The sequence below is a fragment of the Eubalaena glacialis genome, chromosome 12, assembly GCF_028564815.1.
Source record: "Eubalaena glacialis isolate mEubGla1 chromosome 12, mEubGla1.1.hap2.+ XY, whole genome shotgun sequence".
In the NCBI taxonomy this organism is placed as follows: domain Eukaryota; kingdom Metazoa; phylum Chordata; class Mammalia; order Artiodactyla; family Balaenidae; genus Eubalaena; species Eubalaena glacialis.
The window spans coordinates 16,274,695-16,391,954 of NC_083727.1; the positions used below are offsets into that span (position 1 = coordinate 16,274,695).

The 117,260-nt window shown below is 38.1% G+C and overlaps 3 protein-coding genes and 1 non-coding gene across 9 annotated transcripts; 3 read left to right on the forward strand and 1 right to left on the reverse strand.

Annotated features, from left to right (window-relative positions):
• The first annotated feature begins 372 nt into the window (after window positions 1–372).
• LATS1 (large tumor suppressor kinase 1) lies at window positions 373–43,817 on the forward strand. Of its 3 annotated transcripts, none has more exons than XM_061206911.1 (8): window positions 373–798; window positions 14,389–14,862; window positions 19,179–19,326; window positions 24,503–26,016; window positions 28,506–29,088; window positions 31,524–31,706; window positions 31,909–32,015; window positions 43,554–43,817. In XM_061206911.1, exons 2-8 carry the CDS (start codon window positions 14,521–14,523, stop codon window positions 43,584–43,586), a joined length of 2,910 nt encoding a protein of 969 aa, XP_061062894.1. In that variant the 5' UTR covers window positions 373–798; window positions 14,389–14,520; the 3' UTR covers window positions 43,587–43,817. The 3 variants fall into 3 exon arrangements, with proteins under 3 accessions (XP_061062894.1, XP_061062893.1, XP_061062895.1); XM_061206910.1 differs by lacking the exon at window positions 43,554–43,817 and adding an exon at window positions 37,936–39,114; XM_061206912.1 differs by lacking the exons at window positions 31,909–32,015; window positions 43,554–43,817 and adding an exon at window positions 29,873–29,936 and having other exon boundaries at window positions 31,524–31,614.
• A 6,402-nt stretch (window positions 43,818–50,219) lies between these two features.
• Window positions 50,220–90,763, forward strand: KATNA1 (katanin catalytic subunit A1). Of its 4 annotated transcripts, none has more exons than XM_061207015.1 (12): window positions 50,220–50,485; window positions 55,420–55,541; window positions 55,833–56,007; window positions 57,415–57,572; window positions 63,324–63,504; window positions 73,714–73,835; window positions 82,123–82,228; window positions 83,391–83,549; window positions 88,689–88,815; window positions 89,324–89,458; window positions 89,832–89,958; window positions 90,449–90,763. In XM_061207015.1, exons 3-12 carry the CDS (start codon window positions 55,846–55,848, stop codon window positions 90,645–90,647), a joined length of 1,476 nt encoding a protein of 491 aa, XP_061062998.1. In that variant the 5' UTR covers window positions 50,220–50,485; window positions 55,420–55,541; window positions 55,833–55,845; the 3' UTR covers window positions 90,648–90,763. The 4 variants fall into 4 exon arrangements, with proteins under 4 accessions (XP_061062998.1, XP_061062999.1, XP_061063001.1 ...); XM_061207016.1 differs by having other exon boundaries at window positions 55,420–55,511; XM_061207018.1 differs by having other exon boundaries at window positions 55,936–56,007; window positions 90,449–90,762.
• Window positions 90,764–92,429: 1,666 nt separating this feature from the next.
• GINM1 (glycosylated integral membrane protein 1) lies at window positions 92,430–111,085 on the reverse strand. Its single transcript, XM_061207107.1, has 8 exons — window positions 110,927–111,085; window positions 106,396–106,455; window positions 106,128–106,224; window positions 100,611–100,762; window positions 99,920–100,076; window positions 99,239–99,372; window positions 97,657–97,820; window positions 92,430–93,418 (listed from the first exon to the last, which is right to left on the reverse strand). The coding sequence occupies exons 1-8, from the start codon at window positions 111,044–111,046 to the stop codon at window positions 93,307–93,309; spliced, it is 996 nt and encodes a 331-aa protein (XP_061063090.1). The 5' UTR covers window positions 111,047–111,085; the 3' UTR covers window positions 92,430–93,306.
• TRNAK-UUU (transfer RNA lysine (anticodon UUU)) lies at window positions 104,295–104,366 on the forward strand. Its single transcript has one exon. It is a non-coding gene; the product is annotated as a tRNA-Lys (tRNA).
• Window positions 111,086–117,260: the final 6,175 nt, after the last annotated feature.

The window sequence follows — 117,260 nt, forward strand, 5'->3', positions numbered from 1 at the left end:
GTCACCGTTATCCCAATTACGGCAATAACGACTCCTCTTCTACCGATTCGGCTGACAGATTAAAAATCTCTAAACTCCCTAATCTGTCCTGGTTCGAGAATATATTAATCTGGCTGATTCAGAAAATACTTACGGATTTACTCGGGGAAAGAGTGCTAAGCAAAAATCAATTTATTTCAAAGCCTCTAGAAATCCCGAATCCCGATGTCCACAGCGAGGTTCTGAGAATTAAACTCCTCCAGATGCGCATCTTTTATTCTATATTCGTCCATAGAAAGAGTTCAGTTGAAAAGAGAGAGACAATGAAATAAATGAGTGGGCTTGGGAGGGGGGGAACCTGACGCCACCAGCCGGGGCGAGTCACCTGAGCAGCGCAAGGCAGGGGCGACGCGGGGCGACGCTCGCAGACACGCAGAGAAGCGGGCGGCTGCGGAAAGCGGGAGGCTGCAGGCGGCGCGCTCACTCCCCGTCGCCGGGCGGGCCGAAGCCCCCAGTCCTCGGCCCCCGCGCAAGCGACGCCGGGAAATGCCCACATCCGGGAAACCTGCAGCGGAGTGCGGCGGCGGCGACACCGAGTGGAAGGCAAAATGGCGGCGGCGGCGGCGGCCTGGTGCTAAGGGGAGAGCCAGGTCCCCGCGACCCCCGCGACGGGCCGCGCTGGCCCGCGGCAGTCCCCCGGCGTCTCTGCCCGCCCTGCCCCACCGGGGATACTTGGAGTCCCCGGGACGGGCTCCGGCCGCCTCGGCGCCCGCCCTCGGGCCCGTGGCCGCTGTCCAGGAGCCCCGCTCTCCCCTGCAGGTAGGTCCGAGGCTGGCGTAGCGGGTGGGGCGCACTCTCTCCTCCCGAGCCGGAGTTGGCGGGGCGGTGGCCGCCGGGGCCCACGCCCATCCCCGCTGGCGGGGGTCCAGGGGCTGCTACGGACGGGCGGGCCGGGCCGGCCCGGTGCGGGCCCGATTTGGCTGGTTGAACGGACCTGAGCGGAGCCCTGCCCTGGGGAAGCGAGGGTTGGCCGCGTCCGGGGCTGGAGGAAGAGCCCCGGGCTTTGCGGCCTTGGAGGTTCAGGTTGGGCTAGGAAGAGCCGGTGTCGCCGGAGGCCCTGCGCGGACTCCCTCGCACCTCCACCCTTATCCCCAACACGCACGGGTCAGAGGTGCTCAGGAAGGAGGGAAAAGCGAAAGGTGGTTCTGAAGGAAATTCGCAGTAACAGAGCCGCAGTTCTTTCATCCCAGAGGGACCCGATGCTGGATATACCTTGAAGAAATTCTGGGAATTTCTACTTACAGTCCACTGTACATAGGGTACTGTTCATAGCTGGAAGGGGTAGGAGAGATGGAGGGATCTCTGTGGAGTAGGCGTGTGTATGTAAATACAGAAAAGGAAGGAAAGGAAATTAAGGAGACATTGTTTATTATAACTTCAAAAAGAATTTGTATCACAAAGAATGACTCTCAGGTGACTTGATTTAACCCCATTCTCTCCAATTGAAAGTTCTTTTCTAAGGGAAGAAAATTTAATGTCTGTTGACCCATGTGTTAATATTACTCAAAATACATCGTCATGTAGAAGTTATTCATAAATCTAGTGAGAAATAAGTATAATCTCGCACAAATAATACTGTTTCACTCCGGTTAGTGAAATGAATTTGAATCATGAAGCTTGTCCGGCCTTTATGGATTATATATTGAGGATTAAGAATTTTTTATCAAATTTCCTCCTTGTGGAAGAAACAGTAGGACATTATAATTGGAATGAATGTTCTCTGCTAAGGTGTCTACGTTTGTGATTTAACTCAGGTTATTTCTTTAATAAGTTGACAGACAGGTAAAATGAGCTAGTTGATTCCCTAAGGCAGTGGAGGAATTTGACTGATTTAACAGTAAAAGAAGTAGCATTGTGTTCCTCTGATCGGCTGCTCCTGCAAGAAACTAGATCATGGTACACGCCAGGGAAGGCGCATTTTTTTCTATGCCTGAATATTTATTGAATATGACTTGCCACTCTTCAAAAGCAAATAATAAAATACTTCTGCTACATATTTTTGATATCATGTGTGGATATCCTTCTATAGGTTGCGTTTTTGTTTTTGTTTTTAATGCTTCTCCTTGTTACTCTACGTAAATGTAGTCTTGGAACAGTTTCAGCTCTGGTTATTTAGTTTTTGTTCTAGATGTTATATTTAGATTAGTGGGGGATTTTTGTAGACTGCAAAAGTTATTTAATCATTGATCAACATTTTTATCAAGTAGAAATGGCAGTCATTTTTAAGCATGAAGATAAAATATAGTGATTGTTTTCACTTTTGATAAGTTAATTCTTAGAAACTGAATTGGAGAAGATGTCATCAGTATACAGAGATTCTTGAATATTGCTGTATGAACAACTAAGACTATGGTGCTAAGACAGTACATATTACTGTTGCTATTCTCATGACTGATTTAGTCAAAGCTTTGAGACAGGCCATCTTTCTTATAAACCTAATTCAACCCAAGGTAACACTTTGAAATCTTCTATTGTAATGGGATCTATTTTTCTTCTAAGCTGGACAAGATATCAGTGATATTTGTTTGGACTCACATTTGCACATTTGATGAAGGTCTGAACTTTCTAAGAAATGGAGGTTTTGTCTTTTCAGTCTAACCAGTTTAAGTATCTCTTCAAAAAATGTGAGTAGTTATAATCCCTTAGGAAAACTCAAGATGTAGGTATGATAAAAAGAGCCCTGGGCTGGTTCAGGATGTGTCGAGTCCATTCCTAGCATGATGTTGAGATGGCTAAATGATCTTAGGCAGGCCACATGACCTCTCTGGATCCATTTTCTTATCTGAAATTATATATATATATATATAGGTAGATACACATATAGATAGATATACATATCAATCTATCTATATCTATATATCCCCAAGATACCTGTGCTCTGTCAATGTGTGATCTAGTAGGAAAAATAAGTTTTATTTGACTGTGCAAAGTGCATTTGGAGTTCAGAGGAGGGTAACAACTACCAGTTCAATGAAAACTTCAGGAAGGAAGCATTTGAATGGGACCTTAAAGTTGGGTATAATTTCTACAAGAAGAAATATGGCAGGGGCTCTTCCAAGAGTAGTGAACAGGAAGAGTAAGAACATGAAAGCAGAGAAGCACAAAGTACATTAGCTGAGAGCAAGTAATTTGGCTTGGTTAGAATCTGGGTAAGATAGTGGAAAGAGTAAGAAGATAATAACTAACATTTATTGAGGCAGGCACTTATTCTAAACATTTGACATGTATTAAACTTATTTAATGTTTAAAATAACGCTATTTAAAAAGGACTGTTATTGCCCACATTTGAAGATGAAGGAACTGAGGCACAGCTTGCCGAGATCACAAAGCTATTGTAGTTACTGGTAGAACTGGGATTTGTACTCTGCTCTTTGACCCAGATCTCTAACTTTAACTACTAAGTTAAAGGAATCATTGAGGGTTCTGGAGTAGGGAGGTAACATGATCAGAACTATGTATTAGGAAGACTCATCTGGCACCAGTGTAGCATGGGTTAAAGAGGTAAGCTGTTTAGTGTTGAAGAGTTCTTCTAAAAATTCTCTTTGCTTATTAGTTTTCACATATCAGTTTCACATTTGTTAATGCCAGTGTCAACCATACCTTGTTGGAGGGATTGTAAATTAGTATACCTTTCTGGAAGACAACCTGACAATAAGTATCAGAATTTTAAATATGCATTCTCTTCGACCCAGCAATTCCACTTCTCGGAATTTATCTTAAGGGAAATGCTCAATAATGGGTGCACAAGAATTTTTTTTTAATGGATTGTTTAAATGGTTACAACTCTGTAAATATACTAAAAACCATTGAATTATACACTTTATTATTTAGTTAGTTATTTTTGGCTATACCACCGTGCAGTATGCGGGATCTTAGTTCCCTGACCAGGGATTGAACCCGTGCCGCCTGTAGTGGAAGTCCCAGCACAAGAATTTTTATTGCCACAGTTTTTATTAACTAATTTTTATACGTGCAAGGAATATGTGTATACATGTAAGCTATGAAGCATAGTAAAATGAACATCCATGAACTTACCACCTATCCTCAGAACTAGCATATTACCAATACAATTGAAGTTATCAATGTTTAAAACATTATTTATAATAGCAAAAATTGGAAATAACCTAAAGGACCATCAGTAGGGGAGAGATAAGTTATGATACATCTACATGATGTAATTCAATGTACAGTTATTTTAAAAAGATGAGGTTGAATTGTCATATTTCCTCAGTTCCAAGATACCATTAAGTCTAAAACAAGCAATCTATTTAGTAACAATTTTTCAGGGGAAAGAAAATAAACATAGTTTTTAACTAACCTTCAATAGAATACATTTATCCATTCAATTGTATACCATTCAATTTTTTTGAGTCTCAGTTATTCACATTCAGAATCTAGAATTCTTCTGATTTACTTTGGGCTTTGGTTAGTTAACACATAGCATCATGGTGACGTGCTGCTTTTCATAACCCCAGCTAATTATCTTGAACCTCTTTATTGTCTTTATGATTGAGTATATAATTTTGAGGCATATCGAAGATTACTGGAGTTTTGTCTTCCTTTCCTTTTGCTTAAACTCTTAGTTTTGTTTTTTTTCCCTGAGTTGAGTGAGTTATTGTTAGAAATTAAACAGCTTCTTCTGAAGGTAAGGTTTGACAGGTATTTGAGTGCTTGTACTTCATAAAAGACTCTTACCTTTGAAAAATTCTGTGATCTCACCTAAATTTGGCAATTGTTTATGCCTTTAATTGCATTGTCTTTTTTTTTTTTTGGCTGTGTTGGGTCTTTGTTGCTGAGCACAAGCTTTCTCTAGTTGTGGCAAGCGGGAGTTACTCTTCGTTGTGGTGTGCAGAATTCTCATTGCGGTGGCTTCTCTTGTTGTGGAGCATGGGCTCTAGGCATGCGGCCTCAGGAGTTGTGGCTTGCGGGCTTAGTTGCTCCGCGGCATGTGGGATCCTCCTGGACCAGGGATCGAACCTGCGTGCCCTGCACTGGGAGGTGGATTCCTAACCACTGTGCCACCAGGGAAGTCCTACATTGTCTATTATATGACAGTTTCTGAGTACATAATGCTACATCATAGTGGAATCTTTTTGAAGACATTTTGAGCATTAATCAAGGGTCTACATTCAACCACGTGGTGCTGCCAGTGAAAATAATACAATTGAAGTGACAAGGAAATTTGGCCTTTTATTTATGGTCAAGTTAGCTATGTGTGTTGTCTGCTATTCCAGAACTCCACTTTGGAGCTGGCAAATTCCTTTTAATACTGATTTTAAGATATACTCAGTTTCAGAAATGTTAAAATGTGGAAAAGCATGTATCTGAGAATCAAGAAAACACTGTACTTTCTGTCCTAGGAAGACATTCATAGTATTATGTTATTCTTTTGCTAGCATGTTGGGCCCTAAGCAGCAGTAGCTAGATTCACAGGTCCTGTGGTCCATATGTCCAGTACTCTCTTCATCAGGTCCGGATATAGCTCCTCTTGGCCCAGAGACCTGTGAAGTTATCTTCGCTGTGTGTCTCCCTCTCACTCACCACATTACACAACAGTAAAACAGGGACAGGAGGGCATAATAAGCACTACTGTTAGAAAAGGAGAAGAATGGGAAATAGCAATTGCTTATAAAATAATTTTAAAACCACCACAGGCAGATGTTGTGAAAGCAACCAGCGCTGGAGGAAGGGGAGATTCCTTGACTGGACCTTGATTCAGTTATCTGGGAGGAACTCCCTCATCCATTGTTTTTTGTAACTGTTGGCCATTGCTCTCCAGGAACCTCCTGGGAGTCCTTTTTCCTTTATCATCCTTGGTCACCTATGAAGTGTCAGCTTTGGGGGAATAGTCCCTCTTTGGAAGGTGCAAATCTTTCTTGACTAAGTTACTGCTCATAGAAGTTGAGAGCCCAAGGGTTTTAAATTTTGAATAGTTGAAGGGTTTTTTAGTTTGAGCTTGAGTGGTTTTTCAAAAAAAAATTTTTTTAACAAACAGTTTCCTCAATTTAGAAAGCTTCTGATATGTATAATTCCAGTCAGTTGCATGTGTCAGTAACCATAACCAAAGTTCACATGCGTTAGTAACCTCATCCAAAGATTTGAGAACTCCCATTTCGCTTCTCAGTTGGTTATTTGAGGGAAGGCCATACCCTTAATGTTGGTTTTTGTTGTTTTAAACCACTGAGGTACTTTAATCAGCCAAGAGGTTTCAGTGGGCACCTGTGCTCAGAATCTTTTAATCCTCTCTCTTCATGTTGGGGTCTAAAAGCAAGCTGCTTTTCCAGTTCTGCAAGACTTTAAATTTCTGAACCCTTTCTGTCCCTTTCTATTTTTGTTTGCAAATAAGCTGCTTTTTTTCATGACCTTGTCATTTATTTATATTGCTTTGCCAAATAGCCAATAGCAGCCAGCATACACTTCTAAGATTCTCTTTTCTAAACTCTTGTCATAGAACTACAAGTTCAGTGGGCTCTTTGTTACCTTGTAAGTTATAACAGGCAAACCACTTTATCAAATATTTTGCCACTGTGAAACATGGTTCTCCATTTTTCCAGCCTCCAGTATCAGTTCCCTTGAAGCCCTCAACCTGACCACTTGGCCAGTACCATATTAGGTTTATGTTATAGCGGCACTTCACTTCTAGGTACCAATTTCTGTATTAGGGTAATGAGAGACTACGTATACAAGTAGACAATGGCTAGATCATATATGAAAGTAGAACTCTGACCCACAGTCTTAGTAGCAATAGTCCCAAACAGTCACGTCTTGGTCAGTAGATGCCAGCTTCTCTCAGAGAAAACCAAATATGCTTCCCAAAACAATCACATAGGATGTCCCACTTCTAGTTAGCTGGCCTCCAGCTTCCTCATGGCAGCAGCCTACAATTAGAGCATACCTGAAGTCTTTTTCCGCTTCCCTGCCTGCCTTTGAGTCTCTGCTAAACACGAATGACGGTGGCCAACTCCCTTCCAATAGCAAGCTCTGAATAAATAGACTCTGCTTGTTTTGACGGTCTTTATTGCCACCATAATATTAGGCTGTTTTGTGGTAACAAATCCCAAAATATCAATGACTTAACACAACAGAGATTTCCTATCTTGCTCACACACAGTCCAATGGGGGTCGTTAGTAAGCCATCCAGTGGCTTAGGGACCCACAGTCCCCTATAATGTGAAGCTACCATCTCAAAATGTGACCTGGATTGTCATTGAGGCAGGAAAGTGACAGATGGAGAAGCACAGTGGCTTTTAACTGCCTTGGCCCAGAATGGACACACATTACAGATACCTACTAGCGGGGCTTTGGCAACTAGCCGAGAAATAGAGGGCAGTATGTTAGTGTAGTCTCTGCCACAGGTATTAATCAAAAGCAATCGGATAAAGACATGCCACATTTCCTCCATTTCACCATTTCTGAAATCAGGTGATGCAGATCATATTACAATTGAAATGAACATTTAAGCATAATGTTTCTGTTATTTCCCTTGAAAAGCTAAGGTTGAAACAATATTGTTACATAGAAGTAATGGTTTCTTTAAAGAAATCCTTTGTGTTTTAGTGTACTTTGTATTTGAATAAGAATAATTTGTAAGGTGGGGAGGGGAAGCTGGGACAAAGTAAGAGAGTAGCATTGACATATATACACTACCAAATGTAAAATAGGTAGCTAGTGGGAAGCAGCTGCATAGCACAGGGAGATGAGCTCGGTGCTTTGTATCCCCCTGGAGGGGTGGGATAGGGAGGGTGGGAGGGAGGCTCAAGAGGGAGGGGATATGGAGATATATGTATACATACAGCTGATTCACTTTGTTATACAGCAGAAACTAACACAACATTGTAAAGCAATTATATTCCAATAAAGATGTAAAAATAAATAAATAAATAATTTGTAGCAGAACCATTCCAAGATACAGAGCGCTATAGTCATTTCCTTTTCTTTATTTTTTCGCTTTTGGTTTTGGAAAACTCAAGCATACACAGAAGTAAAGGGAATAGTACAGTGAACTCTCATGTACCCATCACCCGGCTACAACAATCATCAGTTTATCACTTTTGTCTCATCCAAATCTCCAGCCACTTCATCACAAAACCAAATTATTTTGAAATACCAGGCATCATATATTATTCACAAGTATTTCTACGTGTATATGAAAGAGCTGAGTGTAAACTAATCATTTATTTAAACCTAAAACACATTATTACACGTATCCCAGAACTCAGCCATTTCTGTGCCCATTGTGCACTCACTTGGATGTTAGGAATGTTAGTCAAAGTACAGAGTTATAGAATATAGGACTAGAGTGAATCTCGCTGGTCCAGCATTCTCTAAAGTATATTACATAGAGCATGAATCTCATAAAATGCTCTGGGGGAAAAAGTTCTTTGGTCAGATAAGTTTGGTCAACACGACATTCTCTTCTTGTAAAGTCACATGATAATGTAAAAGAATGATATCATATTTTGTGTGTTATGATCCCATTTTGATTAAGAGTAATATATGTTAGAATATGCGGTATTAATAGTGATTGTATTTGTTTTCTGTGCCTTATGTAACAAATTACTACAAAATTGAAGGCTTAAAACAACATAAATGTATTCTCATACAGTTCTGGAGGCTAGAATTCTAAAATCAGTATCACTGGCCCAAAATCGTTGTTGGCGAGGCCACTCTCCCTTAGGAGGTTCTAGGAGAAAGGCAGTTCCTTGCCATTTCCATCTTTCTTTTGGCTGCCAGCATTCCTTAGCTTCTGGCTGCACCCTCTAGTCTCTGCCTCCATGGTCACATTGCCTCCTCCTATTCTGTGTATGAAATCTCCCCCACCTCTCATGCATGTACTGCTCAACTGGATAATTGTTGATAATCTCCCCATTTCAAATTCCTTAATGACATCTGCAAAGTCCCTTTTTCCAAATAAGATAACATTTTCAGATTCCAGGGATTTGGAAGTGGTTATCTTTTGGGATGTCATTATTCATCCTACTACAGTGATTCTCTCTCTGTTGAAGGAGGGACTTATGAGGGACTTCTACTTTACATAATTACATAATATTTGAATTTTTCAGTAAGGTCCATCTTTTTATAATTAGAAAAAAACCAAGATTATATTTTCTTAAGAGTAAGAAGAAGGAATAAATCACCTACATTTATTAGTTTAACAGATATTTTTGCACTGCCTGCTGTTTACCAGTTTCTGTTTTAGGGGGATGGAAAGCAAATGTAGTATCTTGACAGAGAGAAGCAAAACTATGCTTATTTTGGTTTTTCTTCTCTATCAAGGAGAATGATCTTGGAAGTGGTAAAATAATATAATAATAAAATGGCTAGGGGGCTTCCCTGGTGGCGCAGTGGTTAAGAATCTGCCTGCCAATGCAGGGGACACAGGTTCGAGCCCTGGTCCGGGAAGATCCCACGTGCCGCGGAGCAACTAAGCCCGTGCACCACAACTACTGAGCCTGCACTCTAGAGCCCGCGAGCCACAACTACTGAAGCCCTCGTGCCACAACTGCTGAAGCCCGTGTGCCTAGAGCCCGTGCTCCGCAACAAGAGAAGCCACCACAATGAGAAGCACGTGCACCGCAACGAAGAGTAGCCCCTGCTCACCGCAACTAGAGAGAGCCCGCACGCAGCAACGAAGACCCAAAGCAGCCAAAAATAAATAAGTAAATAAATAAACAAATAAATTTTTTAAAAATTTAAAAATTAAAAGAAAAATAAAGAAAATGATGGCTAGGGACTTCCCTGGTGGTCCAGTGGCTAAGACTCCGCGCTTCCACTGCAGGGGGCGCAGGTTCGATCGGGGGACTAAGATCCCTTATGCCACACCGCCCGGCCCAAAAAAAAAATGATGGCTAACTTGGAGTTGAAACCCAAAATAAGTGAGATATTAAAGGATTGCCTAGATGCTATAAATTAAATGCAAACCAGATACTGAGAGAACTGACATGTGACATTGCACAACCACTGTTGTTAATCCTTGATGATGGAGAAATGATAGGTTCTAGAACTGTAAGTGGAAAATATCTTCCCTTTTAGAAAGGGTAGAGAGTTGATTCTGCGACTTTAGACTGGTGAGCTAAGTGTTAAACCTAGAAAAATTCATTAGTAAGCTATTAATATTCTGGGAAGGCTTAGGGGAAAAAATGCTTATCATTAGAGACCAGCTTTCTTCATAAAAGCACAAGATGTATCAGTCCGAATTTCATTTATGAAATAATTATCAGTAGATTGGGTCATGTTGTAGACAGACATAACAGTGACAAAGTTCATTATTTTTGTTTTTACAAAGTGGAGAAATGTGGGCTGCTTGTCAAGTAGAATTTGATTGATTCATAACTAATTTAGCAATTGTACCACAAAAGTACTGATTATTGAGGTGAAGTCATCAGGAAACTGTGCCTCTAGTGGTCTGCTTCAGAACTTCATCCTGTCTCAGGCCTTCTGCAAATATTCATGTATGTGTATATATGTAATTAATATCCATAAATATAATTTTTAAAAATAAAGAAGGTTTATTTTTAACAGCTGTATGATACAATTTATATGCCATAAAGTTTGCTCATTTAAAGTGCGTAATTCAGTGGGGTTTTTTTGTTTTTGTTTTTGTATGTTTACAGAGCTGTACAACCATCATGATAATCTTTTTTTTTTTTTTTTTTTTTGAAACTGACCTGGCTCTTATCCTGGGCTGCATTGCCTTTGGGGCGGATGCAGCCCTCCTGTTCTTTTTCTTTTTTTAAAAATTTTTATTGGAGTATAGTTGCTTTACAACGTTTGTGTTAGTTTCTGTACAGCCAAGTGAATCAGTCATATGTATACACATATCCACTCTTTTTTAGATTTCCTTTACATTTAGGTCACCACAGAGCATTGAGTAGAGTTCCCTTTGCTATATATTAGGTTCTCCATCACAGTAATCTAATTTTAGAATAGAAATTGGCTTTTATACAAAATGTTTTAAAATTTGCCTTTTTTGCTTAAGAATATTAAAGAATATTATGGGTATCTGTTCATGAACTGCATCAGTCTTTTTTTTTTTAATTAATTAATTATTTATTTATTTATTTATTTATTTTTGGCTGTGTTGGGTCTTCGTCTCTGTGCGAGGGCCCTCTCCAGTTGCGGCAAGCGGGGGCCACCCTTCATCGCGGTGCGCGGGCCTCTCACCACCGCGGCCCCTCCCGCCGCGGAGCACAGGCTCCAGACGCGCAGGCCCAGCAGCTGTGGCCCACGGGCCCAGTCGCTCCGCGGCATGTGGGATCCTCCCAGACCAGGGCTCGAACCCGCGTCCCCCGCATTAGCAGGCAGACTCTCAACCACTGCGCCACCAGGGAAGCCCTGCATCAGTCTTTTTAACATCTGCTTCATCACGTTATATAGATGTACTATAAATACACAGTTACTGATGAGCATCTAGATTGATGACGTCTGTATTTGCTCTTATAGATGGTATTGCCAGGAGCATTCTACATTTTTCAACATTTGTGTGTATATTCCTTTAGTTGTATTGGGTTGTTCCTCTTAATCCTTGTTCAAGCCATAAGGTAAACCTTCTTACTCTAACCATTTTATGCCTCAGGAGGCAATTTTTGAGAGAATTAAATGCCCAAGTTCACATTGCTAATAATTAACAGAACAAATACTTGAATATTTTTTGTTTGTTTTTTCATTACAAGTGCTGTGCTTTTCTAGCACCAGTAGGATTTTTACAAACTAGAGTGTATCCAGAAGAGCATGACAAGAATGACAAGAATTGGAGAACAGTTAAAGGAACTGGGATGTTTAGGAGACCTGTTTATTTCATTTGTTTAACATGTATATTTATCGAGCACTCAGTATGTGCAGGCTCTGATATAGGTGGTAGACAGTGTTTATGCGACAAATAAGGTCCTGTACTTTTATGGAGCTTTTATTTCAGTGAGGGGAGGTTGACAACAAGTAAACAAGTAAGATAATTTTAGATAGTGGTAAGTATTAACAAGAAAATAAAACAGAGTAATTAGGTAACCAGGGAAAGGGTTTTTGAGGAGGTAACACAGGTTTATTGTCTCTACTTTGTAGCTGAGAAAACTGAGGTTCAGAGAGTTTGGGTGAAACAGTTTGTAACTGGAACCATGGGGATAGGAAACATTGCTAATTATCACCTATTTCTAGTCTCATTAAGTGTAATCACCACTCACATTACATGATGGTTGGTAAGAATGCAGACAAAGTTGTTTAGCACCAGCCTGTAACAGGCTCTGAATATGCACTGAGTGAGATTTCATGGTGTTCCACATAGAACATTTCTAACAGTTGTTGCAGATCACAAATGGAATGGCTTTCTTGAGTTAGTGATTTCCCTGTCAGTGGGGATATTTAAGTAGATTTTAGGTGACTGTTGCTCCAGTGCATTGTAGAAGCCATTCATGCATTAAGTAACGAATTAGACAAGTCCTTAGAGGTCCTTTCCTCACCCTGTTGTTAATAAGCTTACTGTCTCTAGAGTCCCAGTCCACAGTTTGGGAAATAAATCCAAGCATCTGTTTTTGAAGCATAAAGGTATCTTCTGGACTAGTGATTTAAAAACCTTTTTAAAGCGGCAGTTCCCTTTCTTTTAAAGGAATCGTATACTTGAAGTCTGGTAGTAAAACCTAAAATTGTAGCCACTAGATGAAGATAATAATGGGAGGTTGCCCATTGTATTGTTCACTAGAAATCCCTTACATTTGTATATACGGTTGACCCTTGAACATCGAGGGTTTGAACTGTGCGGGTCCATTTATACGTGGATTTTTGAATAGTAAATACTACTGTACTACAGGATCCACAGACTTGGAACTGAGGGTACAGGGGACCGATTATAAGTTACACCCAGATTTTCCACTGTGTGGTGGGTCGGTGCCCCAAACCCCCGTGTTGTTCAAGGGTCAGCTGTACTTTATATGCTTACTAAAGCACTCTTAAAATTATTTTTTATCGTCATAACCAGTACTTGAGGTAATTTTGTAGATTAGGAAATAGGCACAACTAGCATGTCCTGACTATACAGTAATCCTTAATGGAGCCAGAACTATAACCGAAGTCTTTTAACTTACAAATCAGTGGAGTTTTTTCCCCCTAATACAGTAGTCTTCCCTTATCCGTGGTTTTGCCTTCCAAGGTTTCAGTTACCCATGGTTACTTGTGGTCTGAAAATATTAAATGGAAAATTCCAGAAATAATTCACAAGTTTTAAGTTGTGTATCGTTCTGAGTAGCATGGATGAAATCTTATGCCATCTGGCTCCATCCCACCGAGGAAGTAAGTCATCCCTTTGTCCAGTGTATCCTTCTCATTAGTCACTCAGCAGCCGCCTGGGTTATCAGATTGACTGTCATGATATTGCAGTGCTTGTGTTCAAGCAGCTCATGTTTTACTTAATAATGGCCCCGAGGCGCAAGAGTAGTGATGCTGGCAATTCGGATATGCCAAAGAGAGGCCGTAAATTGCTTCCTTAAAGTGAAAGGGTGAAAGTTCTTGATTTAATAAGAAAAAAAAATAGTGTGCCAAGGTTTTAAGATCTACGGTAAGAACGAATCTTCTATACATGAAATTGTGTAGAAGGAAAAAGAAATTTGTGCTAGTTTTGCTGTCACACCTCAAACTGTAAAAGTTATGGCCACAGTATATGATAAGTGCTTAATTAAGATGGAAAAAGCATTACATTTATACAGTAAGATATTTTGAGAGAGAAATTATGTTCACATAACTTTTATTACAGTATGTGGTTATAATTGTTCTTTTTTTCTTTTTCTTTTGGCCGCAAGGCTTGTGGGATCTTAGTTCCCTGACCAGGGATTGAACTCGGGGCCCTTGGCAGTGAGAGTATGGAGTTCTAACCACTGGACTGCCAGCGAATTCCCATAATTGTTCTATTTTATTATTAGTTAGTTGCTAATCTTTTACTGTGCCTAATTAATAAATTAAACTTTGTCATAAATATGTATGTAAAGGAAAAAACATAGTACAGTTGACCCTAGAACAATTTGGGGGTTGGAGTGCCAGCCCTCTGTGCAGTCGAAAACTGGCGGAGATAACTTTACAGTCAGCCTTCCGTTCTGCATCCTCGGGTTCAACCAACCTCCAGGTCGCGTCGTACCGTTTTTTCAACTGTTTGTTGAAAAAAATCCACATATAAATAGACCCATGCAGTTCAAACCCATGTTGTTCAGGGGTCTACTGTATATATAGGGTTGGGTACTGTCCGAGGTTTCAGGCATCCACTGGTGGTCTTAGAAGGTGTACCCCGCGATTAAGGGGGTGCCTGACTACTATACATGGTACTGCTTTATCAGTCACTTTATAGCTTTGTTTATTTTTTCTTTTATTTAGATCGTAAAAATTTTAACATTCCTGGGGACTTCTACAAAGGATCTGTTTCAGTTTTGCTCAAGGGAAAGCTCTGAATCTATCAAGTAGCTCTTAAAGAAGTCTTTTGTGTGAGTTATATATATAGATGTTTTCATGAAGAGGAGTGAAAAGCCAGAAGGATATAGACAAATGAGGCCTAAGACCTTTCCTGCCAGTAACTATACTGGCAGCAGCCGACAAATGCTGCAAGAAATTCGGGAATCCCTTAGGAATTTATCCAAACCCTCTGATGCTGCTAAGGCTGAGCATAACATGAGTAAAATGTCAGCTGAAGATCCGCGACAAGTCAGAAATCCACCCAAGTTTGGGATGCATCATAAAGCCTTGCTGGAAATTCGAAACTCTCTACAACCATTTGCAAATGAAACAAGTCGGAGTACTTTAGAAGTTAATCCACAAATGCTTCAAGACTTGCAAGCTGCTGGATTTGATGAGGTAAGAATTTTTAAAAACAAAAGAAAGGATTTTTCTTACCGTAAGCTACATAGCACTTTTTAGGTGACCTCCCGCCCAGATGTTTCCTTCGAGAGAATTTAACTATGTATAGAAATTTGTATATTCTATCAGCAAAGAATGTTGTTTACAATTTCATTAATTATTAAAACAAAATAATTATTATTTCTTTAGCTTTCTCTGTGGTTCTGAGATTTAAAAAGTCAAGTCATGAAGTTAGAGTGGAAGTGCAGGTGAGGGAAGCCACAAGTGAGGGCAGGGCAAGGACATCTGTCTGTGTGCGGTAGTTTCCCTGGTGAGCCGAGTGGCTGTTGTAGAAACGAGGGCCCTAAGGGGATGAAGTTTAAGCTTATACTACAGAGAAGGAAGAGGGCCAGAGACATCATTCAGCACTTGCGCTCACAGACCTCTCAGACTCAAAGCTTAACTTCACAAAAACTAAAAATTTACTTGTTGATCAGTCTCCAAGAATTTCAAGTTTTTTTGGTGAAATTTCAGTTCATGTCAGTTATGCTAAGTCTTTAATATTTACTTTTAGAACTCATTTTGAAGGTTTTCATAGTCTGTTTATTATTTAATCATATCCATTTTGCTTAGGTTACTAATAAAATTTATTTTCCATGATTACATAGTTTAGATGAATATTTTAGATAGCAGAAATCATTTTAGGTAAAAATTGGCCATGGAAATTGTAACTAAATGTGAATAATCAAGCATTGATTACATTTTCTTTCAAAATGATAGTAACTTTTTTCCTTATTATAAAAGTAATATCTATTCCCAGTTAAAAATTAAACCGTGTAAGGAAGAAACTAAAAATTAGCTCCACTACACAAAAATAACTACCCTTAAAATTCCTTCACCTTGTTAGTATTTTAGTGACCATGTTTTCAGATATCTCTGTATTTAATTTTAAAAATGAGAACCTAAGTATGCATTATAGTAGTGGATTTGAAAAGGGAAATTTATAACTAAACTAGGAAGAAAAAAAATTATTCTTTCTGGCCCATTCTCTTCACTTGATTAATATTATTTCTTATTAATTTTATATTTAAGTGTTCTAAATATATTGGATTTGCACCAGAAAATATATGGGGGTGGGGGAGGAGAAGAGATCCTGGGATGTTTTCCTGGTTAGTAGTTGGAGGATTAAGGAAATGGCTTGAATGGAGAGTCTCTTAGAGTACTTTCTTCCTAATCCTTTAGCCAAAAGACAAAGAATAAAGAGAAGGCTGAATCATTGGTCTTATTCTTTCCTCTTACATACTGCTAGGGAAAGGGAGTTTAGAAAATCACATGGCTGTAAAGGTCCTTAAGTGGTAATGTGTATGTCAGATAAATCACATCAGTAAATATGTATTTATGGAGCTCTTACTGTGTGTGAACCCGTCAGTCAGGATAGGGAATCATACCAAAGATGGTCTATACCTTTAAGGAACTTAAAAATTTTTTCTAATGTAAACAGTTTTAAGAAGTGTAAGACATTGGTCAGTGCCCTGTTCTTTATCTGTTGGCAATAATAACAATAATTGCTTTGCATTACAAAGATATGTTAGCTTTACTGCAATCACACATTTCAAAATTGTTCGCCTTATGACATTAATAGCCCCTTAAGCAAGGTTGCTTTACTAAAAGCATTTAGACATTTATCAATCCTCATTTATCCAAATAACGAAGGAATGGTATTATTTATACTCACCGTGATATAAAGAATATGGCAATTTACTTTTTCTACCTCCTGAATCACTCATTCTGGTAGCTTCCCATTATGTTGCAGAATTTGTTCAAGATCCTAACTTGGTACTTCAAAATTCTTATCTAGTTTTTGCTTTTTTTTTTGCCACACCACGCAGCTTATGGGATTTTAGTTCCCTGACCAGGGATTGAACCCGGGTCCTCGGCAGTGGAAGCGCACAGTCCTAACCACTGGACCACCAGGGAATTCCTTTCACTTCATTACTCTTATCATTTCATAAACTCTAATCTATTCCTTTAAGTATGCCAAGTTCAAGGCAGTTGCAATTTTTTGAGAATGTTTCTGGTACTCTATAAAATTAAAACCTTAAATATTTCAAGATTAATTTCCTCGTAGGACTAAATGTTAAAAATTAAGGATTGATGCATTCTTGGGGCACATAAAGCTATAATCACTGGAGTGTATGTTTGTTTGTTTCTAAGCATGAAGAACAAAAGCATGGTAATGTGGACATAATGTTTTCTTCGCACATAAGACTTCTATTCCAAAGTTACTGATTTAAGGGTGCTCTTTTTCACACTGGCACTAAGACCCCCACTTAAGCAACACTTGGTTGATATTGTTACCGGTGTAAAAAATATTTTAACATATAGCAATAAAATTAAAAAATAAAAGCCAGCATAATCACCACCAAAATCACAGGCTGAACTTCTAGTGCATTTAACGATATGGTTCCTACAGTGTTGAAAAAGAACGGTGGGTGTCAGTGTTCTTCCCAGCTGAGATAGCACTGCCATGTGGTAGTAGCGTAAGTGCAGTACAGTTCACTTACTTTAACCGCTTTAAAGTTAAGCGCTCCTTGGTGGATTTTAATTTGGATGATTTGTATTACTTTAAATTTGCACATAAAGTGAGACTTACTAATCCTTTGTATCTCACTACAAATTTGCAAAGTCTGATTGGCATAAAATGTGACCACACTGTACCTTTTTATCAGTTAAGGATTGAGTTTGGTTGCTTTTAATAAAAATCCAAATAATAATGCTTTAAACAAAATAGTGACTCAGTTTATATAGCTAGCATCGGTTCAGTCTCTTAAAAATATCAAACTACAACTCTTAACGAATCTCTTGAATTTTCCTTCTTGGTGGCAACATGCTCTAGCACAGGTGTCATATCTATTGTCTAGGAAACAGGGTACAGCAGGGACCAGCACCTAAATCAGGGATAGCAACATTCTTCCAGAAATCCTTGGTTTTTGTCTCATTGGTCAGAATTTTCATGTGGCCACTGTAGCTATAAGGAAAACTTCTTTCAAAAAAATCCTAGTAACTTTTTCTAAAAAAAGGAGACTAGGTCTTGAGTAGGCAACAAATCTCTGCCGCAGCCTTTTTTTGCTTGGCCTCAGTCATCTCCAGTCATTTTGAGTAAGAGGATCATCTATCAATAGCCTGGTCACCCATTAGTCTTATTAAGCCATTTCTCATTTAAAAATATTGTTTGAAGTACTAAATCCTCTAGGACAAGTAAGAAGCTGCCTCCCTCTTGAAAAATGTGTATCAGTATACTTTTTGCATGTTAGTGTATAATTTATGTTTACATATAAAATAAAGGACACGGAACAGAGCAGGAGGACAACCCATATCTGAGCTCCAGGCACCGTGCTTTTACATGTTTTGTTGTTTAATCCTCACATCAACTCTGAGTATGTTACAGATGAAGAAACTGAGCTCTGAAATGTTAAATAAGTTACCAGAGTTCACACAGTTCTAAAGTGGGGCACATAAATCTCCAATCACTGGAGTGTATTTTTGCTTCGAAGCATGACAGACAAAGCATAGTAATGCAGGGCTGCCGGAACTCAACCTCTTTGGTTCCATTCGATTCCAAACTCCCGTGTTTTTTCTATCATACCATGTAGCCTCCTAAAGTCTTCATCAAATAATCATATAAAGTCTGAGTGTTTTTCCTCTACCATTTGTCCTATATTTGTGTCCTCATAAATAAAATTCTCTGAAAATGTAAACTCTAAGAAGGTAGGAACCAGAACTACATAGCTCTTTTACTAGTAAACACAATGATAAAGATGCTTAATAAAATACTTTAACAGTATGAAAGAGTGGTTTCCAGTATGTTGATTGATACCTTTTTAACAATCTGATAGTCTCTGTTTGTTTATATAAGAATGAAATTAAGAATGAGAAATTCAGAAGCATGTTGTTACGATTGTATCTGGGAAAAAACCCTAGAAGAAAACAGTAATACATTACATAAAGGTGAAAATATTAAAGAAACATTTGAAGGATTTGAGGATTTGTTTTCTTTAGTAATTTGAGATTATATGGATTTTTATAGTTTTACTGTGCTGTACAGTATATCCTTGTAGCTTATTTATTTTATACATAGTAGTTTGTACCTCTTAATCCCCTACCCTTATCTTGCCCTTCCCCCCAGAGTAGTTTTACAAACAGGACATTAATATTTTGGCTTGGGGCCTTGTTCTTCAAAATTATGAATTTCTCCAGTGGAAGTTATAGTGTTGTTTCCTTCTTACTAATTATAAGATTTAAATTTTATTTCTGTTTTTAAAACTTCATACCAGGATATGGTTATACAAGCTCTTCAGAAAACTAATAACAGAAGTATAGAAGCTGCAATTGAATTCATTAGTAAAATGAGTTACCAAGATCCTCGACGGGAACAGATGGCTGCAGCAGCTGCCAGACCTATTAATGCCAACTTAAAGCCAGGTGATTAATCAAATTTTTTCTAGTCTCTTATTTTATAATACTTAAAAATATTTAAGTATATAAAATGTTTTGTCTTAGAAATTGTTAAAAGCATCACGGTAAGTGAAAGCCTCAAGCTAGAAAAATAACATTATAGTGTTACACCAAAATGAATTTGCAGATGGGGCCCTAAAGTTCCATAGGTAATTCTGATAAGCAGCAGTCTAGGTTGAGAACTGCTTGATTGCCTATAATGCAACTGAAATAGTTTTCTTTTTAACCATAAATATAATTCAGACTATTCCTTTTTTATGTATATAATCTTATTGTAAAACATGTTCATCATAGAATATTTAGAAAGTAAGCGAAAAGAAAACACCGCTATTAATATCCACAAGATTTTGGTATGTTTTGTTTCTCAGTCAAAAACTGGAGTGGGTTTATATGTGCGTATTTTGATTCTTATTGTTTAAGCAAAAAATGGGGTCATACTAAAACCTACTTTATTCACTTAGTATACCATGTATAACTTTCCTTGTTATTAAATGGCCTACAGAATACTTAGCTACAGTAAGGTAGACTTATCACATATGTTATTTAACCAGTCTCATTTTTTGACATTTGCCTTGTTTCCTTTTTTTTTCTTTTTCTTTTTTTTGCCATTATAGACAGCACTGCAGTAAATTCCCTTGTACCTAAATCTTTGTACATTCCTGATGATTTGGTAAAAGTAAATTTTCAAAGAACTTGCAAAAAGTTTTTCTCATAGGCATACCTCATATTATTGTGCTTCACTTTATTGCACTTCGCAGATATTTCAGTTCTTACAAATTGAAGGTTTGTGGCAATCCTGCATCAAGCAAGTCTGTCGGTGCCATTTTTCAAACAGCATTTGCTCACTCCATGTCTCTGTGTCATATTTTGATAATTATCAAAATATTTCAAACCCTCCACCAGTAAAGATTATGACTTGCTGAAGGCTCAGATGATGGTTAGCATTTTTTTAGCAATAAAGTATTTTTTAATAAGGTATGTACATTGTTTTTTAGATATAATGCTATTGCCCACTTATTAGACTAGAGTATATATATGTGCATATATACATATACATATAAAATGTAAACATAACTTTCATCTGCACTGAGAAACCAAAAAATTCACATGACTTACTTTATTGCAATATTCACCTTACTGCACTGGTCTGGAACCGAATCCACAACCATCTCCATCCGAGGTATGCCTGTATTGCTGACTAGAAAGATGTTACCAACTTATTTTGTCCCAATCAGTTTAATATGAGAATGCCTATATTTGTAAATCCTAGGTATTATCCTTTTTGTATATTTAATGGTTGTGAAAATACTATAATTTTACATTCACATTTCTTTGATCACTGGTGAGCTTAAACATTTGTTTATTGATTATTTTTAAATTGACATTTTAATTCTTTCTTAATCTTGTATTTGTCTTTTTTAATTGATTTATAAGAGGCCTAATTTTTTCATTCTTTCATTCAGCAAATTTTTCTTGATCAACCACTATTTCAGGCCCTTTGCTTGGCATTGGATATAAAGTTCTTGCCCTTTTGTGGAGTTGAGATTCTAGTAAGGGAACTCAAATACACAAATACATGTAGAATTACAACTATGTAAGTGTGAATGAAGAGGGGACAGTTATGTGGTACTATGGACTTATATAATAGAGGGATTTTTGACCTGATCAAGGAGATCAGAGAAAACCTTCCTGTGAAACTGATACTAGAGCTGATATCTGAAGAAAGACAAGGGTTAATGGGGATGGGTTTCATGAGGAAGCGTGTTCCTATGCATGGCTTGTTTGGCAGGTTTTGATGTCACATTCGAAGAAATGAAAGTGGCTAGAACACTGAAAACAAGAGTATAAGATATGAATGGAGAAGTGCATAGGGGCCTGACTATGCAGGACTGTCTATTGATTTTATCCTAAGAGCAGCAGGAAGTTATGGAAACATTTCAAGCAGGGTAATGACATGATTAACTTTGTGTTTCAGAAAGATAGCTGCAATGGATGAGAACGGATTAGAGAGAGCAAAGGAGGGTGTCTGGATAGACTTGATAAGAAATACAGTTCACAGGAAATGAAGGTAATTTGGACTAGGGAGATGGTGCTGGAGAAAATTGAATGAAATAAGAAAGAGATAGGAGGAGTAAAATTGACAAGGACATGGCAATAGATTGTATATGGTGGGTGATAATGGAGTGGGATGACTCTTAGGCTTTTGGTGTATAAAAATGGATGGTGATACCTCACATTATGAAAGGGAACGCTAAGGGAGGACAGGATTTGGTGGAGAAAGATCATAAGTCTGGTTTTAGACATAAGGTTTAGTTAGGTTCATTGAGTTATCCAAGTGAGGATGTCCCATTATTTTGCAGAACTTGTTCAGGATTCTAACTTGGTACTTCAAAATTCTTATCCAGTTTTCGCTTCTTTTTTTTTTTGCCACGCCGCGCGGCTTGTGGGATCCTAGTTCCCTGACCAGGGATTGAACCCGGAACCAGGGTGATGGATGGTTCGTCCATGTGGATGTTGAAGTTATAGAATGTTGTCAGGGCTTAGGGTAGAATGCCAAAGTTATGGGTGAATGAGGGCGAGCAAGTAGGTGTTCATTGGGTGACCATTAGAGGAATGAATGTGGCCTCCCACAGATAGCATGAGCTTCCAAAGAACTGGCTTTTTAAAAACAGTTTGCAGAAATAACAATGATCTAGAAACACAAATGGAGAGCAAAGAAGTGGAGTTCCACCTTTTAGCCCAGTTTATTTTTAAAGAAAACCTTGATTGCAAAGGACTGAAAGGAAAGTAATGTCAGCAGACGATAACCAGCTTTAAGGACGTGGGGGGAAAGCTTGGAGCAGAGGTTAGTGATCGAGAAGCATTTGCTAGTTATAGAACAGAGCATGTCTAGAGGGCAACAGTGGGAGGGTTTAGGAAGTGGAAGAACACAGAGAACTTTATGGGAGGTGCAGAGCAGTAGGGATGGCAGTATACTTGAGGGTTGCAGAGATTTCGTCTTAACTGGTAAAAGCTGGGAGAGTGACTTGGTGCATTTGGCCTCAGCTGACTATCCGAGGAAGGTGAGACTGAGCCTGTGGTCAGAGGACTTGTCTAGCTTGCCCAGAGTGATGACTTTCCCTGAAGTCATAGACCCAAGATGCTGCCCAGCCTAGATGAAATAGAATGTTAAACTGTACATTCTGAATATTTAACCAGGTTTTTTTCATGTGTTTTTAAATGTATTTTCTCCCAGGATGATGTTGAACTTTCAAATTTGTGGGTGCTTCTTGTTTTGTTTTGAATGGTACTAGGTGTTTTATGTATTTAAATCTATCAGTCTATTACTGTATGTTCTCTACCTTTGTCATACTTGGGAAGACCTTCCCAGGAGGTACAAAGAGGTACCCCAATATTATCGAATGTTCACTGGTTTTCTCCTAGTACTTGTGTGGTTTCATCTTTAACATTTAAATGTTTAATCCTTCTGGAATGTATTATTTATATGTATCGTATCTTATACGAATGTATTTTATATAGATTTTTTAAATGTATTATACTTTTCTTAGTGACCAGACTACTTTAAATACTTCGTTTTTTTTGGTATCATATGTTTTCTTGCCTGTTTAATTTATTTGGAAATTCCATTAAATAGAGACTTTGTAAAATCTCTACCTTATTTAGTGTTCAGCTAGTTATCCCCTACTGCCTTTTCTTGTTTTAAAAGCCATACTGAAATGTATTTAAAATTAGTGTTATATCTATCAAAATTACAAATGAACACATCCTTTGGCTCAATAATGCCATTTCTAATAATTTGTCTACTTAACATATATATGAAATGGTATCTGTACAAAATTCTTCATTGCTTTTTGTGGGGGAGGGGTAAAACAAAAGACTGGAAACAACCTTATCACCCATCAGTAGGGAAACTGATTAAGTAAATTTGGGTACATCCATACAGTGAAAAACTGTAATAACATTTTTTAAAGGTAAAGAAACACTTTATGTACTACTACAGATTCTTCAATTTTTTTAATGAAAAGACCCAGGCACAATAGCATATATAGGAGGTATACTTTTTTTTTAAATTTAAGTGTAGTTGATTTACAGTGTTAGTTTCTGATGTACAACAAAGTGATACAGTTATGCATATACATATTCTTTTCCATTATGGTTTATTACAGGATATTAAATATAAGTTCCCTGTGCTCTACAGTAGGACCTTGTTTTTTATCCATTCTGTATATAATAGTTTGCGTCTGCTCATCCCAACCTCCCAATCCAAGCCTTCCCCGCCTCCCCCCACCCACCCACCCTTGGCAACCACAAATCTGTCCTTTATGTCTGAGTCTGTTTCTGTTTTTTAGGTAAGTTCATTTGTGTCATATTTTAGGTTCCACATATAAGTGATATCATATGGTATTTATCTTTCTTTTTCTGACTTACTTCACTTAGTATGATAATCTCTGGTCGCATCCATGTAGCCACAAATGGCATTATTTCATTCTTCTTTATGGCTGAGTAATATTCTATTGTGTGTGTGTGTGTGTGTGTGTATTATATATATATATATATATATATATAAAATATATATATATACCACATCTTCTTTATCCATTCGTCTGTCAGTGGACATTTAGGTTGTTTCCATGTCTTGGCTATTGTAAATAGTGCTGCTGTGAACATAGGGATGCATGTATCTTTTCAAATGCCCAGGAGTGGGATTGCTGGATCATATGGCAACTCTATTTTTAGTTTTTTTGATGAACCTCCATACTGTTCTCCACAGTGGCTGCACCAATTTACATTCCCACCAACAGTGTAGGAGGGTTCCCTTTCCCTTTTCTAGTACTATTTACCTGTGTATTCCTAAAATATCTTACTGATGACATTGGTTACCTTCAGTGACATTGGTTGCCTAAGGGACGGGGTGGGTGTCCTATTGTACCACTTGAATTTTGAGCTATGAGAATGTGTTACCTAGTCAAAAATAAATAAAATTTTAAAAGGTAAAATAAAAGCACATACTCAAATTTGATTTTTGTGATTCTTGAAAGAGAATTATCGTTTAGTAGTGTTAGAATTCCAAGCTAAATTTTTCGAAAGTAAGAGGTTAAAAAAACATGTTTTTTTTTTGTTTGTTTTTGTTTTATTCCCATAGGGAGTGTGCAACAATCAGTTAACCGCAAACAAAGCTGGAAAGGTTCTAAAGAATCCTTAGTTCCTCAGAGACATGGCCCACCACTAGGAGAAAGTGTGGCCTATCGTTCTGAAAGTCCCAACTCACAGACAGATGTAGGAAGACCTTTGTCAGGATCTGGTATAACAGCATTTACTCAAGCTCACCCTAGCAACGGACAGAGAGTGAACCCCCCCCCACCTCCTCAAGTCAGGAGTGTCACTCCTCCACCACCTCCAAGAGGCCAGACTCCCCCGCCAAGAGGTACAACTCCACCTCCCCCATCATGGGAACCAAACTCTCAAACAAAGCGCTATTCTGGGAACATGGAATACGTAATCTCCCGCATCTCTCCTGTTCCACCTGGAGCCTGGCAGGAGGGCTATCCTCCACCACCTCTTAACACGTCCCCAATGAATCCTCCTAATCAGGGACAGAGAGGCATTAATTCTGTTCCTGTTGGCAGGCAACCAATCATCATGCAGAGTGCTAACAAATTTAACTTTCCACCAGGGAGACCTGGAATTCAGAATGGTAGTGGCCAGACTGATTTTATGATACACCAAAATGTTGTCCCTGCTGGCGCTGTGAATCGGCAGCCACCCCCTCCATATCCTCTGACCCCAGCTAACGGACAAAGCCCTTCTGCTTTACAAACAGGAGGATCTGCTGCTCCTTCATCATACACAAATGGGAATATTCCTCAATCTATGATGGTGCCAAACAGAAATAGTCATAACATGGAACTTTATAACATTAATGTACCTGGACTGCAAACAACTTGGCCTCAGTCATCTTCTGCTCCTGCCCAGTCATCCCCGAGCAGTGGACATGAAATCCCTACATGGCAACCTAACATACCAGTGAGGTCAAATTCTTTTAATAACCCATTAGGAAATAGAACAAGTCATTCTGCTAATTCTCAGCCTTCGGCTACAACAGTCACTGCTATTACACCAGCTCCCATTCAACAGCCTGTGAAAAGTATACGTGTATTGAAACCAGAGCTGCAGACTGCTTTAGCACCTACACACCCTTCTTGGATACCACAGCCAATTCAAACTGTTCAACCTGGTCCTTTTTCTGAGGGTACCACTTCAAATATGACCGTTATGCCGCCTGTTGCTGAAGCTCCAAACTATCAAGGTCCACCACCACCTTATCCCAAACATCTGCTACACCAAAACCCATCTGTTCCTCCATATGAATCAATCAATAAATCTAGCAAAGAGGAACAGCCGAGCTTGCCCAAGGAAGATGAGAGTGAGAAAAGTTATGAAAATGTTGATAATGGAGATAAAGAAAAGAAACAGATTACCACTTCACCTATCACCGTTAGGAAAAACAAGAAAGATGAAGAGCGAAGGGAATCTCGTATCCAAAGTTATTCTCCTCAGGCATTTAAATTCTTTATGGAGCAACATGTAGAAAATGTACTCAAATCTCATCAGCAGCGTCTACATCGTAAAAAACAATTAGAGAACGAAATGATGCGGGTAAAACCTCTTTTTAAAAATTTTTTATTTTTATTGGAGTATAGTTGATTTACAATGTTGTGTTAGTTTCAGGTGTACAGCAAAGTGAGTCAGTTATACATATACATATATCCACTCTTTTTTAGATTCTTTTCCCATATAGGCCATTACAGAATATTGAGTAGAGTTCTGTGCTATACAGTAGGTCCTTATTAGTTATCTATTTAATATATAGTAGTGTGTATATGTCAATCCCAATCTCCTAATTTATCCCTCCCCCCTCCTTACCCCCCTGGTAACCATCAGTTTGTTTTCTACATCTGTGACTCTATTTCTGTTTTGTAAATAAGTCCATTTGTACATTTTTTTTTTAGATTCCACATATAAGCAATATCATATGATATTTGTCTTTCTCTGTCTGACTTACTTCACTCAGTGTGACAATCTCTAGGTCTATCCATGTTGCTGCAAATGGCATCATTTCATTCTTTTTTACAGCTGAGTATAAAACCTTTTAAAATGTCCATTTTTATACTTGATTATGTATTTGCTTGTTGTTTATTTTAAAATACTGTGGTCCAGTATTTTTCTTTCTTTTTATCCTAAATATATTATCAATTATTTAAAAGTCAGTAAACATTAAGTATTTTTGATTATACCATTTTATTTTAGCATTTCATGATTTACTCAGAATTTTTTATCATAAAGTTGTAATAAATTAAGAAAAATACAGTTTACAGTGTGTAGTTTAGGTATGCATAATCCCTTTAATGGAAATTGGAGCAAGGGTTTTTTCCTAGAGTTTACACATTATCTTACATTTTAAAATAAACTAGAAATATCTGGGTCCCATCTCTTGATAAACTTATGAAACATTTTTATTTACAGTAGTTTTTGGGCTTGGGGGCTTATTCATCAGCTTGGTCTTATTAGAAAGTGTCAGACACATCTCCTTTCAGTTATTTCCCCTTCTAATTTTATTTTTATAATGTACTAGAAAAATATGTTGAAATTATTAAACTACTAAAAAGGAGATCAGAATAATTAAACACTTTAGATTAATGTCTGTTGTTGATTCTATGTAGATCTCTTCACTAGATATTATGGTGGTACTCTCATTATTATTTTTATCCTATGTTTACAGTTCAAAGGTTTGGCTCCTAATCTTACATCTAGTGCTCAAAAGCCAAGAGGCTTAAATTTGTGTTAAACTTCCTTTTGAAACTTGAGAGAGCCATTCTTTTAAAATGATTTTTCTAAATCTGATTTCACAGTATAGTTACTCCTGCTATAAATTGAATTTTGTGAGGTGAGAAATACCATGATAACCTGTATGACTTATCCATATTTAGCTCTTAGGATTTCTTACTAAAGTCTGTCTGTATGTATTTTCTTAGTTTATTTTTCCTTTTTCCTCTTCACTTTCACTAATAGCTGATTTAAACTTTTATGGTGTTGGAAGCTTTGCTGACTTCTGTAGCCTCCATTACTGTGTAGGCAAGTAAGATTTTTAGAGAAATAGTTCTGTACTAAGTCTGGCATGCCACCCTTAAAAGATTTTGCATGTAAACGCGCATCCTAACAGAAGCATGAGGTTGCTATATTTTAATTAGTCTTGCATTTCTAGAATTATGCTCTACTTTTCAAATCAAATTCCTTTTCTATTTAAATTCTTAAGTTAATTCTTCATTAACTAGTCAAAAATGAACTATTCATTCCTTCTGAATCCAGGTATTCCATGTCTACTTAGACGTTGGTTTTTGTTTTTATCTGTTTTTTTGGTATCTTCATAAGTCACACTGACTATTCTTTGAAACATTCCAAAATATCTAAAAGATACCTTGTAATCAAAAAAGTTGTCCCTTTTACATAAGGTAGGGCATACCCTTTGCATTTTGCGTTAGTGGTGGCTGTGAGTCCTACCCTTACTCTAATGCCCTGAGAAAGATAAAAGGAAAGACTGACTATTAATGAGTGGTTAGGTTAGGAAAGACATTCTTTTGTTCTTAATACATCAGTTTTTTAGAATAAATGAACCTGGAGTGGAAGAATTTCTTTTCATGAAGGATAAAATGAGAAGACTATTTGAGGCATAGGCATTCCACAAAGAGATGCATATAATGAAAGCAATCTGATTACGTAGTTTGGGATGAATATGCATGGAGAGATAGATGAGGGTGCATGTTAACATGTTTGGCTACTGCACACTGGGAACATGTTTTTTGAGTGCATTAGAGAAGAGTAGAAAGCTGACCATTGATACCATCTTCTCCTTGCTCTCTACAGCAGACTCTGCATATACACTCACCTTGTGTATCCTGTTAACTATTTCTTATGCTGCACTTTTGATAATTAATTTTCTCTGAAGTATATTCTAGATTTCTAACATGCTTTATTAAAAATTATTATGCATTTAACCTTTAAATATATGCCTGAATTTTTTCCAAGCGATTTCTTAATATTCAGTATAGAAGATAATTCCTCATTTAATATTTAGTTTATTTGCCTAGGTTGGATTATCTCAAGATGCCCAAGATCAAATGAGAAAGATGCTTTGCCAAAAAGAGTCTAATTACATCCGTCTTAAGAGGGCTAAAATGGACAAGTCTATGTTTGTGAAGATAAAGACATTAGGAATAGGAGCATTTGGTGAAGTCTGTCTAGCAAGAAAAGTAGATACTAAGGCTTTGTATGCAACAAAAACTCTTCGAAAGAAAGATGTTCTGCTTCGAAATCAAGTTGCTCATGTTAAAGCTGAGAGAGATATCCTGGCCGAAGCTGACAACGAATGGGTAGTTCGTCTTTATTATTCATTCCAAGACAAGGACAATTTATACTTTGTAATGGACTATATTCCTGGGGGTGATATGATGAGCCTATTAATTAGAATGGGCATCTTTCCAGAAAATCTGGCACGATTCTACATAGCAGAACTTACCTGTGCGGTCGAAAGTGTTCATAAAATGGGTTTTATTCATAGAGATATTAAACCTGATAACATTTTGATTGATCGTGATGGTCATATTAAATTGACTGACTTCGGCCTCTGCACTGGCTTCAGATGGACGCATGATTCTAAGTACTATCAGAGTGGTGAGTAAAATCATAAAATTTGTTTGGACATATTCATATGATTTATAATGCAATAAAATATAAGATGGTATTATCCCTGGATGGGAGCCAGAAGCCCTGGGTCAGGTCTTGACTCCACTGGATAAATGTGGATGAATCCTTTAGACACTTAGATTTATAAAATGAAAGAGTGTGCTAGAATTAATTATTTCTAAATATCATTAACATTTTTGAGTTAATCTCTTTACATTTTATTAATTTGAAATATGTCAGACAAATAACAATTTGAAAATAATTTTTAAATGAAGCCCCATACCCACCATTCAGCTTAAGAACTAGATTATTAGTACTTTTGAAGACCCTAAACAACCACTTCCTTTTCTTTCTTCCATGGGAGTATTTCAGAACTCTATAATCAGTTCTTTACTTTTCTCTACACTCTTATCACATATGTATATATCCCTAAATAATTTATTATTTCATTTTGCCTACTCTTGAACCTTTATTTAAATGTAATCATTCTATATGTAGTCTTCTGTGTTGACTTCCTTTATTTGTTTGAGGTTCATCTGTGTTCCTGCATATAACATTTATTTTCACGACTGTTTAGGCTTCTGTTGTATGACTGTTATACAACTTGTTTAACCTTAAACACTTTATGTACATGATTCTGTTTAATCTTCACAACGTCATTGTGAGGCAGAGTAAAGAAACTGAGGCTAAGTTAGAATAAGAAACTTGCCCATGGTCAGACAGAAAATAAGTGTAAGGGCTAGGCTTTGAACTCAGGTTTGTCTGCTTACAGGGCCCATGTTATTTCTTCTATACCACACTGCCTCACCAAGATCCCTCCAAGCACTAACGGAAGTGTAAGTCAATCTAACATTCGTTGAATACTTACTATGACTAGGTGCTTTACGTATTTTCTGATCTAATGCTTACAGCAATCCTCTGAGGTAAGTATAACTGGCCTCCAGTGCTTCTTGTGAACACAAGTAGATTGACATTAAATGGATAGAACTGAGATACTACTAGGAGTAGATCCTGAACCTACTTTAATATTCAGCTTAACATAATATAATGTCTCCCCAGATTCACCTGAATTACTTGGGGTTCATCTTACAAATATGATTCTTAGGCTCTATTCCAGTCTTCTGATTGAAAATCTCCACTGAGGGTAGAAATTGTATTTTAATCAAACATCCTAGATGATTATTACAGTCAGGTTAATTTCAAATATTTTTTTTCCTAGATGATTTCATCCAGTCATGGCTTTAATTACTAGCTCTACATCAATGACTTGCAAATTTCTCTCTTCAGAAACAGCCTCTCCCTTTCACAAGGATTCCCAATAGACCTTTCAAACTTAACATTGCCAATAAACAACTCTTAATTTCTCCCCCTCCATATTTGTTCCCCGTCCCTTTTAGTAAATTGTACTACCACCACCCATCCTTGATTCTTTTTCCATACCCTCCACATCTAATCCCTCAGTAAGTCCTGCTTACTCCACCTCTAAATATATCTAAATATATCTTCAGTCTGTTCACTTTTCTCCATGTGCACTATTACCATCACAGGCCAAACTTAACTGTAATAGCCTCTTACCTGATCTCTTTTTCACCCTTGTCCTCCCTATAATCTGTTCTCTATACAGCAGTTAAAGTTTTCTTTTTTAAACATTTATCAGACCTTTTCATTCTCTTGCTTCAGACTCTCCAGTATCTTCCCACTGTACTTCGAGGAAAAAGCAGACCATTTCTTTTGCTTGCAACACCCTTGTGCACTGGCTCCTGCTCCATTTCCTACCATTCTCCCCCTTACTAACCACACTGGTCTTCTCTCTGGTACTGTTGTGATTGTGTAGGATGCCTTGCTCTGGTTTCCCAATGTTTGAGTTCCTCTTATTTTTTTTACAAATGTCACCTCAGTTGGTCTTCCCAAGCCACCCTAGAAATTTGCCGTATCACCACCCCATGTTGATTCTCTGTATGGAATGCATCACTGTTTCTTATATATGTATTTGTTTGTTGTATTTCTCCCCTACAGAGAAGCTGCCTGAGAGAAGAATAGTGTCTTTATTATTATCGTTGTCATTTGCTGAATGAATGAAACACAAATCTAATTTGTTTGAAACTTTGTCCAGAGTAGTATTGCAGAGCAGTCTGAGTACCAAATTCTCAATCCTACCTACTCAGTGATTTTTACTGTCATCACTTGAGTAAATTACTGCATCTTAGGCTTATCTTTCTTAGTGTAAAACTTGTCCTATTGATATTTCAAGAGTGCAGGCTCTAATTATTACTAAACACCATCAGTGATTTGCCATACATTGCATCTCAGCTTGTCAACAAGGGGAAGCGTTGTTAACTCTAAACTATGACGTCAAAAGGTTAAACAGACTAGGTTTACTCTTGTTCTTGTTGCTTTTGTTTATTTATTTTTTTACTATACAGGTGACCATCCACGGCAAGATAGCATGGATTTCAGTAATGAATGGGGTGACCCCTCTAACTGTCGATGTGGAGATAGACTGAAGCCACTAGAGCGGAGAGCTGCACGCCAGCACCAGCGATGTCTTGCACATTCTTTGGTTGGGACTCCCAATTATATTGCGCCTGAAGTGTTGTTACGAACAGGTAAAACATTTGTTTCATAAATCTCAGTATGCCTTTAGACCAGCTGAAACTTACATTAGAATATGGCTCGTTTCAGGCTTATAATAAAAGTATTAATTTTACAGTATAAATTGGTGATTTAATATTAATTTTGATTGTATTAATTCTGAGCACTTTTTTAAAAGTGCTTGTGAATAACCATAACTTTGGTATCTTATTTTAGGCTATACACAGTTATGTGACTGGTGGAGTGTTGGTGTCATTCTTTTTGAAATGTTGGTGGGACAACCTCCTTTCTTGGCACAAACACCATTTGAAACACAAGTGAAGGTAAGGTATAGAACCTATACCAAAAGAACTGTTATGAAGTCCCAATACCATACACCTTTATCAGTCCTTTACTTTGAGCATCTTAATCTAGAATTAAAGAAAGAACTTGTAAGGATACAGGAACCCACTGAAATTCCATGAGTGAACTCTTATCTCCATTGTATCACTGTTACCATACTCATATCCTTCCTCACTCATACACTACATTCAATATTTCATTCTCATAGAAGTTTTTAGTACCTTTTGAAGATGTATTCCAGTTTACTCTTACTACTGGCTACTGGCTTTGTTTCCTTTCATGCACATTCTAGCCCCAAACTACTAACAAATGTCTGTATCTCCCTGGCACTTAAATGAAAAGCTGCTCACAATTTTGACCATAAATTGTCCCATTAAAAAACTCTTTAGTGGCCTTGTCTGTGGGTTAAAGTCCAAATTTGTCCTCAGTTCCTTTGTTCATACCATTCCCTCTGTCTGGAATGTCCTTCTTTCTCTCCCATGTTTCACAACCTTCCCCCCTTTCTGGTTCACTCCTGGTCATTTTAATCATTCTCTGAGAATTTCTTAAGATATCATCTTTTCTATGATGCTCTCCTCAAGTTACAACTTCTGTCATTGCATTTAATACATTATATTTAAAACTTCTTTTAGAATTTCTTTTATTACAGGTCTACTGGTAATGCATTCTCTCAGGTTTGTGTCAGATTTGTTTGAAAGTGTCTTTATTTTCCCTTCATTTTAATATATATATATATATATGTAAGTATATGCATATGTATAAATACATACATACTTGTGTGGGTGCTGTGTGTGTAAAAAATTGGATGCTTTCTCCCTAATTTCAAGAACAAGGCAAGGATGTCTATTCTAATGAGTCTTATTCAACAAAGTTCTGGAAGTCTTAGCCAGTGTAATACAGCAACAAAAAAAATTAAAGGCATAAAGATTAGAAAAAAATAAAAACTTGCTTTATTCACAGATGACATAATTTTCTATACTGAAAATCCCAGGGAATCTGTGAAAAACTCCAAAGAACTAATAAGTGAGTTTAGCAAGGTTGTAGGATATAAGGGTACTACGTAAAAATCAATTGTATTTCTATAGTCAAGCAATGAACAAATGGAAACTGAAATTTTAAAACAATACCATTTACAGTAGCTTCCCCAAAATGAAATACTTAGGTATAATATTGGGTCATATTATACCTATAATTCTATTAGGTATAAATCTAATAGAACATGAACAAGATCTGAATGCTAAAAGTTACAGACTCTGATGGAAAAAACCAAGATCTTAATAAATGGAGAATCATACCGTGTTGATGGATTGGAAGACTCAACATAGTAAAGCTATCAGTTCCCCCAAAACTAATCTACAGACTTCACTCAAATCCAATAAAAATTCCCAGCAGGAATTTTTGTAGGTATAGGTGAGCCAGTTCTAAAATTCATATGGGTAGACAAAGAAACTGATAACAAAACAGGTTTTTTAAAATAAATTTATTATTTATTTATTTATTTTTGGCTGTGTTGGGTCTTTGTTGCGGTGCGTGGGCTTCTCATTGTGGTGGCTTCTCTTGTTGCAGAGCACAGGCTCTAGGCGCGCGGGCTTCAGTAGCTGTGGCTCGCGGGCTCTAGAGCGCAGGCTCAGTAGTTGTGGCGCACAGGGCTTAGTTGCTCCGCGGCATTTGGGATCTTCCCGTGTCCCCTGCATTGGCAGGCGGATTCTTAACTACTGCGCCACCAGGGAAGTCCCACAAAAACAGTTTTTTAAAAGAAGGACAAAGTTTGAGGAATCAACTACTTGATTTTAAGACTTACTATGAAGTTACAGTAGTCCAGACAGTATGATATTGGCAAGAGGATACACACACAGATAATGGAACAGGATAGTGAATGGGGAAATAGGACCACACAAATATGGCCATTTGTTCTTTGACAAAGGTACAAATGGAGAAAGGATAGTATTTCAACAAATGGTGATGGAAGGATTGGTCAGCCATATACAAAAAATACTGACTCAACATAAACCTCACACCTTACACAAAGATTACCTCAAAATGAGTCATAGATCTAGATAAAATATAAAGGCTATACTTTTAAAAGAAAATGTAGGAGAAAATCTCTATGGCCTGGGCTTAGGTGAAGAGTTCTTAGAAATGACATCAAAATCATGGTTCATTAAAGAAAAGGTTGAGAATTTGGACTTCATCAAAAATTAAAAACTTTCAGTCTGCCAAAGACATAGTCAAACAAGGAAAGGACAAGCTACAGTTTGGGAGAAAATACTTGCAGGTCACATACCCAACAGCAGGCTTATCTCTAGACTATTTAAGAACTCTCAAAACTTAAAGAAAAACAGCCTAATCCAGTGACTTGATAGAGATTTCCTTAAATGTCTGTATCAGAAAAGAAAAGCATGTCTCTCTCTTTAAGTATTCCTGAGAGGGTCAAAAGAAAGGCAGGCCTCTGGGCTGGTCCCTCAGGGAATCACCAAGACCAACCAAAATGCACAACCTCAAATTTTTGGAAGGCAAAGTCCTTACTGCCTACCTTGGCACCATACAGCCGTTCCAGGAAAATGGGCTGCCCTCTCCATAACCACAGTGGGGCTGAGGAATGGTGAATGGTAGTTGGTTCATGCACACTGCTATCTTACCAAGTTTTAGCAGCTTTTCCCTTCATGAAGCACTCCCCTCGTTGCTCTTAGGGTCTAGTCAGATTCCACAGTACCAAAATGGTTGATTATGATGAGAGTTGAATTTTTTTTTCCTCAGTTTAATGATTGTTTTTGTGGAGGGACTGACCACTGAGGCTTCCTATTTGCCATTTTCCATGAGATCTCACTCTACTGTGTTTTTGACTATTATCTCTTTATATAGTTCTGTTAGAGGTTGCTCTAGTGATTACAAGATACATACTAAATTTTCATTGTCTACTTAGAATCAGTATCTTACCACTAAAAGTTCGGTGTAGAACCGTACTACCATATAGGCCCCTTCATTCTCTACCCTTTGTGTCTTAGTTTTTTATACATCACATCTACATACATTTAAAACCTCATCCAGGACTTCCCTGGTGGTCCAGTGGTTAAGACTTCACCTTCCAAAGCATGGGCAGCTAAGATCCCACATGCCTCCTGGCCAAAATAAAAACCAAAACATGAAACAGAAGCAATATTGTAACAAATTCAATAAAGACTTTAAAAATGGTCCACATCAAAAAAAAAAAAAAAAAAAGCCTCATCCAACAATGTTACAGTTCTTGTTTTCAACCATCAACTTATTTTAAAGAACTCAAGATGAGAATAGTCATTTGTATTTACCCAGATAGTTAGCATTTTCCTTGCTTTCCTGCATTCCTGATGTTTTACGATTCTTTCTATATCAATCCCTTCTGTCTGAAGAACTTCATTTAGCAAATATTTTAGAGCAGGTTTGCTTACAGCAGATTATTTTAGTTTTCCTTCATCTAAGAATGTCTTTAGTTCACCTTCCTTAGGATATTATCACTTGGTAATATAAGTCTGGGTTTCAGTTCTTGCAGCACTTTAAAATGTATCCACTTCCTTCTGTCCTCCATAGTTTTCTGATGAGAAATCTACAGTAATTCAAATCATTGTTCCCTCAAGTAATGCATCATTTTTCACTGGCTACTTACAAGAAATTTTCTTTAGCTTTCAGTGTTGTAATTATGATTTGTCTGGGCATGGATTTCTTAGGGCTTATCCTGTTTGGTGTCTCTTGACATCAAACAGCATCTTGAATTTACAGGTTTGTCTTTTATCAGATTTGGAGAATTTTCAGCCATCATTTCTTCAAATATTTTTTCTGTACCACATGTTTTTTCCTTTTGGAACTCTGACACCAACGTTAGACCTTTTGGTATAGTCCCACAGGTTACTGAGGTTCTCATATTTTCAAACTCTTTTTTCTCTCTGTTGTTCAGATTGTATCATCTCTATCGAGTTTTCTTTAAGTTCACTGATTCTTTCCTCTGACATCTCCATTCTGCTGTTGAGCCCATCCATTGAGTTTTTGTTTTTGTTTTTTGTTTTTTTAAGTTTTTAAAGTCACGTTTATTCATGTTGAATTTACATTCAGTAAAACTCACTCCGAAATTTGACAAATGCAATCACCACCATAATCAAAGTGTAGAACAGTTCTTCAACACCCGCCCCCCGCCCCGAAACCCTATGTGCAAACTCCTCCCTGACCCTTAGGAATCCACTGATCCATCTTCTGTCAAAGGGGTCAAATTTAATCATCAAAATAATCTATTATAGAAAAAATTGTAAGCACAAAAAGAAGTTTTGTTTTTTTTTTTTTAAAGGAAATCCCTGTGGGAGTGCTGTTTCTTTTTTTTTTTTAATTTATTTATTTATTTATTTTTGGCTGTGTTGGGTCTTCGTTTCCGTGCGAGGGCTTTCTCTAGTTGCGGCAAGTGGGGGCCACTCTTCATTGTGGTGCGCGGGCCTCTCACTATCGCGGCCTCTCTTGTTGCGGAGCACAGGCTCCAGACGCGCAGGCTCGGTAGTTGTGGCTCACGGGCCCAGTTGCTCCGCGGCATGTGGGATCTTCCCAGACCAGGGCTCGAACCCGTGTCCCCTGCATTGGCAGGTGGATTCTCAACCACTGCACCACCAGGGAAGCCCAAAACAAGTTTTTAAAAGGATACTTTGAAACATACAATGTTTAGAATAGTCAAAAGAATGGGATTTAGAACTAACCTTTGTAAATTAAAGCAGCTGACAAAGTTGTCTTAAGATAGTTGTATTGCTAGGATAGCTAGTCTAGTTACTATGTTGAGCTTCAGGCTGGGGCTGGTTGGCAGAAAAATGATTTTAAATAGTTTAAATGGAATTGAATTCTACAGAAATTCTCTGTGGGGCAGATATATGTTCTTGCAGATATTTGACACCTTTTCAGAAGTTCTCCCCTGCTACCACCATGAAAGGGACAGTAAGCAAAAACCTCTACTCTGTATATATCAATCATAACATGTTCAAATACATGTGATCGCCTCCAAAAGCTTTCAAGCACCAGCCCTGTTTGTCAGCATCTTGAACTGGACTGAGCCGAGTCACACGCCGAGGCCAAAAGGGTCCATTGAGTTTTTACTTTGGTTATTGAAGAGGGGGTTTAATTTTCTTCCCTACACAGCGCTGATAAGCTCATATATGAATAAGGAAGAATGAAGTTCATTTATTCATTTATTTAACAAATATTTATGGAGACCTACCCCTTCCTTCTCTCCCTCCCTTCCTCCCTCCCTCCCTCCCTCATTCCAGTTTATTCAAAACAAGAATAAGTGTTTATTGAATATCTATTAATTATGTGCCAGGCAATTTGCCAAACACTGGGAAATGCAAAGACAAAACATGGTCTATAGCCTTATGAAATTTTATACTGTAGTAGGACACAAACATAAATAGATACCACAAAGTATTAGAGATATTATGCTACAAGGAAATATATAGAACCGGGGAGGCACAGTAGAAAGTCATTTCTACCATAGGTTGAAGGTCTTAACAGGGGAGCTAAAACTTACAGTGAGTCATGTAATATGAGTATAAGTTGCCTGGAGAGGAGGGAATGGAAAGAAAGGTTATTTCCCACTGGTTCATTATTAAAGGTGAGGAAGGTGAGGGAATTCCCTGGCGATCCAGTGGTTAGGACTCACACTTCCACTGCCAAGGGCCTGGGTTCGATCCCTGATGGGGGAATCTAAGATCCCACGAGCTGTGCAGCACGGCCAAAAAAATAAAGTAAAATAAAAAGGTAAGGAAGGTGAAATACCATGCAATTTATTTTAAAAAAACACTAATAGTCCAGTAAGATTTTTTCATTTGAAACTTGGAGGAAGTTTTTGTTTTTCTTATTTATTTCTTTCCTTCTAATGTTTAAAAATCTTCCTTAAAGGTTATCAACTGGCAAACATCTCTTCATATCCCACCGCAAGCTAAACTGAGTCCTGAAGCCTCTGATCTTATTATTAAACTCTGCAGAGGACCAGAAGATCGCTTAGGCAAGAATGGTGCTGATGAAATAAAAGCTCATCCGTTTTTTAAAACAATTGATTTTTCCAGTGACCTGAGACAGCAGTCTGCTTCATACATTCCTAAAATCACACACCCAACAGACACATCAAATTTTGATCCTGTTGATCCTGATAAGTTACGGAGTGATGATAATGAAGAAGAAAATGTAAATGACACTCTGAATGGATGGTATAAAAATGGAAAGCACCCTGAACATGCTTTCTATGAATTTACCTTTCGGAGGTTTTTTGATGACAATGGCTACCCATATAATTATCCAAAGCCTATTGAATATGAATATATTAATTCACAAGGCTCAGAGCAACAGTCAGATGAAGATGATCAGCACACAGGCTCAGAGATCAAAAATCGTGACCTAGTGTATGTTTAACACACTAGGAAATAATTGTAATGAGGCTTTGCAAAAAGGCCTAAAACGCAGGGGTTTTTGAAGCTCTGAGAGTAAAATTATGCAAATGTAACAGAGCTATGTATGTGTGCTCTGTGTACAATTTTTTATGTTCCTAAATTATGGGAAATCCTTTTGAAATGTTAATTTATTCCAGCCTTTTTAATCAGTAATTTAGAAAAAAAATTGTTATAAAGTAAATTATGAGCTGAATATTATAGTCAGTTCTTGGTACTTAAAGTACTTAAAATAAAAAATAGTGCTTTGTTTAAAAGGAGAAGCCTGGTATCTATTTGTACATATGCTAAATAATTTTTAAAAAAACAAGAATTTTTGAAAATTTTTTGAAAGACAGTTTTATCTTGCTTTAACCAAATATGAAATATACCCCACATTTACGGAGGTGTTTTTTTTTTCTTCCCCCATAATTTGTTTTTGGAAAAAAATAAGCTATAGAAATGAAGCCATCATGGTGGTGAGTGTTCCCGGGCTAATGATAATCTGTATAATTCACATTTTGTAACTAAGAAATACAAGGTTGAAACAGTATGCTCACCCAAATGAAAAACAGTGCAGTTTATCTTCTTTTCCCATCTGTGGGATATTTAATTTTCTAACATATCTCAGAAAATTACTGACTTTGAAAGAAGCAAAGCACTACCATTTTTCTTTTGGTATTTTTAATGCTGCTTTCAGTTTTTCAAGGGAACAAAGCTGCCATAAATTAAAATTTTCAATACTAAAAGCTAATAAGATCTTTCATATTTTTACTTTGAAATTTAAAAAAAAGTTCCACATCCTAAGCAGAGAGATTATTTTCAGCTTCATATGAAACTTTAATTAGAAATTATTTGTGGGTACTTACTAGAAAAGTACTTTTTCTATATAGTGACAGTTTTGATTATGTCATCAGTAATGTTATAGTTTTCCTCTTTCAGAACAGAGATGCATACACAGATTGTTACTGGTAAAAGAAAATGTGGCTATTTGGCAATATTTCACCTATGGGCAGAGATTAATTGGTGAAAAAAATTATTATTTAACTCCTAATTAAGGTGGCCATTAGTAATTAGGAAAAAATACATAGTGGTCTTAGTAGAAAATTCAAAACCTCCTAACTTATTAAGGTTAAACAGTATGTTTTTCAGCATTACTATTACATATAATACTTAGGTATAAGGACAACTTGTGGTTTCATACCAAAATACATTTAGCTTAACTTTTAGGAAGGGGGAAAGGGCTCTATTCTCACATTAGTAAAATTTGTATTTTATTTCCTGAAGCTCCACTGATAGGGAATTGTTTTATCAAAACAATATTTGTGGAGAAGCAGAATTTTAGTGATTTTTCAGAGCTTTCTTCAAATAAAAGCTAATGGAATCATGTATGCAAGTAAAATTAAAGGCAAAGTTGTTCTGGTTGAATTGGGGAGAGCAAAAAGATTTACTAGCTCATACTTCCCTCCTTTCTATAGGTGGCCTTTCTATAGTTGGCCTTCTCAGCTTGTAAACCAGTGCATTACCCACTATGTAGTGGTAGGTCTTTGGGAATCATTGGTCCTTCCGAGAATCTGATGAAAGCTGTGGCCTCTCTTCCCAGAAAAATGCACAATCAACACATAAGCATAAAATGTTGCATGCAGTTTAGGGATTTTGGATGTGTTGAAACCTCTCACAAACTCTTGGTTAGGGACCTCTGTCCTGCAAGAACACTGATATATTAAACTAGGAACTTTGCTGTAAGTTTACTAATTAGTACTCAGAGTAGCACATCTTGTATAAACACTGATAATTTATGGTGTGAAAGGTCTGTACCATGTGATAAGATATCCTTAGGACCGCCTCTCTTGCTGGTACAGCACCAAGACAGTTTAAACACACCCTTTTGAGAGCACTGAAATACATGTTTGGCTTGTTACAAGCTTAATAAAGAAATATTTCTGAAGGACTTCTACTCAGAGGATTGTAGGAAAATGCACTATATAAGATGGCAGTCTTCACTTCATGGAACGTTTGATTAGTCCTGTAAAATTCTATGCAAAACAAATTAGTTCAAGAACTTTCTAGCTCAGTACTCAAATTTTTAAGTTATCCCCCTTGTTCTTCAGGCTTTCTCAGTCAGATTTATTGAAATTTCCATTTAGTTGTTTTATTTCTGGACTATGGTGCAATACAGAACAAAACCAACTTTGTTACATTTACATTGTAGGAAAACTAAGGTGCTGTCTTCTCCCCCTCCCTCCCCCCAAAATCTGTGTTGCCCTTATTCCTCAAATGTAACAGACACTACAAATTTTGTATTCTTTTAAATTTCCTCTGACAGTATAAGCTTTTTGTGTTTATCTGAAGCAGTGTACAAGCCTTTAGTATCTGCATTTTTAGCAGTTTGGATATACTTATTAGCTGTCTTATTCCCAAACTATATCCAGATCTTCCAGTATAGAATCTGGTGCTTCCTGACCAAAAAGATGAGAACGATGTCAAAAATCTATATGCTGTCAATTGAAATGGAGTGAAAACATTGATCATTCATGTTTTCTTTTTAAAATAATTTTCCCACTCATTAAAAAAAAAAACTTGCTGTCTTTCTTATACTCACCCCTTTTATGCATATCAGTGGTATTTATGAAATGTGTTCTATAATTATGTAATTGTAGATACAGTTATGTATTGTCCAGTGACGTCCTAAGGCAGGCCCTGTTGCTGTATCTTTTCTACCTTATTTGTAATAGAAACTATAGAATGTATGACTAAGAAGTCACTTTGAGATTGACTTTTTTAAAAAGTTATTACCTTCTGCTGTTGCAAAGTGCAAAACTGTGAGTGGAAATGTTTTCTTCTGACTTAATAATATGTTGAAATTAGAGGATACAGTGGGAGGATTTTTAGATATTGCTGCTGCTGTTACCTAAGGTACTTTAGAAATTTTTCTTTAATAAACAAAAATAAACAAAAATCCCTTTGGTATTTAAAGTGAAACATTTAGCCTGTTTGTTTTAATCTAAAACAAAAAGTAATTTGGGTCAACATAATGGTGTATTTGTAAAGCGCCTTAATAGATCCCTTTGTGAAGGCACTATACCACAGTTTACTTTTATATTGTATTATGTATATAAGTATTTTGTATTAAAATTGAATCAATACAACACTACAGTTTTATAAAATAATGCTTTGTTAGGAAAAGGAGTTACAGCATTGCAATATAACTAAATTGTTTTGCATACTTCTGAATGTAGTAGATATGAATAATCAGCCTGTGTTCTTAATGAATCTATTTGTATTTCCCCAATCATTTTCTCTAGTGTAACATTTGCTGGGATCATAATAAAAAAAAAGCAAAATTCAAATCTTTAAATTATGTGTGGAAAGCTGACTTTTAGGCTGCTTAGTTAAGTAAGTTGATTTTTTAATTCAAAAATTTAATCTTTTTATTCTCAAGAGAAAATTTATTAAAAATTTGAGGACTTCCCTGGTGGCACAGTGGTTAAGAATCTGCTTGCCAATGCATGGGACACAGGTTCCATCCCTGGTCGGGGAAGATCCCACATGCTGCAGAGCAACTAAGCCCATGAACCACAACTACTGAAGCCCACACGCCCTAGAGCCTGCGCACCTCAACTACTGAAGCCCGCGCATGCTAGGGCCTGCGTGGCGCAACTACTGAGCCCACATTCTGCAACTACTGAAGCCCGCGTGCCTCGAGCCCATGCTCCGCAACAAGAGAAGCCACTGCAATGAGAGGCCCGCGCACCACAACGAAGAGTAGCCCCCGCTCACCGCAAGTAGAAGAAAGCCCGCGCGCAGCAACAAAGACCCAACGCAGCCAAAGATAAAAAATAAAAAAGTACTAAAGTTCTTTAAAAAAAAAAGTGATGCATTGAAACTAAAGCATATATAGCTAATGATAATCCCTACTTAAATTAAGGCAGACTGAGTAGAGTTAGTGTAGCCCAGTAAAATGTTTTCGTTTTGTCCAGTATAAGTACAATAAATATTTCATGTTAAAGGCTCCCTTTAGATCACAGATTTAAACCTTTTTTAATTATTAAACTCTGCATTTAGTATCATTTGAGCCCAGTTAGTAATTTTTTAAAATGTGAAGTTATTAGCTAATCTCTTCTTATTTACAATCTTTTTATCACATGAACTGCCTACCAAATAAAGTATATATGTTGATGTTACATCTTAAATCAACTTTACAAAGATGAACAAATATTTAGGGTTTTTTCTCCCCCTTTTTCAAGCATTACCATCATTCTTTTTTTTTTTAATTTATTTATTTTTGGCTGCGTTGGGTCTTCGTTGCTGCACCTGGGCTTTCTCTAGTTGCAGCGAGCAGGGGCTACTCTTCATTGCGGTGCGCATGCTTCTCATTGTAGTGGCTTCTCGTTGTGGAGCACGGGCTCTAGGTGCAAGGGCTTCAGTAGTTGTGGCGCATGGGCTCAGCAGTTGTGGCGCACGGGCTTAGTTGCTCCGGAGCATGTGAGATCTTCCCGGACCAGGGCTCAAACCCGTGTCCCCTGCATTGGCAGGCAAATTCTTAACCACTGTGCCCCCAGGGAAGTCCCTACCATCATTCTTAGGTCTCCTTTTATCCTCTTGTTTGCACTCACTTAATATTTATTTATTTGGCTGCGCTGGCTCTTAGTTGCGGCATGCGGGATCTAGTTCCCTGACCAGGGCTCGAACCCAGGCCCCCTGCGTTGGGAGTGCGGAGTCTTAACCACTGGACCAACAGGGAAGTGCCACTTGTAAAATTGTATTTGGTCTACATGAGGCTGTTGTATAGCTGATGCAAACTGCATTATGCTTATGATTCATTTTACTACATTTTTTTAAGATTTCCAATTAATGTATTTATTTGTCCTTTTAGTTAGCATATTTTTGGTGGGTGAGAAGTGATAAGGACTCCATGGAATCCAAGTTCCCTTTTAATTCTGTAGCTCTGATGATATGTTCCCAGAGAAAATGTCTCTAATACAGTGTGTTTGCCTTCATATGTCATCATCATCATCATCCAGGAGCTCTCAGCCAGGTTAGCTGTGGTTTCAGCAGACCTGCATCACAATTTAATTTCTTTCTTTGCCCAAGCTACTTTTCCGTGACTTCCACACCATCTTCTAGCAGACGATTGAATGGTGGACATACACTGCTGGTCCTGGAGAGTCTCCTGTTGAGGTGGGAGGCAGCTGCGGCTCACCCTGGGAACACAGACACTGGTGGCAGCCATTCTTTGGAGCTTGTTCTACTGCGTGGACCCTGGTGCTGACGGGTGCCATTGTGGGACCCTCCATCTAGCTCATTAGCTCTCTCATTTTACTGCATTTTGGATCCATGTTTGGCATGCTTGAAATTGTGACCATACCTTGTTATGCCAAAGGCAAATACACAGAAAATGTATCTGCTTTTGTGTGAAGGCTAAAGGGAGGATATCAAATTTATGTTTGAAACATAGGCAGTTATTGTCCTCCCAAGTATCCAGTCTTTCCTTCTCCCTTCCGTAAAGTCACCCAGAGATCCTGGACATTTTGGTGGATTCACAATCTGGGTGGGACTTTGAGTTGTTTTCCCTGGAGGAGGGTTAAATTTGTTCTGTAGTGAAAAGGGGGATTCTCAAGAGTTCCTAGCTCCCAGAGGGGCTGACTAATGACACAGGCTGCTCTTGTTCTCCAGTTCCATTCTCTCAGTTTTCCTTTTACTAATAGAGCCCCCATCCCTGTTTATGTTTCAACTGTCCCACTAGAGCCCATGTTTCTCATATTGCCTTGTAATTAGTTGTGGCCACATGACTAGGTTTTGGCCACTGGGATATGAGCAGATGTGATATATGCAAATTCTACTTCATACACTTAAAGTTGATATTGCTTGCCCTTCACTTGCTCCTTCCCTCTTCCCACAGGATGGAACATAGAATCATGACTTTATATTGACCCATAAAATCTAGGAAAACACCCTAGTGATGGTGGATTAACAAAATGAATAAAACCTGGCTACCTGAAAGATGGCGTGAAGCAGGGCTGTCTGTCCAACTGCAGAATATTAAAAGGAAAAAAAATTCATATATATATATACCATTTGTTACTGTTGCTGAACTTGTACCCCAACTAACGTGTACTTTGTGTTAGTGTATAATCTGATTTGCAAAACAATTTGAGGTCACTTTATACTTTGTCTATCTCCCATGCAATGATTCATGAAATTCGGTTATTTACCTAGTGCATTTTTCTCTAATTCATCATCTTCATCCCCACTGTTTGGTTAAACTAATTTGGTTAAGGCCCTCATCAACACTTTTTTTTTTAAACATCTTTATTGGAGTATAATTGCTTTACAATGGTGTGTTGGTTTCTGCTGTATAACAAAGTGAATCAGCTATATGTATACATATATCCCCATATCCCCTCCCTCTTGTGTCTCCCTCCCACCCTCCCTATCCCACCCCTCTAGGGGGACACAAAGCACCGAGCTGATCTCCCTGTCCTGTGCAGCTGCTTCCCACTAGCTCTCTATTTTACATTTGGTAGTGTATATATGTCCATGCCACTCTCACTTCGTCCCAGCTTACCCTTCCCCCTCCCTGTGTCCTCAAGTCCATTCTCTACATCTGCGTCTTTATTCCTGTCCTGCCCCTAGATTCTTCAGAGCCTTTTTTTTTTTTTTTAGATTCCATATATATGTGTTAGCATACGGTATTTGTTTTTCTCTTTCTGACTTACTTCACTCTGTATGACAGTCTCTAGGTCCATCCACCTCACTGCAAATAACTCAATTTCATTTCTTTTTATGGCTGAGTAATATTCCATTGTATATACGTGCCACATCTTCTTTATCCATTCATCTGTCGATGGACACTTAGTTTGCTTCCATGACCTGGCTATTGTAAATAGAGCTGCAATGAACATTGTGGTACATGACTCTTTTTGAATTATGGTTTTCTCAGGGTATATGCCCAGTAGTGGGATTGCTGGGTGGTATGGTAGTTCTATTTTTAGCTTTTTAAGGAACCTCCATACTGTTCTCTATAGTGACTGTATCAATTTACATTCCCACCAACAGTGCAAGAGGGTTCCCTTTTCTCCACACCCTCTCCAGTATTTATTGTTTGTAGATTTTTTGATGATGGCCATTCTGACCGGTGAAGGCCCTCATCAACTCTTGACTGAATTATTGTAATAACTTCCTAACTGGAGTCTTTGACTTCATTCTGGTCCTTCAAGTTTATTATCCAACTGTCAACCAAATGACATACTTGAAAGATAATTCTAGATTCTGCTTCTCGTATAACCAAGTAAGCTCCCGATGGATTGACTTTATCATATGTAACAACTATAAATTCAGGGGGAAAAAAAACTAAAGATGCAGAAGTGGAACCAAGAGCAGGCAGGTTCTGGGTGGAAGTCAACACTTGGGAGAGAGGAATGGCATTAGATGAGTGTCTCATTTTTATGATATCTTGCCTGAGAATGGCCCAAATCTCTAGCTGAATCACGAATCACATATGTGTGGGGAGGAATCCAAGCATCCTAAGAATCAAAGAACTAAACTGACATTTGAGATGCTGCCCAACAGAAAGAGAATCAAACCAAGTTAATTGCTTGCTTAACCAAGCAAACAAAACACCTCCAGAGGCATATCCCAGAATCCAGAGTGTAACGTAATAAATCCAACATCCATGATACAATCCAAACTTACCTGGCATACAAAGAAATATAAAAATATGACCTAGTCTCAAGAGAAAACACAGTCAGTGGAGGTTGACCCCAAGATCTTATTTCCAACATCTGGAATTGGCAAAGATATTACAATGGCTCTTATAACTATGTGTGACGATGTAAAGAAAAACATTCTCATAAATGTACAAATAGGCAATCCCAACAAGAAAATAGAAGCTATAAGAAATTACCAAAAGGAAATTTTCCTTGATTGAAGACATAAACTGGCAAATTGTAGAAAGCTCATGAGAGGTCCAATAATTTGCATTATTTAATTGCATGTATAATAAAAGTATCTCTGGAAGGTAGTTAATGAGTTTGATGTTACTGTCTCTGGGGATGGGAACTGGATTTCTAAGGTAGCAAGAATAGTAGAAAGACTTCCCACTATATAAGCTTTTGTATCATTTGAATTTGAACCATGTAAATGCATTGCCTATCCAAATATAAATTCATAAAATGGAAATAAAAAGTAAAATCTTTAAGTTCAAGTGGAGGAATGGGGCTTAGACAAAGGAAGATACACTTTCTTTGAGATAGGAGGCAAAACCAAAGGGCAAGAGTGAAGTAGAGACATTTGTTAAGTTGGAGGGTCAAAGTATTGGGATTAGGTTATGCTGTATATGAAAACCAAAACGACGACTGCTTAGACAGACAGTATCTGGAGTTGGCAGTCCACACCTGGTATAACAGCTCCACAAGGTCAGTCCACACTTCGTCTGTTCAATTCTGCTATCTTCATCACATGGCTTATATCCTAAAGGTCATTTATGGTCAGTAGTTGGCTGCTTATACTCTATCCATTTTTTCCCCTGTTCTAACCTGGTGAAAAGAGGGGATGATGTGACTGGAAGGGGGATTTTCAGGGCCTCTCCCTATAAGGTACCTTCCTAAAAGTTCTATATAACACATCCACTGGCCAGAAGTTAGATCCACGGCCACACCTAGCTGCATGAGAGTCTGGAAAATATAGTCCTTATTCCAGGCAGCCCAATTTAATCAAGCTAGGTTCTGTTACCAAGGAAAATGTGTATTTGGTGGGCAGATGGCAGTCTCTGCCTCAGTGAGCAAGTTGAGGGAATTTCAACCTGATAGCTTCTATTTTCTCTGAAGATGGAGACATAGTGATTTGCTGAAAGGGCAGAAAGGGGTATGTGGCTGGCATGAGGACAGTGGTGAAAGTCTGAAATAACTAATGTGAAGAGTAAGAGAGATAGGTGGGACATGCAGAAAAATATGTTTCAGGTGGGTTAGACATCATGCAGTTGTGGTGCATCAATCTTCAAGGTGGTGTGATTTTTTTTTTCCTATGGCATTCAGCAATCTGGGAGTAGCAGGTCTGTGATGGAAGCTATTATTTAGGAAGAATGTGCATAAGGTTAGTGACCAGCACTGGGGGTCTGTCTCAGTTTGTTGCTGCAAATACTGTGACATAATCTAAAAATTCAGCAGATTCTGATCAGTGGCTTGCAGGATCTCAGTTCCCCGACCAGGGACTTAACCCGGGCCACAGCACTGAAAGCCTGGAATCCTAAGCACTGGGCCACCAAAGAACTCCCTCTTCTTTTTTTTTTTTTTTTAGCAGATTCTTAATCATGGTTAGAATTTTCTAGTCTTATACATACTCTGTATCCCAAGAGATGGCTCAAATATTTGAAGGAGGTAGAGGAGGACTGCCAGTTGCAATAAACCAGGTGAGTGAAACTAGTCCTGAAAGTCCTTTTAGATTTCTGTGATTAAATGTAAAAAGTGTCTCCAAATTCTTTTTTTTTTACTGATTTAATGTATTTATTCTACAAATATCTAATTAATGTCTGCAATATGCTAGACATTGCCCTAGTCAAATGGAGGAAGTATCTAACTTCATTAAAGTTTACCTACTGGGGCAAGAAAGACAGCAAATACATAATGTCGAGAAATGGTCTGCATGTCATTCCCTCCTGTGTAATTCCAGGAGTCACAACACTTCTTGCAAGAGTCGCCCAATCTATTCTCTCTCCCCTCCAAACGCTTCTACTCACAGTTGCCAAATCAATCTTCCTATTTCCTGTCTAAATTATGCCTTCATTTGAATACCTTCAATGGCTCCTTTGTGCCTGTTGAACGAAATTTAAACTCTTTACTGGCACCTACCTTTTTACCTATTTTTCATTAACTTCCCGGTATGTGTCCTATGATCCTGCCAAATTACTGTCACCATTCACCAGAAAAAATAATCTCCAATTTTTCTGAGTCCCAGTTTGGACGCAATCATTTTAGAGGGATGGTGGTTGTAGAAGCCACACTGTAAAAGAAGAAATGACTAGTGTAGTAGTCATGAGGGCGGTACACAAATATTCTGTTTTTCCTTCAGGGCACACTGTAGAGCTCAATGTCCCATCTCTTTGAAATCAGGCTTGGCCACATGACTTGCTCTGGCCAATGAAATGTGGACAGAAGTGGCACGTCTCATATCCAGGCAGAAGTTATGCAAGTTATCGCATTTTCTTTTTTCCACTGTCCAGGGTCCCAGTGCCTGCATCCACTCTACCATGAACATATAGAGTAAATGAGAAGAAAAAAATTCCTGGCGTTTGAAACCTCTTCAATTTAGAGAGGTTACTACAGGGTACCCTATTCTTCCTAGACTAGTACAACTAGTGAAGAAACAGAAGTAAATGTAAGCCACTGGAGGTTTTTTAATTTTAAAAATTAACTTCATTGAGGTATAAATTATGTACAATAAAATGCATCCATTTTATGTGCACTGTTCAATGTTTTAATAAACATATACACCTGCTTAACCACTATAATTGAGATATAGAACATTTCCATCACCTCAAAACATTTCCGCATGCCTTCTTGCAGTCTAGTCCTTCCCCTCACTTCTCCCAACCCCCAATCCAGCCTCGAGCAAACACTGACCACCTTTCTGTTACTGTAGACTACTTTTGTCTGTTCTAGAATTTCATATAAATGGAGTCATGTAATATGTATTTATTTTGTGCCCTTTGAGAAGCTTTTAGACTATAAATTGCCTCTATAATTCAACATAACCTTTTCACTCATATAAAAAATGAAGGTTGATTCAGTCTAACTAGGGTAATTAACCTGTACCTCCCTGAATTGTTTTTTCATTTCAAAAAGCTATACTAATTATACTTTCCTATACTAATTATACTTTACATTACAATAGAGTTCAAATCCATCATAGCAAAACTATTATTTTCTACTTAGTTGAGAATTTTACAAGACTTTAAGCTTCATGAAACATTCTATTTTGTTGACCACTGTTTACCCAATGCCTACAACGCTGTCTGGCATGTATTAGTTGCTCAATAAACATCTGTGGACTGAATGGATGTATTTCCCTTGAATTGCCTTTATATAAGTCTGTGTTAAATTAATGGGATGCTTTAAAATCAGAATTTTAATTACCATGCACTCCTAGAGGATAACGTGTCTTAAGTGCCTCTATGCCACCTTAGGTGGAAGTAGAGGATGGAGATCCTGGAGGAAGCATGGCCACTAGTACTGTCGAGTACGTATGTTTCTGTACATCGTGGAATATACTTTTGTTGCCTGGTTGCATTAAAACGTTGACCAAAAAAATCAAGAATATAAAATTCCACCATCATTGTGTCCGAATACCTTTGTTTACCCATTCTCTATTTTATTCATGTTATGTCGTGACAAGCGCCTCAGCCAAATTCTGAGTATTTGGTTCTAAAACAGGATATGTCACAAACGAATTGTTTGACCCTTGACACTCACCTGTAACATAGACACTCTGACCTCCTAACCTCTGAAGAGAGTGATGAAAATCAAGTGGGAGGAAAAGTGAGGAAGTACTGCGAAACACATATTGAGGAACACGAGAGGGTAACTCCAATTTGAGTCATTACTATCCGTCTCCGCCCACTCCGCGCGGGAGGCTTGGCGCGGGACTGCGCAGGCGCGCCCTGCCGGCCCCGCCCCACGGCCGTCGGCCCCGCCCCACCTCCGTCGACCCCGCCCAGCCGGCGCCCGGCGCGCGCACGCCGCCCGGCGTCCTCGCTCCCGGGGCATAGCCCCGCTTGCGCCGGAGTCACCGAGGTTCCCCCGCAGCACCGGAAGTGGCCCTGGCGGGTTTGCCTTCAAATTCTCGGCGAGTGGAAGCAGTGCCCTGAGGCTGGTGACGGTTGGACCAGGCAGTGCTGGGTCCGTGAGCACAAAACACGGTGGTTGGGGCAGGACAGGGCAGGGCCCTCCTTCCTCGCTGCCCGGAGCCCCGCTCGGCCCTCCCGCTCCGCCTGCCGCTGGGCGGCTTCCCGAGGAGCCTCGGAGACACAGGTGAGTGTTGGCTCTCTCGGTCTCCTGGGGATCCCCGACCCACGTGGCCGGGTCGGCGAGGGATTCGGGAGCCTGTGATGCGATCCCACTGCGCATTCTGCTGTGAACTTGCCGGTGCCTGCGCCGAGGTCCTAGGTCCTTGCTGTTGTCGCTGACACCTGTGGCTCGGGTGAAGGTCCCCCTACCGGAGGAGTCCTGTCCGGCCGGAGACTTCTGGGGTCTCCTGCCGATCCCACTCTAGGCCTGTCTCCTTAGAGAAGTCTCCGGCCGAGAGAACCTGTTTTTATTTCCTCGCTTTTTTGACTGGTCCTCTCCCGAATTCGTCCACGCCCCCGCCCGAAACCCTCTACCCTAAAAAAAACCCCAAAAGCCCTGACTTCGGGGATGCAGCTTCCTTTCTTATGTTTTGTTAGGTAGGTGTGCTATTGTTGAGGATGTTATTTCTTATTTAGTTTATTCTGGAGCCGGGCGTCCTCTGGGAGGCTATGGCCCTTTTTGTTTAGAGTTGGTACCTTTCCAAAACGTATCCCTCGAAACTTTGTTTCATACTGTATATTATATGGTGATGAAGTTAGCGATGAACGTGGATCCTTAATGCCTTGCAGTGGAGAGTCTCAAGCCCTTATTTACTCAAAAATAATTTTCTCTTTTAACTGCGAAGTGCCAATTTTATATCAGTTACTAACTTTTATATCAGTTACTAACATTGCTGCTCTCTTGAAAGCACTCATTTGTCTTCCTCTTTGAAATCAGACCTTTAGATACTGCTGAGGACATTCCTAACGTTTTAGAATGTGTGAGATAAATCTTTGCCCCATAGTCACAATGCTAGAACACCAAGGTATCAAGAAAGATTCTTGTGATGTTCATACAGGCCTAAATATCTCAGTGTGCAGCCTTATTTTCTTTTCCAAAGGAGATGGGTTTTGTAATCAGTGAGTTCTCACACAAAGAAATAGTGGCAAAACTCTTTGTCTTGTATTAGTATTAATAACTTGTGACTTGTTAAATATCTTAAAAAAAAAAAAAGGCAATGCCAATCGACTTTCCAACATTCTTAGACTATGAAAAGCTATACAGAGCTCCTTTATGGCATTGGTTATTCAAGACCTTTTTACATTTTATAGATTCAGTATTAGGCATATTATATAGTCTACAACGGATTCTGTATCTTATTTTGAAACTGGTATCACAATTCTGACAAATACTAAGGATTAGAGAATCTTGTAGAATTTACTGTATTAAAAACAATGTTGAATTTCTGTTTACAACAGTGGTTCTGGATTGTTTGTTTTTTAGCTGTTTGACTGGTTAAAAAGATACTCTTTGTGGACCACACAGCATCACATTAAGTTTGCTAGAAATTTTGCTGTAATATTGAGTTTTTAGTGTTTAAAAAAATTTTGACTCTGTTATTTGAATTAAAATTTCATGTTGCATCTTACTTAGTTTAGATGAATGAATTTAGTCATTAAGATAAATAAATACTCAGTACACTTAAGCAAAAGGGTGGTTCTGATAGGAGGGATCATGTAAAGGAAAAGCTTGCTGTGAGATAAAGCATGCATCACTTATGCTTATGTTTATTTTTCTCTTTAATAATCTCTCTTTAAAAACCAACAGTCTGTGTTTGTGGACAGTCTCATTTTTTATAATTTTATAATCTCATTTTTGTTCTATTAATTGAACCAACAGGTAGTGTTTACAGTTCACTGTGGTTAAAATTTGGTCTACAGGCTTTTTTTCACATATATTCATTTCTTCAAGTACTGCCAGATATTGTGTCAGGTAGACCCAAATTCTGTCTTCCTAAAGTGTAATTTTGGCAATGATAAGGATATATTCTTGAAAATTGAAGAATCTCATAAATTTACAGTGTTGACATTCATTTGAGAAGAAGAATGATACTAAAAGAATAGGAAAATTTGTTTTTTGTCTAACATTTAGTCATTGCATGGTATTTTGATACATTTTCAGTAAACACATCGTTTCTTTGATAACCAAGAATTTTTCAGGTCATTTTTAACGTGGCCTTGGATTGACTTTACATTTGTTTGTTAGAAAATGTCGATTCATTGGCTCCTCAGGAATTTTATCTGACTAGAAAGAAGTATCCATAACACGGAACCTTCAAAGAAGGCCTGGAGTGACTTCTGTGAATTTTGGAACATTGAGCCCTGGCCCTCAGAAATACAAAAGGACAACCTATACATAAGTAACAACTTAATTTAGATTTTTTTTTTTTTTAGTTGGGGGAAGGGAAGAAAGATCTGGAGGGAGTCTGTTAAGGAAAAGAGAGAGAGAAGGAAAAGACGTTAGAGTCTTGCTGTCTCTGCTTATCCAGATCAGCGATACACTGCCAGCAGCCAGCTGCAGCTGTACCCTTCTAACATTATTGCTCAGACGAGGTGTCACTGTAGGGCATATACAGCTTCAGAGCAAAAGCAGTCACACAGCTCTGGTAGGGATGAGTTGAGGATCAAGCAGTGTGAGAGTGCTGAGGGTCAGAAACTGGACAAAGGTAAGAAATCTTAGTAGTTAGACAAAACCTGACAGTATTCATTCATTCAGAGATTTACTGAGTATCTGCTGTGTGAAAGGAGCATGGTTCTAGGTGCTGGGGATATATCCATAAGATAACAGAGAGCCTTGGTCCCTGACCACAGAGCTCTTATTAAGATGGAATATTTTCAGTGGTCATGCTTTTCAGTCATGGGATTTTTTTTCCTTTTCTTTTGGACCTCAGATGCTCAGTCTTGAATTACTTATAGACCTCAGTTCATAGCTGTATTGCTTCATGACAAATTACCTGAAAACTTAATGGCTTAAAACAACAAACATTTATTGTCTCACGGTTTCTTTGGTCAGGCTCTGGGCATAGCTTGGCTAGGTGCTTCTGATTCAGGGTCTTGCACAGGCTGTAGTCAGGGTATCAGTCAGGGCTGCATTTATCTCAAGGGTCAGCTGAGGGAGGATCCAACTTCCTGCCTCCATCACATGGTTGTTGGCAGGATTCAGTTCCTCTGGACTGTTGGACTGAGGGCCTCAGTTCCTCACTGGCTGTTGCCCTTGGGCCTCCATCAGTTCTTTGCCATGTGAGCCTCTGCACTGGGCAGCTCACAACATGGTAGCTGGTTTTCCCTTAGAGTAGTCCAACGAGAGAGCAAAAGACAGTAAGCGAGGTGGAAGTCCCAGTCTAATCTCAGAAATGATGTTCCATTATTTTTGTATATTCCATTTGTTCCAAGCTCACATTCAAGGGGAGATGATTACACAAGGGTATGGACACCAGGAAGCAGAGGTCATTGAGAGCCACCTTACAGGCTCTCTGTGATTATTGATGGATATAAGGGCCTTCTTTTGTTGTATTTATTTTTGGTTGCTCCCCTACCCTTCATCCTCTTTTTTCATTCATAATTCCCTATCTCACCCTCCACAGACACTGTAATATATTTAATATATATTCTTAGGTGTGTATGTGTCCTTTAAAAAAGAGTGTTTTATTCACCATATATATTGGGTTGGCCAAAAAGTTCGTACAGGTTCCATGACATCTTAGGGAAAAACCCAAACAAACTTTTTGGCCAACCCAATAAATATAGCATAATTTTAAGTTTATAAAATGATCTTGGCATTTAGACCTTGTTCTATGTCTAAGTTTTTTTTATACCCAACCCTGTATTTTGATGATCGATCCATGTTGCTATTTGCAAATTTTGTTCATTGCTTCCATCTGCTACGTAGTATTCCATAGGGTGCATCCACCATATTTCCTTATCTATTTTCTTAGCAGGGAATAGATAGATTACCTCCAACTATTGATTTCTCAAACAGTTCTGTCATTAACATCCAAAAACAAGTCCCTTTGTGGATCTGTGTGAAATTTCCTCTGGAATATTTACAGAAAAGTAGGGTTGCAGGGTCATAGGATATATGCATACATAACTTCTCTAAGTAGTGCCAGATTGCTCTCCAAAATGATTACACCAGTTTATGCCCACACATTGTATGTGAGAATGTCCTTTTTCCCAAATAATTGCCAATACTTAGTATTATTGGATTTATTACTTTTTTTAATCTGGTAAATGTAAAAGGGGTCTCTCATTGCATTCTTCTATTACTAGTATCTGTACTTGTTAACCGTTTGGGTTTTCCCTTCCATGAATTACACTTTATGCCTTTATGCGCTACCCATTTTTGTATGAAGTTCTTTTGTCCGTTAGTGTGAGGAATTACAAGGATGGATTTTCTCCACTTAGATTATAATTGCATTCCTGGGATAAACCTTCTTGGTCATGGAGTGTGTGTGTGTGTGTGTGTGTGTGTGTGTGTATGCGCGCTGATACATTGTTAGTTAGCTAATCGTTTTTTTTTCTTTTTTTTAGTTAGCTAATCTTTTATTTAAGATTACCACATCATGTTCATAAGTGAAATGGACTTTTTATTGCTCTTCATTAGTTTTGAAATTGAGGTGATTCTCACCTCATAAAAAGTTGATCAGTTTTCCCTTTGTTTTCTGGGCCAATTTTTATGTGATTGGAATTAGCTTCTGTCTAGAGGGTAGGTAAAAACCCACCTATAAAAACCCCATATCCATATATCCACATCCTACTAAGTACAAAGACTATGCTTAGTTCTTGTATATGGAAAGTTTCAGGGAAGATGCATTTAGCATTTATTGAAGACCTGCTCTTTGCCAAGTACTATGGTAGGGACTCTAAATAGCCATTTATTCCTTCTAGTGCAACTCTTGGAAATAGTTACTATCCCAATTACAGATTTAAAAACTAAGGCTCATTAAAGTTAAGGGGCTTGACAAAGGTGGCAGAGTTACAGTTCTAACCAAGATTCTTCTAACCTCAAAACACGTGTGTTTTCTGCTGTGTCACAGTGCCCTCCAAAAAATGATCTAACATTCTACATTTGTTCTGCAGATGTTCAATAAGACTTGTACGTCACGCACTGAAGTTACCATCTCAGACCTTTCCTCTGTAAATCCTGCTCTAAAAGAACTTAGAGATTCAAGGTAGACAAGTGCCTTGAGATGAAGGCCCCGGTAAAGTGCCAGGGGACTTTAGAAGGGGGAGGGCTTATTTTGAACTGGGAAGTTCAGAAGGTTGACATACTGGGAGAACTGCCATCTGAGTGGGGTTTTGACACATAGGTAGGGTTTGACTGTGGGAACTGAGAAATTTCTTTGAAGGAGTGGAAATTAGCATGAACAAATGTATAGAGATGGAAAGTACATTGTGAGCGTCTTCAGGGATCCTTGGAAAGTATACTTTTAAAAAACTCTTTGTAGTACTTATTTTTAAGAGGTAATATTAAATGTTTCTTTCTTTTTTAGCTTATAATTGAGCATGAGTCTTCTTATGATTAGTGAGAATGTAAAATTGGCCCGTGAATATGCATTGCTGGGAAATTATGACTCTGCAATGGTCTATTATCAGGGAGTTCTTGATCAAATGAACAAGTATCTATACTCAGTCAAAGATACATACCTCCAGCAGAAATGGCAACAGGTAAGAATCATGACTGATGTTTGTTTTAATGGTTTAAAATACTCAGATGTAAATAGGTAGTGCTTTTGCAGCTATACATTAAGAGTGTATAATTTATTACATGGATTTGTATATAATGTTTCTTAAAACTTGATTATTATATTAGTCCATATTCGCCATCATCAGTATGATGAGTTCTACTCAGTTATTCTAATTTTTGGAATCTAATAGTAATGGTTTTGAAATTTTTTTCTAGATCACATTTTTACCTGGTAAAATTAGAATTGACTTTATTAAGCCATTGTTGAAACTGCAGATGACACCTGAATCTCACAAGTAACATATTCTCTATAGAACATCATAAAGCAGACCATACTTGCATCCCACGTGAGGAACTTTAGTCACTGAGGACCAGTAAAAGTTTATAGGTAGAAACTATAAACAGGTCCAGTTGAATATGGCATTTATAATAGGGTTCAACAATGTCACAGGAGAGGAATATTATAGAAATTAATAGTCTTTTTGTGCTGGTCTTCTAGGTAGAGTATTATCCCTCAGATTCTGCTAAACTGCTTTTTTCATAGTATTCCATATTTGTCCTAAATTTCTTTAAAAGAGAGAAATATTCTACCTCTTTGAACTTAACCTCTTTCCTTAAGTCTGCCTCTGCATATTTTACATTAGAAGGGGAAAACACTTTATTTCATAAAGAGTCTTAAATTTGTCACTGAAAGACTTTTAAGACCTTTTGTTCTTAGGCCAGCAGCTTTTACTTAAAAAGTCTAAGCTTTTTTATAAGGATATTTAAATCATTTAGTTTTAAAACCAAATATTACTAACTTCATTTCAGTATTTCATATATATATGTGTGTGTGTGTGTGTGTGTGTGTGTGTGTGTGTGTGTGTGTGTATATATAGTTTTAAAATTGAGTCAAGACTGCTTTTAAAAAAAATATATTGGTTGTGTGTGGATTGAGCCATTTATCCTCTGAAGCTTTATTTTTCAAACTGTGGGATGCAGTCCATTAGTGAGTTATGAAATTAGTGGATTCTGTTCAGCATTTTTAAAGTCAATTAAGTAGCATAAGAACCATCAAAGCGCAACTTGCAAAAGTATTGTTTTTACCAAACTTTGAAGTTACAGCTAACTTAAATTTGTTATGCATTTTGAATAAGAACCATAAGTCAGTCATGATGGCTTAATTAGCCAGGATACTTAATTCATTTTATCAGAATTAATTTTGCAATTAGAAATAAAGAATTCATGAACCATTATTAAAATTTCAACAGAATATTTTGGTATGGTTTCCTGGATATCTGATGTCAAAATGGAGGCTTCTGACATCTTTAATAAATGGCCCAACTTAATCTTGGCAGTGATTTATTAGTTATAGAGATTTAAAGAGCCATATTCTCCTTTGAAATCAGGTTTGGCAGGAAATAAATGTGGAAGCTAAACACGTTAAGGATATCATGAAAACACTAGAAGGCTTTAAACTAGACAGCACTCCATTAAAAGCTGCACAGCATGAGCTTCCAGCATCCGAGGGAGAAGTCTGGTCCCTGCCTGTACCTGTTGAACGAAGGTAAGTGGAGACCCTTTAAGAAACACACTGGCACAGAAAACTGATAGCATTGGTTCTACCTAGGAAGAGAACTGGGGACTGAGAGACAGGAATGGGGAGAGGGTTTTTTTACTGAATACCTTTTGTAACTCTTAAATTGTATATCATGTAACTCTGCCTCATTTCAGTAAATTAAATTTAGGTAGACATAGACAAAAAATATGCTTTTGTGAATGAGCTTAAAGTAGTGGAGGCACTGTTATCTTATGGAAGGAACATGGGGATGGAGATTGAAATATCTGGGCTCTAGGTCTGTATTATTATTTGTAGCTCTGGGAGAATCACGCAACCTTTCTAGAGCTCAGCATTTTGTTATGTAAAGTGAGGGAATTAGACTAAAACAGTGGTTCTCAAAAAGCTATCACAGAATACTGCTATTTATCAAGCTATATTGCTGCTAAAATTTAAAAATGGGCTTTTTAGTTCACAGAAAAAAAGAAAAGATAAAATGTTCTGAATTATAGGTTTTTCTCTGGTATTTTTATCCCCAGCTTCCTATTACCTGGTGCCAGCAAATGAACAATTAGTGAAAGTTGATATTTACTGAAATGCAAAAGAGCCAATTATGCTTAGTTTCACTGCATATTTTTTAACTGATGAGTGTGCAAATGGGTGTCATTTATCTATTTTACTCACATAATAGATTTCCTAGTTTATATTGTGGGTTTAAATACATTAGTGTAAAATAGAATTGTACAAAGAACACTGACTTTCAGGTTCTTTGTCCCGTAACCAGTTTGAGAACCTTGCATTAAAACATTGCTCAGGTGTTTTTCAGGTGTTTAAAATTCTATCATTATAACTGTTAATTCTCAATTGTATTTTATGATAGGTGCTAGATATTATGTGCTCATGGAGTTCTGAGCACTAATATAGGATACACGTTACTTTATTTATTTCTTACAATAAGCCTTCCAAATAAGTCATATTTTCTCTGTGTTTCAGTTAAGATAGCTGAGGTAGAGGGAAGTTAAGTAACTTTTTCCCATAATCACAAAGGTAATAACTGGTGGAGCTAGGATTCGAACCCAGATACGTTTGATTACAGAGCTGGCACTCTGCCATACCAGTCATTCCCAAACTCTAGCATACATAAAGATCTCCCGGGATACTCATTCAGAATGTGGATTCCGGGGCTTCACTCCCAGAGAATCTGGTGTAATAGCAGGTGGAGCCCAGAAGTCTTCAGGTGATTCTGATACAGGTGGTCAATGGATCACACTTCGAGAAGTACCATACCAAAGTGTTCTCCCTCCAGTTTAAAATTAACTGATGGGTATTGATTGTTTCTTAGCCACTTTGATTTTCTTCAGCTCCAGATAAAAGTACTAATGTTCTATTATTGACTCTGATACCTTCTGAATATTTACTAAATTTTACCCTTACTCTAAGTACTTTTATGTATATTTTGTTTTATTTTAGAATTCACTAAAAATAAAAAAAAAGTACAGCAATAGGCTCATTAAAGAAAAATAGGAAAATGCATAAAAGTAGGGGGGGAAATCCTAGAGTCATCCTAGTGCAGCTTCTAGCCTTTTATGCGTTGTTTATTTTCATAGTTCTAGTTGTGCTGTATCCATAGTATAGAACCTTGTACCCTGTTTTTCTTAAAAATCCTAAGAGTAGACAACAATTATCATACACTTACCAAATACCGTGTTAATTGCTTTACATATATTACATGTATTATTTAATTCTCAAAACGGTCTTAGAAGGTAGGTACTAAACTTTTAGCCCCAATTTCTGATAAGGACACTTAAGCTTAGATAGGTTAAGTAATTTGCTCTTCATATTGTAAACGTTGATAATTTATAAGCCATCTTAGACCTTATTCTCTGCTGCTTTTAAAGGGTTGTTTGCTACTCTTTTGAGGGATATAACCTACATAGTTAACCATGCTCTTATTCATTGTTTCCTCTTTTTTTTTTTTAATTTTACTTATTTTTGGCCACGTTGGGTCTTCATTGCTGCACACAGGCTTTCTCTAGTTGCGGCGAGCAGGGGCTACTCCTCGTTGCGATGTGTGGGCTTCTCATTGCGGTGGCTTCTGTTGTTGTGGAGCACGGGCCCTAGGACGTGCGGGCTCAGTAGTTGTGGCTCTCAGGCTCTAGAGCGCAGGCTCAGTAGTTGTGGCTCACAGGCCTAGTTGTTCCATGGCATGTGGGATCTTCCCAGACCAGGGATCAAACCTGTGTCCCCTGCGTTGGCAGGCAGATTCTTAACCACTGCGCCACCAGGGAAGTCCTCCCCTTTTTTGTTGTTATAAATAAAATGAATATTTTTCCACATTTATGATTACTTTTTCTTAATTTCAAAAGTAGAACTAATAATAGATGAGTCAAGTTGTGTTTTTATTTTATTTTACCTATGAATATGTCTTACTCCTACTTTCTTTTTTTTTCCTCCTTCTGGAGAATCATCATTTGGCCCTTGTATTAGTCTACTCTGGCTGCCATAACAAAATACCACAGACTGGGTGGCTTAAGCAACAGGAACTTATTTCTCACAGTTCTGAAGGCCAGAAAGTCTAAGACTAAGGTGCCAGCCAATTTGGTTCCTGGTGAGGACTCTTCCTGAGCAGATGACTTCCTCTTCTCTGTGTCCTCACATGGCAGAGGGAACAGCAAGCTTTCTGGTGTCTCTTAATAAGGATACTAATTCTGAGATCGACCCCACCCTTTTAATCTTATTTAACTTTAATTACTTCCTTACTTCAAATGATCACATTAGGGTTTAGGAATTCAGCATAATGAATTTTGGAGGGGTACAAACATTCAGTCTATAACAGCCCTGTAACTCCTTTATCAATTACTGGTAAGAACTTTCCAATGAATAGATGTGCCCAGTGATTATTCAGTTGATTTCAAATTTAATGAACTGTTTGTTTGCCACAATCTAATATGTGGAGGCAGGAGGGTTCTCTCTTAGGGGTAATGGAAAGTTGAGTTAAATGAGTCTTTCATCTTGAAAAGTCTATGATGATGAACCCTAGTGTCCCTCCTTATTGCTTCTGGCTTTTCTTCAATATTTTTTTCTGTCTCTGATTTTAAATGCCCTGGATTACTATTAACTACGAAGTTCTCCTCTTTGGCTTTATTTGCTGCATCTTTCTATTTCTTCCTGTAATTTATTTTACTTGCTTCCTCAGCTGAATATCCCTCAAAACTCTTTATTTTTCTCTTGGTCTTAATTTGTACTCATGCTTAAGAGAGCTTATTCTTTCAACTCTGATGGTGATTCTAACCTTGACATCGCCTAAATTTTAATCCCATTTGAAGAACAGATTTAACTGATCCAGCATTCTTCTAGTGCTGTGCACAAATATGTTTGTACAGGAGGTTCATTGAAGGCTTTTAGAGGAAAGATTAGAAATAGAATAAAACTTTTTGGTATGATTCTTTTAAAATGTCTTTTAAAAGTCAGCTGATGTCCCTCAAACATCTTCTCATCTCACTGAATAAAACCCAAAGTTTTCAGTATGTCCCTCAGTGCCACCCTGTGAAATCTGGTTCCCTGCTACCTCTGTGACCTAAGTTCTTACAGTTCTCTCCCTCAGCCTTCTTGAACAAGTCAAACACAAATGCTTCAGTTCTCTGCACTTGCCTTTCCTTCAACTCAGATGTTTGATGGCTTGTTCTCTCATTTCTTTCAGGTCTTTACTTAAATGTCACCTCAGAAAGGCCATCTCTGACCACCCTACCTATATTATTCCGTAGACCCTACCATTCTTTATTTTCTTAGATAGCATTTAGCATCATCTGATGTACTGTTTATTTCTTCATTGAAACCCCCTCTGCCCACACACACACTTGAATGTGAGCCTGTGAGAGTAAAGGCTTTTATTAAAGTTATTTAAAAAAATTTTTTACCTTAAATGCAGAGTAGTGCCTGTCAGTAGTTCAGTAAATTATTTTTCGGATGAATGAATAGCAGTAAGAAATGGATAAAGGGAATTCCCTGGCGGTCCAGTGGTTAGGACTCCATGCTTCCACTGCAGGGAGCATGGGTCCCATCCCTGGTCAGGGAACTAAGATTGTGCAAGCCACAAGGTGCGGCCAAAAAAAAAAAAAAAAAAAAGAAGTGGATAAAGTGTGACACATTTTATGTGACTGACTGCCAGCTAGCCATTAAAAGTCATTTATGAGGTGATGATAGAGGAAAGAATACCGGCAATGCCTCATGATATAATGAGTAGAGAAAAATATGAGCATATGTGTATATAATGGTTCCAATTTTGTTTAAATGAAAGGCAACCATAAGAAAATAAACTAATATGTTAAGTGGTTAACTCTGGATAGTGGGGTTAAGGGGGCTTTTTCAAATTCTTTATACTTTATTATAATTCAGTGTCTATTTTATATTATTTTTCTAAAGAGGAAAAATAAATATATATTTTAAAGCAGTATCCCTACTTGGCTATCCAAGTTTCTAAATCCAAAATTGAACCCTCATCATTCCTTTCACATATATATTGGTTTGGCTTTATCATCCTCCCAAATTCTCATTCTCAACCTTTCACATCTAGGAGTATCTTTTTTCATAGTGTCTCTTAGATTTTTATCGTTACTCCTTGAGCTAGGCCCTCATCTCATGCCTTGATAACATCTCCCTGCTTTTTGTGTTTCCTTCATCAGTGTATCTTATTTATTATTAGACTGATCTTTCTAAAACCTTTTCAGTGGCAGTCAGCTGAAAACCAAGCCTCTTGAACTGGCAGTATGTAGATCTACTTACTGAACCACCTTATCTGTTCAGTATCATGTTTTAATGTTTACCATTGTCTTTACAGTTAGTATCTTTATAACCTTTACATAGATTAAACTCATCTTGCTTTCTTTGCTTTTCTTCACTGATTTTCTTGTCTGCAATTGTACCATTTTGTTTAGGTCAACTTCTGTGTTTCCAGGTCCAATTTACTTTGTCTTCAGGAGGCCATTCCCACTGCCACAGTACTAGATCTCTTTCACACTTTCTAGTATACTTGCCTAGTCTTATGTATCTTCTTCTTTCTTAACTATATTTGAGATATTTGAGGATAGGACTCCCCTGCCTTTTTTATTGCTTATTTTACTGGCCCCAACCAAGTCTAGAAGTGTAGTAGGAGCCTAATAAATATTTGAGAGGTCTAAATCCTGCCACAGAAATAAAGATGAAGTGATCTACATAAAGGTAAAGCACCAAACATGAGTTCTTGTAACTGTCCATAGCCAGTGTTTATGTCAGTTTTTTTTAAATGGGAAAATGATTAAATTTTATTGATTAAAACAGAACTGTGATACATTCTAAATAAAATGGTACCAAATTGCGCATATATCAGTACATAAATGTGAATTCTACACCTGTGCTTTGTTCTTGCTCTTTCAATAAAACTCCCTTCTCTGATCATTGTTCTCTTTTCAGTTTCCAAGAATCAGACTAATTTTTCATCTATCCTTGATATACAATAGCTATTTCCTTTTAAAAGAGAGGTGATGATCACTTGACTTCTATTATTTCTACCATATAACCATACTGCACCACAGACAGCTATGTCCAGTTTAAATGCTAGACCTTAGATTTCAGTGACCTCAAGTTTATTCAGTTCTATCGTGTGTTCAGTTATTGCCTTTGCTTCTTTAGTTCATAAACTAACTTACATACTATGTGTGTTCATCTATATATGGACCAACTCCAAGAGTTGATTATGATTTTCATGATCTTGTGTTTGATTAGACCCTCACCAGGACCTAGAAAACGCCAGTCATCTCAGTACAGTGACCCTAAACCACAGAGTAACCGTCCAGGTACAACTGTCAGAGTTCACCGTCCGTCCGCACACAGTCTTCACAATGACAGAGGGAAAGCTGTTCGTTGTCGGGAAAAGAAAGAACAGAATAAAGGAAGAGAGGAAAAGGTAAATGTTACTTTTTCATAAGTGAAAAAGTTATTTATTAACCTTAAAAATGAAGACTGCACAAATTTTAATAATTTTTAGTAATTAAATCTGCTACTCTAATAAAACCGTAGTCACACCCCACCTAGGCTAGGATTTTTCCTACTCACTATTCAACAGATATTTTTGGTTGTTTTTTGTAACTTTCTATCTTGATATAATTTCATACTTGCAAACAAGTTACAAGAATGGTATAAAGAACTTCCAGTGTGATGAATTGGGAGATTGGGATTGACATGTATACACTGATGTGTATAAAATGGATGACTAATAAGAACCTGCTGTATAAAAAAATAAATAAAAGAAAAAAAAAACTTCCATATATTCTTTACCCAGTTTTACCAGTTATTAATATTATGTCCCTTTTGCTTTATCATTTACTCTCTGTATATACTTTATTTTTCCTGAAGCACTGAGAGTAAGTTGTAGAAGTCATGCCCTTTTACCCTTAGAGATTTTAGAGTGAATTTCCTAAATACTAGGACATTGCTTCACATAAAAACAATGTAGTGATCAAAAATCATAAATTTTACATTGATACAGTACTGTTATCTAATACACAGACCTTTATAAATTTTTGCCAGTTATTCCAATAATGTCATTTATAGCTTCCCCCCCCCCCCCCCCCCCGCCTCGTGCCAGGACCCAATATAGAAGCATACATTGCATTTGGTTGTCATGTTTCTTTAGTCTCTTTTATTTTTTATTTTTTTATTTTTTTAAATTTATTTATTTTATTTATTTTTGGCTGCATTGGGTCTTTGTTGTTGCATGCGGGTTTTCTCTAGTTACAGTGAGCAGGGGCTACTCTTCGTTGTGGTGCGCGGGCTTCTCATTGAGGTGGCTTCTCCTGTTGCGGAGCACAGGCTCTAGGCACAGGCGCAGTAGTTGTGGCATGCGGGCTCAATAGTTGTGGCTCGTGGGCTCTAGAGCACAAGCTCAGTAGTTGTGACGCACGGGCTTAGTTGCTCGGCAGCACGTGGGATCTTCCCAGACCAGGGCTCGAACCCGTGTCCCCTGCATTGGCAGGCGGATTCTTAACCACTGTGCCACCAGGGAAGCCCTCTTTAGTCTCTTTTAATGTGAACATTTCCTCTGCCTTTATCTTTTTTGGCCTGACTTTTTTAAGAGTTATTTTGTAGAATGTTCCTCAGTTTGGATTTGCCTGATGTTTCCTCATGATTAGATTTAAGGTTGTGCATTTTTGGCAGGAATACCACTGAAGTGAAGTTTTGTTCTTCTCAGTGTGTCATATAAGGAGGCACAGGATGTTTATTTGTTCTATTACTTGTGATACATTGGATCACTTGGTTAGGGTGGTGTCTGCCAAGTCTCTCCACTATACAGTTACTCTTTTTCCCTTTATAGTAGTTTGTGGGGAGATACTTTGAGGTTATATAAATATCGTATTTCTCATTAAAGTTTCAGTTACTTGCTTTAGCATCCAGTGATTCTTGCCTGAAGCAGTTATTCCTCTGATAATTGAAAAATCATTTTCTAATGCTATTATCTCTTCTACATTAATTACTTGACATTGAACTGTAAGAAAAAGCTCTATCTCTTCCCCTTTATTTAATTTTATCAGTATGGATTGGTAGACTCTTATTCAGTGAATTAAAATCTATTACTATCTTTTTGATGCTTAAATTGTCCAAGATTTGAGGAGCGGGAAGCCCTTGAAGCTGGATCTTAAGTCTTTTTGACACGTACTCACCATTCTCTGAGCATTTCCTCATTTTCTGGCAAAATAGGATGTTCCAGGCTCTTCGTGTATTTACCCCATTTCTCCAGGAAACCCTGGTTCCTATTAGTGAGGAATGAGACTTATAAACCAAGATCTCAGTACCAATTAACATTTGAGGGCCTGTGCTCTCTTGCAGTAAGAAGCATATGGGACTCTGAGAACCTAGTTTCTGTCCTCTCTACTTCCACCTCCCCAGTCCCTTGCCCCAGGCACATACGTAGTCTATGAAATGGTAAAGTACAGGCTCACTTGTTGGCTTGTGTACCAAAAGGACCCCTCCACACCACCTGGGCAGAGTGAAAACTGGATTATAGCAAATGTAAAGCCCCCAGTGCTGCCCATTCAGTCCTTTTCAAAACATCATATCAGCCCGTACTTCAAGATCTTTTTCCTAAATTTGCAATCTAACTTTGTAATTCTGCTTGAGAACCTCATCCAGTAACCAGCCAAGCCACACCTTTAAATATAACCTTCCTTGTTGATATAGATACAGATGTGCATTTAGCTCTTGATTTTGTGTCATCACCTTTATTCCCCGTCCTCCCCATTTCTGGAGGTCATTTGCCGTTGTACATCTGGATAGTCAGTTCCCTTGAGTCCCTCTCACCATCGTTCTATAGTCCCATATTTCTGTACTTTCAGCAACAGCAGTTCTATTGTAGTTCCTGAAACAAGGAAGGGTATGGGGAAGGTGGCTAATGCCTCTGGCCTTATGCAGTATTATCAATACCAAGGTTGCCCTCGCCTATCATCTAGGGTTTGGGTTGTAAGCCTTTTAACCATCTGTGGTTTGTAGAGCTCAATGTCCTATACCTTTTTCATTTTGTATCTGTACTTTTATACCCTGAGAATTGATGTGTAGAACCTGAGGTACTATAATCAGCAAATCAGTTGTCCAAGATAAATTAAATTGAATTAATATGATTTGCATGTTAAAACAGGAAGATATAAAGCTTTTCAAAAATATAGCATAGTGATTAATAAGAGTATGGGCTTTGGAATCAGGTAGACTTGTATTTAAGCGCCATCCCTGCTGTTTCTGGATGTATTACCATAAGCTACTTGGTCTTTCTAAATTTTATCCCCTCATATATAAAATTACTTTAACACCTGTCTTATAGAGTTTTTGTAGGATAAATAAAATAACTTTTTTTAAAAAATTTATTTTATTTATTTATTTTGGGCTGTGTTGGGTCTTCGTTGCTGCACGCAGGCTGTCTCTAGTTGCGTCGAGCGGGGGCTGCTCTTCGTTGTGGTGCGCAGGCTTCCTCATTGTGGTGGCTTCTCTTGTTGTGGAGCACGGGCTCTAGGCACGCAGGCTTCAGTAGTTGTGTCTCACAGGCTCTAGAGCACAGCCTCAGTAGTTGTGGCGCATGCGCTTAGTTGCTTTGCGGCACGTGGGATCTTCCCGGACCAGGGCTCGAACCCGTGTCCGCTGCATCGGCAGGCGGATTCTTAACCACTGCGCCACCAGGGAAGCCCCAAGATAACTTTTTTTTCTACCTAGTGTGTGCTCAATAAATGTTAGCTATTATTTCCCAAACATTCCAGGTAACTGAGATTTTTGTTATATATGCTATTGACTTAAACAGTTTCACCATTGCATTTTTTTAAATTTTAATGAAATATCTTAGAGGTTGATGACTACATTCAAAATGCTCTTTAATTTATCTAAATGCAAAAGTAGATTTATTAGGTTAAAAGTAGGATAAAAATAAATTCCCCAGAAGGAGGCTCACTTTAAAAAAAAGTTCTTATTTACCAATGGAAGTATTTTAGCCTTCAGTTTAAAACATATAGTGTTTCCATCACCCTTTGATTCTCTACTGTTTCAAGAATAGGGCAAGAGGACAAAGTATAATAAATAAACATAAAATCAGCTACATTAAGAGGAGATCTTATCTGTGTCTTTGCTGAGTGTAGACATGACTTACGTGCTAAAATCCTCAGGACTTGACAGCCAAAGAACAAGTGTATAGAATAGATTTTCTTCCCAAATCAGCCGGTGTGTCTTTGTTGGTAATATATGCCCAGTGTTGAGAAACTTACATTTGGGGAGATCAGAATAATATATTTCAAACAATTATAGAACAATTAGATGCTAAACTGGTAGTAGCTAGTGACTAAAAATAGCAGAATTCTTAGAAGGAGATGGTGGTAGTCAGAAAGCTTCATGGAAGAGATAAAGCCATTAAGTCATAAAGAATGAATAGATTTTTTTTTTCCTATTTAAAACCTTTTGTTACCCATTCACTTAGAAAGTCAGAAAATAGAGCAAGTGAAAAAAAAAAAAAACTCAGACTCACATTGTTACCCACCCAGAGTTCTGTTAATCTCATGGTATATGCTTTTAATCCTTTTATATTGCGTGATTTTTTTTTTTTTTTTTTTTACCGTAACCAGAATCATAAAGTAGCCTGTTCTTTTCGATTATCAATGTATCCTAACAATCTTTCAATGTTGAGTTGGTCTATTCCTCTAAATAGTAGCTGTACAAATGACTAAAGAAAAGGAAATAAGAGCACAGAAACAAGTGTCTTCGTGAAATGTCTCTCTTAAGTCTATTGCCCATTATGCAAATGAATTTTTTTTTTAGTCTTGAGTTTTGAGAGTTCTTTATGTAGTCTAGAGACTAGTCCTTTGTCAGTTATGTATTTTGCAGATATTTTCTTTAAGTGTGTAGCTTGTCTTTTCATTGTTTTAGCAGGATCTTTCACAAGGCAAAAGATTTTAATTTTGATAAAGTCCAACATTTCCTTTTATAAATTACGCTTTTGGTGTCAAGTTTGTAATTCTTTGCCTAGCCCTAGATCCCAAAATTTTTTTATTTTTTTCTTAAAAGTTTTATAATTTTATGTTTTACATCTAAGTCCATGATCTATTTTGAGTTGATTTTTGTGTAACGTGTGAGACTTAGGTCAAGGTTCATTTTTTGCCTATACATGTTCAATTGCTCCAGCACCATTTGTTGAAAAGGATTTGTTATAGCACAGGGAACTACATTCAATATCCTGTGATAAACTATATGGAAAAAATATGAAAAAGAATGTATATATATATATAATTGAGTCACTGTACTGTACAGCAGAAATTAATACAACATTGTAAATATACTTCAATAAAATAAATTTTTTACACCTTGCTCAAAAGTTACTTGGGCATATTTGTGTGGGTCTGTTTATGGGCTCTCTATTACGTTTCATTGATATATGTATCTGTCTCTCAACTAATACTCCACACAGTCTTGGTTACTATAGTTATATACTGTGTTATATATATAGTAAGCTTGAAATTGGGTAGACTAATTCATCCCATTTTATTCTTCCTTTTCAAAGTTATTTTAGCTATTCTAGTTCCTTTTTTTTCATGTAAATTTTGGAAGCAGCTTTTCTACATCTACAAAGAATCTTGCTGATATTTTGATAGGAATTATGTTAAACCTATGTATCAGTTTGGGGGAAATTGAGATCTTTGTTACATTGAGTCTTCCAGTCCATGAACATGTTATATCTCCTTTAGATCTTTGATTTCTTTCATCAGCATTGTGTAGTTTTCAGCATACAGGTCTTGCATATATTTTGTTAGATTTTAAACCTAAGTATTTCACTTTTCTAAGTGATTGTATAAGTGGTATTGTATTTTTTATTTCAGTATCCACATATTTATTGCTAGTATATAGAAATGCAAGTGACTTAAAAAATTTTTTTAAATTGTGGTTTAAATATGTATAACCTAAAATTTACCATTTTAGCCATTTTTAAGTATGCAGTTCTTAAAGTGCAATTGAGTACATTCACATTGTTGTGGAACTATCACCACCATACATCCACAGAACGTTTTTAATTGTGCAAAACTGAAACTCTGTGCCCGTTAAACAATAACTCCCTGATAAGGAAAACTCTATTTTTCTTTCTGCTTGCTACTTACAAAACACTTCTGTACTCCAAATGTGTAGGATTTTTTTTCCACATCAAGCAGTTCTTTGACACCAGTTGTGTGTCCTACAGTGTAACTCAACTGGCATCAGATCCACAGGTTAAGAGTTCAGTTGCACAGGGTGCCTCCACATCACATGCCAGTTGCAAGTCCAGCTTGTCACCTGTGCTTCTGACCAACTGGTATAAATCCGAGGTTACCAAAACTCCCCCCTTGGGTTTGATAATTTGCTAGAGCAGCTCACAGAACTCAGGAAAAGTTTTCTTACTAGATTACCAGTTTATTACAAAGGATGCAATTCAGCAACAGCTAGATGGAAGAGAAGCCCAGGGCAAGGTATGTGGGAAGGGACGCAGAGCTTCCATGCCTTCTCCAGACACGCCACCCTCCTAGCACCTCCGCATGTTCACCAAACCCTATCCTTTTGGGCTTTTGTGGAGGCTTCATTACGTGGGTATGATTGATTAAATCATTGGCCATTGGTGATTCACTGAACCTCCAACCTCTCTTTCTCCCCAGAGGTTGTGTGGTAGCACTGTAAGTTCCAGCCCTCTAATCACAAGTTTGGTTCCCCTGGCAACAGTCCCCATCCTGTGATTAACTAGGGGCTTTCCAAAAATCACCTCATTAACATAAACTCAGGTTGAGTTGAAGGGGCTTGTTATGAATAACAAAAAACACCTCTTTCACCTTTACTGCTCTGGATCTATTTCAGGAGCTGGGAACAAAAACTGAGTATTATAACAAAAGATGCTTCCATCGCTCTTATCAGTTAGGAAATCATAAGGGTTTTAAGGGTTATATGCCAGGAATAGGACTAAAACTAAGTATGTATTTCTCATTATAAATCATAATATCGCATTCCCTGTTCCTTCCCCCTGCCCACAGCCCCTGGCAACCACTATTCTACTTTCTGTCTCTATGAGTTTGATTCCTCTAAGTACCTCATATGAGTGGAATCATACAGTATTTGTTCTTTTGTGACTGGTTTTTTCTACTTAGCATAATGTCTTCAGGGTTCATCCATTTGATAGCATGTGTCAGAATTTCATTCCTTTTTAAGGCTAATATTCCAGTGCATGTATATACCATATTTTGTTTATCCAGTCATCCATCAAAGGACACTTTGGTTGCTTCCACCTTTTGGCTATTGTAAATAATGCTTCTATGTCATGGGTATATAAATGTCTCTTCAAGACCCTGCTTTCAAGTCTTTTGGAGATATATATGTGTGTGTGTGTATATATATATGTGTGTATATATATATATATATATATATATATATATATATATATTCATATACAGAAGTATTTGTGTATAATTCTATTTTTAATTTTTTGAGGAATCACCAAACTTTTCCACAGTGGCTGCATCATTTCACATTTCTACTAACAGTGCACAAGGTTCCAATTTCTCCACATCTTTGCCAACACTTGTTATTTTCTTTTTTTTTTAAATAAATTTATTTATTTATTTATTTATTTATGGCTGTGTTGGGTCTTCGTTGCTGTGTGCGGGCTTTCTCTAGTTGCAGTGAGCAGGGGTTACTCTTTGTTGTGGTGTGCGGGCTTCTCATTGCAGTGGCTTCTCTTGTTGCGGAGCATGGGCTCTAGGCGCGCGGGCTTCAGTAGTTGTGGCACACAGCCTCAGTAGTTGTGGCTTGTGGACTCTAGAGCGCAGGCTCAGTTGCCCCATGGCATGTGGGATCTTCCCAAACCAGGGATCGAATTCGTGTATCCTGCATTGGCAGGCAGACTCTTAACCCACCAGGGAAGTCCCTGCCAACACTTGTTATTTTCTGTGTGTGGTTTTTTTAGTTAGTTAGTTAGTTTGTTTTAGTTTTGTAATAGTTTTGTAATAGCCATCCAAATGGTGTGAACTAGTATCTCACTGAGGTTTTGATTTGCATTTCCCTAATGATAAAATTGACTTGTTATGAATATTTAGTATCCGGCCACCTTGCTGAAGTCATTTATTAATTCTAGGAGAATTTTTGTAGATTCCTTGGAATTCTCTGGGTAAACATCATGCCATCTGAAATAGAACAGTTTTATTTCTTCCTTTTGGATTTGTATGTGTATATGTCCTTTTCTTGCTCTGTTACACTGGCTACAACTTCTAGCACTATGTTGAATAAGTGTGATGAAAGTGGACATCCTGATCTTAGTAGGAAAAGCATTCAGTGTTTCATCATTAAATATAATGTTAGCTGTAGAATTTTTTTGTGTGCTTCTTACCAAGTTGAAGAAATTCCCATTTATCCTGAATGGATGTTGAGTTCTGTCATGTGCTTTTTGGCATCTGTTGCATGATCGTGTAGTTTTCCTTCTTTGCCTGTTATTATGTGGATTATATTGATTTATTTATTGTTTGAATTTTGAACTAGCCTTGCATCCTTGGAATAAACCTCACTTGGTCATGGTATATAATTCTCTTTATATCTTACTGAATCTATTTGGTAATATTTTGTTAAGGATTTTTGCATCTATATTTATGAGGGATATTGGTCTATAATTTTTTTGTTTTGTTTTTTTAGCTCTCTTTGATTTTGGTATCACAGTAATAGTAGCTTCATAAAATGAATTGGAAAATGTTCATTCTGTCTTCTGGAAGAGATTGTGTAGAATTGGTCGTTCTTGTTTAAATGTTAGATAAAATTTTCCAATGAAACCGTCTGGGCTTGGATATCTTTTTTGGTAGTTTTAAAATTATGAATTCAATTTCCCTAGAAGTTGAAGGGCTGTTTAAATGATCTTTTTCATAATAGTTGAGTTGTGGTAGTTTGTGTTTTTCAAATAGTGATCCACTTTGTCGAAGTTGTCAAATTTATGTCAAATTTATTTTGAGCACCAAAAAGGAGTCTACATTCTTTTTAACCTCTCTACTGCTTTCTTTTACCTCCTGGTAGTTGTCAGTATTTTCCCTTAGAAATGTCAAAATTTGAAATTCCATAGCTCCCCTTGGCCGACCTATTATAGAATTGTTTCTCCTTTCTGCCTATCTGAAATTTGTTTTGCTTTGTCTGCAAACATTCCCTCAGCACTGTGTTCTGTGGGAGAAAATAAGGTGAGAACTGTTGATATAAAGTGCCTTATATCTGTGTTTCCCTGGGCTTGCAGTTTAAGTTTCTAATAGTCAGGAACAGTGTCTTCTTTCTACCCCCGCAGCTGCTCGTACAGAATAGATTCTTGGTAAGTCTCTGTGAATGAATAACAACTTCATAAATACTTAGAAGAAAAGATAACCTCCTCTTCTAAATGTTATACAACACCTTCCTTGAATCTTTAATGTTCCTATTGGATACTAAATATGTACATTGTGAGACAGGCACTTATTTGGTCATCTAGTGTAAGACTTTGAATATCATAAATATTGGTTAAGTCTAGACATTAGTACTGACTTTAGACAGCACCAGTGACAAAGAAATCATCATGTAATGGGCAAAAAAATGTTATGAATTTTGGAGATGGGGTAACAGTCCTAGTATAAGACCAAGTAAATGATTATTTACACCAATATAAAGTTTCATAAATTTTCTTGGCTTATAAAATTCACGACTGTCTCAGTAGTTTTTTCACAGCACCTCTAGGACAAAAAGAATACCCATCCATTTGAAATTTGGTTAAAACAACTGTTTATGTCCCAGCAACACCTTTTGGACACTGTACAGTTTCTCAGACCTTGGAGTCATAGTGGACATTCCACTGTCATTCCTCTTCCACATTGATTTTTCCCAGTATATGTTTTATCACAGCAGCTGCCAAAAAGCCAGCTTCACAAAAAATACGGGATTATTTAAAGGAATGCAGCAGTCTTAACGTAGAAACTGTGAACTACCTCGAGCTGGTAGTTCACCCAATGTTCAAACAGGTGTTTTTGTATTTCCCTCAAAAACCTGAAAAATCCCGCAGTGCCCTGTGAGTTCACTGTTGTGCCTTGGAGTGCTTTAGTGTGCAGCTTGCGGCCCTAATGACTGTCATCACAGAGGGTGGGAGGGAAAATCTCTCTGAAAGACTGAGGTGTCTTTTGGAGGGATGTGGGAATAGTGAAAAGGGATGTTTTGGGAGCATCGATGGGGACTGAGTACGTGTTAAAGATTGACCCATAATCTTAGCTGAATAAACCATCTGTCTATAACCTTATCTCTTCTAAAGCTTTGAGTTAAATGCCATACATATCTAATATTCACTAGGGACTACAGTTTATCTCAATATTAATTTTTACTATTGTCAGTTCATATGCATAATATTTTTATTTTTCTTTAATACCGTTGTCATATTTTTTATGTAAAAATAAAAATTCAGTATGAAACTCTGATGTTGATGTAGAAGGATGACTTGTAGTCTTTGATTCTGTCCTTATTACTTGTACTATTACATTAGCTTTTTAAAAAATGTCACTTGAGTCCAATCTTTGTTTCTGACTCATAGAAACAAAATATAATTTTTGAGTCAATCAAAAGCTCTTGTTTTTTCTCTCTATTTGTGTAGAACAAATCACCTGCTGCAGTTACAGAACCAGAGACAAATAAATTTGATAGTACTGGATACGATAAGGACTTAGTAGAAGCTTTGGAAAGAGATATAATTTCTCAGAATCCGAATGTTCGATGGTAAGTTATATCACAACAAAATAATTGGATGTTGCTTTTTGGAACAGAAAATGGAACAAATGTGGGCATGTACTGAAGATCAGTCCTTGAGGATAGAACCTGAGGACATACAATGTGAGCATGACACATAATGAAAAACTTGACTTTGGTTCAGGCTGTACCAGTTTTTGTCTGAGATTTTTTAATTTAATAAAATAAATAATAATAAAATTTTTATTAAATTAAAAATTCTACATACAGAATGGGAACAAGATCACAGAAATTACATCTTCTTTTTGGGGCATTCTCCAATGGTAAAATGGCAGTCATTCTTGTGCATGTGTATTGCTTGTTATCTTTAGGTTTATACAATATATGTTGCTTTTATATCCTGTTAGAGCAGTGGTTCTTAACTTTATTACTGTTATATCTAAGGGATAAATTAGGAGTTTGGGATTAACATATACACAGTGCTATATATAAAATAGATAACCAACAAGGACCTACTGTATAGCATAGGGAACTATACTTAATATTTTGTAATAACCTAAAGGGAAAAGAATCCCTTTGGAATAACCTAAGGGAAAAGAATCTGAAAAAAAAAAAAAGATATAGTTGTATGTCTAACTGAATCACCCTGCTGTACACCTGAAACTAATACAACATTGTAAATCAACTATACTTCAATTAAAACAATAAAAATAAATATTATATCTAATCAAAGAACTGTAATTTATCACAATGAGTTATAAATCTCCCTTTCCCACAAAGTTAGGTACATTCTGTTATATGTTTTTTGTTAAAACTTTAATTATTTTTAGGTATAGTTTTTTTTTTTTTTTTCCACACACACACACTGTATTTTATTTTTACAAGAGATAAATAGACTGACACCAAGCATTGTACATGGATGACCACAACAAAAGCAACAATGATTGCAATTACCAAACATGAAACACACTCATACTATGTCATAATATTGACATTCAGTCCAGTAATCCTCCACTGTAACAGCTCCTTTACTTTGCAGTGAAAATTGATTTGTATATTCTTTGCCTCTGAGTCCTTGTGGGATTTTTTCTTTTTTTAAATTCAAACAGAAAGTCACAAAAATTATACTCATCCTCATCAGTTCACTCAGTCCCATGTAATTAATTTTTTTTTTTCATCTTGATCTTTTGTTAGCACTTTTATGAGCTCATCAGTTTTTCATTAGAGTTCTGAAAATGCTTATTCATTCAGTTCAGCAGTACAGTCAGGTACCAGAAACCTGTACTTGTCAGAGTCTTTTCCATGAATTTCCTGAAGATGAAACCCTTTTATAGGAACATATTTACAAAAGCATCAGAGTACACCCAGAACTGTCTGTAAATGACAAAAGACTTAAAAATGACCACGGTTAAAGATTTGATGAAAGTTCATAATAATGCAGTTGACAAGAAAATTAGTTATTTCTGAGATATACATTTTAAAGTAATAACTAGGATTATGACTTATAACATTATACCAGAACATATAAGATTTTTAGAAATTTCATGTAATTCTGAAACATTTATATTAACATATTTCCATACAAATAACCCAATGAAAGTTTAGTATTAGTTGCTTTGTTTGTTTGTTTGTTTATACTGCAGGTTCTTATTAGTCATCCATTTTATACACATCAGTGTATACATGTCAATCCCAATCGCCCAATTCAGCACATCACCATCCCCACCCCACCGCAGTTTTCCCCCCTTGGTGTCCATATGTCTGTTCTCTACATCTGTGTCTCAACTTCTGCCCTGCAAACCGGCTCATCTGTACCATTTTTCTAGGTTCCACATACATGCGTTAATATACGATATTTGTTTTTCTCTTTCTGACTTACTTCACTCTGTATGACAGTCTCTAGCTCCATCCACGTCTCAACAAATGACTCAATTTCATTTCTTTTTATGGCTGAGTAATATTCCATTATATATATGTACCACAACTTCTTTATCCATTCGTCTGTTGATGGGCATTTAGGTTGCTTCCATGACCTGGCTATTGTAAATAGTGCTGCAATGAATATTAGGGTGCATGTGTCTTTTTGAATTATGGTTTTCTCTGGGTATATGCTCAGTAGTGAGATTGCTGTGTTGTATGGTAGTCCTATTTTTAGTGTTTTAAGGAACCTCCATACTGTTCTCCATAGTGGCTGTATCAATTTACATTCCCACCAACAGTGCAAGAGGGTTCCCTTTTCTCCACACCCTCTCCAGCATTTGTTGTTTGTAGATTTTCTGATGATGCCCATTCTAACTGGTGTGAGGTGATACCTCATTGTAGTTTTGATTTGCATTTCTCTAATAATTAGTGATGTTGAGCATCTTTTCATGTGCTTCGTGGCCGTCTGTATGTCTTCTTTGGAGAAATGTCTATTTAGGTCTTCTGCCCATTTTTGGATTGGGGTGTTTGTTTCTTTAATATTGAGCTGAATGAGCTGTTTATATATTTTGGAGATTAATCCTTTGTCCGTTGATTCGTTTGCAAATATTTTCTCCCATTCTGAGGGTTGTCTTTTCGTCTTGTTCATGGTTTCCTTTGCTGTGCAAAAGCTTTGAAGTTTCATTAGGTCCCATTTGTTTATTTTTGTTTTTATTTCCATTACTCTAGGAGGTGGATCAAAAAAGATCTTGCTGTGATTTATGTCAAAGAGTGTTCTTCCTATGTTTTCCTCTAAGAGTTTTATAGTGTCCAGTCTTACATTTAGGTCTCTAATCCATTTTGAGTTTATTTTTGTGTATGGTGTCAGGGAGTATTCTAATTTCATTCTTTTACATGCAGCTGTCCAGTTTTCCCAGCACCACTTATTGAAGAGACTGTCTTTTCTCCATTGTATATCTTTGCCTCCTTTGTCATAGATTAGTTGACCATAGGTGCGTGGGTTTATCTCTGGGCTTTCTATCTTGTTCCATTGATCTATGTTTCTGCTTTTGTGCCAGTACCATATTGTCTTGATTACTGTAGCTTTGTAGTATAGTCTGAAGTCAGGGAGCCTGATTCCTCCAGCTCCGTTTTTTTCCCTCAAGACTGCTTTTGCTATTCGGGGTCTTTTGTGTCTCCATACAAATTTTAAGATGATTTGTTCTAGCTCTGTAAAAAATGCCATTGGTAATTTGATAGGGATTGCGTTGAATCTGTAGATAGCTTTGGGTAGTATAGTCATTTTCACAATGTTGATTCTTCCAATCCAAGAACATGGTATATCTCTCCATCTGTTGGTATCATCTTTAATTTCTTTCATCAGTGTCTTATAGTTTTCTGCATACAGGTCTTTTGTCTCCCTAGGTAGGTTTATTCCTAGGTATTTTATTCTTTCTGTTGCAATGGAAAATGGGACTGTTTCCATAATTTCTCTTTCAGATTTTTCATCATTAGTGTATAGGAATGCAAGAGATTTCTGTGCATTAATTTTGTATCCTGCAACTTTACCATATTCATTAATTAGCTCTAGCAGTTTTCTGGTGGCAGTTTTAGGATTCTCTATGTATAGTATCATGTCATCTGCAAACAGTGACAGTTTTACTTCTTCTTTTCCAATTTGTATTCCTTTTATTTCTTTTTCTTCTCTGATTGCCGTGGCTAGAACTTCCAGAACTATGTTGAATAATAGTGGTGAGAGTGGACATCCTTGTCTCGTTCCTGATCTTAGAGGAAATGCTTTCAGTTTTTCACCGTTGAGAATGATGTTTGCTGTGGGTTTGTCATATATGGCCTTTATTATGTTGAGGTAGGTTCCCTCTATGCCCACTTTCTGGAGAGTTTTTATCATAAATGGGTGTTGAATTTTGTCAAAAGCTTTTTCTGCATCTATTGAGATGATCATATGGTTTTTATTCTTCAATTTGTTAATATGGTGTATCACATTGATTGATTTGCATATATTGAAGAATCCTTGTATCCCTGGGATAAATCCCACTTGATCGTGGTGTATGATCCTTTTAATGTGTTGTTGGATTCTGTTTGCTAGTATTTTGTTGAGGATTTTTGCATCTATATTCATCAGTGATATTGGTCTGTAATTTTCTTTTTTTGTAGTGTCTTTGTCTGGTTTTGGTATCAGGGTGATGGTGGCCTCATAGAATGAATTTGGGAGTGTTCCTTCCTCTGCAATTTTTTGGAAGAGTTTAAGAAGGATAGGTGTTAGCTCTTCTCTAAATGTTTGATAGGATTCACCTGTGAAGGATTCATCTGGTCCTGGACTTTCGTTTGTTGGAAGATTTTTAATCACAGTTTCAATTTCATTACTTGTGATTGGTCTGTTCATATTTTCTGCTTCTTCCTGGTTCAGTCTTGGAAGGTTATACCTTTCTAAGAATTTGTCCATTTCTTCTAGGTTGTCCATTTTATTGGCATGTAGTAGTCTCTTAGGATGCTTGTAGTAGTCTCTTAGGATGCTTTGTATTTCTGCGGTGTCTGTTGTAACTTCTCCTTTTTCATTTCTGATTTTATTGATTTGGGTCCTCTCCCTCTTTTTCTTGATGAGTCTGGCTAATGGCTTATCAATTTTGTTTATCTTCTCAAAGAACCAGCTTTTAGTTTTATTGATCTTTGCTATTGTTTTCTTTGTTTCTATTTCATTTATTTCTGCTCTGATCTTTATGATTTCTTTCCTTCTGCTAACTTTGGGTTTTGTTTGTTCTTCTTTCTCTAGTTTCTTTAGGTGTATGGTTAGATTGTTTACTTGAGATTTTTCTTGTTTCTTTTGGTAGGCTTGTATAGCTATAAACTTCCCTCTTAGAACTGCTTTTGCTGCATCCCATAGGTTTTGGGTCGTCGTGTTTTCATTGTCATTTGTCTCTAGGTATTTTTTGATTTCCTCTTTGATTTCTTCAGTGATCTCTTGGTTATTTAGTAACGTATTGTTTAGCCTCCATGTGTTTGTGTTTTTTACGTTTTTTCCCCTGTAATTCATGTCTAATCTCATAGCATTGTGGTCAGAAAAGATGCTTGATATGATTTCAATTTTCTTAAATTTACTGAGGCTTGATTTGTGACCCAAGATGTGATCTATCCTGGAGAATGTTCCGTGCGCACTTGAGAAGAACGTGTAATCTGCTGTTTTTGGATGGAATGTCCTATAAATATCAGTTAAATCTATCTGGTCTATTGTGTCATTTAAAGCTTCTGTTTCCTTATTTATTTTCCTTTTGGATGATCTGTCCATTGGTGTAAGTGAGGTGTTAAAGTCCCCCACTATTATTGTGTTACTATCAATTTCCTCTTTTATAGCTGTTAGCAGTTGCCTTATGTATCGAGGTGCTCCTATGTTGGGTGCATATATATTTATAATTGTTATATCTTCTTCTTGGATTGATCCCTTGATCATTATGTAGTGTCCTTCCTTGTCTCTTGTAACATTCTTTATTTTAAAGTCTATTTTATCTGATATGAGTATAGCTACTCCAGCTTTCTTTTGATTTCCATTTGCATGGAATATCTTTTTCCATCCCCTCACTTTCAGTCTGTATGTGTCCCTAGGTCTAAAGTGGGTCTCTTGTAGACAGCATATATATGGGTCTTGTTTTTGTATCCATTCAGCAAGCCTGTGTCTTTTGGCTGGAGCATTTAATCCATTCACGTTAAGGTAATTATCGATATGTATGTTCCTATGACCATTTTCTTAATTGTTTTGGGTTTGTTTTTGTAGGTCCTTTTCTTCTCTTGTGTTTCCCACTTAGAGAAGTTCCTTTAACATTTGTTGTAGAGCTGGTTTGGTGATGCTGAATTCTCTTAGCTTTTGCTTGTCTGTAAAGCTTTTGATTTCTCCATCAAATCTAAATGAGATCCTTGCCGGGTAGAGTAATCTTGGTTGTAGGTTCTTCCCTTTCATCACTTTAAATATATCATGCCACTCCCTTCTGGCTTGTAGAGTTTCTGCTGAGAAATCAGCTGTTAACCTTATGGGAGTTCCCTTGTATGTTATTTGTCGTTTTTCCCTTGCTGCTTTCAATAATTTTTCTTTGTCTTTAATTTTTACTACTTTGATTACTATGTGTCTCGGCGTGCTTCTCCTTGGGTTTATCCTGTATGGGACTCTCTGTGCTTCCTGGACTTGGGTGGCTATTTCCTTTCCCATGTTAGGGAAGTTTTCGACTATAATCTCTTCAAATATTTTCTCTGGTCCTTTCTCTCTCTCTTCTCCTTCTGGGACCCCTATAATGCGAATGTTGTTGCGTTTAATGTTGTCCCAGAGGTCTCTTAGGCTGTCTTCATTTCTTTTCATTCTTTTTTCTTTAGTCTGTTCCGCAGAAGTGAATTCCACCATTCTGTCTTCCAGGTCACTTATCCGTTCTTCTGCCTCAGTTATTCTACTATTGATTCCTTCTAGTGTAGTTTTCATTTCAGTTATTGTATTGTTCATCTCTGTTTGTTTGTTCTTTAATTCTTCTAGGTCTTTGTTAATCATTTCTTGCATCTTCTCAATCTTTGCCTCCATTCTTATTCCAAGGTCCTGGATCATCTTCACTATCATTATTCTGAATTCTTTTTCTGGAAGGTTGCCTATCGCCACTTCATTTAGTTGTTTTTCTGGGGTTTTTTCTTGTTCCTTCATCTGGTATATAGCCCTCTGCCTTTTCATCTTGTCTATCTTTCTGTAAATGTGGTTTCTGTTCCACAGGCTGCAGGACTGTAGTTTTTCTTGCTTCTGCTGTCTGCCCTCTGGTGGTTGAGGCTATCTAAGAGGCTTGATGGGAGGCTCTGGAGGCGAGTAGAGCTGACTGTTGCTGTGGCGGTCAGAGCTCCGTAAAACTTTAAGCCACTTGACTGTTGATGGGTGGGGCTGGGTTCCCTCCCTGTTGGCTGTTTTGCCTGAGGCAACCCAGCACTGGAGCCTACGCAGGCTCTTTGGTGGGGCTAATGGCAGACTCTGGGAGGGCTCACGCCAAGGAGTACTTCCCAGAACCTCCGCTGCCAGTGTCCTTGTGCCCACGGTGAAACAGAGCCAGCCCCCGCCTCTGCAGGAGACCCCCCAACACCAGCAGTTATGTCTGGTTCAGTCTCCCCCAGGGTCACTGCTCCTTCCCCTGGGTCCCGATGCACACACTATTTTGTGTGCGCCCTCCAAGAGTGGGGTCTCTGTTTCCCCCAGTCCTGTCGAAGTCCTGCAATCAATTCCCACTAGGCTTCAAAGTCTGATTCTCTATGAATTCCTCCTCCCGTTGCCGGACCCCCAGGTTGGGAAGCCTGACGTGGGGCTCAGAACGTTCACTCCAGTGGGTGGACTTATGTGGTATAAGTGCTCGCCAGTCTGTGAGTCACCCACCCAGCAGTTATGGGATTTGATTTTACTCTGATTGCGCCCCTCCTACCGTCTCACTGTGGCTTCTCCTCTGTCCTTGGACGTGGGGTATCCTCCTTGGTGAAGTCCAGTGTCTTCCTGTCGATGATTGTCCAGCAGCCAGTTGTGATTCTGGTGCTCTCGCAAGAGGGAGTGAGAGCACGTCCTTCTACTCCGCCATCTTGGTTAATCCCCCCTTAGGTATAGTTTTGAGGGATATTTTAAAACATATTATCATGTCATATATCATAATATATTATCATGCCATGTGTACCGGTTGTTGTAGTAGTAGTAGTGTTCCAGTGGTTGGAGATGACTTCACGGCAATCTCTATGATACTCTTTAATCTTGGTGTCTACCTCTTGATAGGGTTGGGGGCAAAGCAGCAGTTTTGCAACCTGTGTCTGCTTTATGCCCTTTTTATTCTTTATGGGTTTTTTTAACGGGCTCATTGTTTCTAAATCATGGAATTTATGGAATGAGCATTTTAAGAGCAGAAGTTTAAAATGAGATGGCATAATAATACTTAAATTGTAGGCCTGTAGACCTGTGTTCTCATTCACCAAGCTGAAAATCATTACTCCCAAGAATTGAAGATTCAGGGACTTCCCTGGTGGTCCAGTGGCTAAGACTCTGCGCTCCCAATGCAGGGGGCTCGAGTACGATCCCTGGTCGGGAACTGGATCCCGCCTGCTGCAACTGAAGATCCCGCACAGGGCAACGAAGATCCCACGTGCCGCAACTAAGACCTGATGTGGCCAAATAAATAAATAAATATTTTTTAAAATTAAAAAAGAATCGAAGATTCAGATTGTGCTCTTTCTATATAGTGGTTGGTGTGGCAGGCCTCGTCACAGTGTGTTAGTTCACTAGTGCCTAGGAAGAAGCTTAGCATTCGGTCAGCAACGTCAAATCATGTGCTTTCAGCGATTCTCAAGAATGACTACATAGAGTTAAATATGTGATCTAAGGTTGTTGATAAAATATCTTCTCTTTCAGGGATGATATTGCTGATTTAGTAGAAGCTAAAAAGTTGCTTAAGGAAGCTGTGGTGTTACCAATGTGGATGCCAGAATTCTTCAAAGGCATTAGGAGACCATGGAAAGTAAGTGTATTACTATAACGGCATTATCAAAGCAAATGGCAAGTGCATTGCTATAGAAAGCCAATATTTATCTGTGTTGGGGGAAGTGGGAGGAGAAAGTAGAGCAGGTAAAGAAAATTTTAAACTATGTTGTGTTATTCAGAACTTTGTTTAGACCAAGAGCTACTGCAAGGTTTCCAGAATAAGAAATAGGTACAGGACTTCCCTGGTGGCACAGCGGTTAAGACTCCGCCTGCCAATGCAGGGGACATGGGTTCGAGCCCTGGTCCGGGAAGATCCCACATGCTGCGGAGCAACTAAGCCCATGTGCCATAACTACTGAGCCCACGTGCCACTACTACGGAAGCCTGCGCACCTAGAGCCTGTGCTCTGCAACAAGAGAAGCCACCGCAATGAGAAGCCCGCACACAGCAACGAAGACCCAACGCAGCATAAATAAATGAATGAATGAATGAATGAATAAATTTACGAAAAGAAAAGGAATAGGTACAATGTGGTATTTGGAAAGTTGGACACATAGCAGATTTATAATGAGCTTATATTTGCAAATATGAACAGGTCACCTAATACAAAAATACTCCATTTTACGTGTTGTGTTGCAGAACTTATATCTGTATTTCTTGGAATTGTTCTTAAGAAATTAATAAGGTATATCTGTATCTAATGAGTACTTTTTAAAAGTCATGTGCTGATATGAAAAGAGACTGTCCAGAAAAGTCTTGGATTTGGGAAATGTGCTAATGGCTAACTCTGTACTTATTTTTAAAAATTCTTGAAAGGTTAAGTGATAAGCAAGATACAAAATTATAGACATACAGCTATGTAAAAAAAAAAAAAAAACTAATTTGAGCAAAAAGACTAGCAGGAAATATATCCAGATACTAATGGTACCTGTGTTAGGGTATGATATTATATCAGTACTATAATATTGATTATATTTTTTCTCATCTCTTAGTTCCAATTTTTTAATAATTTGTAGTTACCCTACTTTTGTAATGGAAAAAGTAAATTTGTGATAAAGTATCCTTCTGTTTATCTTTGTCTTTTACTTGTCTTAATATTATGTGTAAGTTGGTTGAAAATTGATCCTTAGTAATGGAATTCTTGTGTATTAGAACAATGGCACATAAATTCTTCACTGATGCTATTATATTCCCAACAGGGAGTGTTGATGGTTGGCCCACCTGGCACAGGAAAGACCCTCCTTGCTAAAGCAGTAGCTACTGAATGCAAGACAACGTTCTTCAATGTCTCTTCATCAACTCTGACTTCCAAATACAGAGGAGAGTCTGAGAAGCTTGTTCGTCTTCTGTTCGAAATGGTGAATGCTTGAGCCAACTCTAATGATTCTTTACTTCTAGAAGGGGAGAAAGTGAGTTGTAACTACAGCGCGTAGAATCGCTAGGCAGGATGCTTTTGTGCCCAGAGTGTGATTCCTGTGCTCTTGAAGGTAGAAAATTTTTATTCATTACTAACATGAATAACTTGCTTTTCTCTTTGACTCCTTTTCTCTGGAGGAAGGGCTGTCTCTGTTAGCTTACGGACATGCTCATGTTACGGGATCTGCATTACTGATCTGCTATAGGAATGTGAAATTATTAGGGTTTTTAAATCAGGCTTAGTTATAGTAAATGCAGTATTAGAACAATAATGAGAAAAGGTGAAAATCATAAGTAGATATGGAACTGAGATACCTCCAATCTATTAACTATATCAAATACCCTGAGTTTAATGACCCAGTCTTTGGATTAAGTTCTTCGCTTCTTTGAGTTTCTTTTTCCTTCTTCCACTGACACTCATCTGAGTATCAGTAGAAGAAATGTAATTCAACAAGTTCTGGTTGAGTGTTTAGGTTGAATTCAACAGCTTTTTAGACTTCAGACTTTAAGTTTCACTTACTATTTCCGTCTTACTTCATTTAAGAAGTTGTGTAGTTATATGCATGAGGACAGAGTTATGTTTATTATATAGATAGTGAAAAAGATTTACATTCCTGGTCATGGTGGACAAAACCTTAGGTGATCATGCTAATATTATACCAGATCTTCCTTCCTAGGCTGAGAATAAAACAAACAAAACCCCTCACAATTTCATGTTATCTGTTTTCTGTAAAGGCTTCTTCCTGTTTCAGTTCCCATTTTCTTTCTCCTTCAACTTCGATAATTCATAAGGCAGGATGTAAATTCTGACAGGTTCTTATGGATTATTAATAGTCCATCCCACAATAGGAATCTAATGGAGAACCTCTTAGATCATTTTGAAAAATTAGCTTGCTATTTGCTTCAGGGGTAAAATTATATTGTCAGTATTCCAGAATAACTAGGCTTTTTAAAAATGTAAGCTAGGGGACTTCCCTGGTGGTCCAGTGGGTAAGACTCCGCGCTCCCAGTGCCGGGGGCCCGGGTTCAATCCCTGGTCGGGGAACTAGATCCCGCATGCATGCCGCAACTAAGAAGTCTGCATGCCGCAACTAAGACCCGGAGCAGCCAAAATAAATAATAAATAAATAAATATTTTTAAAATTTTATTAAAAAAAAAATGTAAGCTAAATAGGGTGAATGGGGACTTCCATGATGGTCCAGTGGTTAAGACTCCACGCTCCCATTGCAGGGGGCACAGGTTCAAACCCTGGTTGGGGAACTAAGATATCCCGCATGCCAAAAAAGAAAAAAAAAAAGTAAATAGGGTGAATGGCTAAGTGTGGTGTCTTTAGAGTCAGGTGGCCTGGGTTTAGATCCCACTTCTGTCACTTTCCTAGATGGCTAACTGTGGGAAAATTCCTCTCCTGTCCCTCAGTTGCTTTATCTATAAGAGGAGGACAATAATTTAGGACCTACCTCTGTAATGTTTGGAGGGTGAAATCAGCCAATACATGTAAACTGCTTAATACAGAGCCTGACTCATAAGGACTCATAAATATTAACTGTTACTGTTTAAGAGTTATTTGATATTTCTTTTTAATGTAGGGTTTTATATTAAGGAGAAAGGACTATTTTCTTCTATGAGGGAAAGCCTCTTACAAAGTGGTAATTTGCAATATTTTTGTATACTGCGGTTTATAAAAATATATCAAACAACTTTTTTACTGGCTTCCCTGGTATTGCCTAGGAAAATCTTAACCATCTTTAAATAAATCCTTGCTTATCTGGAGCGTGCTACTTTGAGTTGCCCACTTGAGCAGTGTCAGTCACAAACCAGTGCCTTCAGATTGGAGCTTCTGCCTGTCTGAATTTTGGTTATGGCTCATTTGAAACCACCTTGATTTTCTTCTGTTCATCATATGGACTTTCTCGAGTAAAATTGTACTGCCTCTCAAATCTTGGTTTTGACTACAGATGACTGCCTCTCTCTTGAGTGCCCCTCCCCCCGAATCTCAAAGTGAGCATTCCTCAGGGCCTGTATTTTGAATAAGGCCACTTAAATATTATAAAAGTCTGTCCAGGGTTTTTCACATGACATGGTAACAAACACATATAAAAACTTAATTGTATAGTTTTTGTTGTGTTGTCAGGAACTTTCATTTTCAAGTGTCAGAAATCTAATCAAATGAACAACAATCTCAGTTGTTCCAGCAAAATTCCAGAGATTAATGTTCGGTCTCTTTTGAGTCACATGCTTATGCCTGGACCCTCCTGGGACTCCAGCAGAGTTGGCCTCTCTTGAAGTAATGGAATAAGAATGAGAAAGAGATGATTTACAAATGAAAAAGAGAGCTGCTCTTATCAGAAGGAGCCGTGCTGTGCAGGCAGAAACAATTGGTTTCCTCTCCAAGTCTCTCTACATTACTTTCTCAGGTCATCCAAAGCCAATTTTAAATGTGTCACATAGCCTCTGCTTTAAGTCAGACCTTTCTACACACCCTCAGTATTTGGGAAGACTCAATCTAGTAATTTTTGCTTGAAATTTAATTTTTGTTGTTGGTTCTGTTGGTAGATGGTTGCTGGCTAGAATTTCAATTATAAATTTTCTTGCATGTTTGCTTTTTTCTTTCTTTCCCTCCATCCAGTTTTTTTTTTCTCCTTCTGTCTGTTTCTTGAAAAGAAAGTACAAAATTTTTTGTACACAGTACCTAAGATCCAAGTAAGGATACCTTATTAAAAATGTATTATTAGGGCTCTTGGTTAAGAATCTGCCTGCCAATGCAGGGGACACGGGTTCGATCCCTGGTCCGGGAAGATCCCACATGCCGCGGAGCAACTAAGCCCTTGCGCCACAACTACTGAGCCTGCATTGCCACAACTACTGAAGCCTGCGTGCCTAGAGCCCGTGCTCTGCAACAAGAGAAGCCACCACAATAAGCCCGCGCACTGCAACGAAGAGTAGCCCCTGCTCACCACAACTACAGAAAGCCCGCACACAGCAACAAAGACCCAACGCAGCCAAAAATAAATAAATAAAATAAATAAATTTTAAAAAGTGTATTATTATCCATTATTATTATTATTATTATTATCTTACTATCCCTTTGGAGGCAATAGATGACTTAGAATTCAAGTTTTTAACTAGAAAAGAAAGTGAGATTTAACTATTAGGATTTTCCAAGTGAACAGACTAAAACTGAATCTATACTTTGGAAGCACTGTGCTTTCAACACAGTTAATCGCCTCTTAGAGGATACTGAATTATAACCTCATGGTCCAAAGAATTGATGGACCCAGTACAATTGCGTGTTCAAATCTGTAATGTTCACTTGCCATTGTGGACTTCCATTTTTAGAAGAACCTTTAAAATGCTGTTTGATCACTTAAGCTCTGTTTTGAGAAATCTTTGCCATCATTTACGTTCAAGCTTCCTTGTGCAATGATTCTGTAAGTTTGGATATTTTGCTTAGAAAATGATTAACAATAAACATTAGTTACTATAATAAAATGCTTATCAACTATACTCCAATTAAAAAAAAGTCTACTAAAAACAAAAAGAACAATAAGTAAATAAAATTAAATGCCTCTTCAGTCTCCTTAAGAAACGGGTGATACTATTGAGTCTTACACAGCTGTTTACTAGATAATAGTTGACTAGATCTATTAGTTAATGGATCAATCTTCCCTGTCCTTTGGTTTGGGGAAGAAATGCATTTAAGGTACAAAAATAAACTTGGAGGATATTATTCAGCCATAAAAAAAAATGAAGTACTGGGACTTCCTGGTGGCGCAGTGGTTAAGAATCCGCCTGCCAATGCAGGGGACACGGGTTTGATCCCTGGTCCGGGAAGATCCCACATGCCGCGGAGCAACTAAGCCCGTGTGCCACAACTACTGAGCCTGCGTGCCACAACTACTGAAGCCTACGTGCCTAGAGCCCATGCTCTGCAACAAGAGAAGCCACTGCAATGAGAAGCCCGCGTGCCACAACGAAGAATAGACCCCGCTGTCCGCAACTAGAGAAAGCCTGTGCGCAGCAATGAAGACCCAATGCAGACAAAAAAAAGAGTGAAGTACTGTACATGCTACAATATAGATAAACATTGAAAACATGCTAAGTGAAAGAAGGCAGACACAAAAGGCCACATATTGTATGATCCCATTTATTTGAAATGTCCAGAATAGGTAAATGCATAAAGACAGAAAATAGATTTGTGATTACCAGGGGCTAGGGGGAGGGAAGTATGGGTTATTTTTGGAGGGCAGTGAAAATGTTCTGGAATTTGATAGTGATGATGGTTGCACAACATTGTTAATATACTAAATACTGAATTGTCACTTTAAAATGGTTTAAGTGGTGAATTTTATGGTATATGAATTTTATCTCAAAAAAAAAAAACTGAGGCCATTAAATTGACCTCTAATTGACAACTTAAGAGGATAAAAATCAGTTGACCCTTGAACAACGTGAAGGTTAATCTGCATATAACTTATAGTGAGCCCTCTGTATCCACGGTTCCTCTACATCCTTTGGTTCAACCAACCACAGACTGTGTAGTACCGTAGTATTTACTATGGAAAAATATCCACATATGAGTGGACCCATGCAGTTCAAACCCGAGTTGTTCAAGGGTCAGCTGTACTTGTATTAGTCAAATGAAAAATGGCAATTTAATTAGAATCCCTTAGAGGGAATCTATGTGATTTTATTTAAGGTAATGGTTCTCTTTAACAAAAATTTTTCTAGAACTTTAGAACACTTGTCAGAATCTGTAAATGTCTTCCCACCATTGTTGTCCGTATTATTGTAGTGTACAGGATAATCCTGTATTTATATGACTCATAAACAAATACATGTTGAATATAATCAGTTATAGTATTGAAGAGTATAAAAAATTGCCATGTAAGATTTAAGTGTATGATAGGTCTATACTGGAAGCTGTATCTTAGCTGTTCCCATTCTATCCTCTCTCCCCAGTCTTAGGCAAAGGGGGCGCAAGGCACAGGGTGGCAGGCTCCACGGCTCTTTTCTAATTGCTAAACTATAGATGACTTTTCCATGAAATAAAAACCTCGTGTTGCATGGCTTCTCCCTTTAGGCTCGATTTTACTCTCCAGCCACCATATTTATCGATGAGATAGATTCCATTTGTAGCCGCAGAGGGACTTCCGAAGAGCACGAGGCAAGCAGAAGGGTGAAAGCCGAGCTGCTGATTCAGATGGACGGTATGCGAGTGTCTCTGCGTGAGCTGAGCGAGCCCCACTCACAGTGCTGACCCACACAGCCCCAGTGACGCGGGGCTGGCCAGTAGGTCCTGGAGATTGCCAGTGGTAAACTGGGGGCACTGACAGTGGTGACACACCAGCAGTTATGGCTGTTTATTCACAGGACACCCTCTGTCATACACGCTGATCTCATTTTTAGCCATGAAATTGAAACAAATGCCGATTAACTGGCCTTAGGGATATGTATGGTTTTGAAGAATTTTTTAAATTGCTATGTAGTTGTGCTGAACTAGTCTTTTGATCAAATCTATTTTGAGTCCTATTTTTTGCACACTGCAAAAACTCATTTTTCTTGGACCACAAATTCACATACGTACCAGTTAGCTTTATAAGTCTTAGGGAGGCTTGATGATTACCCTGCTTTTAATGTTGTGCTAAACATTTGATGATCTTTAAGTAGTTGAGCTTTGTTTTTTATTTTTTTACTGTGTTCTTATCCTTCCTCAAGGTGTTGGAGGTGCTTCTGAAAATGATGACCCTTCCAAAATGGTTATGGTTCTGGCAGCTACTAATTTTCCCTGGGATATTGATGAGGCTTTAAGACGACGTCTTGAAAAAAGAATCTATATTCCATTACCATCAGGTATCTTTATTTGAATCAGAAAGGTCATGTTAACTCTTAGGTAGTTTTGCTTAGAAATTTTAAAATTTGGTATTAATTAACTTTCCTTTAAAAGACAAATGTAGGATGTCTTTCCGGATTTTAACTGGTTTGGCTATATCTGGAGCCTAACGCCTTGATACTAGGAAATTTAAAATTCAATGAAATACTTCAATTTTTAAAAATAAAAATTAATTAATTAAAATTTAAGAGTAAATACAATAAGAATAGGTCTTAAATTTTTTAAGCAAATGAGCTCTAAGAATTGGAAAACCACTTCTCAAAGTAGACTGGAGAAAAATAAAACATTGTTTATGTTGAAGGCTTATATTTTTAAATTTGCTTCTACCAATAGCAAAAGGCAGGGAGGAGCTATTACGAATAAGTCTACGTGAGCTGGAATTGGCTGATGATGTTGACCTTGCAAGTATAGCAGAAAACATGGAAGGTTATTCAGGTGCGGACATTACCAACGTGTGCAGGTATGAATTATTTTGGAAGCATAGGTGTTTTTTTTCTTTGTTTTTTGAAGCATAGGTTTTTGTGGGTATAAACTTCTATTATGAAGTTTTTATGCTGAATTAAGATAGATGAAGAATAAAGACCCACATTATAATCTAGTCAGAGACACAAGTTTTGGTATTAAGTTAGTGTTAGCTAACAGCTTCTCTCCTGTCTCTGTGATGCTTATTCTTTATATTATGGTACACTTTTAATAAAATTTAATTGCTATCTTATTATATCCTTTTAATTCTTCTTGGACTTTTTGCTCAGATTCAACTGCTAAAAAAACAACTCAAGAACAGGGCTTATAGTCCAGTACTGGATTCTGTGCAGTACTACATATGTATATGTAATAAGATAATTACAGAATAACATACGCACTGAAAGATTTTTTTGTTTACACGTTTTTATTCAACCAAAACATCATTTTGTGGTTTTTTGTTTTTGCTTTTTAAATTTAAAACCTAGGGATGCATCCTTGATGGCAATGAGAAGGCGTATTGAAGGTTTGACCCCAGAAGAAATCAGAAATCTTTCAAGAGAAGAAATGCACATGCCTACAACTATGGAGGATTTTGAAATGGCTTTAAAAAAGGTTTCTAAGTCAGTATCTGCTGCAGACATTGAAAGATATGAGAAGTGGATATTTGAGTTTGGATCATGCTAAATTCTCACATGTAAACTGTGAGAAACCTGCATTAAGTGTTTGAATAATAATTAAAAGTAGTATTTCATTGCACCAAGCGCTATATTTTTTTAAATTTTCATAATGGTAAGAGTGAAAAAAAAGTATGATTCTGAATAAAGGAAATTTTTTAAAGTTACAAGCAAATTTGTTTTACTTTAGCATTACTGTATTTCTCTTTCACTGACAACATATGTTGCAGCACAGATGCTATTACTTAGCTTGGAAAACTGTCTTATATGTACATCTAAGTATACCATCTTCTCTTCCACTGCCTGCGGCCGCTGTTCCTTCTAAAGAATAAGACTGGCTCTAGCTCCACAGGTGCCAGTGGATAGCTGAAAATTCCTGAACATTTTTATACAAGTAGCCATTTGATGCATGAACCACACCCAGTGTGCTTTCCTTCCTGTATGGTGTTATGGTAACTTCCCTCCTCGTCCTGAGAGAGCTTTAAAGGCCCTTCATTTTACTGTGCATTTAAAAGGAAAAAACAATATACATCTATATAAAACCTTGCCCGCCTGACTTTATTCTGCCTGTGTAAGAGGCTGCACTGTAGGCAAGTAGGTACTTTTAAGCCTGTGCTGCTCTCTGTACTCCAGTGAAACTCATTAACCCGTCACTCATGGATACAAAGCATAAAGTATGTAATAGTTAATGGTGGAAGTAAAAGTTAATAAATGAAATAAAGGTTAATGGTATAAAATTTAGGTAAGATTTTATTTATAATTACTTGTAAAAAATCACTTACTGTGGCATCCCAACCATAGAAAACAGCCTCACAGGTAAGGAGAGAAGTCAGGATGGGAATTGCTGACTGCAAAGTCTACACTCTCCAACAAGAGCCTCCTACATTGTTCTCCTCACTAGAATCTTCCAAGCTTATGCTTAATGGATGAAATAAGACCCTGTCATCATTTAAAGTTAGAATTGGTGATTTTTAGCAACTGAGAGAGTGAGGAGGACATAAAAAAATAAAGTGTTACCAGCTGGGTGACTTGAGGATCAAATTGTAAACCGCATACTATTATTTATTCGTCTATAATATGGAGATAGCACGTTACAGGGCTGTTATTCCTTATTAAAAACAGCTAGGCAGGACTTCCCTGGTGGCACAGTGGTTAAGAATCCTCCTGCCGGACTTCCCTGGTGGCGCAGTGGTTAAGAATCCGCCTGCCAATGCAGGGGACACGGGTTCGAGCCCTGGTCCGCGAAGATCCCACGTGAGTCCGCGTGCCTAGAGCCCGTGCTCCACAACAAGAGAAGCCACTGCAGTGAGAAGCCCGCACACCGCAACGAAGAGTAGCCCCCGCTCACCGCAACAAGAGAAAACCCACGCGCAGCAACGAAGACCCAACGCAGCCAACAATAAAATAATTTAAAAAAGAAAAAGAATCCGCCTGCCAATGCAGGGGACACGGGTTCGAGCCCTGGTCCGGGAAGATCCCACATGCCATGGAGCAACTAAGCCCAGGAGCCACAACTACTGCCCGCACACCTAGAGCCTGTGCTCTGCGACAAGAGAAGCCACCACAATAAGAAGCCCACAACGAAGAGTAGCCCCCGCTGACCGCAACTAGAGAAAGCCTGCGCGCAGCAACGAAGACCCAACACAGCCAAAAATAAATATTAAAAAAAAAACAAACCAGGCAGAATGAATCATCACTCCTTTACTACCTTCATCTTTCCCCCACACATACTTATATTTAGCCAAAATCTAAGGTGGTTGGTCTTAAAATCCAGTCATTTCTTTTTTGAATAATGTGTTTTAAATGATGATGGGTTGCAATCAAAAGAATTTTAATAAGTATTATATGTCCTAGATCACATTGTAAAATATACGTCAATTTGGGTGATGGTTAAACACTATTGTAGGGTAAATAAGATTATATTTAGAACCACAAGAGCAAAGGCACGTTGTAAATCCATGACATTGATGGACTCATTAACTGATGTGAGCCTTGGTTTCAGCCAGTGTTATGTGAAAGCAGCTATTATATATAAGTAACTCTCACATGGGCACAGTTTTTATTCCAAAAAGATTGTACTTTTTTCTTCAAAAAAATTTATTTTTAGAGTGAGAACATGTCACTATTTTAAAATCCTGGTTCATTCAAGGTAAGTAGTCTTGGTACAGGATACAATTAAATCATGATATACTTCAGTGATTTTATACTGAGTCACATACTTAATATTAAGGCACATTGTACTCAATAAAAAAATAAGTGTTCTTGAGCTTTTAAATTAGAATTTCATAAAGTGCTTTTCATAAAGTCTTATATATTATAGCAATTAAGTGTATATAATTTCATTAACAAAGGCACCTTGAAAAGTATTGGCACATGGCATTTTGTCTTGCCTTTTTTTTTTTTTTCTTTTTGGTAGTTTCAAAGTTTCTTCACATCTTCTCTTCCATTTCGTTTAAATTTTCTTTAATAACTCACCATCTGAACAGCCAGACCCATTAATAAGGTGAACTTTAACTTAATCACTTTAAAGGTCAAGTTTTAGGCAGTTTTAGGAGTTTAGCAATTTCTTTACTGTACAAACTGATTCCTAACGATTTAAAGAAAATTATATTCGAGTGGCAAATTTGAACCAATAGACTAATTCTGAGTCCATGATTTGAGATGGTGTATTAAACACATGTTTTATCTTCAGGGTTTTCTGCTGTTTTCTCAGTACCATCTGGATATAAGTTGACAGCTGTCACAGGCATAACATTCACTTTATCCAACTGAAGAATTCCTCTGAAATATAAAAATTAAAATTAAAGTAAGATAGGGTTACTTCGAGGTTATAATTAAATATATACCTGAGGTAATTTTCCTTCATTTTATTTAGTTTATGATGGCTATGTAAATCCTAAGTCCAAAGTTCACTTTAACCAAACTGATTGAGGGAACAGAAAGGAATAAGAGGAAGTTCTTTACCTGGTACTGTAGGAGATGACAGGCTAAGTTACAGATCTCCAGGGCAGACAGAATCCTAGATTTGCACAAGTTGGGCAAAAAAGACTAGGCCCAAGCATCTTTCTAACCAGTACTCCAGTGGAACGCAACCTTAGATCTTTAGACAGCATTTCTCCTTCTGTTACTAAAGTTCCTGACCAGGGAGATCTTTGGATTGGATCCAAAACCCTGTATTGCAAGCTCAGTATTACCCTAATCAGAATGTAAACAGAAGTTAGTTGTTTATAGACCTGAACAAGCTGATTCTGAAGTTCACAAGGGAGAAACTGCAAGAATAGCTGTAACATTTTTTTAAAAAAGAACAATGCAGAGAAGAGACAGTTGCCCTAACCAGCTAGCAGAGAATTTATTAAAACACTATTTATTAAATTAAAACCATGCTACTGGCACAGGAATAGACAAGTAGATCAGTGGAAGAAGAGAGTCCAGAAACAAGACTAATGTACATGGGAATTTGTTCATAATAAGGTAATATTCCAAGTCAACGGGCAATAGAACAATGGCCTCTCTGGGAAGCAAAATCAACTAGCTCAAACAATACACAAAAGTGATGGTAAAAACTAAGTTTTAAGAAAACAATGTAATTTTAAGATGGGAAAGGTCTATTTGAGAAAAAATTAAATCCTAGAAGCCATAAAGGGAAAACATGAATTGCCCTGACCCCAAATTTAAAATAAAAGCAAAAGACAAATCATAGTCTGGGATTTAAAAATATACATATATCTGCAATACATATTATGTATGTATAAGACAAAGGAGTCCTACATGTTAATGATTACAAAAGGCAATACAACTGAAAAATGGGCAAAGGTTCTAAATAGGCATGTCACAGGAGAAATATATACAGCTAAGCATCACAAAGATGCTAGACTTAGCTAGACCTAGACTAGTAAAGATGGTAGTAAGAAGAAAATGGAAATTAAAATGAGATTTTTGTCCACAGTATAAAAAGCAAAAAAGATTGCTATCAGGTGTTGAGACGATGTTAAATACATATACTCTGACCCAGTAATTTCACCTTTTAGGACTCTATCCTACATAAATATACATGTGCAAAGAGATATATGAACATTTAAGAATATACACTAGAGCATTATTGGAAGTAACGTGAAATTGGAAATTACCTAAATGTCTAATGTAGGAATGGTTATATTATGGCATACCCATACTGTGAAACACTATGCAGCCATAAAAAGAGTAAGTCCATATATGTATTGATAGGAAAAGATCTTAAGCCCATGGTTACCAAACTGCACTGAGACCCCTGGCATGGCTCACAGAGGTGCTACAGAATATTTAAAAATTTCAAGACTTCTTCAGACAGAGAAAGAGAAATATCGTATGATATCGCTTATATGCGGAATCAAAAAAGAAATGATACAAATGAACGTATTTACAAAACAGAAACGGACTCACAGACTTAGAGAAAGAACTGATGGTTACCAAGGGGGGAAGGGTGGAGGGAAGGCACAGTTAGGGAGTTTGGGATTGACATGTACACACTGCTATATTTAAAAAGAAAAACCACCAAGGACCTACTGTATAGCACAGGGAACTCTGCTCAATGCTATGTGGCAGCCTGGATGGGAGGGGAGTCTCGGGGAGAATGGATACCTGTGTATGTATGGCTGAGTCGCTTTGCTGTGCACCTGAAACTACCACAACATTGTTAATCGGCTATACTCCAATATAAAATAAAAAGTTAAAAAATAAAATTCAAGACTTCATGTGTAATACTAGCTTGAGGGTAGTTCACGATTTTAACATTAGATTGTACTACACATTATTTTTTCAACGAAGTCTCATCTTTGCAAAGCTGGATTTGGGGCAGTTATTGTGATAAAAAGCAAATACAGTACAAAAAACTAATGTTGAATGGGAAATGAGGGTGGCAGTGTCCAATCTGATTCTAAGATATGAGTATTGTGTAGTGCCCTGTAGGTACACAATCCCATTAGTAAGGTAAGAAATAAAAAATATTTTTTCTTTCAATTTTTTTTCCGGCCTAGGTAAGGGCACCAAGAAAAAATTCCTGGCACACTGAGTGCTATGAACCAAGAAAGTCTGGGAACCTCTGTTATAAGTGAGTAATACAATTTGTGGGACAGTTAAGAGTCTAGATTGATAAACAATTATAAGGATCTAGTATACAATGACATGAATACACAGAATTTGGATAAAAGATGCATACCCAAAGAGTTAACAATTACTACCTCTAGATACAAGAATTAAAGAACAGGGAAGTGAAAAGGTACTTTTAACTTTCTGTATTGATAAAATTTCTACTACCAGAAAGAATCCTCAGTACAATGCCAATGATAAAGTATATTGAAAATTTGGTTTTTAATTTTACATTGCATTTTTTCACACAGAGGAGCCCATGATAAATAAAACATTTGGTAAAAGAACAATTAAAAAATTTACAACACTGTTTTCTATGTAGATTTGCATAATAAAGATCAAAAAAAAGTTCTGAGCTTCCTGGCAGTCAAAGGAAAAAGGAAGAAACTATTAAGTTATAGAATTTTCATTATCAGAAAGAAATGGGAAATGGGAATCCTCCAGGGGAAACACAAACTAAAAGGTGGGAGGGACACTAATATTTCTTTACTCTCAGTTGCTCTGCTTGTATTATGACTTTGACCTCTAACAATCCTTTAAGGGAGGCATTAGTTCAGTGTTACACATGAAGAAATGGAAATTTTGAAGACCTCTTGACAAGCAAGTGGAAAAAAAGCAAATGTTTAAATTGTGTCTTTTTAAAAAAATAATAAATCCTGTGGTCTTCTCCACATAGTCCAATGTAATTTAGCTAAGCCAAAAATTGTGGTCATCAGGCGTCCCTGGTGGCACAGTGGTTAAGAATCCGCCTGCCAATGCAGGGGACATGGGCTCGATCCCTGGTCCGGGAAGATCCCACATGCTGCAGAGCAACTAAGCCCGTGCGCCACAACTACTGAGCCCGTGTGCCACAACTACTGAAGACCACGCGCCTAGAGCCCGTGCTCCGCAACAAGAGAAGCCACTGCAATGAGAAGCCTGTGCACCGCAATGAGGAGTGGCCCCCGCTCGCCGCCACCAGAGAAAAGCTCGCGCGCAGCAAGGAAGACCCAGCGCAGCCAAAAATAAAATAAATAAAAATTAAAAAAAAAAAATTGTTGTCATCTCTATTGAGATTTACTTCTAGTAAGATAACTAAAATGACTAGTTATTTAACTTGTAAAAATGCCAACAATAAATTCATTTTTAAATTTATAAAATAATTTCTTACAGTTAAAAAAAAAAATCAAGCTGTACAGAAGGGGAAAAAGTGAAGGTCTCTCCACTCCTGCTCTCATTCTCACTTATTAGACATAACATCTCCCTTGTCATTCTGGAAATCTTCTGTGCATCTATATACATATACACGTACTACTTTTCTTTTACCCAAATTGGATGATACCATTAGACAACTTTTTTCCCCATCTAATACATCTTGGACTTCTTCCTTTTATAAGCCGCACAGAATCCCACTGCATGTGTGAACCATTAGCTATCAACCTCCACCTATAAACAGTTCAGAGGTTTCCTCTTTTGCTTTTGTTTTTTGTTACAAGCAGTGCTGCCGTGAATATCCCGTTAGTCTTCAAAAATTTACTTCATTTTAAATTGATACTTTGGGGTTGAAAATAGTGAAGCCCTCTTGTTTCATTTCTTTCTTATTATACACATTGCCATTTTCCATTATAGAGATTTGTTTCCTTTCTCTCTCTAATAAACTAAGTTCTTACACAGCAGAGTTTGTCCCATCCACATATGAATTCCCAAGACAAGTGTCTTGACCATAATAGGTATCTAATAAATGTCTTTTAATTTTGCTAAAGTTGAAAGATGGGCTAGAAAAAAAAGATGTTATCTTCCCTCCCACTTCTCTTATCCTTCCTAATTTTTATATTTCCCACTCTGAAATACAGTAAATACAACTACTTTTTAATCATTAAAAATACTAAAATTGATCCAAAATAAGAAATACTTACTTGTATTCACAAACTGGGAAAAGCACCTTTAAGATGGTTATTACTATAACTGCTCCTATAATTCCAACCACCATGACATTCAAAAACATAAAGAACACTGGGAAAACACTACACCAGAACCTGCACAGATCTTTTCTGAACTTTTCCATCCACTGACACATCACCTTTAAAAAAAAAGGGGTTTTGATTAGATATGCAAGTTTCATTTGAGCTCTAAGAAACTTTAAAAATTATGTTCTAGTTTTGGGTGACGATAACATTATATACCTTGACTGTGGTGGTGGTTACATGGGTGTCTACACTTGTCAAAACTTATCTAACTGTACATTTTAAGTGGGTGCATTTTAAGTGGGTGCATTTTATTTTTAAATGTACCTCAAAGTTATTTACAATTTAAAAAATTATGCAAAACAGGCACAGAAATGTTGCTATACTTTACAATTATTTACACTGCTGTCTAACTGTAAACCGAGTGAAAATAATTGCTAATTGACAAGAAGAAGGCTAGTCCACTTACATAAAATGGACCCGTCAACTATGTGTTTCCAATATTTGCAGGACAAGAGAAGGAGAGAGAGACAAACATATCAGTCACTTTTGAAACAGATGGGGCATTCACTGTGCACAAAACCTACTTCTGTACTTAAACAGTGACAGAAGAAACTCAGGTGTGCTCTGATGGCATGGGCTCTGAAGACTCTGTCCTTGGGCTTCCTTGCTCTGAAGGAGACGGGGCAGACAGTGAGGGCGCTAGGGTTCAGGCAGCACAAAGCGACCTAGGTTTCTCCAGCGACCCCACGTAAGCAGTCCTAACCTTCAGTGAGAACCTCTTCAAAGAATCATCTCTGGAATCCACTTCAACTAACCACAGATCCTGCTCATTTAAATGTAAATTATTCCGAGCGAGGGGCCTAGCTAACATAGAGAGAGATTCCAGGATACTCTCTCTGAACCTGGAATATCTTCCCAGTCAGCAGTATAATGTCACTAAGAATATACAAGTCCTTAACAGGTGCCAATGCGTATTGACATTTGCACCCATCTTATTTCAGTCCTCACAACAACCTGACGAGAAAGGCATCACTTTACGGACCTTTGCTGTACGGATAAAGGGAAAGGTTAGAGCGGCTAGGAACTTGTCCAAGATGATACAACTAGCAAGTGGCAGAAGCAGGATTCAAACCTAGGCAGGCTGATTCCAGAAAGTACACTCTTAACCAAGCGTGCTTAGCCACTGTACACGGTCCTGAGGGGACCATGCATGTGTGTTTGTGTTAGAAGTCACAGAATAAACAGACAAATGGGGACATGAGAAAGACTCTGAAAGGGAAGATCCCAAACAAAATGAAACCCAGTGCCTTAATCATCATTATCTGACTACATTACTAAGTGAAACTTGAAAAGGAAGACAGGAATACCTAAAAATATCACATTAAAACAGTGATGAGTTCATTATTAACAATATCCCATGGATCCAATCCTCATGGTTTCCACCTCATTTTAAATGCTGATATTTATTTTCTTTACCATAACCATAAATGCTTATAGTACATATAAAGAGAACCCCAAATGCCTGATTTACCTTATACGAAGATGGAGGCTCTGCTCTGAGAGGAGTTTCAGGTAATTTGCCAGGTAAAGCGTCTTCATTTACAGTGGTTTCCACATTCCTGATAAGATACTGGCTGGTGGTCTGCAATGAACTAACACTTTCTCCTGAGGAGGAAGAGCCAGGTTACCAAAATGCTAGGCTTATGCTGGTGTCTCTCCCACTAGTCCTAAGACTACTACACCAATAACATTTCAGATAGCAAGAACATACATTTTTCCATGGGAGAAAAACAAACATTTGATTGTTTAGCTTTAAATGCCAGAAAGGAACCCCAAATTTAGATAGTTAAAAGGGAGGGAGCTACAGCAGTTATGATTCTGTCACATGGAAAGCCAAATTTTTTAAAGTTCTGTGTTTCAGTGGGAAAAATGGATACTTCCTCCTCTAAATGAACTTAAATGAATGACATTCTTATTATGTATTTTGTGATGATTACCCAGAGTAAGAGTAGATAGATGATTACAGCAAAATGTCACTCTGTAATCAGCATTGATCACATTCTGCAAAGTCCTCAAATGGATATATAAAGCAATACATGTTATAAAGCATTTTTAAGAGAAGCTTACTTCGAAACATATTAATTATGATTAAAAAGTTACCAACTAAAGAAATAATTTCCCTAACACTTTAAATAATGGTCTTTTAAAGTACCTTTTTTGGAGAGGTTGGGAAGGGTAAATAAAATGTCACTGTCTCGGGAAATCGAGTACAGCATGCTTTCTTCCAAAGGCAGGGTGTAGTTTGAATGTCTGAGTATTCCCTGATTCTTAACTAAAATATCTATTTCAGTAACGTCCTTCTGTTGAGCCTATGAGAAAATATAAGCAATTACTCTTTATTTTAAATAATGGCACAACCTGGTAAGAAACTAAAATTGGATTTTCCTCCCTGATTTCTGAAACTAAAAACCTTGTCCTAGTCACACACAATTCCTCTTTCTTTCCCCCCCACTTTAAGGCATTTAATTTGCAACTTTAATCACACTCCTGTGCGCTCACTATTAGAGGCTCGCTCTCAGTTCCATTTCACTGACTTAGAGAGACTTAGCCAGAGGAAATGGCAGCAGAGCTACGAACCAAATGCAATCTCTTCACTTACTTGCTCTGTTTAATGATATTTACAATATTTTAAAGTGATAGAAATATGTATGAATATCTTTTTTAAAATTAAGACTTCAAATGCTAAACAAGTAAAAAATTCTGAGTGATTGGACACACGCAACACTAACGTAACATTTTTCCTTATTAAGTCAGAAATAAATAATAAAATAACTGAACACATGCGTAACACTGAGCACAAATCTTTATAATTTAATTCGCAATTAGTAAGCATACTATCTTACTTGTTTTCCATCAATCTCTACTACCTCTTCTTGAACGACAATTAGTTGCAAACTGGAACCAGATGTCATAGGCCACTCATGAACTAAAATCCTTACACTGACAATTCCAGAATATTCTTTTTCCTCCAAATTTTCCAGATTTTCATTCTTCACTGTAAAAAAAAAAGTAGTGACAGCTTTGAACAAAAATTGCCACCAAATCAGTTACTGAATTTGATTATTTTGATGACATTTACATGGAACGAGACAGCTGTATACCAATATCCTTGCCTTTCTTCATCTCTGACCTTATATTGATGTTTCAGATCTATGAAAACAAAGACAACTTGACAAATCCTTACAATCCTTATACTCATTTGAAAAGGGGAAAATGCTTGATGGCCTTTAGATTTTGTACCGAACTCCACACTAGCCACATCCTTCCTATTCTTTTATATAGATCGTCCATGAGGAACCGACAAGGCGTTAACTATTTACAAAGCAGGCCGGAAGACACAGACAATCCCATGTTTTAGCAAAGTGAGCACGTTCATCCATCCATTCATTCGTTCACAAAATCCAGTGATAGAAGGGGCCCAAGCAGTAAGGACACTTGAGGCTTTTTCTCAATCCTGTCTCCAGTAAGCGACTCGTTACTGTTGGAGAGCTCAGGAATGGGGAAGAGGGTGGGAGAGCCCTTAATGACTCTCCACTAATGGACGATGGGGTAGGATCAGCTACCGGCCCTGCTCCTCTCTAGCTGAGAAACCCCGCCCCACCCTGGCGGTGACGGGGTGTGGCAGTTGCAGCTGGCTTATAAAGCCAAGAAAGTGAAAAAGATAGAAAAAGATAAATCAATAGAAACCAATGAAACTGCCGCAAAAGAAGCATTTTGCTTCTGTTCCTCAAATGTTATTGTCTGAGAATTACTTGCCAAAAAGGAACCCAGATGGATATTCTGCATGCATATCCAGCTGTTTAAAGTGATGCTGTGCCTTTGTAGAGCTGTTCCCTTGATCTAGAACGCTCTCCATGGGCTTCCCTGGTGGCGCAGTGGTTAAGAATCCACCTGCCAATGCAGGGGACACGGGTTCGAGCCCTGATCCGGGAAGATCCCACATGCCGCGGAGCAACTAAGCCCGTGCGCCACAACTACTGAGCCTGCGCTCCAGAGCCCACGAGCCACAACTCCTGAAGCCCGCGCGCCTAGAGCCCACGCTCTGCAACAAGAGAAGCCACCGCAGTGCGAAGCCCGCGCACCGCAACGAAGAGGAGCCCCCCCTCGCCGCAACTAGAGAAAAGCCCGCGCGCAGCAACGAAGACCCAACACAGCCAAACATAAATAAATAAAATAAATAAATTAAACAAAAAAAGTTATAGAATGCTCTCCATTATTCACTCTCCTCCTATACATTTTTAATAAACTCCTACTTGGGTAGTTCTAGATACCATATCCCTACAATGCTGAGTTCATGCTTTTTTTTTTTTTAAGCACTAACTTTCTCGCAGTGTAGCTCTTAGTTTAGAAACCTGTCTCCTCAACTAGGCGGAGTTCTTTGAGAGAATGCATCAAGTTTATTGTTCTATAGCCTTTGTGAATCAGTGATTCCACCCAGAATTATAAATACATAATTTAAAGTAAATATCCTATCATAAATTGTCAATAATGTTCAGACACCTGGTCTAGTGGTTCTAAATCCTAACTATGCATCAGAATCACCTGGGAACAGTATAGATGCCAGAGCCTCACTCTAATCTTAATAAATCAAAATCTCTGGGCGGTATAGACTAACATTTGTAATTTTTTAAACAGGTACAGATATTTTGATTGAGAAACAAGTGGCCTAACTCTTGGTCTCAATCTAAGTTCACAAACCTGTTCTTCCTTGACTTCTCTTTCTGTTAATAAACCCACCCTTCTCCAAACTACCAAGGACAGGAATTACTAGGTTATCTTTGACTTCTTCACCCTCCTCCTCTGTATCCAGTCAGTTGCTTCCTTTGGACCATTCCAAAGTATCTCTTATATTTGTCCTTTCCGTCTCCACCTACCTCCCCACCCAATGTCTAGTTCATTAGCTACTTACTATTACGATACTTACCTATTCTCCCCTTCCGTAATCCCTCCCCCCTTCAAACCATTCACACAACAGCACCAGATTAATCTTACCATGACATGGTTTTGATTATACAGTCTTCTTGCGCAAACGCCTTCAGCAGCACCCCTGTGACCTCTTTGGTGGTTCTCTGCCTGGTCCTCCTTCTTCAGGCTCGCTACAGTGTGCCCTCTCTCTAGTCTGCCTAACTTCGCTCACATCCTCTGAGGCTCCTAACTGGAAAACTTCCCTTCTCTCGTGGTGCACGCCAGTGTTTTCACTATTTACCCGTCAGTCTCCCTCATGGAACAGTAGGAGTCACAGCCTAGCTGTGTGCCCAAAGGCCAGCGCGCTAGGACACAGATTGAACGCACGAGAAAATGCAGTCATATAAATACCTCAAAGCAGGGACTCTTCAGACTCCAAATCGGGTACTGCTGCTGTAGAATAAAACTAATAACAACAAAAGCCCTCCATATGCTGCCTTGCCCTACTGAGGCAGACAGCTTTCCAAAATGGCTCTCAATGACCCTTGCCTTCTGCCGTTCACGCCCCTGTGTAACTGCCTCCTGCTGAGTGTGGGCTGGACCTAGTAACTTGTTTCTAACAAAGAGAATACAGCAAAAGTGCTGGAACGTCACTTGTGTGATTAGATTATAAAAGACTGTGACTTGTGTCTTGCCGGCACTCTCTCCCTGACACTCTCTCTCGTACTCTCACTGATAAAGCCAGCTGCCACGTTGTGAGATGCTCTACAGAGAGGCCACGTGGCATGGAAATGAGGGAGGCCTCCAGCTAACATCTTGTGAGGAATGGAGGCCTCAGTCCAACAGTTCACAAGCAACTACATCCTGTCAACAACCATGTGAGTGAGGTAGGAAGTGGGCCTTGCCAGTCGTGCCAGAGCCGGAGCACCCAGCTAAGCCAAGCTCAGATTCTTGACCTGCAAGAACTAGGAGATAATACTGACAAAGACTACTAAGTTGGGGGTTAAATTGTTACACAGCAGTATAACTAATATATCTACAAAGAAGAAATTTTTTTTAAAGAATTAAGGATAGAAGACTTTTTGTTGTAGTTGCATTTAATGTTTTAAAGATTCTTGTAACTGATAAGATAGGCTTTTACTTCCACTTTCAAGGAAATAAACTCTATGCAACTGGGATGACTAGAAAGACGACTATAACAAATAAAGCAGCCAGACTGCACTCCATGTCAAATTCCTAATAAATACAGCATCAATGGAATATTATTCAAGCCAGTAATGGCACTTCTTTTCCTAGCTATGATGGATTAGCTTGTAGTACACCAACTCTCTCACTGAGAACCACTAGAAAACATGTAAAAATATAAACACACAAACAGACACTCAAATATGCACTAAAAAAATACTAAGGGGAATTCTTTAGGCAGAGGGAGAATAACCCCAGAGGGGAACACTGATATTCAGGAAGGAATGAAGAGCAATGGAAAGGGTAACTGTGAGGGTGAACATAAATGAATACTGGACTACAGAAAACCATTAAGTACAGTTATGTTGCTTAGTGTTTAAGAACCCAAAGAGTTAAAATGCATGACAACAGCAACACAAAAGCAAAAAGGGGGGAATTCCCTGGTGGTCCAGTGGTTAGGATTCAGTGCTTTTACTGCTGTGGCCTGGGTTCAATCCCTGGTCGGGGAACTAAGATCCTGCAAGCCACGCGGTGCAGCCAAAAAAATAAAAATAAAATTTAAAAAAGCATAAAGGGAATCAATGGACTTTACATGTTCTAAGGGTCCTACATTGGTTGGGAAATGATAAAAGTACTAGTTTACTGATCTCAAGGGTAACCATAGTAAAATAATATGAAAACCAACAAGATAGAGGGGAACAATGAAACAAAAAGTAAATAACCCAGAAGAGGGCAAAAAGAGAAGAAAAAGAAACAGACCAGGTGAGACACAAATAGGAAACAACTAATTAAGAGAGAAGATCTAAATCCAAATACATCAGTTATTACATTAATGTAAATAAATCAAAATTCCAACTAAAGACAGATTGACAGCCTGAATTAAAAAAAAAAAAAAAAGAAAGAAAGAAACCACAAGTATATGCTGCTTGTAAGACATTCACCTCAATTATAAGGACCCAGGAAGACTCAAAGAAAATGGAAAGATACCGCAAAGCAATCCACGTCCCTCCCCCACGCCTGGCCAAAAAGCAGTTATTGGTAAAATAATACCAGATAAAGATAAAGATAAAGATAAAGATAAAGCTGATTTTAAGGCAAGAACATCACTAGAGATAAATGACATATTATAATGATAAATGAGTGGATTCACCAGGAAGACATAACAGCTCTAAATATGTATGGATTTAGTAATATTGTGTCACAATATATAAAGCAAAAATTGACAAAACTGAAAGAACAGACAAATATACATAGTGGAGATTTAACATACCATTCTCAGTAATTGATAGGGCAAGCAAAGAAATAAACAAAAAAATCAGTAATTCCATAAAAGATTGAACACGATTAACAAATTTGACCTGACATACATAGAACATCATATCCAACTAATTATATAATTAACTTTCTTTCAAGTACACACAGAAAGCAACATTTACTAAAACTGACCATCTGCTAAGCCATACAGCAAGTCTCTAACTTCAAAGGGTTAAAATTATACAGATTATATCTCTGATGATAGAGGTGGAATCAGTAAAAAAAAAAAAAAAAAAATCCCAAAATGTTTGAAAATTAAGCAATATACTTCAAAATGACCCACAGGATAAGGAAATATCACTGTAAATAATTAGAAAACACCATGAATGGAATGATAATAAAGATATATAATGAATTAAGTATAGGATACAACTGCTCAGAGAAACATTTACTGTCTCAAATGCATATATTAAAACAGGTAATAGGAATACTATACAAATTTTTCATATCCTTTATTTCATTCAAATAATGGCACATTCCAATGTAACATATTTGCTTGTCTTTAAACAACTCAAGATTTTAAAAGGTTAAAAAGGAAAACAAAAAAAATTTTTTTAATAAAAAGGAAAACATTATATGGACATAAAGGTGGAAGAATCAGAAAGACAATTCACTTTTCTCTTTATTTTTTACAACTGTGATAAGCACTCCTCTGAAGATTTTGCCTCTTGCTTGTAAATCTCCATTTACTACCTCCAGGCACATTCTTACATTGTTATCAACCTACCAGACATGAAGTTCCAAGCAATACCAATCTCATGACAGAGAAAATGTGAATATGCCAGAAATAACCAATATAAAGTAGGCAAAGAGTACACACAAGTGTTATTATATACTCTAGTAATGATGTGTAGTATTAATCTGAAATGGAAATATATAACATCAAAGAATTGTGTTTCACTAATTTAGTATTATTAAAAACAGAACAATTACGGAAGTAATTTAGCAGTACTTACCTATCAAAGTCTGACAGCTTATTCGGGTTACACCACTATTTACAGGGAAGTCATTTACATATACCTGTCCACTCTCATAGGTTATGTTAAGAACAACCTTAAAATAAAGCAGCATATACATTAATTCCAATGGTTTACAAATGATGACAAACTCTTCATGTCAAAAATACATTATCTAACTAAATTGGATATATAGATAAAAAAATAAAATAGGCTGCATGATACTTAGCTAAGTGATATAATAAAAACATAACCAAAAGAGACAAACCTGTTCTTTAGATACCTCCCCATCATCTTTCAGGGTAGTTACATTAATTCTGATGCTGTCCTGCAAAACAAATATACAAATTGGGCAGGTATGCGTTTCACAAACTGAGAATAACTCAGTTCTTTTTCTTCTCCCCTCAGTTATACTTATTGTATGATCACTTACGGCAACATTAAAAGAACATTTTTAAAAACTCATCAATTTCATCCTTACAGCCTTTTAAATACCCTTCACAATTCCAATTTTTTATAAACTATATACTTTTCCACTTAATTATGAAATATATCACATATCTGAGCATATAAAATGCAAATATAGAGTTTAAAAGAAAAGATTAACACTCACATACTTACTACCTAGGTTAAAAACTAGAATGTCATCCACACTTTAGAAGTCCCCTGCATGACCTTTTCTGTCACATTCCCCTCATGCCCCTCAGAAGGAATCCCTATATTGTCTTCTATGTCAACATTTCTTGCTTTTCTTTATAGTTTAACTACCTGTATTATCTCTCTCTAAACAACATATTGTTTAGTTTTATCTGTTCCTGAACTTTATATGAGTGGAATAATATTATAATGTATTCTTCTGGAACTTCTTTCATTTAAAATTGTTATGTATGCAGCTGTAGACATTTATTTACAGCATTGTGTAATATGCCATCAAATTGTTACTGATTTACTTAACTGTTCCCTATCAGTGGACATTTGAAATGTTTCCAACTCTATTGTTTTCATATACAAAGTTGCTCTAACCCTCCTTACATGTGTCCCCTAGTACCCATGGGCAAGGACTTTCAGTGCACAATCAGTTTCAGTGCCTCTCAAGGTATGCTCAAAAGCACTCTACTCAAATATTTAAGTTTAGTCATGACATACTTACTACAGACAAGAAAGCACTATTCTAAGTAATCAGGGTCACAGGAACTATAATTTGTTATCTGTAAATCAAATTCTTTCCTAAGTGTATTCACAGACAGACATTGTTATCCTAGAATAAAAACAAGACTCCTCTTAAATACTTTTTTTGTGAGGGTATTCTTAATTTTGAAAAGACAAAAATTATTCTAAACTTCAAACCAATATACAAGTGTATTTCTTGGCACTGTGAGCAACTCCAATACTTTATGTATTTCTAACAAATGAGAGACTAAGACTGAGTGATTTTATGAGATTGGCTTGATTCCTGGGACAACCTGAGGAACAGGATTCTAACATGTAAGTTCATACCATCTATTCAGGATGACTTTGGTACACTTCCCAACTCCCATAGGAGCCCAGGAAGCTTTAGGACTAGTGATTCCTCAGATCCAGCCTGTCTTTCTCCTGGCCCACCCTTATCTAGAACTAAGTGTGGGCTAGAACAAATAAACTCATCTCTAGAACAAACTAACATTCAATAAATCATCAAGTTGGTGGCTGTATTGTTTTATGCCCAAATTCCAGCCAAGAATTCATTCCTCTTTTCAAACTAGAGGATCTGTTTGAAAACTGTAGACTAGTGTTCTTCTAACAGCCCAGAGATAACCCTCCACTCATGGTGTTCTGAGAAAACTTTCTATAGTTTCTGCCTTTCAGTAGAGAACATACACTATATTGTAAGTAATTTATTGCACTTATGTACATCATTTGCCCAGTAGAAATATGCAGTTTGTAAAAGACAATTAACAGACTGTATAGCACACTATATTTTCCAGAGAACTAACTTCAATTAAATTCCTTTTGATCCTCTTGAATGATTTCATATCAGGGGAAACTCTCATCCCTTACTGCCTCCTGACCCAAAGTTCAGAGCCAGTCATATTTCTTGTTCTTCCTGAGAGCCTCTGACTGAACTGGAAGTTCAGGCTTGTCAGCCAGGGCAGTATATGCTTAAAAAGTGAGTGGCAGAACTGAAGTTTCTCCCCACTCATTTTCAATTCTCCTCTAATTCCTTCACTCACAAATGCCCATCTGGAACAAAATGGCTTCCTAAGGACAAAGGTAATAGATACCTGGTTTAAAATAAGTCTGAGGGAAATACATGAAATAAATATTTACACATATAAGAAAATAAGTGTCCTCTGGATGCCCCCTTCTCTTTGGTGACCAAGTCATTTTAATATTAGAAGAATGCACTGTAAATTTTTTTTTATTTCACAATCTTTGTAACAATTTTTTTCCCAATTTTTTTTTTATTTCACAATCTGTGTAACCTCAACTTCTGACAACTACATATGTAAACAAAACATAAAATGCGGGACTTCCCTGGTGGCACAGTGGTTAAGAATCCGCCTGCCAATGCAGGGGACACGGGTTCGAGCCCTGGTCTGGGAAGATCCCACATGCTGCGGAGCAACTAAGCCCGTGCACCACAACTACTGAGCCTGCGCTCTAGAGCCCGCGAGCCACAACTACTGACCCCGTGTGTCACAACTACTGAAGCCCGCGCACCTAGAGCCCGTGCTCCACAACAAGCCACTGCAATGAGAAGCCCGCGCACCGCAACAAAGAGCAGCCCCCGCTCACCGCAACAAGAGAAAGCCCGCGCTCAGCAACGAAGACCCAACACAGCCAAAAATAAATAAATAAATTTATTTTTAAAAAAACAACAGAAAAATGCTTATAACACAATAAATCTGAGTCACTGAAGAGATACAGGGAGAATTTTCCTGACTTCAACCAGTTTTCTTACAGTTAGGTCAGGCTGGCTACAAAGATGAACAAATGAACAGATGTGTGATAAAGCAAGTATAGTGAAACATAAATGGTAGTCTAAGTTGGCATTATTCAATATGGTATCCACTAACCACATGTGGCTATTTACATTTAAGTTAATTAAAACTAAATAACATTTTAAAAACTCAGTTCCTCAATCACACTGGCCACATTTCAAATACTCAGTAACCACAGTAGTCTAGCGGCTACTGTAATGGAGAGAGCAGACATACACCATCACTGCACAAAGGTCAACTGGACAGCTCCTATCAAATATGCATGACCACTGTAAAATTCTTTCAAATGTTCTGTACATTTGAAATTTTTCACAATAAAACTTTGAAAAATTTTTAGATCAAGAGGCCTGTTTCCCATATACATCTTTCCAAGGAATGAGACTCTCCTTCTAGTTGCACAGCATTCACTTAACCTATGAAATTCTAAGTGTAGATCTAGACTTTCCAAAAGTAGAAAGAAGTCATAAGGAGAACTGAAATGATGAACTCACTAAGAGCCCCACGGTGTGGTGTATTTTCAGCTTGCAGTCTAAATGTATTTTTTTTCATATTATAGGAACAGACTCAAATGTCTTTCGGGTTCATAAATAACTATGATGAATCTTTAAAATCTGGAAAAGGGAAAAACAATGTCTCTATTTCCAGAACTCTAGGAATTATTTCATTTTTATTTGGTCTCTTGATCTCACATCCATATTTTTGAACAGCTGCAACTGTGGTCCACATACTTCAGATATAAGTGGTTCTTAGAGCTTGGGATGCTGTGGCTTCTTGGAATGTCCCAAGAGAACTGAAACTAAGATATGCTATTATTCTACCCAGGAAGGGTAACGTCGTAACTCTCAAACACTGAAAGTAAAAAAGTGACATTTATGGTGTCATTCACCCCTGAATTTTGAGCATTCAAGTCTTGATATAGTAAGAAAAGGCGCACCTATGTCGTTTCTCTTCATTCTGGGAAAATCTCATTTTAAAGTCTTCAGACGTTTCCCTACCACACATTGAATTAATGAAAGGCAAATACTGGTTAATTCCACCCGGCCAAAGCAATAAGAACCAGCCACCCTTCAGGACAAGCATGCAGTGGTTCCCAAACTTTAGCCGACCTCGTAATCACCTGGAGGGCTTGCTGCAACAGAGTGCTGGGCCCCTACCCTAGTGCTTCTGATTAGCGCGTTTCTGCCAGGTTCCCAGGGCATGCTGGTGCGGCTGGTTCCACCGCGCTCTAAGATCCACTCCTCCAACAACTCCCGCCAAAGGGACGACGTCGGGGTCAGCGTTGGCCTTCGGCCTCCCTCCCTCTCCGGCCCAGCGACCCGGCTGGCAGGCACCCGGAGCCCTGCGCGCCGGGAGAAGGCATTCCTTCCCGCTGCCGGCCGGAGCAGACAGGTGGCCTGGAAACGCTCGCGCTCGCTCTCAACGGAGCAACTTCCACGTTTCCCCAGCACTTAACACTGCCTCGCCCCAGAGCCCGGCTCTGAAGGCGCCATTACAAAAGGCTGAGATCGCTAGTGATCCGCTACTTTCGACGGCACACCCCCATCAGGACTGCAACTGCCTGGGCTGCCGCAACAATCGGTTTCGCTGCGCCGCGCTGAACCCCACACGGAAGAGCCTCTTTTGCTCTCTCGCTTCCCCCATCCCCTGCCGCCTCCATTTCCTTGGCTGCTTCTCCCCACTCCCGCTTTGGGGTCCCGGCCCCCAGCCCACGGCCTGCCCGCCGGAGATGGGAGGCGTCGATGGGGACGCCGCAGTCCCACGTCCCCGGTCCCGGCTTCTCCCGAGGATCCCGGCAGAGCCGCGTCCGCCGTGCCCTACCTTCGGGGCTCGGGGCAACAGCGGCGGCTCAAAGGTGCCCGTCGTCAGCCACCCGGTTACTGGCAGGGCCGCGACGATGAGCAGTCGGAGGGCGAGCGGCGCCCGCGGAGCGCCCTCCATCTTGGACAGGCCGGCGGCGGGCGGCGGGCGTTGGGGGGGTAGGGGGGCGGCTGGGAGGCGAGGGCCGAGCTGGCCTGAGGGGCGGGGCCTTTCGGAGGGGAGGGGATTGGAGGGGCGGGGCGGGGGCGGGGAGAGGGCGGGGCGGGACCCGGAAGGCTCCGAGAGCTGCGGAGGTCTAGGCCTCGGGGCCGCGAAACAACGTTCGAGGGCGGGGTCAAGTCAAAAGAAGGTCTGATTTCTTCATTAGACCGGCACTCTGATTTGGAAAGAGTTTCCTCAACTAAAAGAGTGTAAACATTTTCATTGCCATTACTTTTGAATTAGTATATACTGTATGTGTACATAGGTATGTCTCTGTGTGTATATGTTTACATATATCTACAAAGTGAAAATAATGGTACTGTATCAGAACACTGTTGTACATGAAAATAAGGTATATCACGTTTAGAGGGGCAGAGTCATTAAATCGGTACTTCTCACCTTTGTTGCACTTGGGAATTGCCTGAGCACTTTTAAAAATTACTGATTCTGGTATCTTCCGGGACACCTGAGTTTCTGATTAACTTAGTCTGGGCAGCCTCTTGGGCACTGGTAGTTTTTAAAGTTCCCCAGTGATTTACTGTGACAAGGTTGAGGATCAACCCCGCATTAAGTTCAGCCCTCAGCGGATCGCTGGACACGCGAGGGAACAACACTCCACTGTAAGCCAGGCCACCTGGGTTCTCAGGACTTTTCTAGTGAGCTTATTAATCTATAAATTGAAGATGATAGATTTTCTTCCCTCTTTCAGATTAAAAAAAAATTTTTTTTTGATGAAACCCTCTAAAGCAAATGTGAAATGAAAGGAAAGAAACCCCATTTAAAATAAAGTCTGGAGCTTCCCTGGTGGCGCAGTGGTTAAGAATCCGCCTGCCAATGCAGGGGACACGGGTTCGAGCCCTGGCCAGGAAGATCCCACATGCCGCGGAGCAATTAAGCCCGTGCACCACAACTACTGAGCCTGCGCTCTAGAGCCCGCGAGCCACAACTACTGAAGCCCACGTGCCACAACTACTGAAGCCCGTGTGCCCAGAGCCCGTGCTCCGCAACAAGAGAAACCACCACAATGAGAAGCCTGCGCACCGCAACGATGAGTAGTCCCCGCTCGCTGCAACTAGAGAAAGCCCGCGCGCAGCAACGGAGACACATCGCAGCCTAAATAAAATAAGTTAATTTTTTAAAAAAAGAAAAGAAAGTCTGGGAGATGGGGGGAGGGAGAATAGGATGTAGGCAGTTAAAAGGTACAACATCCAGTTATAAGATAAATAAGTACTAGGGACGTAATGTAAAACATGATAAATATAGGCAACACTGCTGTATGTTATATACGAAAGTTGTTAAGAGAGTAAATCCTAGGAGTTCTCATTACAAGAAAAAAAATTTTTTTTCTATTTCTTTAATTTTGTATACATATGAGATGATGGATATTCATTAAACTTACTGTGAGAATCACTTCATGATGTATGTAAGTCAAATCATTATGCTGTACACCTTAAACTTATACAGTGTTATATGTCAATGATATCTCAATGAAATTGGAAGAAAAAATGATAAAATTAAATTTAAAAGTTAAAAATAAAATAAAATGAAATCTGGAAGGACTAGAGGGGGAGCTCTCATGCATGATCACTCCTTGGTCTGCAGACCCCAAACAGAAAGAGAGAGGTACCATGCATGTCCGAAAGGAAGAGGCTTACTGAAATACTCCAGCAGAAGGAAGATTTTATCTTTACCCAGCAGTAGCCTGCCAATGAGAAACTGCCACATTCAGCCAATGAGAAGTTTGAACTCCTGCCCTCTTCCAATGGATTTCTACTCAAAACAGTCCATCTTAACCTCCCCCCTCTTCTCTATAAAAGCAAGTCCCTCTCCTTTGTCCTCCAACTTAACCTACGGTTCATCTAGTTTTCATGTCCCTTACTGCAGTTGCTCTGCTATTCCTGAATAAACTCATTTTGCTGGTAAAATAACTGGCTTATTTTTAAGGTTAACACAGAAAATGCCAAGAATTCAGACATTTCAGGTTAACAGGATTGCATATTGATTGAGAAGAACTTGGAGATGTTGCCATTCAGGGAGAGTAAGAAACAGTCTTTCTTTAAAATAAAACTTTTGAAAAAAAATAGTGAAAAAAAATAAAACTTTTGACGTGAAAAAGAAATGTTTCTCTCTTAGCTCCTCTTCTTCTTTTATCAACCCCTCCCCCCATGCCTGCGTTTTTAGCTAGGGTAAACCACAAAATCTTTGGCCAAAATTGTTGTATGGTAAACTACAGTCATTCAACTAATTCCTTGCCTACGATGAGATACCCAACAACATTATTAACTGGCAAGTGGTTTCTACAATGAAGCCTCACCCACTGGTGGGTTCCAACTGCAACCACTGGCCTTTTCATTGTTTCAGACCTCTGGGATTAAAAACAAATCGAATCTGGGACTTCCCTGGTAGTCCAGTGGGTAAGTCTCTGCGCTCCCAATGCAGGGGGCCAGGGTTCAATCCCTGGTCGGGGAACTAGATCCCACATGCATGCCACAACTAAGAGTCCGCATGCCACAACTAAGAGTCCGCATGCCGCAACTAAGACCTGGTGCAGCCTAAATAAATAAATAAATAAATAACCAAATCGAATCTAATGGTCAGAACATATGACATATGTGGATCTGTGTAATTTGAATTAGTAATACATGTATAAGTTTCCAAAATACATTTGAAAGAAAGAGTAGTTGGGGAAGGTGAGTGATGTAGTCTATATGTCACTCACAGAGCCCTCCCCTTTGTCTGACCATCCATTATTCTTACACTTGTTTGTCTCCAAAAGAGTTCAGTTTGCCTATAGAAACCCAATGTATTTCTGTGTACATTACATGCTTTAAGTTTCTTGAAGATAATCTTTCGTATAGCAGAAGATATTGTTTAAAAAATTTAATACATAGATAACTATATGAGGTATAAAAAATACATCTTTATTTTCATGCAAAATAGTACTCTTTGACTCCAAACTTTGAGGTATTTCCTTTTTCAACAACTGATCCTAGGGACTTCCCTGGCAGTACAGTGGTTAAGACTTCACCCTCCCATTGTAGGGGGCACAGGTTTGATCCCTGGTCAGGGAACCTGCATGCTGGCGTGGTGTGGCAAAAAAAAAAAAAAGCAAAAACTACTGATCCCATTGTTTTTATTATTCTCACACTCAAAAGTTGAATTCCTCTTTTTCTGTAATCCAAAAGCAGGCTTGGCACCAAAGAGAAGTCTGGGACATAATCTGTATCTGTTTCCAATTTCTGGGAGAGAGTGAGTCACTGCATTTCTATTGCAACAGTCTACTCCATTATTTTCCAGAGTTACTCAACTACACATTTTTGAACTTCCTGAAGACCCCCAGGAGATGATAAAAAGGAAATCAAGAAAGATATTCCTTTTACATCTCCAGAACCATTTACACATTTTACCTTATTTTTCTCCTAAGATATTTTAAAACTGCTTTTACTGTACCCTTATTCTCTGTGTATTTATAGAGATTAAGCTTTTTGCCCTGAGTTACAGGATACTAAGTGATGGAGCTGTGGTTTTTAACCCTGGTATTCTGAATTAATACATTCTATTGGTTCATAGAAGTTTTTTAAAAAGTAAAAGTCATAATTTTCTTTGTTTTTATATGTTTATAGAGATTATTACAAAGTGTTCTGTTCAATTGACTTTCTAAGAACATGATCTGGGTTGAGAGAAATGAAGAAACAGGAAATTGTGGGAGATCTTTGCCTCTTTCTCCACCACAACTGTAGCCAGAGGGGCCCCAGGACAAAGAGGCCGTCCCTGCTTTCTGCTCCCCCAGCTAACTGATTCCAACAACCTGAAAGCATGCAGAGACATCTGTGTCCAAAGATGTTAAATTAGTTGTAAATCAGTGTTTGATTTGTATTCTGATAAAAATTCTGGAAATAAAAGATTAAAATAAACATCCAAAATATTTAAAAATACTATGCGATTTCAAAAATATAGGACATCTGTGATAAATATTGCAGGAAGAATTCAATGGTGGGGGTAGAAATCGTTCTGAGAGCCTACTTAGGGATGATTTCATATTCAGTAACACAGCTAAGTAGGTAATGTTTTGTGGTAAGCCTGCATTTTTAAAGACTTTTTTTGGGGTTTGTTTTTCAAGAAACTGCATACATCATTAGAGACAAACAATAATTTAAATACCATGCAGTTTCTGTATGTACAAAACCTAAGCCATAGAGATCCAGTTTAATTTGTATTCTATTTACACTGTCTTCCTCATACAGCTGTTGTCTGTTAAAGCAGAACACAGGAGAGTGCTCTGATACAAAGACAAGCTATGTACAGACACCCGGGAAGCAAAAGCCTGCATTTTTATTTGTCTTCTTTGAACTTTTAAGACTTTTTTAGGAATGGAAGGGGCCTCCATGTGGAAGCAGAAGCAGATTGCAGGATGTCTTTTCTCTGCCTTCATTGGGCTTCCAGTGTTTGGGAGTGCATTTTCTTCTTTTGAGTCAAGCTTCACTCTATTTGAGTCCCTAGAACACAGGCGCCGCACTTTATCATCTTCTACCTCATTTGGTGGCAAAATTATGGGCAAGTTCGTAATCTATATGTATTAACTATATTTTCTTTCTTTTTATTTTTTTAATTTATTTCATTTTATTTATTTATTTTTGGCTGTGTTGGGTCTTCGTTTCTGCACGCGGGCTTTCTCTAGCTGCGGCGAGCAGGGGCCACTCTTTGCTGCAATGCGCGGGCTTCTCATTGCGGCGGCCCCCCTAGTTGTGGAGCACGGGCTCTAGGCACGTGGGCTTCAGTAGTTGCGGCACACGGGCTCAGTAGCTGTGGCTCACGGGCTCAGTTGCTCCGCGGCACGTGGGATCCTCCCGGACCAGGGATCGAACCCCTGTCCCCTGCATTGGCAGGCGGACTCCCAACCACTGCGCCACCAGGGAAGACCTAACTATATTTTCTTACTTTCTGTATTCTGGATGCTCTGTTGTCTGGGGCCTGGCTGACCCAAGAGAGACTCCCAGGGCTAAGCTAATTTCTGGAGTCAGTAAACTGCTCCCCTGTGAGCCTGCCTTTCATATGTAAACCAACCAATCCAGAGCGTATACTCCAAATCACCTCCACTATCAGGCTTTTATTAAACTCCAGGAGGCAGTATTTCTCTGCCCTAATCATCCTAGGGCCGAGTACCAGAACACTAGAGATAGCCTCCAAACCCCAGAGCCCAGTGAAATTATTCAAACCAGCCAATGCTAATCCTGCTTATGCTGCCTTATCTTGCCTTCTCCATAGAAACCACAGTAAAGACTTCAGTCTATGCTTTCTTCTTGCTCCTTCTGCCTCCTGACCCACCCTGGTGCTTTCCCATGTGGTCCTTCACGGCATGGTGTGTCCCCTCTCGGGATCTGTTGTCCTCACCATGTGTGAGTAATAATAAAACCCACATTTCAAAACATTATACCAATATCTACTGAAAAGGTCATGCTAAAATAATCACAATAAAGAAAGAGCAGTTAGTCATGGAAGCAACCTAAATGCTCATTGACAGATGAATGGATAAAGAAGATGTGGTACATATATACAATGGAATATTACTCAGCCATAAAAAGGAACGAAATTGGGTCATTTGTTGAGACATGGATGGATCTAGAGACTGTCCTACAGAGTGAAATAAGTCAGAAAGAGAAAAACAAATATCGTATAGTAACGCATATATGTGGAACCCAGAAAAATGGTACAGATGAATGGTACTGCAAGGCAGAAATAGAGACACAGATGTAGAGAACAAACGTATGGACACCAAGGGGGGAAAGTGGGAGGGAGGGGGTGATGGGATGAACTGGGAGATTGGGATTGACATGTATACACTGATGTATATAAAATTGATGACTAATAAGAACCTGCAGTATAAAAAAATAAATTAAATTAAATTAAAAAAAATAAAATGGCAAAAAAAAAAAGAAAGCAATTAAAGTCTTTGACAAGGACAGGCAGATGAAGAAACAGGTGAAGATTGCTTCCAGAGAGGGCGGAATGTCCTGCTTTCCAGCCAACCAAAATGTTCTCAAAAGCCCCTGGATCTAAGCCCCTGCTATAGTAAGGTTAAGGTTTTTATATGAGTGGTGTTGGATAGGAGTTGGAAGCTGACTATCTCAGGGGA

Excerpts from the sequence above, each read along its gene's own strand:
- LATS1 (XM_061206910.1), top strand. The coding sequence starts at position 14,521 with ATGAAGAGGAGTGAAAAGCCAGAAGGATATAGACAAATGAGGCCTAAG. Across the intron at positions 31,707-31,908 it reads TGAAGTGTTGTTACGAACAG|GCTATACACAGTTATGTGAC; the intron begins GTAAAACATTTG and ends ATCTTATTTTAG. Across the intron at positions 32,016-37,935 it reads CATTTGAAACACAAGTGAAG|GTTATCAACTGGCAAACATC; the intron begins GTAAGGTATAGA and ends TCTTCCTTAAAG.
- KATNA1 (XM_061207015.1), top strand. The coding sequence starts at position 55,846 with ATGAGTCTTCTTATGATTAGTGAGAATGTAAAATTGGCCCGTGAATAT. Across the intron at positions 63,505-73,713 it reads ATAAAGGAAGAGAGGAAAAG|AACAAATCACCTGCTGCAGT; the intron begins GTAAATGTTACT and ends CTATTTGTGTAG. Across the intron at positions 89,959-90,448 it reads GACATTACCAACGTGTGCAG|GGATGCATCCTTGATGGCAA; the intron begins GTATGAATTATT and ends TTTAAAACCTAG.
- GINM1 (XM_061207107.1), bottom strand. The coding sequence starts at position 111,046 with ATGGAGGGCGCTCCGCGGGCGCCGCTCGCCCTCCGACTGCTCATCGTC. Across the intron at positions 100,763-106,127 it reads AAGCTGTCAGACTTTGATAG|TGAAGAATGAAAATCTGGAA; the intron begins GTAAGTACTGCT and ends TTTTTTTTACAG. Across the intron at positions 100,077-100,610 it reads TAGAGATTGATGGAAAACAA|GCTCAACAGAAGGACGTTAC; the intron begins GTAAGATAGTAT and ends ATTTTCTCATAG.